Raw genomic sequence first — 143,675 nt, 5'->3', positions numbered from 1 at the left:
TTCCCTTCTCTCCTCCAAGCATAAGTTTCTGTGTCCCAGGCTGGGGTACTGCTTCAGGGACTGACTAATCCAATGAAGTTATCCAGGCTAAGACTCTAATGAGCCATAACAGCTTAATGGACTCTGTCTTCCATAAAACACTTGAATTTTAATTCAGTCTGAGTGCATTAAACCAAAGGAGGAAATAATCGAGTTTCATGTGCCATGGCAGGTCAGAGGAAGGAGAGGCTTGGGATGTAGGAAACACCTTCTTAGTAATGGCCATGATATTGAGCAACAGCTAAGAAACTGGGAGCATTGGAAAATCTAGGGGACATCAGTGGCCAGCAAGGGGCAGGGCTGGAAAGTGGGAAGGCAGAGGGATGATGAAAGCAAACTTTGGGAGCAATCCAGACAAATCACAAAATATTTCCAAAACTGCCTCATCTATCTTTTCAGAAGAGCGTCTCCAAAGATTTCGGAAGAGGGTCTCAACACATATCATGCTGGGTACATTGCCCCCACCTGAGAGTCACTGAAATCAGTTCTGACTTATAGGATGACCAACCTTCCTGGTCTGCTTAGGACCTTTGTAATTTCAGCACTGAAAGTCTCATTTCCCAGAAAACCACTCAGTTCCAGGCAAATGGGGATGGGTGGTCACCCTAGATTTGAGAGAAACCTTTAGAATGCCCATCAAGACACTCCTGTTTTCCAGAGGTCCACCTGTCTTCCTTGCCCCTTCCCATCCTCATAGGTGGCACCCCAGCACAGGCTTTTGCACAGCCGATTGGACCAATTATACCAAATATACAGGCCAACATAAGTTGGGCCAGTCAAAGTCTGGTTCCCAGAAACTCTCACTGGAATTCAGAGAGAGCAACAATGGCAAGAAGTGGAAGAAGATTCATTAACACTACTCAAATACTTGCCATGTGCCAGGTTCTAAGTGTTCTGAATGGAGTAACTTGTTTACTCCTCACACTGACCCTGTGAGTGAATGCTACCATCTTCATCATTTTGTCAAAGAAGTGACATAACATGCTCAAGTGGTACAGCTAGTAAATGGTAGCCCTGAGTTTGAAATCCAAGTAAAGTGGTTCCAGAATTCTCTAACTCAAATATTTTATTTAGTACACAGCTTAACCTCTCTACTCGGTTTCCACAAGGAGCATTCCTAGGAGAAGAGTCAAATTTGGGCTCAGCAGCCATGTTTTCTATGTCTGGAGGAGTAGAGAAGGCCGGGGTGGGGGAGGGGGCACGAGGTGGGGGTAGAGGGAGGAAAGCCATGTGCTGCTCCAGGGTTGGCAGTGGGGCCCTGGTGCCTGACTACATCCAGACTCAGTTCCAGGTGTACTGAGGCTTGGGTACACTTCCTGCCCCATAGCTCTGTGGAGCATCCCTGAACCCTTACATTTGTGGGGAAGTTGGTTGGACTTGGTTTCTGGTTCTAAAAAACAATAGCCCCAATCCAATGAGACTAGGAGTTGGTGAGGCATGGTAATTAAGAGCAGGCTAAAAAAAAACACTGTCTGTGCTCACATCCCAGCTTCCCACTGCCTAGCTGAATGTCCCTGGACAAGTATTGTGACTGCTTGAAACTTCACTTTACCCCTCTGTAAAGAGAAGCCCAATTCCACCCTCACACTGGTCCTTAAGAAGACTGAATGAGATAAAGTCTGCAGAAGAGATATTCGCCTCTTTATGAGCCCACTCCTTTCTCCCCTCAGGAGTGGGGAGTTGTCCCTCTCTATCCTGCAGGGGGGACAGTGGGGAGAGCCCAAGCTTTTCCATGCAGCACTCTCTGAATAAGGGATTCACGTGGGGTTGGTCATCATCTCTGCCAGACATCTCTTAGGAAAGCAGTTGCCCAGGGGCAGCACAGGACCAGAGTTCTCTAATTTGAAGCCTGCAGGACTGGAAAAGATGAATTCTTTATCTCGGGTGGAAATGGAGAAAGGCTTATTCACACGAGACAAAGGAGAAAGGCTTATTCGCAGGAGACAAAGCTGGGGCAAAGACCATCCTGTGTCCTGCCCCTTGGTGCACCCCCAATGAGCATTTCCAGCCAGATCACAGGAACTTTCACTGGAAAGTTGTCTCTGGGATGCAGCAGTGGGGTACAGGACACACACACACACACACACACACACACACAAAACCTAGAGACCATGACGAAGGTACAAGCCTTTAAAGTTAGATCCAACTTGGTTCTCAAAGTATGTCCCTGGACCATCAGCATCAGCAGCTCTAAGAAATTCTCAGGTTCCTACTCCAGACCTACTGGATCTGAAACCTGTGTTCTAATAAGCCCTCCAGACAACTGTGATACAGGCTCAAGTCTAAAAAGCTCTGGTCCAAGGACAATGGCTTGTCATGAGGAGGCAGAAACTGCCAGACTCAAAGATTATAACCAGACAAGATCTCTGACTGTGAGAACAGCCCAAAGCAAATAGATGAGAGACTGCACCTGGCTGACCACAACCTGTGACCACTTATGCCCCATGTAATCTCCAAGCCAGCAGGAAGTGGGCAGCATTGCAGCCTGCTGATGGAGTCCCACAGAGCCTGGACCCCAGACTTCACAGAAGTTAGTGGCCACAGAGACCCTCAGGGGGCACTGAACAGGAGCCTTACCATCCCTCTCCAGTCCTGTGTGCACTGTGGACCCATGACAGCTGTGAGCACATTCCTATGCTCCCTTTCACCAACAGGTGGTTTTTGTTCTTAACAGACATCCTGTCCTTACTCTGCCATTGCACACCAGGTGTTCCAGGGCTGGAAGACATAGTGGCTGCACCAGAAGGCATTCCATTTAAACCCAGTGGATGAGTGTCCAGATACTGAAGTTTTGGCACAGGGTGCCGGAGGTGACATCTCAGCCTTGACTCCCTTTGGGGAGTCTCCCCTGGGTATGAATGTATTTGAAGGCATAGGTGTGAGGGGTGTTGGTAGCAGGGAAACAGATCCCGGTGGACACTAACAGTTCCCTCCTCTGTATCCATCTTACCCTTCTTGACTGACTTTCATTCAGATATCCACCATCCAACCCCCATGATTCAAGGGAAGCTGACCTGCTCCTTGGTTCCAGGAGTGGAGCCTCAGGTGGTGTAAAGGTACCCCAACCACACTCTTCAATAACTGGCTCAGGAATATGGTCCTAACCAAATATAGCCTCCACACCACAAGGCATAGACGTATGGCCCAACTGTGAGAGGCTACTAGAGCTTTCTGGGCTAGTTTTCTTATTCTTAAGAAAGAGCCACCATAATTCTTTCTCTCTTACACCAAAAATTTCTCTCTTCTGGATTAATCCCATCAGCTAAGAATCTCTCATCCCAGCTCTCTTTTTTCCCCTCCCTCTTACACCCATTCATTAGGGTTTCTGAGCCCACCACCCCACTCACGCTGCCTTTGTCAGTGTCACAACACCTGATATGCTAAATCTGACCTCCATCCTCCTCCTCCCTGTCTGCTGGGCAGCACCAGACACGTCAGGTAATTCCTCCTTTGTATTTTCTCTTCACTGGCTTCTGGAACATCCCTCTTCCTTCTAAAAACTTCTCAATGAAGCCTAATTACCCTGCAGAGTCCCACACCCTGTCATCCCTTTCTCTTGTCTTCTTCTTATCACTTTCTGACACCCACATAATAGATTGACTTACCCCAGTTACTGCCATCTGCCCCACCCCTGCCAGCTAGAATAAGAGCTTCATGGGCAAGCTTTCCTTACCTGTTTTGTTCACTGATTTAACTCCAACACCTAGAATAGTATAGTTCATGCAGTAGGTACCCAATAAATATCTGTTGGAGGAAGGAAGGAAGGAAGGAAGGAAGGAAGGAAGGAAGGAAGGAAAATGGTCTCTCTTCCTCTAGACACTGTGAGCATAGACACAAAGGCTGAAATGTGCTCCCAGCCTGAGGGCGGTCCCCACACGAAGAAGTCAGAGCTGAGAGAATAGCACAGGATGGATGTGGGGCTGAGGATCTGAGCCTATGCCTGAGCCAATCAGCCCCCCATGCTAGGTAAGCTTCTTGACCAGACATTTTTGCTACTAGCAGCAAAACACCTTCCTCCACAGAGGGTTTAAGCAGTTGTTCATGAAGACCTCAACAAGTCACTCCACACCAGTAGAATATTAAAGCTGGGATGGACAGCTTCTCCAGGGTTGGGGGGCGGGCTCAGGGTTGGTGGGGCTCAGATTTGCCCACCACATCAGCCTGTGGATCCCCAAACTTTGTTATCCTTTCAGCTGATTCCTCCTCTGGGCCACACTGCAAGCCCCGTGTGGGATTTATTCTAATATCATCCCATGTAAACAGTGGCCTGTCTAGCATTCATCGCAGTTAACAACTAGGCAGGCAGCTGAAAGTAAACCCATGCTTGCAGTTCAGAAGTACCAGCTGTCAGAGGACTCAGCTCCCTCATGATAAAGGGCACAGGCAGGCAGGCACTTGGGGACTAACTGGCATGTTTGCGGGACGCTATGAAAACATTAGGGTCTTTGTGAAAGCCCTCATTAGAGCCTCTCTCCTCTTCGTCCCACGTTCTGAGCAGTGCTTTCAGCATGCCTGTCCACCTTCAGCCTCTACAGTGCCTCTGCTCTGCCCTGATAGGCCTCCTGGGCTTCCTCCAGTTCTCTGGCTCTCTCTGGACCGTGCACCCTGCCACAAGGCGGGTCTTCCCACACTCACACAGGGACTGGGGAGGCAGCTCACATAGCAGTTAAGGCACAGCTCTGTGCCCAGAGATCTGACTCCCCATTTGGGCTCCTTCATCTCCTCCTGGATGACCTGAGGTGAACCCAAGCATTTCTCTGAGCTTCAGTTTCTCCCCTGGGAAATGGGCATAAACCAAGACTTTTGTCTGCAATCTATAAGCCCCTTATCTGAGCAGGGCAGCCCCCAGGAATGGTTGGACTGTTCCGCTGTCCTGCTCTGCAGCTTTCTGTGGCCTTCTACAGCTCATGCTTCTGGTCTAAGCCCCTCCACCACCTTCAGGCCACCACTGACCTGGTCCTCCCTGGCACCCATGTGATTCTTTACTTACCCCAGGCTGGCCCTCTTCCAGAATGCTCATCCCCTACTCTCTTCCTATCCAAACACCAACCACCTTTCCCCTTCCAGGGTTCTCCTCATGTTCTGCTTCTTCCAGGAAGCCCTCTCTGATAACCAGCTCAGCCTGAGCTCTTCTTTCTCTTGGCCCCTGTAAGGCTTGGGTCTATCTCCTCATATTTAGAACACTGTGTATGACAGAGTAACCCTCCACTTATGCTCCTTAGACTGTTGACCAGTCTCATGCCTGTAGCTTGCAGAAGTTTGCCAGTAAGACCAATCAGTGATGTGACCAGAATATAGACTGCATAACCATGTGGCCTTAGGGAAGCTACTCAATGTTTCTCTGAGTCTCAGATTGGTTGTCAAGCGAAACGGAAATAAAAAAAAAAAAAAAAACAGTGCTTATGTACAATGGAATATTACTCTCCCATGAAAAAGAATGAGATTGTGCCACTTGCAACAATGTGGATGGACCTACAGGTTATTATGCTAAGTGAAATAAGTCAGACAAAGACAAATACCATATGATTCCACTTTTGTGTGGAATCTAAAAAACAAAACAAACAAAAGGCAGAAATAGACCCATAAATAGAACAAACTGATGGTTGCCAGAGGGGAAAGAGGTAGGGAGATGGACAAAATGGGTGAGGGAGAGTGGAAGGCACAGGCTTCCAGTTATGGAATGAATGTCACAGGAATAAAAGGCACAGCATTGGGAATACAGCCAATGTATTGTAATAGTGTTGTATGGTGACAGGTGATAGCTACACTTGTAGGGAGCACAGCATGACATATAGACTTGTCCAATCACTATATTGCACACCTGAAATGGATAAACATTGTGTGCCAACTATAACTTAATTTTTAAAAAAAGATGTTTACAGGAACACTATGAGGATTAAATGAGAGAACATATATAAGGCACCTATCAGTTTCTGGAACCTAAAAGGCACTTAAAATATGGAAACCAACATTGTTGTCACCATTGAAAAGGGCTTCTCTCCTCTCTGTTGCAAAACTCTACATCCAAGTGTTTCCTCCAGTCTGTATTAACCAACTATTTAGATAAATTATAAAGTATTCCAGTGTCTACAAAACTGCCTCTCTTTCTGAAAACGCTAACTATGCAGGGATGTCAAAGAGAGGATATAAGTGCTCCCACTGTCTTCATCCACCGTGACACTCTCCTCTACTGAACCTGAATCTAACCTCAGAATCTTTCTTAACACAATTCTCAGACAGTCACCACCAACAAATCAGAATTGGCATATGTTGAATAATAAAGAATTTGACTGGTCTTTGTCTTTGGTTCTTGGGAGGTAACCTCTAAATCCTTGGGATTTCCTGAGCACTAGTTGTATCTTGACTATTCGTGGTAGGCCCTGATAGTTTATGCTGACAAGTTAACTCCTGGTGGCCACAAGATAGTTTTGGGATGGGGGCTAGCCACCCCGAAAGACCAATCATGATCAGAGAGATGGATGCTTTGAGCCACATGATATCATGTCTTTGAAGGTATGGTACTAAGTGAAATAAGTCAGAAAGAAAGACAAAAACTATGATTTCACTCATATGTGGACTCTAACGACACAAATGAACAAACTAAACAATATGAAAACAAACTCATAGATACAGAGAACAGATGGACAGTTACCAGAAGGGAATAGATTGGAGATGAACAGAATGAGTGAAGGGGGTGATGAAAATGAGTGAAGTATGGTGACAGACGGTAACTGGACTTTTGGTGGCAATCACTTAGTAATGTATACAGATGGATGTCAAATTATGTCGTATACTTGAAACATATAATTTTTATACCAGTTTTACTTCAATTAAAAGAGAAAAGAAAAAGTGAGCAGGAGCCACTCTGTGTCTGTCCACCTTTGCAAAAATCCATTATTAATGCCCCTGGGGACCCCAACCAGTGGGGGACAGAAGTAGCAAATGTCCTTTCCAGCTCCTGATCTTCCAGTGGATAATCCTTAGAAGGGACCCAATTACATCCAATGGCAACCTCCAGATCCTACCTGATATTAGTTTTGTCTCTTTCCCTGTCTCACTCTGCCCTATCCCCTCTCTCCTGCTTCCCTTTGGGACCTATTCCCAAATAAACGTCCTGTACCTGCTACCTCCTCAGAGTCTGTTTCCAGTGGAACAGGAGCTACAGCTGAAGGCTGGGCTCTGCAGTGCTGTGCTCTGTAGTATGGCTGGGGAGGTCCAGAGTTCTCTGCCGGCCTCCAGGTATGAGAGTCTGGAGGGAAAGACAATGGTGGGGTGGCCTTCCCAGGGACAACAAAGGAACTCTGAGGACCTGTGGGGACAGAGTCTTTGAGTGGGTCACAAGCACAGGGGAAGCTGCCTCAGTCCCTCCCAGCACAAAGCCAGGGCCAGACAAGAGGACCCCATAGGAGCAGACCCCACTTAGACTCAGGGCAGGCTGCTCTGTCCTGAGCCCATTGGACACCACTCCCGACTGTACCGACCTACTGACCTGGGGACCTTTGTCAACCCATCTGCAGGCAGTCTCCAACCCATGTCAGGGCCGTTTTCCTGTGTGTGCAGATCACACTCTGTCCAAAAGTGGTTTCCAAGGTGTGAGGGGTGGGTACCCGCCCTGCTTAACATCAGCCACAGTGATCGGGGGCTCTCCCGAGCCCTCCACCTGAGGACTTCCTGTCGTAATTCACAGACCCACCCTGCACATGCCAGCAAAGGCTCTATTTATCCGAGAGGGCTCCAGAGGAAAAGACCCCCAGAAGAGGCCTCCAGGAGCAAGCACGCCACCATCGACTTCATTCTCTGTGCCTTCTCCAGGGTTCGCTGCCAGTCTCAGACAGGAAGAAAATCCCAGCAGAGATTTTAGTGGTTGAGGGAGAATGTGGGAGAGGACAGCTCTCTAGCCTCCCAAAAGAGGGCTGTGGAGTGGATGCTTCCCCAGACCCTACCTTCCCAGCTACCTTGTGGGCTCCTGATAGACCAGAGGGTCCTGTCCTCTGGATGCAGGGCCCCCAGGGGGCTTGGCACAGAGCAGTTGCTCCCAAAACGATGACAGCCGAATACCTCGAGACATTCACTCTCCACTGTCACGAAGTGAAAGCCAAGTTTGTCCACACATGGTCTGCACCTCACAGCCCTGAGCAAGTGCCGAGCACCACCCACCCCCCAACACACACACGGGGAGGATGCCCACCTTCAGCTCCCCTTCTCACCGCCCATCTTTAAAGGCCAGGCTTCTCTTGCCTCCACCACCCCAGCAGCCCTTGTGTCTTGACCTTGTTCTCCCTCTGCCCTTGTAGCGTGAAATGCATGGTTTATTCTGGGATCCAGCTCTTTTACCGAAACACATCCAATAGTAATGGGATGGGAGTCCTCATGGAATTTCAGCTCTAGCTCCTCCCTGTGGCAGATTTAATGCAAAAAAGAAAGAAAAAAACGCAAAAATCATGATAGACAAAATACCAAAATTTTCATTAGAAACAACAGATCAATAATACTGATTTTTTTTTTTTTTGCCTTAGAGGCCAATATGATTCGGCCCCAATCCTGTCTTTATTTAAAATTTATTATTTAAAATTATTTAAAATGATATTTTGCTCATGATGGAAATTTTGCCCCGGTTTTCTTTTTTTAAATATTGCATTAAAATATTCTGTATCTTGATTCCTCGGGGTTTTTTGGGGGCGCCCTTCTAAATTTTGCAGCCAAGGCAATGCCCTCACTCCCCTCACCCGAGTGCCAGATAAGCATTTCCTACTGAGTTGTATTGGGCAAATCAACCGGAACCCAAAGAAATTAAGTCAGCCTTGGGAGAGCAGACAGGAAGGGAGAGAAAGGGAGAAAAGAGACAATGACTTAAAAGCTGAGAGAGAGAAGTAGAAAACACAAAGGATTAAAGATAAGAGAAAGGACCAGTCCAAGCCAGTGACTGTGGGATTTATGCAAATGACCCCACCCACTGGTGCAGGCTTCCTCCCAGCTCGAAGCTTTTCCCTTCAAAGAGCTAGTATTTGTAATGGGCCAGACACAGTAGCAGGACTAACGTGTGTAATTTAGTGGCTTCCTAAAACAAATCTACTTTCATTTTGAACTCTCTAAGGAGTGGATATAATTTCTACAGGAACCTAATACACGTATTAATTTACAAACCCACGTCTCCCTCCAGCCCCCACATGGCACAGCCCTGCCCACCTTGGCTCTTCCCTGCTGGGTTATCTGTAAGAGCAAAAGCCACAGTGTAGAGGAAGATGTCCCCCTACACGCAGAGAGGCCAGGCATCCCAGCTTGCTCCTGTTGTCCCTCTGTAATTATGAATGGCACACAAAAGGAGGCAACTTCGCAGCTAAAATGAGCCAGTTTGGTTTCTCAAAACCCACTGTTCCCACTAATGGCAGATGCCCTGTTTCCAAGCTGTAGATTTGAGATAATCAACAAGACAGACTCTCTTTTGAGGTCTATGCTCCACAAGGCTGGTACCAAACAACCCATTCTTGGCCAAGCCCATTTTCCTCAGTGGAACTAGAGTCAGAGCAGAGAGTGGGACAAGAGAAGGCAGGAGAGGTGGGTAAAGGTTAGACGTGATTGGTCCTGAAGGCCCTATTACTGAATACGGTTTTTAATCCCAAGGGCAACGGACAGCTACTGCAGAATTGTAAGTGGAGGCATGCTATCAGGACATCCATGTCTTTGAAAGATTTCAGGGGACTGAAATTGTCACCTGCTAGACCCCAAGTCCCAAAATTTATGGCCCACCTGCTTGTACTCACCGATCTTTGTCTCACATTTTCCTTTTCCACCTTATCTCTTAACTCAGGCCACTGGAAAGTAAAACCAGCCTTCCAGTGATAGCAACTGCCCTGACAAGAACTCCCTCCAGCCCAGACCACCCAAATCAGTTCTAGTATAACCCCCCCGATTCACACCTGCGCAGATGGACTATAGAGTGACCTCTAGAAGGACCCACAACTGCTTTACCACAACATCTGCTTTCTTTATCTCTGCCCAAGGAGGACATGAACCCCATTTACATAACATGCAATGTATATATAGGTGTGTTTCCTTAAGGGGCATGCATGACCTTGTGCCCCTCTTTACATACCATGACAAGGATCTCCTTTTCAAATATTCATCCTGATGGTACATAAAAGGAACCTATCCACCCTTGCCCAAGGAGTCGTGGCTTCGGAAATTATTCCCTGTGATCTCATTTGCTGCAAATAAAATTTCCTTTGTGCGCCCACTCACCTGGTATAGTTTCTATGACTCACCAAAGAGTGAGCTCATGTTAGCTCCCGTTACAAAATTGGGTGAGTGTATGCCATCTGGCAATAGAGGTGAAACTGATCAGGCTTGGTTAGGATCAGCTCTGAGAGGGAAAAAGAGGAGGAGGAAGGAGGTCCAAACAACTCCCAGCTTCTGGGTGGAAAAGGATGCTTCTCGTTGAAGGAGAAGCAGGTTTGGGGGGCGGAGGGGGGCCTCAAGCCAGGCATTTTGTCTTATGTGGTGGGTCAGATCCAGGGTGCCTTTGAGGAATCTGATAACAGCCAGGTAAGGAACTGGGTATTCCTAGTCAAAGCTGAGGAGGGTCAAGTTAGAGATTGAAAGAAATGTGAAATCTGCATATATACACGGTAACTACACCAAATAGCTCCCGGGCAGTGGGTTGACTGGAGCCTCCAGTGGAGGTTGGAGTGAGGCGACAATCGGTTCGTTCCTTTGCCCAAAATACAGCTGGCCCAAGGCCTTGCAGCCAATAAATTGCTTGAAAACAGCCTCTTCAAACTCACATGCCATCCTCTTTGCTCAGACCATTTAGTCTTTCTGGGCTATGCTGACCACCGCTTTGGCCACTCCCGGAGCCATCCAGAATCCTCCAGCCCCTTAATCTCCTCTTGTGCATTCCTTCAGTGGGCTTCGTTTCCAAAGCGCTCCCAGCGAATCGGGGGGTGCAGGAAGCTTTGGAGATACCGCAGGCACACCCAGTATTTCTCCTGCTCCAGGGCCTCTCAAATACAGCCTCGCCTGCTTTGGGGTCCACAACTTCAGCTGCCTTACTCCTGACCACCTCCTGGGAGACCTGGGAGCCCCGTATGACAGACAGGAAGTCCCGGAACCCCGCGCACTGCACAGCGGTAGGGAGATCAGCCTGGAACCCGGCATCTCCAGAAGAGAGGGCACGTGTGAGGCCTAGAGGAAATGGCCTGGATCGGCCAGTTGGCAGTGACTAAGAAATGCCCAAATTTAGACCTTCAGCTCTGGCTTTGATTTCAAATGAAATTCTTCCACTTTCATTTTCAAAGGGACATTTTTTTTTAGAATTCTTATAAAGGTTGTGAGCAACTTCATCCAGGTTACCAAAGATACTGGCAGCAAAAAAAAAAAAAAAAAAAAAAAAAGTCCACTGAAGGTGAATCTGCTTAAAGCAGAAACTAAAATTCATAGGAAATAATAGGGAGAAAAGCTTATATTTAGAAGTTATTTTAAAAAATAAACTAAGAATTATCAAAACAATACTATTTCACCATATCTTTAAAAAAAAACCTGGTTTATAAGTATAATGGCCCCTTACTTCTGTGGATTATTTTTACTCTATATTATAAAAAATTTCAAGCAAAGCAGGAAAGAGAATGGTGTAACAAAACTCGATATATCCATTGCCTAGATTTAATAATTAACTCTGTGTGTGTGTGTGTGTGTGTGTGTGTGTGTTGGCTAAAGTATTTTAACAGGTATTGTGACATTTCAACGTGAATCTTTTTTAAATGACATTAACCTATATAGACACAATGCTATTATCACACCTAAGAAAATCAACAAAAATTTCCTTATGTTATAAGAGACTCTTAAATACTGAGAACAAACTGAGGGTTGACAGGGGGTGGGGGAGAGGGGAAAGTGGGTGATGGTCATTGAGCAGCGCACCTGTTGGGATGAGCACTGGGTGTTGTATGGAAACCAATTTGACAATAAATTATATTTAATATAAAAATAAATAAACATTAAAAATTTTTCCTAATGTTATCTAATACCCAGAACACATTTAAATTTCCCCTCAAATATCCCCCCAAAACTGTTTTATGGTTGGTTTGTTCAAATAAATATCCAATCATATATCCAATCGTATATACAATTAGTCATAGAAAAAGAATGAGATTTTGTTATTTGTGACAGTATGGACGGACCTGGAAGGCATTAGCTAAGTGAAATAAGTCAGTCAGAGAAAAACAAATATCGTGTAATTTCACTTATATGTGGAACCAAATCAAACAAAAACAAAAACAGAATCATAAATACAAAGAACAAAATGGCAGTTGCCAGGCCGGGGGCAGAGGGGACTGTGATGGGCAAAAGAGGTGAAAAGGATTAAGAGGCATAAACTTTCAGTTATAATATAAATAAGTCACGGGGCGCCTGGGTGGCTCAGTCTGTTAAGGGCTCAGTCATGATCTCACAGTTCCTGAGTTTGAGCCCCAAATCAGGCTCTGCGGTCAGTGCAGAGTTTGCTTCGAATTTTCTACCCATCCCCTCTCTCTGCCCCTCCCCTGCTTGCATGTGCTCTCTCTCTCTCTCAAAAATAAATAAACATTAAAAAAAATAAAAAATAAAATAAGCCACAGAGATGAAAACTACAGCACAGGAAATATAGTCAATAATATTGTAATAACATTGGATGGTGACAGATGGTGACTACACTTATGGTGGTGAGCATTGCATGGTGCACAGAATTGTCAAGTCACTATGTTGTACACCTGAAACTAATATAACATTTATGTCAACTACACTTTAATAATAAAAAAAGAAAAGATCCAGGGTGCCTGGGTGGCTGGGTTGGTTAGGCATCCAACTTTGGCTCAGGTCATGATCTCACGGTTCATGGGTTCCAGCCTCATGTTGGGCTCTGTGTTGACAGCTCAGAGCCTGGAGCCTGCTTCACCCCTGCTTGAGCTCCGTATCTCTCTCTCTCTCTCTCTCTCTCTCTCTCGAAAATTAATAAATGTTAAAAAAAATTTTAAAAAAAATAAAAGATCCAATCAAGAAGCACTCCTTGCATGCAGCTGCTATGACTTCAAGGTATCTTTTACTCTGGATATTGCACTGTCCAAAATAGTGGACACTGGCCACGTGAAGCTATCTAGATTAATCAAAAATAAATAAGTAATAAAGATGAGGTAATATGAAAAACGCAGCTCCTCAATCTCAGCAGCCAAACTTGTGGTGCCCAATGATCACACCTATGTGATAGAACATGTTCATCATCACAGAAAATTCTACTTCACAGGGCTAATTGAGAACATTCCCCTTGCTCTTGGTACCCTGACTGTGTCTTCTTTTTATCTACAACACTGACCTGTTGAGGAGATCCAGCCGGTTGTTATGTAGACCGTCCCACCTTCTGGACTCATCTGATTGTTTCTTTGTGCTATCATTTCATTTGTTTCTTTACCCCTTATATTGCCTATAAACTCCAACTTAGAGCTAAAGACTTGATTAATTTTAATCATCAGAGCAGAGAAAGTAGCAAGTATTGTTTGGGGTGGAGGGGTGGTTTTTCCTTAAAAAAAAAAAAAAAATGTGTCCTGGCAGTATTGTGGGATGGTCAGGAGCTCTGCCTTCACACTGAACTTGTCCAGTACAATCACACCCCATCCTGGCCTTATGGTTTTAACATTCAAGTTGCTTACTCTGTTGCACATAGCATTTTGCCAGTCACGTTTGACTGCTTCATAAAACTTTGTGCCTTCTACAAGTCCCTAATTTGGCTCAGCAGTATGTTTTCACTGTATCCATCCAGCAGTGGAAGGCAGGATAGTAAAAGACTCCACCACCAGGAGACAGGCTCCCCATAGCAGTGGGAGATGCTTGCATGAGGGCTAGGGTCACACGTGACAACCCCAGCAGGGGCATTCTCCTGTGATGGCAACAGGAAATGCCTCGTGCACCCTCAGAGTCTTTTAAATATTGCATTTAAGGAACTCTGACAAATGAAAATCGAAAATTTTAAGATACTCATTTGTTTTGTCTCTTAAATTCCACATAACAGTGAAGTCATATGGTGTTTGTCTTTCTCGGACTGACTTATTTCACTTAGCATAATACCCTCTAGCTCCATCCATGTTGTTGCAAATAGCAAGATTTCATTCTTTTTATGGCTGAATAATATTCCATTGTATGTGTGATATAATATACTATATATTATATATGTTATATAATATATATTATATACATACACACCGCATCTTCTTTATCCTTTCATTAGTCAATGGACACTTGGGCTATTTCCATAATTTGGTGCTGTAAACATCAGGGTACATGTATCCCTTTGAATTAGTATTTTTGTATTCTTTGGGTCAATACCTAGTAGCATAATTGCTGGATCGTAGAATAGTAAACAAACAAAACAAACGAATGTAGGGGGAAAAAAGAGAGAGAGAGAGAAACCAAGAAACAGACTCTTGACTGTAGAGAATAAACCCATGGTTATCAGAGGGGAGGTGGGTGGGGCATGGGTGAAATAGGTGATTCAGATTAAGGAACTCACTTGTGATGAGCACTGGGTGTTGTATGGAAATGTTGAATCACTATACTGTACACCGGAAACTAATATTACACTATATGTGAACTAACTGGAATTTAAATAAAATTTTTTTAAAAAAAGACTTTAAGGTAAACCATGGGGGAATTTTTTTATTTGAATTCTTCACTTCAAAAAAATTATTAAAACAGCTTGAAAGGTAGAAATTATAAGGGAAAAATCACTGTAAGTCTTAAACCAGTGCAGGGATCTGGCTGAATAAACTGTTTCAGCCACACAATGGAGGACTGAGCCCCTAGAATTAGCAATGAGAAATCTATGTGCCAATATGGAGAAGAAATAAGGTGAAGGTAGTAAGTGAGAGGGTAACGGTTATAATACAATACTTTTTATGTAACAAAAGGGGGAAACTGGATAGAGAGACACATAGACAGATCATTTATTTATAGTATCATAAGACACAATGGAAGGATAAACCAAAAACCAATATTTTTAAATGGTTATTGAAAGAAAAAAGAAAGAGTGATCGCTATAAAAACCAGACTTCTGTGGATGTAACTTGTTAAATGCTTTTTATTTTGGACTGTAAATGTCTTACATAAATTTTTAAAGTTTAGTCACAAAAGAAAAACAAACAAGCCCTTAAAATGTGAAAGCACACCTAAATGAAGGAGCCTTAACTGCGTATAAAGCATGTGGCATAACCACATAAAGAAAACAATTACTTGAAGTGGCTTTAAAACACAGTGCTTTGACTCTACTTCCCAAGGAGGAGATATTCTATGGACAATAAAAAAGGAAAGAAATCATAAACTGCATTCAGTAGCTATGTTATTAGTATTGATATTTTTATTAAATGACTGTGTTGCCATCATTAGGTACCATAATTTTCAGCACAAAAATGATAACAGTATAAAATCAAGGAAGTTAAGTAAAAATCCTGCAATCTTGAAAATGAATCAGAAATAGCAGTTTGAACTCATGTGGTATTTTTCTCTTTAAAAATACATGGATCCTGGCTCTGTCCACTGAAAGGCCTAGAAGCAATGACCATCAAGTAACGAGTAACACTAAAAGTCAGGCTGTGCTCTCTAGATACCCTTTACTAGGGAAATGGGCTAATTCCAGGTCTAGAGCTAAAAATGTACAAAATGAGACTGGGTCATCTTGCACCGGAAAGCAAGGGAGCCATCAAAGACTGATGAGACCACATTAAGGTGATATAGGACAACACAGGGCACACACTCAGCAGCTGCTGCTCAGTGATGAGGGGGTCCGTTATTCCATGGTTGCAAGACTCATCAGAGAGAGGGGTGAGGACTGCAGGGCAGAGATGAGAGGAGGGTCCCAGCACCAGCAGGGATGGAGGGATTTAAACCCAGCCCTAATGGGCAGCTCCTCTGAGGGAGGAACAGAACAAGAATGAGGATACAAGAACCTGAGTATCTCAGGGGCCCCATCAACCCCAGGTCCTGGGCAAGGAAAAGCAGCAGGCACTGGAGACATTTTGAAAAAGAGAGCTCCCTTAGCCCAGGAGGAGCTGGGGTGGGGGTGGAGGGATCCTGGGCACCAGATCAACCAGCAGGAACACCAAGAGCAGGTTTCGCAGGACCAAATGCTCTTAAAAGCAGAGGCCGTCAGGACAGCCAGGCCAGTAGCCTGGAACCCAGGGGTGCACACACATTGTCTGAGTGCCTGCCTCTGCAGACCCCTATTCCCCAGGGTCCTATGTGTCTGCGGGACCCCCCCCCCCACCACCTCGTCCCCTTCCTTTCCACTCCAGGGCCAGCCCTCCGGGAATCTTCCCAGCAGCAGAACCCACTGCCTCCAGGCCCACCTTGGACTCAGAACCCCTCTTCCTGTACCCATGCCAGACTCACTGTCATTCCTTGACCTGGCGGGCTCCTCCAACCCAAGACCCCTTGGGGGGGGGGGGGCTCCTTGTCCCAGGTTATCTGGATACTTTGGGGAAGCTGGCTTGGTGGATGGAAGGATTCCCCCGCAGGAGGGTTACTAAATTTCTGGGGGAGTCTCCTTGCACCGCCCTGCAACTGCCCAGGGGACCCGGGGCGCGCCCCCTGCGAGCTGTGCAGGGGCAGGGGTGGGGGGAGGTGGGGGGTGGTTGAAACTGTGGCTGCTGGTCGTCCCCGTTCTCACTCTTGTACAGGTGAAAGCACCTCCCTTTATCTGTTGGACCTGCGGGAGGGGAGCTTTGCTTGTGTGCACTAGGCAGCCTAAATGGGTGCTGCCGGACGCATCCCACCTAGTCACGTGGGGTTATGTGGGTCTCGCAGGAGCGTTCGCGTGGGCGCCCAGGACTACCGTTCTGGGGCGATCGATTGGAGCGTGCGGACATTTAGATGCCCGGAGTGGGGGGGTGCTCTCCCCGCCGCGGGGTTTCGGAGCGTGCCTGCCTCCACCCCCACCCGAGCTCCTCTAGGGTTGTGGGACTTTTCAGCGTTGGCTGATCTGCTGACCGGGCCCTCCTGGTGATTTTAGCGTTCATGTCCCCGAAGACCGAGAGGCTGACCGGTTCTCACGTGTCAATGTGGCATGAGAAATCCTCACATAAAGTGTTCACGGTTTTCTGCCCACCTTTGTAGATTTATTTGAATTGATTCCTATAGCCTCTTCGCACCTGATGTGTTGTAACCATTTTTTCCATCTACAAGTCCTTTCCCGTTAGTGGAATTTCTTGATTTCTTGATTTTCGTGTTACCTATTTCAGTGCTTTCAAATGGTCTGTGGTGATAGATCAGTTGCTGTTTCTTGTTTTTATTTTCAACAGCGGCAGACCAATAAAAAATAAAATAATACAGTTAATACAAATTTTAAAATGACATCCAGTCTAAGATAGAGAGGGAGGTCTAGCTACGAAGTCAATAAAATGAGACAAAATAGAATCACCTAAAATATGAAAATATTTTAAGAGAAAATAGAAATAAATTTTAATTATAGATTATGCAGATATAAAATACACTGTCAAAATAACATAAATGTTTCTAAAAGCAGACTTGCAATGTATCAACTTACCCAGTCACAAACTAGAACCAGAATTTACAGATGCCAGCAGTATGAAGCTTTCCACCTACTACGTTGAAAATAGCACAGTTTATCTTATTTTTCCCCTCTAGCATTAATGCTTCTTTCTTATTTAAGAAATCTTTCACAATCTCAAGGTCATGAAGATTTTCTACTTGAGTTTCTAAAATTTTTATAGTTTTACCCTCCATCTAGAAGAGATTGTGTATTGTGCAAGATAGAGACTCCATTTTATTTTATTTTTTCCTCATGGATTTCCATTTGTCACTGTATTAAAAAGCTTGTAATTTATATTATCATAAATCAAAGGTCTATTAGTGTATAGGTCTGTACCTAAAGCCTATATTTTAGATCAATGGCCTATATGTCTCTCTTTGCACCAATAACATGCTGCCTCAATTACTATAGCTAAGTACTATTATATTACTAATTAGATTAGGTCTTGGTATCGGGTAGCTGAAGTCCTTCTACCCTGTTCTTTTTAAATAGTGTCTTTGGCCATTGTATTTCCATATATATCTTTTAATTAATTTGACCAATTCTCCAAAGAAGCTTATTGGAATTTTAATTAAAATTGCATTAAATCTGTAAATGTATTTGAAGAAAATGACACATTTAACACTACTGAGTCTTCCAATCCATGAACATGGTTTATCTCTTCATTCATTTAGGTCTTTTGAATGTTTTGACATAAGATGTTATAATCTGAAAAAAAAGCAGGGTGGTGGAGGGGGGAAGATACAATTTGAAAAGTCTACACTGGCTGAAAATGGGACCATTTGAGCCAGAAAAATGGAATGATTGAAATGAAATGAAACATGACAAATATATAAAAGTTCATGAATTCATTAAACAGTTTTTTTAAAATCTTCAGTCATAATGGGAATTTGTTAGGACATCAACTCATTACTCTGAGAATTGATAAATTGATAAAGGGGCAAAATCAAGCATTCATTCCACCTTTCCCTTATAAACTATATTTCAGAGGAACCAAAGAATCTATTAGGTGAAATTTTGCTGGAGAGCTTTATAACAGAGGAAACAGGTTGACCCAACTTGAACCTATGATCAATCTTATCGTCATTAAAAGTCCAAGAGATATGATGAGTCTCCCCCCAACACCACCACAGTGGGCTGCAATAGGAAGCCACTGCACCATCTATGAAGGGTTTTTGCCTTAAAAAGGAAACCTGAATTTAATCAAATCGCTGGGATCCAACCACCACTTTATAAGAAATATAGGAGACAGAGGAAGAAGTTAAAGGGGCCCTCTGTGCTACAATCAGCCAAATTTAGGGTACAGGACATTCTAGAAATCTGATGAGCTAGCTTCTGTGAGCAACCAATGGCATTTTCCATAGTAATAGTAATAGTAATAGTAATAATAATGATAAAATAATAATAATAAGTGAAAAGAACAAAGGATATTTAAGATATATCCCAAAACGATGTGCCAGTCTTCTTTGCATCCTGATCCAGACAAATAAACTTTAAGAGACAATTTTGGGGAATTTGACCATGAACTATGTACTGCATGATATTAAGGAACTATGGTTTATTTAATTTGGTGGGTGAGATAATACGCGGTGTTTGTGTTTTTTAAATGTTCCTGTTAGTCCCAGATGCATAATGCAATATTTATAGGTAAAATTACATGCTGTCTGGGATTTGCTTTAAAGGACTCCAGCTTTGAAAAAATAATGTGAGAGAAGTTGTAGCTCAAATAGAGATGGTAAAATACTGACAATTATTGAAATTGAGGAATGGATACATAAGAACGCTTCATTACATCCTCTTTAACTTTTGTATATGTTTAAAATTTCCAAGTAAGCATCTATGGTTTCTGTAAGTTAAAGACGGTCAATAAATTCAAAAGGCGCATAAGAAACCAGGGCAAATATTTGCAATTTATATGATAGTCAAAAGCTTAATATACATTCTAGGTAAACAGTTCTTATAACATGTTAAGATAAAAGTGAGCACTCTAACAAAAGGATAGGTTGAGGACAATGAAAAGGTAACTTACCTAATTACAAATGGCTAGTAAACTTACAAAAATTAAAGAAAGTCACTAATTACCAAAGGAATCAAATTAAAAGTGATTAAAATTATTTTTAAATATTTTTTAAAATTTTTAATGTTTATTTGTTTTTGAGAGAGAGAGAGAAAGAATGTGAGCTGCGGGGGGTGGGGGGCAGAGAGACAGAGGGAGACACAAAATCTGAAGTAGGGTCTAGGCTCTGAGTTGTCAGCACAGAGACCAATTCAGGGATCGAACTCATGAGCTGTGAGATCACGACCTGAACCAAAGTCAGCCACCCAACCGACTGAGTCACCTAGACACCCTTGTTTTTAAGTATTTTTTTTAAATCATTGCAGTGTGATGAGAAATAGACACACATATACTGATGGCTAGATTATAAATTGTGTAAACTTTCTGGCAGGTAATTTAGCAACTTGTATTAAAGACCCTTAAAAACGAGTGCCCTGGGCATCTTGGAGAAATGGCTGCTTCTTGGACTGGGAAGGGAAAAATTCAAGATGAGCCTGGAGCATCTTGTAGTGCCAGGAAGTAATGAAGGAAAAAACAAAAGAACACACAATAATGGGGTTATGTCAAAGGGACCCAGGAGTCAATTGAAAGAGCTCCAAATGACCAAAACTGGAACCATTTGAGCAGACAAAATAAAGTAGCATTGGATAATAACCCAAGGTATAAAATCAATAGCCATGAGTCCATTCTGATATAAATGAACAATTGAATGAATAAGTAATTCAATAAATGAGAACAGGCAAATCACCCATGCATTCCAAACAATTTGTGTAACATTCCTCCCTCAAGGAAGTAGAGCATAATTTCTCATCTCTTAAGTGTAGATTGTGCATAATGACTTCCTTCCAGGGACATGAAAAGAAGGGGGAAAAGAGAGCAACTTTACAGTGGAGAAACCTAACAAACACCACCTTACCTCGGCCAAGTGATCAAGGTCAATCCCTACAGTGAAGGTATATCAATAATATGTGCCCCTGATACAGCATAATGAAAATGGCACCTTACCTCTGTGGTCTTCAACCCCAAAACACATAACCCCAGTCTAATCATGAGGAAAACATCAGACATACCCCAACTGAGGGACATTCTACAAAACACTTGAACACTTCAACATCGTCATGGTCCTCAAAACCAAGGAACACCTGAGTACCTGTCACAGCCAAGAGGAGGCTAAGGAGACATGACAAATATAACGTGGGATCCTACATGGGATTCTGGAACAGAAAAGGGACATTAGGGAAAAATTGAGGAAATGTGAATAAAGTATGAATATCAGTTAATAATAATGGGCTCATGCATCATAACAAATGCATCACACTAAAGTAAGATGTTAATAAGGGGAAACTGGGTGCAGGTTAGATAGGAAATCTATACTATCTTTACAACTTCTCTGTAAATCTATAACTGCTAAAATAAAGAGTGGGTTTTTTTTTAATTCATGACCTTTGACCCAGAAATTCCATTTGGGGAAATGTATCCTGAGGAAATAAATAAGGATGTAAACAGAGAACAAGTTATGGATGTGAAGTCTGTAATACTAACATTAGAAATAGCATAAGAATTCAGCAGAAGACATTGGTCAACAGTATATCCACATGGCCTACAGACAGTTATCAGACTTACAAAGGGTGTTTCAGATATAGCCAATTTTCTCCATATTTCATTTTAATTGCAAAATAGCAGATAGTGTTAATCCATATTTGAAGGTAGAGATGTAGTGAAACACAGATAAATAGAAAACCTCAAAATATAGGCACAAAATATTAATTGAGGCTGTATTCCTTTAGAGCATTTTCCAATTTTTCTGGGATGAGCAAGCTGAAATTTCCAGGAAGGAACCAGATGACCAAAATGATGCCCACATCCATTCTCATTGGTCAGTGTGGGGACTTAATTAATTGTTACTGTCTGTACCATTTTGGTTGTTAAAAACTTTTTAAGTCACTTCTGTAATAAGAAAAATGTTGTATTTATTTTTTAACTATTATACTGTTCACTTCTGTGTAAATTCCAGTGCATTCAAAATAAATGTTTGTTTGTGAAGAATGTGCAACTTTCCAGAGAAACTGGGGGAATAGGGAAACAACTCTATGTTCCCACAGGAAGCCAGCAAACCCACGTCCTTAGCAGGTGTCTCCCTATTTGACCCTACCCTCAGGAGTTCTCTTTCTCTCCCCTATTTGACCCTACCCTCAGGAGTTCTTCTCTTTCCCAGGAAAACAGAAGTCAACTCAGAGAAGTCAGGGCACGAGCCAGGTCTGGACAATGCCCTGGAGCTATGGTTCCTTCCTGCCTGAAAAAATTGTTGACCACCTGATGACTGCTAGTCACTGGACTTGACCAAGCAGTTGCCATTTACCTGGGCTATCCTCTGTGATAGGTGAACTTGGGTAAAAAGATTACAGGGTATCCTTTCAGCAGAATTCTGGCTAGCAGACCTTCCAGGAACTATCTGATTTTATGAGGACGTGGGCCTTTGGTTGTTTTTAGTTGGGCTATTTGGCAAGCCTGGAGAGAGAGAAATTTTCAGAAGGCTGGTGGTGATAAAGACTTTTTTTTTTGTCCTTAGCAATGCAAATGGATTGTATCCATTGGAGAATACAATCTCAGTAAGCCCAGTTGTCATCTGAACTGGCCCCCTTGTTCACTAGTAGTTAAATACACTCTTCAAAGTATTTACATTTGTATGAGAGTCATAATTAAAATTAAACCTCTTTGAAAATGATTCTTTAGTAGTTTCCAAGGTCCCATGAGATACCCAGTAGACTCACTGGCCAGACCCGGGTAAATGAGCTGCCGGAGAGGGCACTTCCTGGGTTGCTGAGCTCAGACCTAGCCCTTCTAGGCCCCCAGAGTGAGTCCTAACCAGCAACAGAACTTTGCTTTTGCTCACCCTCTGTTTCTCTGATTCTGTTTTTCTGATCTTTACTGAATTTGTGTTTGTGTTTTTCTTCTGGTTCTTGCATGACAGCTAATGTAGTCTCCATTCTTGGCAATAGTGGTTGGAAATTTGGTTTTCAGTCTGACCATTTGATGATCGCTGTAGACAGATGATAGTGATCTAGCCACTTTTGGGTGAGAAACAACAGAAAATCCAGCTTGTTAGTCTTTGTCTGTTTGGGGCTCAAGTCCATTAAGAATTTCATGCCCCCTGAGAAGAATATCTCTTTGAGATCTAGGATTGGTCAAATTTTGTGTTCATTTTTGGCCTGTGGCTGAAACTATGGAACAAAAGCCAAAATCTCTTGATGAGTCTGTCCATCCATGTGTCTAGGAGCCTACTGTGAAAAAGGCCTTGACCTTGTGGTGTATGAGTGTAAAATACATTAGGTTCTTATGTTTCTTAAGTCAAAGGAGCCCTATTCTGATTCATTTATAGGAAAAAAGTAAGCGCTTATTAAATCTTAATATTCCTGACTTAACAATACTTTTGAGTGTTAATCTTTGAAAAATATCCTTCATAAAGAAATTGCTAACTTAGAAATGTTTTGTAAATCCATATTCACATAAAGTAAATCACATTAGCTTAACAACTTTGGTTTTAAAGGAAAAGGCATGTCTTTTCTTTGATTTATTATTGTTAAGTATAATGCAAGTACCTGTTTGCTTTCCATTGCTTTATCATGAAGAGAATAGTTCATCTGAACTTCCTAAATATTTACTGGTGAATGTTCAAAAAGTTGGCCTTCTTTTACACGATACAATGATGAAAACCGTAAATTGATGATCCTCTAAATGGAATCATTCTTTACACAAATTTATCATATATTTTCTGGTATATCCGATTAAGTAAATTTCCAATATCTTCAGATAACTTAAAACCCTAAACTGATATTGAGTGGAGCTAATTAATGGATGATCATTAGCTACCTAGGTAATTTCTAAGATACAATACTAAAACATAATTATTAAGCATAATTTTGTTTATATTATTTTGCTTCTTATTTTCATATGCTACACAAAGACTATATATTTAGTTACATTGATAAATGTATTCATGTTTCCCACTTTAAGAAGTAAGATGGGGGCACCTGAGTGTCTCGGTCAGTTAAGCATCTGACTTCGGCTCAGGTCATGATCTCGCAATTCGTGAGTTCGAGCCCCACATTGGGCTCTGAGCTGACAGCTCAGAGCCTGGAGCCTCCTTCGAATTCTCTGTCTCCCTCTTTCTCTGCCCCTCCCCGGCTCAAACTCTGTCTCTCTGTCTCTCAAAAAGAATAGACGTTAAAAAATTTAAAAAAAAAAGAAGTAAAATGGATGCACACGGCTGCAGAAATACGTGCATGTGTGTTCGCGCACACTGCACATCTGCTCACAGACTGGCCAGAGGTAGTTCTCAATTTTCCCCCACCTCCAGGTTTTTTTCCGTAAAACTGAAGTTGGTTACTTTGGATAAAAGTCATCATTAGTGTGGATGGTTGATGCTATACACAAGCAATACCAACAAAGAAGTACAATTGTGTATGAGCTTTTGTTTTGTGAGGCCGTAGAGAGCGATTTCATTCAGGAATGTGGAAGAGAGCAGTGAAGGACAAAAGTGAAAAAGTACATTGTGTTTGCCTTTGTTTATAGCACATGAGTCTGAAATAAAACAATGAAGTACGTTTAAAAATTTGGCAAAACTCAGCCACTGTTGATGGGTTTGCTGCCTTGGTTTACTGGTAAGTGCCTTTGTCTACAATGCAGAAGGTGATTTTTTTACCTGTGTGTAATCTGCCCAAATAGCAGATAGCTTGAGTGCTACCATAAAAACAGATGTGCTTTATGTTGACTCTATTATGTCCCTGGTTATTAAAAAACGAAATACATACAAAACCTCACTTGTGAAATAGATGTAGGTCTTCAAAATGACATCACCTAGTTGTATGTTCACTTTACAATACATTCCTTCCTTTCTTTCTTTCTTTCTTTCTTTCTTTCTTTCTTTCTTTCTTTCTTTCTTTCTGTTTTTATTTAAATTTCAGTTAGTTGACATACAGTGTAATATTAGTTGCAGGTGTATAATATAGTGATTCAACACTACCATACATCACTCTATGCTCATCACAGCAAGTGCACTCCTAAATCCCCATCACCTATTTCACCCATCCCCCCCCCACTCACCTCCCCTCTGATAACCATCAGTTTGTTCACTGTAGTTAAGAGTCTGTTTCTGGGGTGCCTGGGTGGCTCAGTCAGTTAAGTGCTTGACTTCATCTCAGGTTATGATCTCACAGCTTGTGGGTTCAAGCCCCACATCCAGCTCTGTGCTGACAGTTCAGAGCCGAGAGCCTACTTCAGATTCTGTGTCTCCCTCTCTCTCTACCTGTACCCCCACTCACACTCTCTCTCTCTCTCTCTCTCAAAAATAAAAGTAAACATTAAAAAGAGTCTGTTTCTTGGTTTCCCTCTCTCTTTTTTTCCCCTTTGTTCATTTGTTTTCTTAAACTCTGCATATAAGTGAAATCATATGGTATTTGTCTTTTCCTGACTGACTTATTTCACTTAGTATTATTCTCTCTAGCTCCATCCATCCATTTTGTTGCAAATGACAAGACTTCATTCTTTTCTATGCCTGAATAATATTCCATTGTATGTGTGTGTGTGTGTATATATATATATATATATATATATATATACCATATATACATGTATACCACATCTTCTTCATCCATTCATCAGTCAGTGGACACTTGGGCTGTTTCCATAATTTTGCTATTGTCAGTAATGCTGCTATAACTTTGGGGCATGTGTATCCCTTTGAATTAGTGCTCTTGTATTCTTTGGGTAAATATCCAGTAGTACAATTGCTAGATTGTAGAGTAGTTCTATTTTTAACTTTTTGAGGAGCCTTTATACTTACTTCCAGAGCGGCTGCACCAGTTTGCTTTCCCATCAACAGTGCACAAGGGTTCCTTTTTCTCCACATCCTTGCCAACACTCGTTTCTTGTGTTGTTGATTTTGGCCACTCTGACAGGTGTGAGGTGGTATCTCATTGTTTTGATTTGCATTTCCCTGATGATGAGTGATGTTGAGCATCTTCTCATGTGTCTGTTGGCCATCTGCATACCTTCTTTGGATAAATGTCTGTTCATGTCTTCTGCCCATTTTTAACTGGATTATTTGGGTTTTGGGTGTTGAGTTTTATAAGTTCTTTATATATTTTGAATACTAACCCTTTATCAGATATGTCATTTGTAAATATCTCCTCCCATTCCATAGGTTGCCTTTTAGTTTTGTTGATTGTTTCCTTCACTGTGCAGAAGCTTTCTATTTTGATGCAATCACAATAGTTAATTTTTGGTTTTATTTCTCTTGTCTCAGGAACATACCTAGAAAAGACGTTGCTGTGGCTGATGTTAAAGAGGTTACTGCCTATGTCCTCCTCTAGGACTTTTATGGTTTCAGGTCTGACATTTAGGTCTTTCATCCATTTTGAGTTTGCTTTTGTGGATGGTGTAAGAAAATGGTCCAGTTTTATTCTTTTGCATGTTGCTGTCCAGTTTTCCCAACACGTTTTTTGAAAAGACTGTCTTTTTCCCATTGGATATTCTTTACTGCTTTGTCAAAGATTAATTGGCCATATAAATGTGGGTTTGTTTCTGGGTTTTCTATTCTGTTTTATGGATCTATGTGTCTATTCTTGTGCCAGTACCATACTGTTTTGATGACTACAGCTTTGTAACATAACTTGAAGTCCAGAATTTTGATGCTTCTGGCTTTGCTTTGCTTTTTCTTTTTGCCTACCGCTTTGCCTTGGCAGGGCACCTAGGTGGCTCAGTCAGTTAAGCATCTGACTCTTGATCTCAGCTCAGATATTGATCTCAGGTTGTGACTTCAAGTCCCTCATTGGATTCTGTGCTGAGTGTGGAGCCTTCCTAAAAAAAAAAAAATATATATATATATATATATATATATATATATATATATATATATATTGCTTTGTCTTTGGTGGTTGCATACAAATTTTAGGATTGTTTTATCTAGCTTTGTGAAAAATGCTGTTTGTGTTTTGATAGGGATTGCATTGAATGTGTAGATTGCTTTGGGTAGTGTTGACATTTTAACAATCTTTGTTCTTCTAGTCCATGAGAATGGAATGTCTTTCCATTTGTTTGTGTCATCTTCTGTTTCTTTCATCAGTGTTTTATAGTTTTCAGAGTATAAGTCTTTTACTCTTTGATTAGGTTTATTCCTAGGTATCTTATTATTTTTGGTGAATTTGTAAATGGGATTGTTTTCTTAATTTCTCTTTCTGTTACTTCATTATTACTGTATAGAAATGCAACAGATTTCTCTACATTGATTTTGTATCCTGCAACTTTACTGAATTTATCAGTTCAGGCAGTTTTTCGGTGGATTCTTTCAGGTTTCCTACAGACAGTAACGTGTAATCTGCAAATAGTGAAAGTTTCACTTCTACCTTACCAATTTGGATGCTTTTTTTTTCTTTTTGTTGTCTGATTACTGTGGCTAAGCCTTCCAGTACTATGTTAAATATAAGTGGTAAGAATGAACATCCTCGTCTTGTTCCTGACCTTCAGGGAAAAGCTCTCAGTTTTTCCCCATTGAGAATGATGTTTTCTGTGTGTTTGTCATATATGGGTTTCATTATGTGGAGGTATGTTCCCTCTTGACCTACCCTGTTGAGGGCTTTTATCATGAATGGATGTTGTACTTGGTCAAATGATTTTTCTGCATCTACTGAGAGAATCATACGGTTCTTATCCTTTCTTTTATTAATGTAATGTATCACATTGATTGATTTGTAAATATTGAACGACGCTGGCACCCCACAGTTTTCTATTAATACTAAACAGATGAGCAAGGATTCTTTCTGGGTGCCCATGGTACTCTTTTAATCAAGCACCCAAATATTCCCTGACAACTCTTTTGGTTCCTCCTTCTTAAGACCAAATGCTAAATACAGAAACAGTAAAACAAAACTTTCAGATATCTTCAGTGAAAACGTTCTTTGAAACGTCCCAGAAATCCCCTGGAAACTCACAAAGATTTGTTCCTTCATCTTATGAGATGAGGACAAGAGATGCTAAGTAATTATGTTTGTTTAATGGGTTCCATATTCCCGTATCAAAGCTGCATTGGAAGGGTTATCACATCAGAAGAGACCCTCAGCCTTCCCTAGGTTAAGTTTGTCTCCGTAAATGTCATCAGTATGAATATTCCAGATGTTGCCTGCTTTACAGGAAGGCCTGAAGCCTTGCCAGTGCCCTTGCTGTCCATCATTCTTTTATTCTCAGGGAAACACTCATCAGAACTCTTGTGAGATAGTTACTTCCAATATAGTATTTTACTCTCTTCTGTCTTTGTGTTACTGGCTACTGTACAAAATTAACCACAGTTTTTCCACCAGTCGCTCTTAGTTTACTCTGCTGTTTGTCTGGGAGCTCTGCTATCCTCCGCAGGCTGTGTCCAGCACAGAAGGCAGCCTGAGGTCGTCATGAAGGGACTGTACCAGTGGCTCCGACTGCCGACACCTGATGAGTCACCTCTGGGGACAGGCTGCTCAGCTGACCTTGCCTGCACAAACTTCAGCCCACACCAACAGATGGATCAGGAGTTCTAGGACTCGGTTCAGAGCAGAAGCTTTCAGCAGGGCGCCTGGGTGGCTCAGCTGGTTAAGCGTGCAACTTCAGCTCAGGTCATGATCTTGCCTCAAGTCGTGATCTCACAGTTGGTGAGTTCGAGCCCCCACACTAGGCTCTCTGCTGTCGGCTCAGAGCCCCAGCTTTGGGTCCTCTATCCCCACCCTCTCTCGGCCCCTCCCACTCTCTGTCTCTCAAAAGTAAAAAATAAACATTTGAAAAAAAAAGAAGCTTTCTGAAAGCCAATAGCAAATAAGAATTATTTTTTATTGAATGAGGCTATTTTACTGTGATTATTTTTTGGAGTATTGTTGATGTTGCTTTAGTTATCTTCATTTACAGATCTGTCAGGAAGCCCTTTCTCTTCCTTCTTAACCTACAATTTAATAGACTTTGCTTTTGTAAATTGAAAAGAAACATTTTTTTTCCCCTAGAAATGGCCAAAGTCCCTGGGTGCCTTTTCTCCCATGTACCTCCCTCCTCAGAAGCTGCTATTCATCTGAATTGAATATATATTCTCCCCATGTATTTTTAAACACTTTGTTATGTATAGATATCCATCAGTAATATATAGCGCAGTTTTCAAGCTTTTAATCTTCATAAAATCGGGAGCAGATTGTACCTCTCCATCTGCAGCTTTCTCTTTTGGGGAAAAGGTGATGAACACTGATTTTTGAGATGTGTCCATGTTGATATATACACTTCCTGCTCATTCATTTCCCCCTCGCATGACCATACTTTATCCATTTCCTGTTGGTGGACATTTAGGCCCCTGCCATTGTTGGTCAGTGCCAGTGGTGCTCACTAGACATTTTGTACAGGTCTCATGACCTGCTTACTGAGTAGAAGCACCTCCCATGGAAAACGGACACTGTGTTTAGCTGTTAAAACAGCTCACAGCTGAGCATGAAAGGAAACATTTTCCTCTGATTCCCACTGACACCCCCCTTCCCCCCAGAATTCAGAAGCTCTTACTTCATTCTTTCAACTTTTCATGGAAGTGTAGTTAATGTCATACGTTCAATGAGAAACTGTCCTCCTTTTTACCAAAGTATAATTGGATTGTGCATTTGGGATGCCATACCTGGGGATAACTCTCATTTATCCAGGTACAATGAGCCATTTTATGTACAGAATCAATGCCACAAGGCCCTCCCGGGAGAGCGTAACAGGGCCAGCCTCACAGGTGGGAAATAAGGTGGTTTCCTGCAGGCCAGGAGCATTCCCCAGTCTCAGGAACTTTGAACAGAGAGGAAATCATCCAATTATGTGATGTCGATGGTTCCTTGGGCTCCATTTCCTGGGAAATAATAGAAGCTTCTAGATATCAAGGCTGAGAATGAAAACTTCTAGACACACAGGAATTCCAGGGCCTTTGCCGTCACACGATGTTGTACGGCTCCCTGGATTTGAAAGCCCAGTCAAGGAGGCCTGTAACTTAATGAACATTTTTACTGCACCTGTGTAAATAATCAGGCCAAGCCTGAAGAGACCCATTGTTTTAGGATCAAGAATAATTTTCTGAGATTATTATGACCCTGGGGGAGAAGGAGGAAGACTTTTTTAAAAATATGAAACACTTTAAATAGGCAAAAGAATTACTGTGTGTCTCTTCCCTGGAAATCTGGGCATGACCTAGTAGGCCTTGGGGTTGTCTGACTCTATGGGGTGCACAGCGTTGAGTGTCTGGGGCTGGGCTGTTTTGCAGCTCTGTAGAGATAGAGTTTGTTAATGCAGGCTGACTGAGATGCACATAAGTGCATTTATGCGGGAGAAACTATAAATCTCTGTAAATCCAGTTCTCATGTAAACTGCCTATAGCAGGTCACTGGCTCCTCATTAGTTAAATAAAATATGTTGCATTTCTATTTGCTTAAGACATGTATATATAAATGCATGGTTTTACTTTTTAAAATTATTTTGTAATGCTTCTTTATTTTAAGTTTATTTATTTATTTTGAGAAAGAGAGAGAGAACATGAGCAGGGGAGGGGCAGAGAGAGAGAAAGAATTCCAAGCAGGCTCCATGCCACCAGCACAGAGTCCAATGCAGGGCTAGAACTCATGAACTGCAAGATCATGTCCTGAGTCGAAATCAAGAGTCAGACACTCAACCGACTGAGCCACCCAGGCACCCCTGCAAAGCTTCTTAATTCCCACTACCTCTATGTGAATTAAGTGTTGTCACCACTATTTGATAGGAAACAGAGACCCAAGGTGGGGTCACACCATCAAGCCTACATGCCTCCAGTGCCAGAACCCAGTTCTCAAGCACCCTTACACCTGCTTGCAGGGGCCTGGATATAACCCACACATCAGCCTTTTTAGTGCCTTGAGCCCTGTTCCTTCTAGAATCACCCTTCCCTGTGTTCCTGAGTCAAACAGCTCACTGTCCTTTCCCTTTGTATTTTGAAAATTTCAGTTCCTGCCCCACCATCTCCTAGGGCTTCTTCCTCAAGGCAGAGGGCTGGGGGGATGTGGCTTTTTTCCCAAGCACTACTCTGTCCCCCCTCTGCTCCCAGCACGACCTCCGTCCCCGGCAGCTCCCCTCTCTGCCATGGGTCAGCTTCTGCATGCAACTGGGTCCTGCTCCTTGGTTTCCTCAAAGCAACATTGACACACTAAAGGTGTAGGATCAAAAGGTGGGGTTTTCAACCCAGCACAGAATTAGAAGCAAGTTAAATTGAATGTTAGTCTCCACTGTCTCACGAACACCAGGTGTTTGCCACCGAAGATATTTCTTGCCCTTGGTCCTTCCTCAGGCCTGGCTCACTGCCACTTCCTCAGGCTCCTGTCTTCTTCCAGACTCTTCCTTTCCCTCCACCCTTCCCCTTGTGGGGTCCTCACCTCCCTCATCCCCCACGGGCACAAGTAAAATCACTTTATCATGAAGAACAACTCACCTTTTGGCTTCTGCCACTCAGGCCATGTGGGAGAGTGTAGAGGAATCATGTTTCAGAACTAAATACGATCTTAAGCTTCCCCCCCACCGCCCAACAAATGACCTTTTGACTCTGTTAGAGGAATGTTTTTGTTTCTTGCTGGCCCAATCCATTTCAACTTCAAACTCTAGGCAACTTCTCTAATAGAAATTGTTTTCTTCCTATGACACAAAAAAACGAATTCCCCGGCAGAAGGTGATAATCTGTCAGCAAAGAATGCATCCAAACAGCGTTGCCGCTAGCCTGAAGACGCTTCCCAGAGAGGAAATTCTAGAATGTGCTGAGCAACTGCAGTCTTTTGTTCAAAAAAGGACACATACACACAGCATACTATTTTGGAAGATCATGTTCATTTGCATGAATTGATGGCTCAAGAAATTACCGACACTCATCTTGCCTGTGGTCTCTCGGAAAATTTTTTGAGCAAAAAAGAGAAAGATTCACGGCTCACAGGACAGTGGGCAGGGGGGGCAGGTGTCAAACTGGGGAAACCAACATTTCAAAAGAGAATATCTGAGCAAGTGTGAGTCTGTAGTGGTGTGCCTCAGGGCTCTGCAGGGGGTGGCTCTGTGGAGTTCAGCGATTTTGTTACACCTGATCGTGTCATCAACCTCCTTACTTACATACGGAGAAGCTGGGTTCAAGGCCTCTAACCAGACTGCTGGAGGTCCCGCAGAGGGCTCTGAGCAGAGTCAGGACTGGTTTTCTTGTCCATCCTGGGTGCCTGGCTTCACCCACATTAGGACACAGGCTGAGCCAGAAGTCGGCTGTGGCAGACTCAGAGCCCACAGAGGGCTGATAAGACTATCATTGGGTCAAATGAACCAGGTGAAAGGCAGCCAGGAGAAGCACCAGTCTGCCCTCGAGTATTTAAAAACCCCACTCCAGGGCACCTGGGTGGCTCAGGCAGTTAAACGTCAGACTTCAGCCCAAGTCATGATCTCATGGTTCCATGGTTCATGAGTTTGAGTCCCACGTCAGGCTATCAGCACAGAGAATGCTTCAGATCCTCTGTCCCCCTCTCTCTGGTCCCCTTCCTTGCTTGTTCTCTCTCTAAATAAATAAATAAACTTTAAAAAAAACTAACGATTAAAAATTTTTTAAATAAAAACTACACTCCAAAACAGGCAAAAATGAAATAGGTCACTGGATTGGAGTGATGGGATTGGCACTCACCTGTTCTCGTTTTTAGTAGATGATGCCCTGTGGCTTCTGCAATACTCTGGTGGCCATGGGGCAGGGTCTGAGCAGAGAGCATGGTGGAGCACCACACTCTGAGCACCTGGAGCCAAGGGCCACAGAGAGCTCCTGCAGGTAGGGGGAGGGAGTAGCAGCTAAGCTCAGCCCACTACATGCAGCATGACAAATGCCGGGACAGACAGACAGACTCATGGGGTGATCCCGGAGGAAATGGCTGACCCCCGGGGCTGGACATCCAGGTCTAAAGGGGAGTGGGTTTCAGAAGGAGAGGAGAAGGCCTGTCTCTGAGGGCACTGGGCCACAGCATGGCAGCCAAAAGTGGGACAGTGGGAAGAGGCCATGTGGTTCAGCCATGTCAAGGCAGGGAATAGAGGAAGACAGAGTCGAGAGATGGTCAGGGGCCAGATCCTGAAGGGTCTGGGTGAGGGACCTGGACTTGTGTGGGAAAACACAGAGCCATGTGGTCAGGAACGAGTCTCTGAAAAATTGTCCCGGCAGCCATGGTGTGCTCCTGGGATGGGCCAGAGGGAGAGGCTGAGGTGGCAGTGAGACCACCAGAACAGTGTCACATTAGTGCAGGAGGAGGTGACAAGCCTCGACCAGGAGGAAGGGGAGATGGACAGAGAGAAACTGGTTTCAAAACTCTTTAAGAGACCAGTCAGAGGACCCGGTGACAGACACAGGAGCATGGCACTGTCAGGAACACTTCAAGAAACAAAAACCCCCACAAATGTGAGGGGCTTGTTTGTTTCACACTCAAAGTCAGAAGATGGAAGGTGGGTTGGAATGAGCACAGCCCTGGGATGCCATCCCTCCACCTGGAAATCCTCACTGAGTGGTTCTTTGTCCTCAGGCGTGTGGCCTCTGGGTCACAAGATGGCTGCTGTACCTCCAGCCTTCATTCTAGGCAGGGAAGGAAGCAAAGACCTTTGTCTTGAGGAAGCTTTGGCTTTTTATTTGGGAAGGGATGTCCTCCTTTATCTTATTGGCCAGGACTGTATCATAAGGCCCCCACATAGCTGCAAGGAAGGCCCAGTGACCTTAGTGGAGTTCTTCAGTAACCTGAAAACAAATCTGTTTGGTTAGAGAAGAGAAACAGTTGAGTATTGGCTGAGTACCCAGCAGTGTCTGCCCCTGGGGGATGTGGGACACAGGAGATGTCTAGGGGATACCCCAGGTTTGACAAGCCCGGCTTAGAGGCACATACACAGGTACCCATGCACATCCAGAGAAGATGGGCAATAGATGCACCCACCCAAAGCTTGAGTGAGCACACTCATCTGAAGCCATAGATTTGGAGTCACCGGCTCCTAATGAGGATGACCATACAGAAGTTCCAGGCCATTCCTGACTCCACCCTACAGAAGCTACCCACCCTCCAGAACTGCCAAAGTAAGAATGGCAGTGTTGCACGAGGCTTCCAGAGGAAAGAATCCCTTTTTCCTTAGTTCTGGGTGGTTCTGTGTATGAGCCCTGGCCTACCCTCAGCTTCTCATCTCCCTGGGAAGGGAGCTGTGCCTCCTTCCTGGTGGCCACCTGCAGTTCACACAGAGCAAGCTACCTCGGAGATGTGAGATGAACACTGGGGGTTGACAGGCTCCGGGGCCAGGGATGGGCCGCCCTGGGACTCCAACAAAGCCTTTCCTTTAGCAAGACTCAATGTCCCTCTTTGCCACTGTGCGTTGACCTTGGCTGACTGGGAGAGAGCATAGTCTCCCCATCTCCCGCCTCAGCCGGGGTCCTCATCTGTAATCAGGGGCTGTCAGGAAGGCATTCCTTGCTTGTTAATTATCCTTTTTAATTACGCTGAGAAACACCTTTCCTCAGCGATTTGCTCTTCCGCAGCCAGAGTGGGGCCTGGGATGCCACTGGTGGTAGTTTGCCGTGTCCACCAGGCCCACAGCAGCCCCTCCTGGGAGCCCCGGCCAGGCAGGTTGTCTTGACTGCCTTCCCCTGCCCAGCCTCACAGACCATTAGTGGCTGCTGAAAAAGGAGCTTCTCTTTAAAATTTTTTAAATGTTTTTATTTATTTTTGAGACAGAGAGAGACAGAGCGCAAGCAAGGGAGGGGCAGAGAGAGAGAGGGAGACACAGAATCCGAAGCAGCCTCCAGGCTCTGAGCTGTCAGCACAGAGCCCAAAGAGGGGCTCAAACCCACAAACTGTGAGATCATGACCTGAGCTGAAGTCAGAAGCCCAACCGACTGAGTCACCCAGGCACCCCAGGAGCTTTTCTTACAGGAGAGCATTTCTCAGCTCCTCAGCAGTCCCGCCTGGAAACCTCTTCCTCCCTTCTGACATTGGTGATCAGCCCCCCACCCCAGCCCCGCCCCTGCCGGGGCCCTCTACCTGCCTCCTCTACACACGTTCCCCCCCCCCCCCCCCCCCCCCCGCCGCCTACACCCTAGTGCTCTCATCTCTTCCCTGGCCCCAGTCTCCACCTCAGTGCCCCTCAGTCTTGACCTCTCTCCTGAGCTCCGGGCCCTCCAGTGAGAGCTTGAACCCCCACACGCCTCTGCAACCACCCCCCTCCTCTTGCCCAGACTTGCCTCCTCTTCTACTTGCTTCTCCCTGCCTGAGAAGAGCCTCCCTCGCATCAGCTCCTGGGGACACCCATCACCTTGACAGGCTCAGGGGAGACTCCTCCTCCCATGTGCCTCCAGGCGCTAGCTCCTTTTTGTCTCCAGAGCCTTGAACTCACAACCATGACAGCCCCTGCTGTGGTCCTACCTGTTCTTGCCTGCTTCCCCCCACACACCCCGCCCCCACTCCCCAACTGCTGCGAACTGTGAGGGCATCAGGGTGGGAATAACACCTGAATCTTCTCTGTAATCTCAGTGACTGTGTGGGAACTGGCTGAGTGAATGAATGAATGAATGAATAAGCAAGTGAATGAATGTTCAGGAGACTGGATCTGTACACCTCTCTCCCGTATAGATACAACCACATATGCTGAAGAATGTTGCACACTGTCTACACCATCTCCCATGGCAGGACAAGTTCTGGGCTGGGGGTGAGATGACTTCCTCCTGGAACATGGAAGAACATCCCCACATGGGTTATGTTCCCTGGTCACGCCTGACCCTTTTGAGGTCAGCCCTAGTTAGGCTGCATGGAGTGAGTAAAGTAAGGGTCTCCCAAGTCTCACACACACACACACACACACACACACACACACTCACACTCACAAACACACACATGTAGCCTCTATCCAGTCACATTCCCTGATCTCATGGCCTTTTCTGGAAGACACCATGCAGTGCACATTCACTGGTTTGGGCTCTTACAACTCATCCCCCTTCTCCTTGGAAGCCACGCCCCAAATTTGCGTTCAGGTGTCCACCCTCCTCCACTCAGCCCAGTCCCACCTCCCACCTGTAATTTTGAGGCCAATTAGAGGCCTGCCCCCAGCCACAGAAACTGGCTCAGCACTGGGGACCCAGGCCAATGAGACAAAGGAGATTTGCTGAGGGGCTCCCGGGAAGGAAGACTCGTGCCTCTCTATGGAAGTCTCTTCTGCACACTGCAGTGCACAGACATCACACCCAGAACTGTTGGGGAACCTGTCCAAAGATAAGCCAGCGCCCAGGGAACAGGGGACCCCAAAGCTTCGTGGAGGGCTGAGCTGTAGCCTGGGCACCCACCTACTTTGGATGCTAAGAACACCCGGCCGAGGCTTTCTGAGCAAATGAACCCAATGTTCTGTCACAGTGTCCCAGTTCAGACCTGGTGTTTGGGACTGAGTGACACTAGGGGAGCGAATACTTAAATTCCCAGAGGCAGAACCAAGGGTGTCAGGGCGAGTGGACCAAGAAAAGCAATGCCAGTGTGGTTACCAAACCCAACCAAGAATGAGAAGCAAGAGACCAGCCAGAGCTGGCCAGTGTCTGAGTCACTGGGAAGGGCTTGGGAGCTGGCAGAAGGGAGAGGAATCCAGGAGGGTTTCCCTGAGATGGGCCAGGGCCTTCCGAGACAGCCTGGTGACTGTGTGCGCACAGTCTGTGGCCTTGGGCATAGAAAGGGAGGGACCATTAGCACCGACAAGGTGTGCGCTGCTCGGCTCTGAATTTCCAATTTCTCTCAGGTGGACATAAACCTGGTAGCATCCCAGCTCCCACTTAGCCCCGCTCAGTCTTCAGGCCAACTGCCCACCCACTTGGACAGGGGCACTGCACCCAGGCTCCCGGCCTCTGGGAGCTCTCTCTGCAGGTTCAGCTTCCTCCCACTGCCCGCAGGGAGCTCCCTGCAGACCCCACCCCTGTGATACAGAGGAGGGCTTTTCCTGACAAATTTAGCCCAGGTGCAGGGGGCAGGACCCCCTTGAGGGTCAGGGGGTGTTGCTTAAAGCCACCATTTGAGACATCCATGAATCTCATGTTGTGATAAACCTAAGACAAACGCTTTCTCCTGCATAATGTTTCAGTGTTTCATCATGAAATAAAAATGAAGACTCTCGTGGCACACCCCCAGGCCCCAGGGCGCACACCCCAGGTTCTCAAGCACAGTGGAGCTGACCAAGTCTGGGTTTCAGGCCCGGCTCCACCAGCAATTGCTGTCAATGTGGAAGGGACGAACAAATGAAAAGCTAAAGCTTTTGAAGCGGGGGTTACTGACAGGAAATGAGCCTCCCTGTGCTCATAGAAACTATGGTTGGCAGGGCCCACACTGCGAACCACAGACGGGGCAGGGCCACAGCAGCGACGATGCCACCACCTGAAGCACAGCTCAAGGGTGTTACCCAAAAATAAATCTAAGACTCTGACGTTCATCTCCTTCACTGGCTTTTTACCACCATACAGATTTCTGCAGAGACAAGTCCCTTGCACCTGGAGGTCCAGCTGGTCCCTAGGCCCATGAGCACAGCTCCGGTGGCTGCTGGGAGGGACCCAGGCCACCACAGGCATGTGTCACAGGCTTCTCAGGGCAGCCCAAGTCTACGAGGAGCTGAAGAACAGGGCTGCATGCAATGGGGACCTTCCTATTGGAAAGGGAGGCAGGTGGCACGAAGGAGCAGTTGGGTGGGCTGACTTGTCTTTACCGCCACCAGGCTCAGACCTTCCCACGCACCCGGGGCCAAATGTTCAGGTTCAGAACCTAGTCCCACTGCTGATCAGCAAGCAACTGAACCTCCCTGGGCCTCAGTTTCCTCATCTGGGAAATGGAGTCTCTGGCACCTGACCTCCGAGTTCTCACATGTATTAAATTAATAAATAAGGCGGCAGGCAACTGAGTCTTCAAGCCCCTGATCTCCTGTATCCTAACCAACCACCACTAAAAATGCTAGGGGGCAGGGGCTGAAGCGCTCCGCAGGGTCCAGACCCAGAAGAGCTCTAAAGGAAGTGTTGTCAGGCACACCGTAGCTGCTGGGGCCACAGCCAGAATGCAGCCTCCGGCCCAGCAGCACCTGCCCTGGCAGCAGGTTAAGGGGGGTGGACTGTCCCAGTAGAAAAAGCCACCGATAATCACGGTTCCATTGCACTGCAGACAGAAACAGAGGGAGAACAAATACAACGAACACACATTTTCTGAGGGTTTTTGTTCAGTTTGTTTCATTTCGTTTTGAACACTAAGGTTTATTTTCAAACAGCACACAGACGGTCTGCGGGGCAGGGCCAGGCCAGCCTGATGTCTGGGCCCCCAGGTCTCTGGAGAGACCTGACCCCACCCACAGCAGCTGCCAGGAGAAAGAGGACACTTGCCCAGACTGCTTGGCCCGAAGCTTCAGGCAAGCAAGGCGGCTCAGCGGCCCCCAGGCCCCGGCCCTACGGCCAGGCACACATGCGGGCGCAGTGGGAGATGGGGGCGGCCAGGAACTCAACTAGGGGACACGGCAGCTTCAAGAACACTGGTGATGCCACTGGACTCGCCGAAACCAGACTCTTTGGAACACAACCTAATCCCTGGGAGAACACCTCTTGGCTTAGGTCTCTCTCTCGATTTCCCTTCGCTTTTCAAAAGTTCAAAAACAAAATCAGGAAAAAAAAAAGAGAGAGAGAAGAAAGAAAGAAAGAAAGAAAGAAAGAAAGAAAGAAAGAGGGAGAAAGAAAGAGGAAGAAAGAAAGAAAGAAAGAAAGAAAGAAAGAAAGAAAGAAAGACACACACATTTTTTGGGAAAAGGTGTTCTCCACATGCCCAGACAGCTGCAGCAGCTGCTGCCCTCACTGAACCCGCTCGGTGAAGTTCTCGGGGAAGACGCCCCGACATTTCTCCAGCTCTAGGTGCTGGTTCCAGTCACTCTCCTTCACGCCCATGAGCCAGCCTTCATCCTGAGAGCAAAACAGGGCACCCAGGTCACACAGGGATGGGGACGGAGGGCACTCAAACCCTACAGGACATGGGGCTCACTTAGGATCTGCTGGGAGGATGTCCCCTCCTCTGCCTGATCGTTTCCTCTAGCCTGTCACACCCAACCTGAAAGAATGCTTCCTCCAGGCAGCATTCCTTGCCATCCCAGACCCAAACCTGCCCAAGCCAGGAGACATCCGCTCTTCAGCTTGTGGATTTAACTGTCATTGGGGTGAGTTCTCCTCTCTCTACAAAGGCAACCTAACTGCTGTGCTGGTCTGAATGTGTCTAAAATCCCTCAATCCCAGGCCAAGGAGTTTCTCACTGTCTGGTGCTCACAGAGCACATTGGCTGTCCTTCCAGACTTCTACAAACAATACCAGAAGTTTCTGGTGAGCACTGACCAGTTAAACGCACCTCAAGTGACCCAAGGCCACCCCATCAAATCCTCAGACTCAAACCTGGCCTTTGCTTTCATACTGACCCCTCACAGGGACCATCTACCCAAGTCCTGGCAGTGTTCCCAGCCCCAGACCCCGATCCCTAGGTCCACAGGGGCCATACACCTCTGGCCATGGCAGATGCCATCACTGACCTTGCTCTGCCTGGGACCTCCCTAGGCCTTTGTTACGTCATTACCTGCCTGTCACAGAGCCTATGTATGTCCTTTTTGAGCCTCATCCACCCACCCACATGACCCCCACTGTGGGCTAGGGGCCAGGACTCCACTTAAAATCCCGCCTAGCCCAGGGCTGGCCCCCAGAAGACCAGTGGAGACCCAAGGGTTGAAGGAAGCTGTTAGATTTAGCACTGGGCCCAGGAAACCCTCGGCACTCAAACCTCCTGGCCTGAACCTGAGCAGTCTGTCAGAATGTAGAGTGCAGTCCCCGCTCTGTGCCAGCCCCAGTCTCGGCTGGAGCTCACTGTGACATTAACTAACCAGGAGAAGCCACAGCAGAGGGAGGGTCTGGGAGGTATCTGGCCTGGGAAACAGCTGGGGACACAGTTGAGGGTGTTCAGGGGGGCCTGCTGGAACCCACACACTGTGCCTGTGGGCAGAGGGCAAGGCCAGCCTGGAGGAGGCGGCCCAATGTGGTGCTGCAGAGTGGGCACCTCGCCAGCTCACTGCGGGGCAGGAGGGTTCACAGAGGGGTGGCCAGGGATCCTGTCCCAGGAGAGAGGAGGCCATGGAGGACAGGGGCATGGGAGGGAGGAGGGGAGAAAGAAAGCCACTTGGATGCAAAAAACTGAGAGAAAGGCAGAGCCCAGGAAGAAGGAGAGCTGACCGAGGAAACAGAGAGAGAAGACCGGGGTAGGGTATGTGATGGCCCAGGAAAGGGGCCAAAGGGAAGGGAGAGAGAGTGGGGGAGGTGAAGGGAGGGGAAAACCGAGTCAGGGGAGAAGGGCACAGAGACAGAGAGAAGGAGCTAGCAGGAGGAGGGAAGAGCAGCCGGCGCTGTGCCTGCAGGTCTGTAGCTGGCATGTCTCTGCTGCCCCCTGCTGGCCACTCCCGCCTCAGCCAGCCAGGGCCCTCACCTGCTCCTCAGGGTTCTGGAAGGGGATCACCAGTACCACATCACCAGCCTTGAGCTGCAGCTCATCCGTGTCGGTGGCCACGTAGTCGTGCTGGGCCTGTACCTGCAGAGGTTGGGGAACAGCTCAACACCCCTTCCCGCAGATTCCTTTGGTCCCCCCCTGCAACCTAGCACAGTGCACCAGGCCTTGTGGGGGCTTTGGCGTGCTGACAGGAGATCCTGAAAGCTCAAGACGCCACCCCGCCCACTGGATAGCAGGGGGAGTGGGGGCAGGGGAACTCTGGGCAAACCCACATAGCCTCCCAGCTCAGGGTCTTCATCTGTAAAAGGGGGTGACCACACCGCCAGGGCACCGTCGGCTCAGATGGCAGCAGAGGCTGTGGGGTCAAACTGGCCCGGGCGTACCTTGAACATGAACCCCGGGGGCAGATCCAAGCGTCCTGCCCCACCGCTGCCCTCCACGGTGCCATTCACGGTCGCTGAGAAGGTCTCTACCACCACGGCAGGGAGAGAGCTCTGAGGGGAGGAAGCACAGTCAGCGTGGTAGGGGAGTGGGTCCCAGAGGGCAGGGGCCACAGGGGCAAGGGAAAGGGAGGGTCTCTGTGACTGATGCCAGATTGGTCTGCCTCCGGGTTCCTTGACGGGAACTATGACCTGGACCAGCACAGAGCAAGGAGCACAGGGAACACACAGGGCTAGGGAGCCACAAGCGGGAGGGCGGGCAGACAGCAGGAAAGAAAAGACAGGGTCTTGGTCCCTGTCATCTTACGGAGGCTGCTTCACTTGCTGCTGTCTCCCCGGGCTCCTGGGCTCCAGCCGCAGGTCGGGTCCCACCCGCCACCTCGGAGGCCTCTGCTGGCTGCAACACAAATGCCGGCATGGGGTCAGACACGAGACGGATGCTGTGACCAGGACAAGGAAAGGGCCATGGACAGCAGCAGTGTCTAGAGCTGGGCAGTACAGGGAGCTCCTGGAGGAGAGGCTGGGTGCCTGTCACGGGAAGCTGCTGGAGAAGGTGCTGGCAGCACAGAGATGCCAAGTGACGTGCCACACGGGCCCCTGGATGCCGCCCCGACCTTCCCTCACAGGCCCTGTCCTCTAAGGCCAAGGCCTAGCCAGGCCTCAGCTTCTTCCCACCTGCCTGGCCTGCTGGCTGAGCCATGAGACCCCCACGATCGGGGACAGCAACAAGTGCCTGTCCCTGGCCAAACAACTCAGGGCAGGCTGGAGCAGCCTTTGCCCAGCCCTGGACACCTGCTCCCCAAGGAGGGGGCAGCACAGTGTTGGGCACCATGGGGGGAGGGGCCTGGCCAAGGCAGAGTGGACACTGTCCAGCCTCAGTCAGGCTGACCTGGGCCAACACTCACACTCGGCCACTTCCGAGCTCTGGGCACAATCAATCACTCAAGCTTTCTAGCCCCCACTTCCTCATCTGTAAAAGGAGGAAATGTCTAGGTTAGGGTGAAAGTTAAATGAGAAAATTCTGGAAAGTACCTGCCACAAACAGAGAGATGCTCTGAACGCTCCTCCCTCCCACTGCAGGAGGCCTAAGCTGGGAGGCTGGGGTGGGGCTGGCAAGGGGGAGAGGGGCCAATCTGGCCTAAATCACAGCGAGCAGGAGTGGTAAGCCCCATCCTAGGGGCCTCCTGGTTCACCGCCCTGACCTCACCCTCAGGCCCACAGTGGCCTTGTCCATCCTGTGCCTCCTCCTCCAGGCTCTTCCTCACTGCTACACCCCCAGGGACTGGGGACAACTGGGAGCTGGCAGATGGGCACTTACTTGGGCAGGCCCCGGCTCGGCCGTGTGGCTGGGCCAGGCCACAGCAAAGGTGCCCTCGGCAGCACTGGGCTCCCCGGAAGGCAGGCTGCCAGCTGGACTCTCTGTGGGCTAGTGATGGGCCACCAGGGACAGCAGGGCGGGAGGGGTGGAAGACCAGGGAGGAGGGGGTGTTGGGCAAGGGCACAAGACAAGAAAAGAGAGTCATGAGCAGCCCAGCGTTGGCAGAGGGGAGACTGGGTGCCTGTGGCGGGCAGCCTGGCCCATCAAGGGACACACGTGGACCCTCTGAAGGGAAAACCACTCCCACCTCCTTGCTCCTACTCCTGACAAAGGGATGAGCAGGCGCAAACGAGCCACACGCAGCTCAGCACCCACCAAAGACCCCTCGCTAAAACGGCTGCCCGTGCCAGGCTTTCCTCTGGCCTCCTCCACAGCAAGGCTATTTGGAGCCTTCAAGCTCCTGGGAGAAGTGCTCCCAGCACTCGCACACAGCAGCTCCTGCTCCTTCAGAAGCTGCATAGTGGTAGTGCGGCCCCACGCCCTCCCTGAGCCTCGTGCCCGAGCCCCCAGGTGGTGAGGACACCTGCCCAGCAGGCCTGCTCGCATAAGGGCACCTGGCCTCACCCTGCTTCTCCTGTCCCTCAAGCCACCCTCCTCCTGTCCTTTATCCCAACGTCTCCCCGACGCCGCTGCCCAGTAGGATCCCCACAAACACAAACCTTCTCAAGGACAAAGACCCTCCACCCCAAGGCTGCCCTGCCTCACAGGCCGCAGCCCAGCAGGAGGACACCACATCCATCCTACGGGGCCACTCACAGACCCCACGACTGAGCCAAACCACAGAGGACCTTCTCTGGCTAAACCGAAGAGCCCCTTCCCCGCAGGGCCTGGCAGAGGGGAAGCAGTGGGACACCTGGAGACAGGCAGTGACGGCCAGCTCCTGCACACATAAGCACCAGCCCGGGCGTGCGTGTGTGTGCACCTGTGAGCAGGCCAGGTGCAGGACCAGGCAAGGTGGGCCGGGGAGGAGCAGCTCCCCCTGGGGGTGGGCACAGAGCAAACACAGCTTACCTCCCAGAGGTCCCATGGAATTGACTAGGCGCAGCAGAAGGGGAGAAGGACAGAGTTAGTGCAAAGGTTAGTGACAGGGGGCAGACGAGCAGTCCCCAGGGACCCCCACCCCAAGGCCCTGGAGCCCAACGGGCTCAGGGCAGCACGGAGCCAGGCTCCAGGGTCTCCAGGGGGCCAAGTCCTGGACACCTGCCAGGGAGTGCCCAGACACAGAGCTGCTGCCAGGAGAGGGGCAGGAAGCTGACCGAGGCTGCAAGTTACCAAGTGAGTGTTTGGCTGACCTTCCTCCCGAGGGCCCTCTCCCTGACACGTGTCTGCTCTTCCCCTCCTCTTGCGCAGGGCCAGGGGGCGATAGGGGGCCAGGGCACCAGGGGAAGGGCAGTCAGTGGGAGGAAAGCCTGTTGACCCCAGGACCCTAAAGGCCTGGTGCCTTAGATGGGCACCCATGGCCAGACATGAGCCCACGGCCCGGCGCCCCAGAGACCCGCAGGTCCGCAGGTGGTGGTGGTGGCGGGCTCAGACCAACCTGACCAGAGGGTGTGGGCGCCTTCACGGGGCTCGCCACAGGCGGGAGGGGGTCAAAGTCCAGGTCCAGCAGACTGGCCTGCTCCGAGAAAGGCCCCGGGGCCTCAAACTTGGCAGCAGTGGCAGAGGAGGAAGGCAGTTAGTGACAGGCTGGGAGCACTCCACCGGGAGCTCACGGCAGGCACACATGCTCACGTCCGCCTCACACGTGGGAGCACTGCCCCCACCACGACTCTGGCACAAGCTCCACGCACACAGGACCGCACCCGCCACCCCCCTCAGACATCAGCAGCAGGCCCACTGGGGTAGCCACCCACCAGCCCAGCCCAGCCAGAGGTCTGTCTTGTCCTGCAGACCGCGGTGGGCTCCCGGTGCATGCTCCTCTCTGCTCCCCGCACCCACAGGCTCTCCCAGCCTCACCCTTGCCCCCCCAGAAGCAGCACAGTCCACCGCCCTCCCTAGGACAGGCCCCCCTCGCTGCCCCACACAGCTCACCTGTGGTGACACCCACCCACCCGCCAGCTCCACAGAGTGAGGACAGGGTTGAGCCAACACACACCACCTGGGAGCCAAATCTTAGGTGTGGGTTCCCCGACACTGGGGGCACCTGTACTCAAACCGCAGGTCCCACCCCCAGAGACTCCCATTCAGCAGGCCTGAGTGCAGCCCAGGAATGTGCTGGTAACAGGCATGGCCCCAGGAGACTGCCCACGTCCACCTAAAGCCTTGCGTCTAGAAGGACCCAAGACCTGGGTCCTGGGGAAACGGGCTCCCCAGACAGGACTTCACAGCGGAGCTGCGGCCTGTCAGCAGAGACCTGAGACTCTCAGTTCTGAGAACACTAGGTGCCAGCTGTCCCACAGCTCAGGGGACAAGGCACAGACCTCGGAGAGCCCGGGCTGAGTGGTCTCACTTCCTGGACACGGGGCCCCAAGTCCCAAGCCCCTGCCCCAAGCCCACCCCCAGCTAGTGACTTTCCCTAGGTTGATCCCTGTCTAATGAGGCTGGGGTTGGGGCCACTGCTCTGTCCCCATGACCCTGCCCTAAGTGAGTGAGTGCTCAAGACACCGTGTGTGCATGGCCTGTAGGTGCCCCACCACCCCTGCCAGCTGGTAGCAGTGTTTCTCTCCCCCAAGTAGCCCTGCCACCAGCTCCTTCTCAGAGGTCACTCAAGCCCAGACAGCTGCCCTCTTGTGCTCCAAGGGGACAGGGGCACCAAAGGGCAGACCACATCCTCCCTCCCTGCCTCCCAGCGAGCCAGCTACCCACCATGCAGGACCACAACTGTCCTCCGGTGCAGGGATGCAGGCTATTCACCTCAGCCCTGCCCAGCAGCCCTGTGAGCACAGCATCACAGACAGCCTGCCCCAGCCCCCAGTAACAGCACCCATGGTGTAGGCTTCCCACCTCCGGGCAGAGACCTGGCTCCCTGGAGTGGGCAGAGGGGGTAGCAAGGAGGCATGCGGTGAGCACACAGAGGCCAACATGCTCAGTGAGGGCAGTGTGGCTGCCGGGCAGGCCTACAGGGTCCTCGCCTGCTGAACGGGGGCAACAACCCCCTCCTAAGAGCTCAGGTGAAAACCCAACAAGGTCGTGTCAATAAGGGGCTGGCACCATCCCCTACTGAGCGTTTCCTAGAGCTCTGCGTGACCCCGTGTCCCTCATGTGCACCTCTAGGGTGGAGGCCTACTCAGGCTGCTGAGCGCTCCAGCAGCGAGCTGTCCCGGAGGTCATGCCACCCGGTGTCCTCTCCTCTCAGGAGCCCCTGAACCGGCCTTGGTCACCTTCTAGACAGGGGCTCCCAGGCCTGCCAAGCCCGAGCCAGCAAATCACCCACCTGCCCACCCAGCCACCCCATACCGGAAGTTCCTATTTCTAACTCAGAGAACTCTGTCCCGGCTTGAAGCCCACTCAGCCTTAGGCCACTCTTAGCAGAGATCACCATCCTCGGTTCCCAACCGCCTCTCCTTCCACACTCACCCTCTGCCCTGCACCGCCTCCCCCGCCCCCCAACCCCAGGCCTCTGAGCTTGTGCAAAGGAGTGGGCAGGAGGCAGCAACCAGAGGCCCTGGGCAGAGTAGTTCTAGGGCAGCCCTCCAGCATGGGCCAGCCACAGCCTGGGATCAGCAAGCCTGCACCACAGGCGAGGCCGTAGGTAGTGGGAAGGGCCATGGCTTCGAGGCCTGGAGGGCAGGCTTGGAGGGCTGAGCACACGGTGGCCTCTGTGAGCCCATCTGACCTTGTACAGCCCACGTCCGTGCCCCCGCAGTAACCTTCCTGCTCAGCCCTCCTTCTGTCCACCTACGGATGAGCATTACATGCCTTCTCAGGACACTTCCGAGCAGCAGCCCTGCTCCGTGGCCCAAGCACTGTCCCACTCCTAAGGCCAGTCGGCATGTCTGGGAGCTACAGTCTATGTGCCTTGGCCAGACTTTCCAGAGCCTTCCCAACTGTGTTCCCCCCTGCCTCCTCTCACTGCCCCACTGCTGCCCTCTGCACGCACTGAACTCTGACCTCCTAAGCCCATGTCCTACCCCTCCTGACGTACACACACACTGTTGACTCTGGCTAAAGCAATGTGTCTACTTGCAGCCACCTGGCAAATGTCACCTGCTCCAGGAGGCCTTTCCTGGACTGGCCGGGATCCTCCCTGCTGATGCCTCTTCAGCCATCGCACCAGTGGAAGCATGAGGCCACTACCAAGCTGACCGGCTGCCCGAGGACCACCCGCCTGTGTCCCTGCATCTAGCCACAGTCCATGCTCAGAAATGGATGGGGGAGGGTGAACGGAGGGGTGGATGAATGAGCAAGGGGGAGGCTCTGGGCCAACCTCTCAGGCCAGATTCTGGCTCTTGAGGCAGAGGCGCAGGGCGTGGGATGAAGGAAGAAGGCCATGCATGTCCCGAGAGAGTAAGAGAGAGCTGGGCCGCGGTGGCCGCGGCTGACCTGGGAGGGGGTGGTCACGCTGATCTCAGGGACAAACGTGTCATCAAACAGGCTGAGGATCTGCTCCTGCTTGACCTCCTTGGACGGGGTATGTTTGGGAGGTGGAGGGACTGGTGGCCCTTTCCGGAGCTGTGGGTCGGCAGCAGGTGAGGGGCCGCACAGCGAGGCACAGCAGAGCATGGGGGTGGGGGAGGGGGGACAGACAGAGACAAAGCCACGGTTAGTCACACCCCAGGCCCTGGCCCCACCCAGGCAACTGAGGAAGACAAGAAGAGTCACGGCTGCCTGAGGCGCAGGACCACAGGGCCACCCCTAGAGGGAGACTGAGGCAGGAGGTCCAGAAATGCTGTGCAGAGACAGAGTGGATGACAGAGAAGGGGACAGGAGGGGGAAGAAGTGAAAGGAGAGAGACAGGGAGGGAACAGAAAAGAAGAGGAGAAAGAAGGGAGAGCCCGGGGCAGGGCGGGGAGGGGGCTGCAGGTCTGGGCTGTCACCCACCTGGGTGAGACACTGAGGAGAGAAGCTGTCGCTGAGAAATAGCTATGACCTGGGCTCTCTGTCCTTTCAGGACCCTCTCTGCATCTCCTGCAGGAGGGGCCCATGCTCTCTTGTCTGTCACCCATGGAGGTCAGCACGGAGCAGGAGCCAGGGCCCAGAAGAGGGCCAGGCAGGATGGCCACACACCTGCCCATGGAGGGCCTCCAGCAAGTCAGGAACCATGCCCCGCCCCCCAGCCTTGGTTTCCTCACTTGTTGAGGTGGGGTGGGCATCTGCCTCACAAGGTGGCTGTGACGGTTTAATGAATGAAAATGTGGGAAATGGTGGCATAGTGCTGGGCCCAGAGCAAGTGCTATTCAAGTGTGGGCTCTTGTCACACTCTTCACGTCTAATCAGCTGTGGGGCAGGTCATGGCCAACCACCAAGAGGGCTGCTGCCAGGAGCTGACAGCTGGGAAAGCCTATCAGTTCAGACGGGGCCACAGGCCAGCTCCTGGGGACATGGCAGAAAGCTGGAGGAACCTGGTGAGGGTAGGAGTGGGGGCCAAGCTTCTTGGGGGAGGCTTCTGGAAGCCCAGGGCCTGTGCCCCTTGGCTACCTCATGCTCCCTTCCCCGAGCCCTTTCCCTCGCTGACCCTGTGAAGGTCCTGCATGGCCTCATGCCAAGAGAGAAGGTGAGGAGGACAGAAAGCAATGGCCTCTGCAGATCTGGATGCCCTGGGGCTGAGGGCCCCAAGCCCCTTGTAGGGGGGGGAAGGAAGATGAGGAGGTCAGCAGCCCCAAGGGTCAGGGAAAGAGGAAAGGAGAGGGTGCTGTGGGGGAGCAGAGGGAGACACACGGTCACAGGCGTTCCCAGGAGAAGGCAGGGCCGCTGAGGGGAGCCCAGGCCATTGTTGGGGAGAGGACTGGGAAGGAGAGAGAAGCAGGAAGAAGAGGGAGCAGGGGAGGGGGCACGGCGCCTACCTGAGACGGGGACTTGGGGAGGGCGGCCCCTGCTGCTGCTGAGCTAGGCGGCTCAGGCTCATGGTTGACTCTGATCTCCGGGGCGGCCGGGGAGCCATCTGGAGGAGGCGAAGGGCTCTTGTCCCCTTTTGCAGGGGCGTTGTCACTGTGGAGGCGAGACGGGGAGAAAGCTCAATGGAGGGAAGTCACTGCGTACAAAGGGGAATGTGCAAATGCACAGGTGTGCCTGTGATGGGATGTGTGCACGGATCCGTGTGGAAATGCATGTGCATGCGCGTATGAGCATGTGTCTGTTAACATGTGAATTGGAGAGCGTGTATGTGTGTGTGTTCACATAGATTCACCATGAAAATGTGATGTCCACGTGTATACCAGTGTGTGTCCCCGTGCTTACAGGTGAGAAGTTCATGTACGCGTGATTCAGAATGGGTGGAAACGAAGGGGTGTGGGCACAGGGCCTGCCTTGGAGACAGTGACGGCCCAGGAGGAACTCCAAGCGGGAGGTCTTCGGTCCTCAGGGAAGTCACCCACAGGCCACCGCTGGGCTCCACCAGGGAGCCGAGCTCCACAGCACGAGAAAGCCAAACATCCTAGAGGCGAATGAGTCTCATCCCACACGTCCTGCAGCAGCCCCTGTGCCCAGCTGGGCCCCCCTCCTCAGCCAGCCCCCAAAGGCCCCGGCCGGCCTCCCCGCCAGTCCACCCACTCACACTGGGACACCGACCACTGCCCGACTCAACAGGGCCCATGCTCCCACCCACACCGCGGTCACCATCCACACCTTTGCGCCTACAGGCCCTTTAGGGCAGAGGGCCACAGAGTGGCATCCGGGGGTGAGAGGCTGCAGTCTCTCACATGAGCACCACTTGGGGGCAAGGTGGCAGAAAATGAAAATGTACGTTTGTTCTTGCATACAGAAACCATGGGACGGTACCGATAAAGACTAGCCACCAGCCACAGATGGCTGTTGAAGGTTATATTTACATTAAGTGAAACTAAAAGTTCAACTGCTCAGTCACACTGGCCACATTTCAAGTGCTCACCAGCCTCCCAGGGCAAGTGTTGGACAAGGCAGTTCTAGAAGGATCCAAAGAAGCTACTGACCACATCGCCTGGGGGGTGGGGTGGGGCTGGAGGATGGTGTTGAGATGATGGGACAGACATCATGGTCCCTTCTCATCTCTACCGAATTTGTGTTTCGTGGGAATGTATTTGCCTCCTTAAAGCATACATATAAACATAGTACACACACACACACACACACACACACACACACACACACACACACACAGATTTTAAAACCCACCACTGTGCTACAAGACCCCCTTCCCCTTCCCCTCTCGCCAAGGCTCCTTTCTGGCTACATTCCTCCCGTTAACCTCCTGGTCTGGGCCACAGCCAGGTGGACGTGCTGTGGCATACAGAGGAACCCACTCAACCGAGTTCAGGCTGTCTGCCCTCCTCATTCCCACCGGATAGCCCCTGAGCCCTCTGACCCCACAACACACACACACAGGCCACAGCACAGCCCTGCTGCCCCGCCGGCTCCCTCCCACAGCAGCCCTGCCCGCAGCACCAAACAGGGGACACAGGTTATGGGTTAGTGGCACCCTCGGAGCAGGATGCTAGGCGCATGCACAGGGGTCGGCCGGCCAGGTGCCGGCCCCAGACACCCCCACAATGCAGCACTCGGTGCCGGTACCTGTTCTTCTTTCTGAGCAGCCGGGAGAGCAGTTTAGTTTTCTTTCTGTAGGAATGGACGGGACGCAGAGGCCTTCATTTTGGGGAAACGCCCAATTTGAGGCTGGCCTGCTCCCTTTCCTCATCAGCAACCCCTCTGCTCAGAGGGGTGCCAAGGGGCAAAGCCTCCCCTAAAGCTCAAAGGCCATGAAGAGGGCCTGACCCTGCCCTAACCCTAACCCCCATCGCCCAGTCCCGGGAACCCCACTGACCTGGGCATGCGGCCAGGCGCCTTGGAACAGAGCTGACAAAGTGAGAGGGTGCAGCCCCGAACCAGGGCTGACCAGCTGAGGGAGACTGCTGGCCACCCACCCTGCCTGTGGTTCAGCACACGGGGGCTCTGGGGGCCCACAGTGCCTGGAGGGGGGTGCAGCTGGCCACTGGGAGGCCTCTGAGAGGAGGCAACCAGGCTGCAAAATGGACCACCTTGCAGTGAAGGAGGTTCACAGAGCTCCACTCCCCCCATCCCCTCCATTCCCCTCCCCATCCACTCACACCAGCCTTCTCCCACAGGAAGACTGGGTCCAGCCGCTGCACTGCCCAGGTGGCCTCCCTTCACCACCCTCCCATCTTACCTGTAGGCCCAGCACAGGGAGAGACCCTTCCTCCCTGCAGGGACCTGGCCTTGATTCCCCACCCCTACCCTGCCCCCTGCTCACCCCTTGGCCTCAGGGCCTCCTGTGGGCTCCTTTCTCTCAGTCACACACATTCTGGTTCATTTTCAGAGAGAAGAGGAAGAGCAACATTCCCTGAATAACTCCTTAGTCCTCCATGGCCCCCCAGTTGCCCCAAGACGCAGATAAATGTTCCCCGTTTCACAGAGAGGAAGCTGAGGTCCATCCATACCCTGTGGGCTGTGCTGTCACAGGTGCAAGCCAAAACGGAAGGGAAATCCCAGATGGGCTATCATTTCCCTTGACCCGCAGCCAGGGGCAAGGCACTTCCCTCCTCCCTCACGGTTTCCCCTCAGGAAGCAGGAATCTCCTCGCAGCTGGAGGGGACCCTGAGAGGCTAGACCAGGCCAAGGACAGGAACAAGGATGATTTTGTGTGTGCCCAGGACGCCACCATCCAGGGACTTGGGCTTTCCCAGGAGCAAGGAAAGGAAAAGGTGGCACTACGCCCCTGCTGGGGGAGGAAGGCTCCCCTTCCAGGTGGCTCCGCACCAGCACGGAAGCTTGGAGTCCCGGGGCCCCACCTCCAAGGCTTCGCAGGCACCCTGGCTTCTGGGCTCCACAGGAAGGGAAGCCAGGCCCAGGCCCAGGCCCAGGCTCAGGTGTCAGGTGACGCTCAGACTGTCCAGGAGTGCTCCTTCTCTGATGCCACACACCAGAGGAATGTGGGGTGCCCTAACCTGTCCCCCTGAGCACAGAGAGGCCAAACCCCCAGGGCGGGGCAGACACAGCCCTGCCCTGGTCTTCCAGGAATGAGCAAGCTCTGCCCCAGGACCCTGCCCCAGACCACACCTCCCTCCACCCCACCCTCAGCCAGACGGCCAGACAGTGCTGGGCTACACGCACCTGGGCTGGGCCTTGACTGTGAACGTGTTGCTCCCGTGCTGCTTCTCCAGGCTAACCAGCACATCGTTGAGGTTCTGGTTGAGCTGCAGGGGGACAGCAAGCAGGTGGGGAGAGCCTCTGGGGCCACCAAACACCTCTGTCTCTCCAGTAACAACCCTGCTCCTCCCCATACCTAACCCCTTCTTGCACCCCGTCCCTTACCAGGAGTAGGGAGCTGGGAATTGCACACCAAACCCAGAAAAACGAAGGGGAAGAATGGAGGGAGTGGGCTACATTACTAATCGTTACTGCTTCTGAGGACCATCCTCTCTCTTCTTTCTACTTGTAGAAATTTCCTAAAATGCCTCATGCAGCTTGTACGGTTTTTAAATGTTTTTAAATTGTTTTTGCAAACTAACTGTTGATTCTAATTGTTAAGGTCATTGTGCCAAGATGTTTTCAGGCCACCCTACAACTGCCAAAGATTTCACTAAAAGCACAGACAGGATAAAAGAGGTTTATCCCATGTACACAGTGATTCTCACTCCTGAAAAAAATTTCCCTCTTTCGCTTTGACCACTAGGAAGCTCAGAACTGAATTTTCCTCCTACTTTACATAAATGTTTTCTTCCTCCAAACACCTCTTCCCTTTTTAAACTTTTCATAAGTTGTTTCAAATGTTTAAAGGCAGGAAGGAAAAGAATGGGAAGACCTAAAAGGCAGAAATCATAGTCAGTGTGGTGGCTCAGGAAGAGGCCCCAAGCTGCTGCTTCTCCTCCTGCCCTGGGCCTGGACTCCACCACCATGACTTGGTTCCTTTGGGCCCAAGAGACAGAGTCAGTGAACCCTCGAGTGCACGGAGGGAGGGGCTGCCAACACTGGGTCTCTCCAACTCTGCTTTGTAGTTTAACTGCCAGTTAAAATGAAAATAATACAACATAGGAATTCAAGCTAATCAGACCCCTTCTTACCCCGAATTCTGGCAGATAAAACAGACGCGTTTCAAGGTCTTAAGAAACATGAGAAAAAAATTGAGAAATTCTAGGAACTTATTGACTATTTGCCTACGAACGGGGAAAGGGCCAGCATTCTCAGAGCTCCCTGAGCCAGTGTCGCCTGAGAACACACTGAAACCTCAGGAGGGGCTGGTTCCATCCAGGCAGGGAGGATAGGACGGGGCGAGGAGGGGGCAAGGGCCAGGCATGTGGGCCCTGCTCACAGCCTCCCCAGCACTCCCACTGGGCCTGGACGCTCTAGAGCAGCGAGCTCCTGGAGGCCAGGACCAGGCGGCTCTCCCCAAGGCCCAGAGGCAGCACTGTGGTTACTAGTGTGCACCAAGCCCCAACAGGAAAAGAGGGAGCTTGGCCGGCCCCGTCCTTGCCTCTGACCCTGGCCCTTGGCAGCAGAGCGTGGCCCAAAAGGGTCACCGGGACCTACCTTACTCATCTCCTTGTGGAAGTTCTCCTCCAGGCCCGCAATGCTCTGGAACGTGTTGACATAGAAGCCTACACGGCTGCGGGAGAGAGGGAGGGAGGGGCAAAGAGAACACACAGGTCAGCGAGCAGCCCAGGAGACACACACACACCGACACACCTCCACCTTCACCAGAGACACCAACCGTGGGAGCGCACAGGGCACAGCGGACAGACATCCTCAGGAGGGAGGCCAAGGCTCAGCGCCACCACCTCTGGGGACTCACCCCTGGGGACTCACCTGTTCCACAGGGACGGCAGCTCTTCCTGTAGGTCCACATTCATCTCCTCAAACACCTTCTGGGCTTTGATGAGCTCCTCCTCTGCCTGAGGGGCAGGACCCATCACTCCCCGCCCCTCTGCCAGGCCTCTGTCCCAGCCAGCTGGGACCGGGCCAGGCCCACCCACCCCCCAAGACCTGCTTCTCCCAACCTCCCATCCCCGAGATCTGCTCCCCCAGCCTCCTACCCACTCGCTCAGATCTGTTCCCCCAACCTCCCACCTCCCGAGACCTGCTCCCCCTAACCTCCCAGCCCCAAGATCTGCTCCCCCTAACCTCCCAGCCCCAAGATCTGCTCCCCCTAACCTCCCACCCCCATGGTAAAAGGGACACCCCCGCCCCACCCACCCCCACCCCCGTCAGGCCAAGGTGGGCCAGGAGGGAGAGGAGGAATGAGCAGGGCACAGCAAGAAGGCTCCAGACAAGGGGCCCAGAGGCTGGGGCACAGGAAGGTCACAGACCCAGCCCAGCAGGGACCCTGACCACTTACACGTGAACCCTTCTCAGACTAAGTGTCAGCCTGCTGCCCAGCTCCCTTGGCCTTGTCCTTGCTGTCCGTGCCTGAGTACCCCTTTCTCAGGGTAGGCTCCTATTCAGCCCCAGCCCCCAGCCTGCATTTCACCTCCCTGTAGGAGGTGGTAGCAGCATTTCCTCTGTGACCTGTCCCCACCACACAGAGTCCAGAGGCAGCTGCTCAGGCATCCAAGAAGGACAGGGGAAGGATAGGGGTGAGGGCAGGGCCAGGGGAGGAGGGAGCTAGGTTGCCGGGCAGGGTGCCAGGGCTCACCCCCAAAGCCCTCACCCTGGCAGGGCCAGCCCAGCGCCCTCCAGACCCGCTCACACCCACCAGGTGGCGCTAAGGCCCCATCCCAGAGCCGAAGGCGGAGCCTGGTGAGAGTGGCAGTGAGTCACAGACCCCAGGCAGAGAAGGGGCTCTGCTAGCTCATTGGGAGGACACTGCTGGAAACAGTGACTCAGGGGGGTGACTTGGATTCAGAGTCTGAGTCACATCCCAGGAACGCAGCAGGCCCCTCCCCGGGGAACACTCCCCACCAGCAGCCTTACATTCTCAGGCCTCTGGCAAAGGCAGCCACCTGACCAGAGCGACAGACCAGAGCCACAAAGCACACGATTTCCGCAGCCCACCCAGCTGTCCCATCCAGCTCCAGGCCCACTATCCATGATGTTCCCTGCCAGCCCAGCCTCGGGGATGGGCGTGACGCTGGAGGAGTGAGGGACCACCCTGCTCCTGATGACAATTATCTTCAGGTTGCTGGAGCTTGCTAGAATAAGCTCCTTGCCTAACTGTTTAAAATCTAACTTAAAAATTAAAGGTGGAATAGGGAAAGAGAGAAAGAAAGAAAGAAAGAAAGAAAGAAAGAAAGAAAGAAAGAAAGACAAAAGAAAGACAGACAGAAAGAGACAGAAAGACGAAAGAAAGAAAGAAAGAAAGAAAGACAAAAGAAAGACAGAAAGAGACAGAAAGACAAAAGAAAGAAAGAAAGAAAGAAAGAAAGAAAGAAAGAAAGGGAGAGAGAGAGAGAAAGACAGAAAGACAAAAGACAGACTGAAAGAGACAGAAAGACAGAAAAACAAAGACAGAAGAGAAAGAAAGAAAGAAAGAAAGATGAAAGAAAGACAGAAAGAAAGACAAAACAAAGACAGAAAGGCAAAAGAAAGAAGAAGAAAGAAAGAAAGAAAGAAAGAAAGAAAGAAAGAAAGAAAGAAAAGAAAGAAAAGAAAAAAGAAAAGAAAAGAAACAGAAAGAAAGACAAAAGACAGAAAGATGAAAGAAAGACAGAAAGAGACAGAAAGAAAGACAGAAAGACAAAAGACAGAAAGAAAGATGAAAGAAAAGACAGAAAGAAAGAGACAGAAAAACAAAAGACAGAAAAAGAAAGAAAGAAAGAAAGAAAGAAAGAAAGAAAGAAAGAAAGAAAGAAAGAAAGAAAAGAGAAAGAGAGAAAGAAAGGAAGTAAAGAAATGTCTGTCTGAGCATGCACGCCTCCGGCAGCTCTTGGAGAGGACCAGACCCAGCAGGCCCACCCTGCCATACTCCACTGTCAGCCACTCAGGTAGGTACTGTGGGTCTGTAGAACCCACAGAATGAGTTCTGGCACTGTCACACACCCCTCCCACCCAACTGCCACGGGTCTGGCTGAAGACCCACGTTCCGCAGGAGCTCTGGCACAGCTTCCGTACCCCCAGAGACCACCTCTCCATGGCGATTCGGCCACTACCCCACGACACTGGTCCTGACTCCCCAGACGAACAGCGGTGACAATGACACTGAGGATGGCCTAGCAGCTCATTGCTGTAGGCCAAACTCTGTTCGCACGCCCAGCAATCCTGTGAAGAACAGGGTGGCTCCGTTTTGGCGTTCCTGGAAGTCAGGGCCTGTGTCTGTCATTCCCTTTGGGTCACATTCTTCATATTCTGGCTGTTTCTGAAGCACTGGAGGGGGCAGGGGGCCGGGGGAGAGCTTTCCGTTGCTGGAGAGATCTTGAAGCCCCGGTGGCTTGGCTACACGCCAACGGACACGTGGAACAGATGGAAACAGGCCCGCTCACCATGCCACGGGGCACTGGGGTCCCGCAGGCAGGTTTTAGGGGACTGTGGCCAGTGCGGAGAGCAGCTCAGAACTGGCCCAGGGAATATGTGGCACTGGTCAGCTTGAGAGAACACAGCCTCACCAGGTCACACTATCTCCCCAAAGTCAAGTCAGCCAGCAGGGCAGCCCCGGGACCACAGTACCCCAGCTCACAGCCAGACAGCTGCCCGTGGGAACTCAGAAGACTCCCCAGCTTCCAGCCAGGCGTGAGGCAGGGTGGGGGCAGAAAGAGGATCTGCTCAAATAAAAATTGGGTCCAAATGGGAAAGCCAATTGGGCTGAAAGGCCAAACATCTGCAGTCCAACATCCAAAGATGAGATCATATGCCTTAGCCTCCCTAGTGGCTCCCCTGAGGCGGGGGGATGGGGCCCTCCCAGCAGGATCCCCTACCCACACCCCACCCGGGAGCTCAAAAGCAGCCACAGGCACCACCCCAAGCTCCACAGTCTCCCAGAGGCAACAAAAATCTTCACCTGGTCTCCTGCCAAACCCATCTCAGGGAAAATTATGCAGAAAGCCTGGGTCTGGGTCAGTGGCCCCAACCCCCTCCAGCCAGAAGTCCTGAACTCTACAGGCAGGGATGGTGCCCAGCCTCTAGCTCCTCCTTCACCTCCTGAGGGCCATCTCCCCCAGACTTTGGAGATCCAGGGTCAAGCTACCCTCAGGGTAGGGCTGTCAACAACTCAGTGCCTCCAAAGTCACCCCATAACTCTAGTCTAAAAGAAATCAGGCAGCAGGTCAGATAAGAAATTGGGCCGCGAGCCCATGCTGAGCCCAGAGCCCTCCACATCACAAGCGTTCAACACATGCAGGTTGAAGATGATGAAATCAGGAGGTGGCCCAGAAAAAATGGGGCCACTGCCCAAAGAGAAACCCAACCTGCTGGGTCAGGGCTCTGTTGCCCACCCCCACCTCAGGACCACGAAGGGGTGCTGGAGTCCTGCCAGTTTCCCTGGAGAGAAACCATGAGGCCACCTCTCCCAGGGTGTATCTAGCCGTCCCTGGCCACACTGCGCTCACCAGGCACCCAGTCCATCCCAAGGGCAGAGGTCTGCAAAGAGCGAAGTGTTACCAGGGTATTAAGATCAGTCAGGAGTTCTGTACAAAGGCCTCCTCCGAGAAGCCTTCCAGAACCACTGTGGTGCACAGTTTGCCCTTCGAGAAACTCCCAAAGAGCCAACCCTCCAGGCCCCTGGTCTCAGATCCCAAACACACTTGCAGAGCCTTCCCAAGGTTTCCCCTCTAGGGGCACCATGAGGGCCCACAGTTCCCAAGGGTCCCTTCGAGCTGGAGATTTCGCCTCTCTGGGCAGGTGTGTCTCCTCAGTAAATTCTGGACAACCTCACAACTTTTACTAGGCTTGAAGGACAACACATGTCCGGACAGGAGCCCTCAGAGAGGGCAAATGGCTCGGAGGCTTTCCTGCATTCCCAGAGGCTAGGATTTCATAGATTCTCAGGACTACCAGAGACCCAGGCATGAAGCAACAGACTGGGGTCCACCCCAGGTTAACCGGAGCCCCAGGCCCCTCTGAGTCGCCCACATTTGACCTCAGGTCTCCTCTGAAGCAGGAGCTCTCCCAGCAGAGGCATTTGAAAACAGCCCTGCCCCTCACCAACCCAGGAAAGAGACTGAGCCCTCCCCCCGCGCCGGGCAGTGCAAGACGGGCGCCCAGCGCCAAGGACAGGACAACGGACCAGAAGGCGCCAGCACGTGCAAGGTTAGAAGCCAGTGTCACCTGATTTCGGAGCAGGTTAGTTTGAGCTACGAGATGAGCCTGCAGTTTGCCTTGGCACCACTGGGGGGCGGCTTTCTCAAGCAGCGAGACAGGCTGGGGGTGGGGAAGGGAGGTCAAGGCGAAGGAGAGTGGAGAAACAGGAGGGAGATGGGGAGAGAGAAACAGAGACACAGATATTAAACACCAGTCCAAACGTCCCAAACACAGTGACAGACAAGCTGGCCGCCCCTCCAGGGGGCCAGCCCCCCAGCAGGTAAAGGCCCCTCGAGGTCAAGAGAATTAAGGGGAGCCCCAGGCAAGGGGCAGACAAGGGGGTGCAAAGCAAACTGTGCAAGCAAACTTGCACTCCAACTGCAAAGCAAAATGTGAGAATCGTTAGCAGGGGCAGAGGGGCTCAGCAAGCTTGGTCCTGCTCCAGGGTGGGGGTGGGCTGGGGAGAGGAGGGGGACCCACCCTCGGCCCCTCACTTGTGGACAGTGTGGCCAGCCCAAGCCCTGTGCCCCCAGGCTTGTTCCAGCTGAGATAGGGTCACATCGGATCCCATGACAGAATTCCACTCAGAGCACGCCAGGTCAGGCAGGGCCGTTCCAGTGAAACCCAAGCCAGGCCTGTTCTCATCCTGGAAAGTGGCCTCGGAGTGGGGTGGAGGAACCAAGGGCCAGAGCAAGCACCAGAGGATGGGCAGGAAGTGGGCCCTCACCCAAGTGCCCACAAGGGCCTTTCACTCGCCACCGTGGGTCCAGCACCATCCTCCACCCGCCTCTGCTACCTGGGACTAGTCACCTGCTATAAAGCCATCTGCAAGCGGGGTTGATGGTTCCTGCCCCTGGGGAGCAGAGACAGTCAACAGTGCAAAGGGGTGCAGGGAGGGCAGCACAGAGGAAGGCCCCTCCAAGGGACGTGGGTACCCAGCCTAAAAACTCTCCCCCGCAGCCCTGCCCTCCAGCCCTTACCTTGGCAATTTTGGTTTCATCCTTCTTTTTGGCGGTTTGGAGGGACTCGTAATGGTGCCGGGCGCTGTCATAGTCCACCAATTTCCGCCCTCGTTTGGCAATGCGTGACTGGAGGACAGACGGGGTGGGGGAGCGGTGCTGAACAGGGCCTCACCCATGCTGAGATGCTGACCAGGCTGGGCCCAAAGAAACTGGGGGAAGACGAAGGGCCCAGGGCAGTCGACCCCGGGCTCAAGAAGGGCATCTCATACATGCTTGAAACACGTACTCCAACATTTCTGGTGGCAAAGAGCTCACACCTTCGAGGCAGTCCCTGCCCTCTGGGGTCCTTTCTCATACAGAAGCCAAACCATGTCCTTCAATATCCACCCGTTGTCAGTACCCTCCAGCCAGTACTGTGGGACAAGCCTCCACCCTGGCCTGGCCCTCAGCTCCTTAAAGACGCCTCCTGGACCCCAGGCTTCTCTTCTCCCAGGCCACCACCATTAGCCTCCCTTCCATACTCTTCATAAGGCCTCTTCAGGAGCCTGAGCCATCTGCATTGGGCGGCCATGGGGGCCAGCATGGAGCCTGACCCCCCGGGTATCAGGTCTAGCACAGCAGTCAGCATCTGGGCTCAACATCTCTGCTTCCACGTCTGAAGCATCTGGGGCCCACTGGCCTCAGTGGGGACCCTGGCACACTGACAGTTCCCAGTACCTGGGGGCCGGCTCTCAGAACACACACAATAACACATATACACCCAGATAAGAGGGAATACACACAACAATACATACATTCCCTTCTAAGCACACATAGGCTAATGCAGGACACCTATAGGCACACAGGCCCAGGCCTTACATGCCCTCAATACACCTTATACAACCCTATAGTCGTTCCACAGTGACATAGCCACACACGCATACATGCACCATGGGGTCTCTTCCCCTAGTCCAGAGACCCAAAGGTTCAGGGCCCAAAAGCTGTCAGCTCTGAAAGGCCCAGGGCTGGGGGCTGGTGGGCTGGCCTCAGAGGGAGCAGCCCTGGAGGGATGAATTGCTGGGTGAGGGAGATGCCTGCCTTCGGGGCATGGCCACCTCAGTGCCTGAGCGGGGCCGGAGGCTGACCCTTCCCCCCACCCCTCTGTCTCCTCTCCCGCTCCCCTGCACAGGCCACCAGGCCAGAGCAGGACCGATCTATAGAGAGTGCCTCTCACCTTGATGTCAGGGAACTGGCCCAGGTATGTGTCCATGGTCAGCAGTGCCTGGTCCACCAGCTTCTGGTGATAATCCAGCCACAGGAGGTCATTGTTCTGAAGGACGTAAGAGTCCCTGAGTATACGGCTGGGCGAGCTGGGCCGCACCCAGTCCCCCACCCTCTCCTCCCAGCGACCTGGGGTCAGCTTCAGCCCCATCACTTCACAGCTCAGAGGCTTCTCAGAAGCTTGGGTTCCTTGGGTGTGGAATAGGTGTACTATAAAATCACTCCTGCCCTGTGGCCTCTCATGGGGCAACTCTAAGGGAACGGATAAGCCCAGGGTCAGGGAGTCGAGGCGATTTGCCCAAGGGCACACAGCATGTGGATGCCTGAAAACCAGAAGGGCTTGTCCCCGTGGGTGAGGAACGGGCCGGGAGCTGAGACGAGGAGGGCCTTCCAGGAAGGACTGAGGCCACCTGCCTCACGCGCTCACCTCAGCTATCTTGTTTGCTTCATCCCTGCCAGGCCAGTCGGGCTCGTACACCTCCTGCAGACATTCGTTCAGTTTCTTGGAGGCCTCGTGCATGGCTGTGGGGCAGAAGGGCCATGCTGCAGCCAGGGCCACGGTCACCCTTGCCCCCACCTCCAAAGGCCCTGGAGGTGTGTGGGTCCCCACTACCAGCCCTTACCCCTCCACCACAAACCCTGCTCCCCTTCCCAGCTCTGCACCCATCAGCAGCACGTGGCAAAGGTCCTTCAGTGTCCCATGAAGCCCCCCTCCCCAGGCCGGGTGTGCCCCAGGAGACCCACCTGCCCCTTACCTTTGACAGAGGCCAGGTAGGTCCGGAGATCCTTCTGCAGTCGAGTGCCCTCGGTCTGCAAAGAGAATGACAAGGACAGCATGAGGGCCCGGGGCACACCCCATACCTGTCCCCATCCTTCCTGCACCCTAGCGTGGACAAATGCAGGCTGCTCCTGACAGCTGCCACAGATCAGCTGTCCTCATCAGGGCACCAGCGGGATGAGAGGAGACGAAACTTGCAGAACAGCCCCCGAGCACAACCCAGCCTGGAGCACCACTCAGAGCACAGCAGCTATTGCCTCTCTGGCGACAGAATGTACTGGGCCTCCAGCGTTCCTCAGCACCACCCCTGCCTCAGGGACCCTGACCCCAAAGGATATCTGTCCTGAGCCCGTCAGCACCTGCCTCTTGCAGGGACTCTTCAGAGCCCTGTAAGGAAGGCAGGAAAATGGAGACCCCTCCACCCTGAATAAGACCCGGGGGCACAGGCTGAATGGCACACACATACAATGGGGTCGGCGGCCCCCAGGCATGCTCTCACACGACCGGGGACCAGGTGACCAATGAGCACAGAACACAGGAGTGGAACATCCAGCACCTTGTCCTGAAAGCTCAGGCCAGCAGGCTCCCACTGCATCGTGCCAGAGACAGAGGATGGCACTGGAAGGGGTGGGCAGGTGGGCTGCGGAGGTGAAAGGGAATGGCTTAGCGAGGCTTCAGAGAAGTGCGGGGTCGTGCCCGGGACTCTCAGGACACTGGCCCAGCCAAGAGGGAGGAGGCAGGAGGTAGGAAAAGGCTGGCCAGGGGACTGGGCCAGGCAGGGAAGACCCTGAGCTGGGGAGGCAGCCCCAGCAGCTTCCTGAGGCAGCAGGACCGGCACAGAGGATGGCCCCCTGGGCAAAGCCTCCAGTCCCTCTGGATTATCAATACCACACAAGGCAGGAGCAGGAAAGCGGAGTTCCAGGGGAGAGAGGGGGCCAACAGGCTGAGGCAACAGGTGACGTATGAGACCACCAACAGTGAGATGCTGAAGTGTCCAGAGGCCATGTGTAAAGTGGGAGAGAGCACACACAGGCTTTAGAGTTATGAAGGCCCAAGTCAGGCCCTTACTAGACATGTAGCCTCAAGCAAGTTACCGAACCTCTCTGAGCCTTGGTCTCCTCATCTGCCAGCTGGGGTGACCGAGCCCCGCCTGGCAGACCACAAGCTCACATGTGCTCAGGGAACAGCGTAAGTTAGCCAGGCCAGGCCCCTAGCTTCAGGAGATGGGCTTTATGCGGACGATGGTGATGCGGGGCAGGGGGGGAAGCTTGAGGAGAGCAGGGCCTCTGGAGAGCCAAAGGTGGCGGTGCCAGAAGCTGACTTCTGCAGGGGAGGAGCACCGTCCTGGCGCCTCCCTGCCCTCCCTGCTCACGTGTCAACAACACCCCTGGATCCCCCTGCCCTGGTGGAGAGCGAGATAGACACGGACCTGGCAAGCAGCCACAGCCCTACTCCTGGCCTGCCTGGCACTTCTGCAGATGACAGGTGGTCTCTACTCCAGCTGAGGGCAAGCAGGGACACAACCAACCTCCTAGGCTCACCCAGGCACCCTCAAACCTCATCTGTCCCCGCCCCCCAAACAGGCCCTCCCTCCTCACAGCCAGGGCCTCCTCTTCCTCCCGCAGTGTCCCCAGAGCATCACGCACCAGCTGGTTCTTTCCCTGCACAGTCTTCATGGTATCATTTGCCCCCACCTGACCGACGAGGAAGCTGAGTGGTTCAGTGGCTTGCCCGGTGTTCACGGACTGGAAGACCCGGTGAGGACCCCCACAGCCTGGACACTCGGGCCCCACCCGCAGCTGCCTACTTATTACAATTAATGCTTCCAGAAAACAGCAGAGGCGTCATGCAGGAAGGGTTTCAGGGCAGTGCATAAGATGTACAGTTAGGGAAGAAAAAAAAAACCCTCTCCAAAATTCCTTCAGTCCCCCCAGAGTAGCCTATAGAACCGTGGCCACACCTAATTCTGAGAACTTTAGAGTTTGAGGCTTGTTAATTAGAGATCAAAGGAAGAAATTAGAGATCAAAGGAGGCCAGGCCACAGCATCCAAAGCTTTCTGGAATTCTATCTCGGGCCAGATGTGAACCGTGCGGGACCGGGAATGAAGAAGGGCCATTCCCACTCTTGACGCTTTGGTGGCTGAGGTGAGGATTCAAGTGTGTTCATGATGTGATGCCATTGCATTCATCTGAGCTGGCAGAATCTTCCAGACTCAGCTTTTCTTCCTGCCAAGCTCCGTCATCCCACTCCCCTCCCCAGCATCATACACATCACCCCGAGGAAGGGGTCTCCGTGGGGTGGCTTGCTGTGCTTGGCCGGGCCTCAGGCCGTACCAGGGCTCCTTGTGTTTCCCAAACAAGGCCTCGCTGTAAGCAGGCACACTGGGCACAGATGTGCGAGGGGCCGCCCAGAGCTCTGCCTCACATGTGCCAGCCACAGCTGGGCCCCTAAGCCACACTCCCCAGTCAGTCCCCGGGACCAGACACAGCCCTCCCCCATGCAGGCCAGTGCTCAGGCCAACACAGAACCTGTGTGTTTGCTCCCAAACTGGTTCCCTCACCCCCCCACCCCCCAATAGAGCATCCAAGAAACAACTCTCTGGAGGTTCCCAGGGCTCTAACACCCCTTGCGGAGCAGCTGGGGGAAGAATAAAGCTCAAAAGCACAGTCCCTCCAGCCTGGCTCTGTGGGCTCTGGACTCAGAGAATTCTGGAAGGACACAACTACCCAGTACCAAAACCCAGGGCAGTTGCATGGGGGGTGGCTTGGCCAGCACCCCATATCCCTCCCTTCAAAGGGTGCTCCCTGCCTTCCCTGACATCAGTCCCGACCGGTAGTCTGAAGACCTAAGCTCCTATCTTCCCAGGGAGTGCGGAGGGCTCCCACATGGACCCTCTCTGGCTCTGGCTGACTCTTGCTGCTTGCAGTCAGTTTCAGAGGATCATAACTCAATAGCCAGAGATGCCCTCTCTGAGCCGAGCAGGCCCTAAGAACGAGAAGGAATCAGGCCTGTGCCCCCTCGGCGAGAAAAGCAAACAGCAGCAATGAGCCCTGGGGTGCAAGCTACAGGTGGCCCCAGGACAAAGAGCATGGCCCACCCGGAGGACCCAGGATGGCTTCCAGAAAGGCCTGAGCTGGACCTGAGCTGCGGGGAGGTAGTGGAGGAGGTGAATGGGCCCTTTGGGGTTCCCCAGTTCCTAAGTGGGGCCAGGAAGGGCTCTGATGTGCCCCTGTGAGAGCCGGCAACAGCCAGGTGACCTACACCCTCACCTAGGGCACCCAGAGGGAGAGGTAGGAGATTTGCTGCCTTGAAACCCATATTCCCAGCCATCCTAGTCCCCGACTAGCACTGGGCCCATTCTGCTTGGTATTCCCAGATAAAGAGCAGGAGAACACTCAGCTTCCAGACTTTCCACACTCAGACTCCACCCCGCCTTTCCTGGGGTCACCCAAGCCCAGGGCCCCAGTTACCCCCACACACCAATCAAATCCAGAACTGCATGGCTGCCTTAAACCCCAAGAGAGGGTCACCCCAAGCTTCAAATGAGACCTCAAATCCACCCCCTCCTGCTCGGCCCCTGAAAAGCCAGCCACCCTCCCCAATTTGAGGACAGACAGAGCCCCAGCTCAAGTGACCACTCCATGCCTGCCACCCGCACTGGCTATCTTTAACTCTGGCCTCACTGCCTGGTCCCTGAGCCCAAGGATCACTGAGTGACTCCCTGTCCAGAGCTGGGGCCCAGAGAGGGTGACTGTGAGGGACGAAAGTGGAAAGCAACGCTGTGGTCATAACACTGGGGCCAGACCACAGGGAACCTCAGATCCCAAACCTGTGCTTTTTCTCCTTCCACCAGACAGCCCAGCCTGCTCTGAGGCAGCCCCATCACCCCCTGCCCAGCTCAGGAGCCCTAACCCTTCTCTCCAGCCCAGCTAGCTGTCCTCAGGCCTGGGACTCAGCTCCAGAAGGGGTGCCTGAGAGTGGACAGATCTGGACACCACACCATTGTGTGCCCTTGGAAGAGTCGCTTAACCCCTCTGAGCTTCAAGTACCCATCTGTAAAATGGAGGATATCAGCATCCGCCTCAAGAATGCAAGGTTAGTGTCTGTAAAATACAAGCAGTACCTAGTCTATAGTCAAGAATGCAAGGTTAATGTCTAGTGCCTAGTCTATAGTAGGTACTCTAGCAACACTGATTCCCCCAAGGGCTTTCAGAGCATCCCACAACCTGAGGAAGCCAGCTGAGTAGGGGACAGACCCCTGGAGCTTTCAGGTGACAGAATCAGAAGCAAAGACTTCAGGGTTCTTAGCCAAGCCTCCATTTTGCAGGTGAGAGAACTGAGGCCCAAGGAGCAGGGGCTCACCCAGGGTCACACGGCTCTGTCATGGCACCTACTGGGGCCTTGAAACACTTCCCATTAGCGGCCTGGGGGACAATCAGCCATGAGGGCTTCTATCCCTGCCCTAAGGAACCTTTCAACAGAGCTCCTCTGGCAGGCAAGGATAAACTTGGTCCTGGGGACTTTTCAAGCTGCTCTCTGCATCCCCCTCTCCCACCATGCCCCCAGCCCTCTCCCAGTATCCTCCCTGGGACTCTCCCAGCATGTCCCCAGCCCTCTCCCAGCATGCCCCTGGCCCTCTCCCAGCATGCTCCCTGGGACTCTCTTAGCATGCCCCCAACTCTGACCCAGCATGCCTCCAGACCCTCTCCCAACATGTTCCCCAACCTCTCCCAGCTGCTTTCTGACCTTCTCCTTAGCTGCTCTTTAACTCTCCCAATATGCTCCCTGACCCTCCCCTGTCACCCCAGCCATCTCCCAGCATGGTCCCCAGCCCCCAGCCAGTGAATTGTCAAAGTTCTCCAAAGAGGACCCCCTCCCCCAGGTTGCATTCCAGCTGCAGAAGCATTGGTGGGCACCTTCAGTGCTTTCAGTGGCCTCAGACATGAACAAGGAGGAGGAAGAAGACTGGTTTGGGCCTATTTGGCCCCTTTCCCAGGACAGCTTAGGCCCTAACCCCACCCCCATGCCGATTCTCACTCCTTGTGGCCTCTCCTGGCCTCCACCCCCATCTGTCACTCACTGAGCCTGGCCTGCAGAAGCCATGGGGCCACGGCCCAGTTCTCCCTCACTTCCTACTACCTCAGCCCTTCCTCAGGAGGGGAGAGTCACCAAGGTCATCTCATTCCCCACTTCTATGTCCTCAGACACAGCCGCAGAAGTGGCTTATTCTAGACTCAGCAGATTCATGTGAGGAAAAAGTTTCAGGGACGTCCCAGTTGAGGCATTCAGGGTCCTTCAGTCAAGAAGATACAAGAAGTCCTCTCTTGTATCGAACCACTGCCCCCAGGCTGCCAATGTGATTAAGCCCCTTCTGTCACTGGTCTCTGACCTATGCAAAGGGACCTGATAACAGTGCCACTGTAGTCTTTGGGACCAAACAAGTATGGATCTAAATCCACTCCCAAAACAAGATGGCCTTGGACAAATTACCCAGCTTCTCTGAGCCTTTCTGCTTCATCTATAAAAAGGGAACGATGACACCGGATACCTTACAGGGATGTTGGGAGGCACACCGGGCCATGCTTAGCAGCTGCTCACACCAGATCCTGTCTGCCCTGCTCCCACAGTACACTCTGCAAATGCCACTCTCCTCCCAAGAAGCTTCTTCAGCTCCCACTTGCCTCGACGTTCAAGGTTTTCTAGAGTGTGGCCAAAACCCCTTGCCTGCTCCCACCTGAACGCCACCCCCCTCCCCCAGGCCTCCTTCTTCTTTCCCATGGACTACGTCCAGAACCACTGCTCCCTCCTCCAGGAAGTCCTCTGTAACCTCATCAGCCCGCACGGGCCCCTGCTCCACGCTCTCTTACTCCATAAATTCAGCTCTTGACATTTTCTACCTGGAAGCCACAATTCCATTTTGCACAAGCTCCCTAAGGCCAAAGGCCACCCACACTTACCAGCTGTTTGTTGAAATTCTGGACACACTGTTCAAACTGCTCATCCTTTGTCTCATCCGCCTTCCCTAGTTTCTGGAGGACCTGCCAAGGCAGACAGAGAAGGCAGTGTTACCATGAGAAAGTGAGTGCGAAACCAAGAGTGCCTGATCGCCAATACCACAGACAGCCCCCCCACCCCGACCAGGGTCTTGGAGGCCCGCCGCCAGTATCACCCAGCCCAGGGCGCTAGGACCATCAGAAGGTCTCGTGGCTGCTAGGATTCCCAAAGGCAACCCTGAGTCCATCAAGTCTTGAGACCTCCCCATCCTCTATCCAGGGCTCTCCCATTGGCCAAGAGGATGAACTTAGGTCAGGTTTGCTGTAGTGACTGAAACCAGGAGGAGGGGAGCTCCAAAGGCAGCTTGTGGGGTCAGGGCCCCCTCCTTGCTGATCTCACACTGCGACCCTGGGGGCTCCGCCCCAACCTTGGCAGCTAAAATGTGAGCTGAGCACAAGAGGGGCCAGGTAAGGGCAGCCCCACTTCCCCCACATGACTCCATTTCCTGGGCTGAGAGTTTGTGAATACCAGAGGGAGGAGCAGAACAGCCCCAGGACAAGGAAGGCAGCAAAGGGTGGCTGGGGGTCAGGCTCTTTGTGTCCCAATCTGACTAGACTTTCAGATGTGACCTGCCCCAGCCACCCTGCTCCCTTCTGTAGAGCCCAGCAGGCCGTGCCAGGCCCACTGCTGGCACCCACACTCACACTCACACACATGCATTCACACACACACACACACACACACACACACACACACACACACAGGCTTGCAGCCACCCGCTCTACTCCCAGCTAGACATCTCAGAGGTGGACTCTCCCCGTGGTGAGTCACACTGTGCTTTCTCAGCTGTGTGGGGGGAGCCGAGATGGATGGGTTAGAGCAGAGAGACCCAAGGCCAGAAGGGGGGTAAAGACCTAAAAAGGGAGGAGCAGGAGCCAGAGAGGAAGTATGATGAGAGGAAGTATCAGACTGATAGCATGAAGTATGATGAGAGAGATAGGGAGGTGGAAGCTAGGAGGGGTGAAGGCAACAGGGGAGGAGAGGGCCGGGAAAGAGACGGATGAAAGATGGGTGCCGAAAGGGGAAGCTATGGCAGAGACAAGGTGGGTTTATGGGAAGACAGGGAAGGCAGAGAACCCCCCCCCCGCCACTTACAGCACCCCCACAGGAAACAGGAGGACCCCGCTGAGACATTCAGCAGAGGCAGTGGCCACAACCCCACAAGAATGAGAAGGAAAGGTAGCAGTGGGTGGGGGTGGCAGGTAGAGGGAGAAAAGGTGGCCTGAACCAAGGGAGGCCCTGTCCCAGAACAGAGTCCGGACCTTCCCAGCCCTGACTGGACCTGGGATGGCCCGTGCTGTCCTGCTGCACCCTGTCCAGCTGGCTCGGGGACCACGGCAAGGTCTGTCAGCTCTCAGACCCACTCTCCGCGTGGAGAACGTTTAGCCATCTCGTCAAGTGCCTGCTGTGTACAACAGCCATGGGCATCTCTGCTGGGGCAGCAGACATCAATCAGACATGGATCCAGCCAGACAGAGGGAAGCACATGGGACTGTGGGAGCCCGGGGTAGGGATCCCACGCAGCCTCAGCAATCAGGGAAGACTTCCTGGGGGAAGTGGCAGCTCAGACGGCCGGGGAGAGCGTGCAGCAAAGCGAGGAGACCAGAGAGATGAGGAACATTACCAGGAAAATCAGAATAGCTCAACATGACCAGAAGTCACAGAGGATGCTGGGGGAGGACGTGGGCAGTGGGAGGAGCAGGGTGGGCATGGGAGGGCGGCCCACCAACAACTTTGTGCTATAATGGTCACAACACGGTTTATCAGGCCAGGGCAGCTGCAGGCTGATATTGAGGTGAGAGGAAAAGAGCAAAACTAAACCCCCGTGAGCAAGAAACTCGGCACTTCCCGCCGTCCACGGGCTCCCCCACTCCTCCCTTGGCAGCAATACCCAGCTGGTCCTGGGGAAACAGGGCAGAGCTGTGGAGGCACCTAGCCTGCTCTGCACTGAGCCTGAGTAGGTGACTCACCCCCTATCAGACACCGGCCCCTTGGCCCCACCACCTCCAAAGACAGAAATGGAACACCAGGTGGGAAAGAACTTCCAGAAGTCAAGAGAGGCCACAAGAGACAGTAAGAGGCTCCCAGGGAACAGGGTCCAGGCCTGGTTGGCCCTCGAGACAGGAACACTGGGAAGGTGGCCCTGTCTCCCTTCTCCCCAAGGAGATGTACTCTGTCAGCAAAAGGTCCCCAGTGCCCATCCTGCCACCAGAGCTCCTGAGGGCTCCAAGCCCCCAGATCTGCACACACACGCACACGCGGCCCCACTTCCCCAACTGGCAATGCACTCCACCCAGACGGCTCCCCACCAGGGACACCTGCAGGCCTGAGGACAGCCAGCCACAGTGAGCAATGCCAGGCAGTGAGAAGACTGTTTAGAAAAGGCACTTCCTCTCTGAACTTCAAGTGCGTTGTCTGATGAATAAACAAAACACCAGCACCCACCTTAAGGCTCATATCTATAAAACATGTGTCTGTACCTGGCATATTCGAGTAACAACAATCTCCTAAAAGGCCTTCAGAGCAACTTTCACACAATTGGGGGCCAAGCCTAACACCTAACAACCCCCACACTGGGCCCAGACTGATAGCATCCCAAGACACGAGACATAATTCAGGCGCACATACACTGAACATACATGCATGCGCACACAGTAAACTCCTATTCACCCTTCAAAACTTTGCTCGTATGATACCTCTGCAAAGCTGCCCCTGCCCTCTCTCTCCCCAACAACACTCTGTACCACTGAAGGCCTGGGACCCACCCTCCTCACTGCTGTGGGATGTGCCCAAGTGTCTGCCTCTGGCTCTCTGCCCCAGCCATGCAAACAGTCTGAGGTCAGAGACAGTGTCCAGCCTTTTACATGTTCCCAGTTCCTGCAAAGGGCTGGGCACAGGGCAGACGCACAACTTGTTCTTGGTGCCTGCTGGCTAATCTAAGCCATGACCTTCAACAGAACATCCCATCTCTAAGGCTAAGTATCCTCTTATGCAAAATGGGAGGGTTGCATACAGAAAGTACTCAGCCAGACACACAGACAGAAAGCTGACCGTGAAAGGTCAACATTAGGATGAGGGTTAGGATTGGCACTCACATGACCTGAGAACCGGTCTTGGATAACCCAGGTCCACCCCAGCAGGTCCCAAGCCTGAAGGGGCCGTGTGCAGGGGAGTGACCAGCTCAGGAAGGTGGGGTAGGCTCCTGGCTCCATGTGACCTCAGGCTAACTGCTTAACCTGTCCACACCATGAACGGTAACCACGGCATGGCTGCAGGGCTGTGTTTCAGGAAAATGCCCAGTGAGTGAATGCTGGCCTTGGCCTCGTTAATCCCCCCCTGCACCTACCCCATTTTATAGGTGACAGAAGGTCACACAGCGTGGATTCCCGCTCTCAAGGTGCTGCTGGTGTGGCTACTAGAGGGAAAAGCAAGCCGAGCACTCCCTGCCTCGGAGTAAGGACAAAGACAAAATTCAGTCCGGTAAAAATCCCACAGCTTCCCACTACCAGCTTCCTTTTTTCCAACCTCTGTAACTGGAACTCCTGCCATGGCCCAGCCGCTGGCTAACAGACCTTTATGACCGACTGCTGGGGAGCCCAGACCACAACCCACCCCCTCCCTGCCACCTGAAGCTGTTCTGCCATGCTGAGATCTGTCCCCATCCCCAGGGGAGGCCTCAGGGCTGCTCTCTCCAGCCCCCTTCATTAGGGCCTTCATTAGGACACACATGCACACACTCAGCCCCCTTCATCCAATGCCTTCATTAGGACACACCTGCACACACTCAGCCCTCTGCTCACCAGGAGGCAAGCGTGGCCAAGGCCACAGGCCTTAGGGACACAGGTGCTCCGCCCATTCAATACGCGGTTAGTGGGGCCTCCCTGTGCCTAGCTCACACACAGACTACTGAGAGTGGCTGGGGGATTCTGGGCATCCAGAGAGGCCTGGCCCCCAGGGGCCCAGAGAATGCAGGACAATGAAGATGGCCTTATAGGATGAGCAGGAGGTGGGGACAGAGGCAGGATTCCCATGGTCTGTCCAGGGTTATGTAGGGGGAGAGCCCCAGACACACCAGTGTCACACTTACGCTCTTGTCACGTGTGTCTCCCTTTGTAATAAACACAGAGAGCCTTTCTCACGATGGGGCAGAGGAAAGGTGCACAGACCCTGCCACACCTTGGTGTTAGCCCGGGGGAGGGAGGGAGGGCAGTTCAGCAGCCCAGAAAGCCTCATCAGTGCCCCTGTTTCTTCTCAACACATCCTCAGCCCAGCCTGAGAGCAGTGGAGCTGACGTCCTCAGAAGGGACAGTCCAGGGCAGGGTGGAGAGGAGCAGCTGGTGGCAGAAACAAACCTCCTTGCGACAACATCCACACACAGTTCGGCCTCAGTGAGCCTGCGCTGTGAACCGGGGCCAGCAGCCCCTCCCTGTGCAGGGCAGGAGGCTCACCAGGGCTCAGGGGGAGCTTCAAAGGAGGGAGGGGCCCCTTCCCAGCCTCTCTGCTGTGGCCTTTCTCACAGCCCAGAGCACCCCGCTCCCACTGCCCGGTATGGCGAGTCCTGCCAAACCTTCACCTCTCCTCCTGGGGCCTCCTGGGGACAGGCACATGTGCCTCTACACAGCCATGCTTGTGTGACCACCAAACCCAGAGGAACAGGAAGGTCCCCCCAGGGCCAGTCTTGTTTGAACTAGGAGCAGTTCATCACTGACTGTTCACCAGGCACTGAGCAAAGCACTTTACAGACACCAAATGCTCCCTCCTGTAGGTAAGAGTCTTCACTGCCATGTGACAAGGTGGCAGGTGAGCGTGGATAAATCAGGCCCTGTAGCCTAAGGTCTGACCAGGAGCAAGCTCTGAGCTGCTCTGCCGCTCCTAACCTCCGAAACTGGAGGAGGGGAACCCAGTAGACCCCACCCAACACACGACACTCCAGCCCCGCAGATACAGTGTGGATAAGAGGTCTGCAGGCACTCACCCACTGGGCTACAGCGGGTGGCCCTGCTTGGAGCCCTGAATCCGGGACAACACCCTATGGGGAGGAGGGGGGGACTCTAACGTCTCCTTCCTCCAGAGAGGGGCTGGCTTCCCCTGCACTGTGGGGACACATGCTCACATCTGAATGGCATGGCAGATGGCAGGAGTAAGTGCTTTCTAGAACCCAAGGCTGGGGAGAAGAGCCAAGTCCAGGGCCCCAGGAGGGAAGCCCAAAGGGAGGCAAGGTCCATGTTCCCAATCAGCCCTGGTCCCCAGGCTCTGGGCCAAGCAGGAAAGCCGGGGGCTCCTCCAGCAGCTACGGCACCCCTTGTCATGGCTACTGCAAAGGCGTCTCACACAGCCAGCTGAGATGGGGACCCACCCACACTTCACCCAGTGCGTCCCCCAAACCCCAACCCCCCCACACACACTCACAACACGAGAGGTAGTGGGGAGACTCATCCAGCTCCCCTGCAAGAACCCACCACCCAGCTGAGACCCTGTCAGGCCTTCACCTTCCTCATCATCTCCTCCCGGCACCTGCCCAGTCGCTGCCTCTGTCAGGGTCGGCAGAGAAGTGAGCTGCACCAGGGGGGCTGAGCACTGCCACCTCACAGCTTCCTCCCAGGAGAGCTTGCGGTCAGGGGACCACAGCGACAGGATGCGCGTCTTTGCACCTCACACACAGGTTCCCAAACAGGCAGGACAGGCAGACAGACAGACAGATGGGCAGGCAGAAAGAAGGCCAGGTTTTCCCACAGGTCGCTCAGCACACACAACTGGGCTCTGTTCTGAGGGAGACACCTCAAGGGGGGAAAGGCCAGAGCTGCCCCCTCCCCCAGGGTAGACATGCCAATCTGGCATATTCTGCCCACTCTGCCCATGGGCCTCCGGGTTTCTGGCTCACCGCCCCCCCACCCCCAACACCTTGGGGCTTTCTTTCTGTGATGGGGCCTGGAGGCCTCCTTCTCCACACTCTCTCCCACACACAGCTGGGGTGGGCCAGGCTAAGGAGCTGCACAGCTGGCCTTCCGGTCCCCCGCGCTGATTCTGTGAGCCCTTAGACCCGTTTGATGGGCTCTGACACTAGTGGCCTGAACCTGTCCCCATGCTTGTCTCAGACCCTCCACAACCCAGGAGCTGGGCGGGACCCCAGCAGCACCCACAAGAGAGCAAGGAAGGAGAGGACAGAGGTAGGCCCCCAAGCCCAGCACTCACTGCCACCTGCATATGCCCCTAAAGCCCACCATTTCTCCAAGGAGCCTGGCTGTCTTCAGGGGGAGGTGTGTTCATTGCTATTGAGTATCCTTCCTCCTGAGTATCTCACTTAATCTTTAGGCCATGTCCTGAGCTGCACACTAGTACCCCCAATTTAGAGATAAGAAAAGTAAGGCTGAGACATTAAGTAATTTGGCTGGCCACCCAGGACTCTGTGGCTTTGCTGTGGCTGTAAACAAGCGTGGCTCAGATCTCATCTGCTGTGGCAAATGAACTATACTTCTGGGCCCATCACTGCGCTCCAGCCAAGGCCACACCACCCATGGGCCTACTCTAGCCAGTGACTGAGTGTGCTGGGGTTTCAGAGACAATGGGCCCCTCCAACAGTTGAGTCTAGCCCAGGGATGCCCCACCAGCCTTGCTGAACCCTTCCCAGCGCTGTGCTGCAGGCTGAGCTCCTTCTTTGGCCTCTTCTTCTAATGTGGCCATAAGGCACTCCCACTTAATGAGAAAGAAGACAGAAGGACAGAGTGCTGAGGTGGCCTGTGGCCTGGCCAAGGCTAGACCCAAGGGCTCCTGACTCCTGGGTCCTTTCCATGGGGTGCCACCCCTGAAGTGTGGCTCTTGACCCTGGGCACAAGGAAATAGCTCCATCTTCTCATGTAGCATCCAGCCCCAGCAAAGTCTGCCCCTCCCTCCAGGGAGCCTCACGAGCTCCCTGAAGAGCAGTCAGGTGGCTCTGCCTTCAGAGCAAGCAGAACACTTCCCCCAGAGGCTGGTGGTCTCCCACTGACTAGTCTGACATGGTTAGCAGCCTCAGAGCTCCTGCTGTGCCTTAGGGTTAGGCAGGGACCAAGAGGAAAGGGATAGAAGGAGGGGCCTGACCTCTCTTGGAAGGAGTTGGGCCCCACTCCAGCCCAGCTGTGGCCAGCAGGAGGGAGAAGCCACTCAGGCCCCTGCCTGGGAGCAGAGCCCAGGGTCCCACAAAGCAAGTCCGGAACACGCGGCAGAGTTGCCCTGGCCAGTGAAACTCCTAGGCCCTCCTGCAGAGCCAGGCTGGCCGCACATCAGGCTTTCCCTTACAACTTCCCAGAGGCTCCAAGACTTTTTAAGAAAGATAAATGTGGAAACACTGGCCTTGGGCAAGAGCCAAGAACAGCATTCCATCCCCAGGAGGCAAGAATGCTCCCTGGCACTCAGGCCCCCCACGCAGCACCCGTGTGCACACTCACAGGCTCCCATGCACAGGCGGCAGGCACACCCAGCACCCACACGTTCACCTGCTGATGCTCACCCCCATGTCTGTGCATACACACTCGCACACACTTCCTGATGGGGCTCCCTCCCACGGCCCTTTGGTCGCCCCCCAGCATGGTGGGAAGGCAGCGGGAACCACAAGGAGGCCACAGAGCCAGGCAAGAAGCAGAGCTGAGGCCAGGAGACACTGTGCAAGGAGAACCCAGAATGAGGAAGGGGAAATGGAGAGAAAACCAGAGAAAGGGAAACCGACAGTAGCTGAAGGTGGCAAGATGGGCTCCAGGCCAGGAACGGGCCCGGCAGCCCCAGGCAGGTGGGTCTCAGGGACGAGAGGGAGCCTCTAGACTCCAGCTCCCTCTCTCTACCCCCAAACGCACACACACACACACACACACACACACACACGCATGCACGCACACACGCGCACACACACACGTACACGTTGCAGCCCCCAAAAGACAAGCCCGGCCAGGGGCCTGCATCCCTTCTCTTGGTCTCTCTACACCGCTGTCCTAGGACCTCCATTTCCCCAGGCTGGCTGCAAGGTGGTAGCAGGAGAGACTGGCTCTGGGGACAGGCGTCTCACATCCTGCCTTCCTCCCAGGGGGAAAAATGCTGTCGGCTCACCTCACATTCTGAAGGGCTCCTCTCCCCAGCCAGGCTCCTGGCAGGCTCCAGCCGAGGGCACCACAACGACCCCTCCTTCTAAGCTCCACAAAGATCACATTGCAAAGCATGACCCCAGGGTGCAAGGTCCAAGGACCCCCCCTTGAGAGAAGCCCACCACCCTAACCCCCGCTTTCAGCTGGGCTCAGATCAGCAGGACATCCTGAGGTGGGGGCTATTGTCCCATTTTATAGATGAAGAAACTGAGGTTCAGAGAGATCCCCCCAAACCTAATGGTTTTCCAAAGCCCAGCCTGCACTTGTCATTCTCAAGTGGGAGGCACCCAGATGCCCGGCAGTAACAGGCAGCACGTGCAGGGTTTACTGCAAAAGATTCATCCTGCTGCTGCATCCTTGCCGCCTTCCGGAGATGTAACTGGTAACGGAAGCACTTTTGTGACATAACCAACATAGACAGATTGCGTAGCAGAATGCAAAGCTGTCGAGACTTTTGCAAGGAAATACAACACTAGAAAAACGTTTCCAGGTTCCTCCTGGCCAACCTGAAAGAGGCTGGGCTGCACCCGCCCACCCCTCCCCCATCCCAGAAAGCTCCTTGCCTCACGCCCACAGGTCCTGGTGTTTTGGAAGTCACTGGCCCCTGACACCAGGCCACAAAGACTCATCATCCTTTTCTGTGGGCCCCTGGCTGAGGAAGTCAACTGGCCTTGCTTGGGAGACGGTCAGTCTAAAATCATCTCCTTCCTCTTTCAGCAATTTTCCCTTTCCCTTACAAAACACTGGTGAGAGTAAAGAGTGATGTTTGGTTTTCTTTTTTACGTCCTTAACTGGATACATAAAAAAACTCGGCCCGCTAACTCTATCGGCCCCACCACACTGCCTTGAGATCTGATTGGTCAAAAGCCAGAATGCACAGAGTCCTGAGGACGTGGTCCATCCTGGGGCTGGAGGCCTAACCCCTGAGACGGCAGGGAGCCTGGAGGGGGTGTCTCCTACTCCTCCACACCCATCTGTCCAGGTGGACCGGAAGGCCCTCACCCCAGGCAACTGTGGACCAGAATGCCCCTCCCCCTCTCCCTTCTCCCCTCCCCTCCCAGGGGACCTGAAATTCCAGCCTGTTCAGCAGATAAGCCTGTGGCCAGCGGCCAGGGTAGGGCCACCCAGAGCCCAGAGGAAGTTAGGGTGGGCTGGGGTAGGGAGATGGGAGCAGCCCAGAACAGAGCACAGGGGAGCAGAGGCAGCAGGAGTCCACGTCCGGAGGGGGAAGAGGTCGGGTAGAGCCCGGAAGGGCCCAGCTGAGCTTGCCAGAGTGGAGGTGGAAACCACAAATCAGCAGCAGTCACTCAGCCAAAGGCATCCAAGAGGCTTACACGTGTTCTCCGAATCCTGTGAGAAGAGGGAGGTGTTCCACAGGGGAGGAAACTGAGGCTCAAAGCCCGTGATCTCAGGGCTAAGATAGAAAAGTCAGCCAAGAGGAGGTCTAGGCCAAAAGAAGCACTACAGCCCCAAGGGGGCCAGAGGGGCCCAGGCTTGGGACGACTCCCCTCCCCTCAGGGGTCACCCACCAGGCGGAGCCCATCCCTAGTCAACAGCAGAAGGAGGCTTCCACAGTGGGTCGGAGGGCTTCTGGAAGGGCTAGAACCACCCAGACCAAGGCTGGCCGCCCCCTTCCACAATCAGAAGGCACCCACTATCCAGACCTCCCCACACAGCACTCCACCTCACCCAGGCCACATTCCCATGGGAGAAAGGAACTTTTCACCAACTTTTCCAGGACAGCCCAAGCTGCTCCCTCCTCAAGGGTTCTCACTTGATTTTGACCCTCCCAGACTTTCCACAGTGAGGAGTCCCTACCCCATGGACTCTGGGACTTGGCCCCCTGGGTTGGGGCTCATCTTGGACACCCTCCCCCAGCCTGCCTGGCTCTGTTCTGCAGGGGGCAAAGCGAAGTCCCTGAGCCAACACTCCAAAGAGGAGGCATGTCTGGTGGTAATACAAGAGTCTCTGAGCAAAAACACAGCAATGCACAGAAAGAGTGAGGCCAGAGAAGTGCTGTTCTTAGGAAGCAGCTCAGGGAAGTGACACCTGAGACCTGATGAAGGGGACAGAACTTGCCAAGCAGAGGGGAAGCAAGGGCAAAGGCCCTGAGGTGGGAAGAGCAGGCCAGAGCAAGAAACCAAGGCACTGCTTTAAAATCTCTCCGGGGTCACACAGCCAGCCAGCAGGGTAGCTGGGATCCAAACCCCAAGCCTGCCTCCAGAGGCCATTGCTCTAACCACTGCACACACGGCCTTAGCAGCCAGGGCCAGACCACAGGGCCTTAGCTGCAGGCTCCTGGAAGATTCTGGCTTTGACGCTCTCCATGGAATAGGAAGCCCGGGGAGCTGTGATCTGACTCACAGAGCAGGAAGCCCATTTCAAAGGTGTCTGCAGTGACCCAGGTAGAGCCAAAGCTGGTTTGGCAAGAGCAGGGAATGGTGAGAAGTGGCCGAATGTGGGGTGACTAAGAGAAGTGAAGAAGACTCCAGGGCTTGAGTGACAAGAGGGAAGGAGCTGTCATCACTGGAGATGGTGAGTCTGAGATGCCCAGAGATGTCAAGGAGGGAGGTGGGGACACAACAGCCAGGAAGCCCAGGGCAGCCAGGGCAGACCCCGCATCAGGCTTCTGCATTCATTCCCTGCCCACCTCCCCGCTCCGTCACTCCTACTCCGGAGGGCCAGCTCAGAGTGTCTGTCTGGTCTGGAGAGCTGCCAAGGGGAGGGAGAGAGGGAGGAGCATCTCCGGCTAAGGACCTCTTCCATGGGGAGAGGACTCAGGGCAGAAGGTTCAGGGAGCAGGCCCAGGCTGTGAAACCCTACGTAGGGAGTACACCTTTCTAAGCCCTGAGCCCCATCAGTAAAATGGAGCCAAGACCTCTCCCTCATGGGAGGATTAAGGATGCGGTGTGCTTGAGTAGGTGACTTCCTTTCTGTCCCCTTCCCCTCATCTTAACCTGGGACTCCTCACACCCAGGCCAGAAAGTTCAGGCGGCCTCTCCCACCTCGGCCCCGCCCTGCCCTCCCACCCTCAGCCCACACATGACTTTCCCGGTGCCTGCCACCCAGCGCACCTGTTCCCCATGACTCACGCAGGCTTACGCACGACGCTCCTGGTGGACAGCAAATACCAATCCACCCCACTTCCCCCCAGCAGCACCCTCCGCCCCCCAGCTCTGCTAGGATCCTGCAAGCCACCCCCTTACCCTGGCCCCTCTGGTGGTAAGAAGGTAAAATGGTAAAGGCCCCAAGGAAACCGAACAGCAGCTAAGAGTACTGGCCTCTTGTGACCAGCGGCAGCCCCCATGAGCAGCCCTGATGCACCTTGACTTTGCTGGCCCCGAGCCTGGGATGCAGCCCACCCCAGGAAGAGGTCCAGAGAAGGCTCACAGCCAGGGCATGTGAGTGACACAGGGCCGCCTGCTGGCCTCCTGTCATTCTGGGTGGGGCCTGCAGAGGACAGGAACGACCCCACCCTTGGCCCAGCACCCCACACCACCTGTTCAGAGATGTCAGCACAACCACCCCCAGAGCCACCACCCCGCCCCACCTGTCCCCTCCATGCAAGTGTGGGTGCTATTCTCAGCCCCAGGCTCTAGGACACTGGCCACCAACAGAGGGGGTGGAATCTGTCCCTCCAGTGCACGGCCTCCCACAAACCCCTCATCAGCTGCTTGCTTAGCTCGGTGGGGGAACAGCCTGTGCAAAAAAAGCCTGCAGCTCAGCACAGCATGAAGCCAGGGCCAGGGGAAGGGAGGATGAAGTCCCTGCCAGCACCCACCTGCATCAGGGCCAAGCAAAGGCCAGCCCTGGGACCCCCAAATCTCCATCAGGAAACCCTACTTCCTTACTGATACCAGCCCATGCTGCTATTTCACATCACCTCCTCCAGGCAGCCTTCCCTGACTCCACCTCCGCCACAGAGGCTCACTTGCCCCACTGGATGTCCTTAGCCCTTTACTTACATCTATTCCTATCAGAGAAGTTCAACCTAAGTACGCAAACAGGTCATTCATTTATTTCACCTGTTGGAATGCTCTGTGTCCACATCTGTGAAACTGTAACTATTAAATAGTACCTACCGGCGCCTGGGGGGCTCAGTTGGTTGAGTGTCCGACTTCAGCTCAGGTCATGATCTCATGGTTCATGAGTTCAAGCCCCTATCAGTCTCTCTGCTGTGAGCACAGAGCCTGCTTTGGATCCTCTGCCCCTTCTCTCCCTGCACCTCCCCCGCTCATCCCCCCCCCCTCTCTCACTCAAAAATAAATACTTAAAAAATAAATAAATAGCACCTAAAGGAGACAAGATAGTGGTATTTTTTTCAAACACATTATTGCTACTATTTTGGCTACTGTTGTTATTTTTGTTATTCAAGGGAGTGGATGCCTGGAATCACCTTTAAATAGCTCCCACCCAGTCCAGCCACCAAAGTGCTGACAAGCACCCCTGGCCCAGTAGTCAGGGGAAGGGGGGCCCTCACCCCAGCCCCTGTGCTTACTCCCAGGCCCTCATCTGCCTGGAAGCTCCCCTGCCACAGCCCTGGACCGTCCACAAGTCCCCGGTACCCATGAGGGCACCATACAGACCCCCAACTTCACAGTTGGGAATCAAGGGGTGGGGACTGGCTGGTTCATGGTTCCCCAGAGGAGCAAGTCTAGTTTGGCTGCATTCCGCCAGTGGAGGCAGGAGAAGTGGGAAAGGACTAGAGGGGAGGGAGGGGCTGACCACCAGGTAATCCGGTCAAGGGTGAAGCCTGGGGTGGGGGAAGAAAGTGGGACCACCGACAGACCAGGGGGTGCCACATGGCCGCCCCTGCCCCTGGCAGGCGGAATGAATGTTCAGGGGCCAGGGCAGGCTTTTCTAGGCTTCCTTCTCTGTTTTTTTTTTTTTTTAAGTTTATTTACTTATTTTGAGAGTGAGAGTGTGTGTGTGCACAAAGGGGAGGGGCAGAGAGAGGGAGAGAGAGAGAATCCCAAGCGAGCTCCATGCACGAACAGCAGAATCATGACCTGGGCCAAAATCAAGAGTCAGACACTCACCCAACTGAGCCATCCAGGCGCCCCTTCAGACTTCCTTCTGACAACCTTGCACCTGCTTTTCAGTGCTTCTGTGGGGGAGGGGAGGCTAGAGAGATAGGGTGGGCAAGGGGCGTACCGAAGGGGAAGGTGCTATCTTCCCCAGCTCCAGCCCCAGCAGATGCAGTGGGCAAGAACAGGGGCCTAGAGGCCTCACTGGCTCAGTGGGCAGCTCAGGGGGATCATTCAGGGGCCGCCAGAGGCCTGGACAGGTCGTCACGCTCCAGGTCTCGGTGTCCCACCTCTATAGTCAAAGGAGGGAGGTGAGGACCAGGTGATCGTGAGAGGCCCATCCATTTCGGCTTCCCAGGGCTTGTTCAGACCATCAGCACAGGAGTCCCTGTCTCACCGAATACGGAGGGACCCTAGGGATCTGACCCACATCCCTTCACTCAACACATCTGGGCTCCCAGTCAAGTCTCCAAGAAGGCTGATGCAGTGAGGACAGGGAGGGGTGGCAGAGACCCCCAGAAATCATAGCAAACACCAGCACACCCTCTATGCCTGCTGGGTTCATGCCTACTGCCCCTTCCTCCCTTGGGGCCCTCTTTGCCAGGAGAAACACAATTCAACACCAAGGGGAAGTTGAATAGTGAGGCAGAGTTACCAATTCTCAAAAAAAAAAAAAAAAAAATCACAGGAATGTGCCAAAGGAGGCAACTTTGCGTACTGAAGGGGAAGGTTGTCCAGAGACAGGCAAGTTGGACGGACGCCCAACCCCAGATTCTGAAGGTCGGTCCCTGACCATCCCTTGCTACAGCTCTGGACACTTGTAGATCTTCTAAAAGCTGGAAGGGATTCTGTTGCCTACAAGGAGAAGGAGTCAGGGTGGGAGGGATGAAAGTCACCTGGCCCCCATGAGGCCCTCTCCAAGCAATGCCTCCTTCCATCCTCCCCGGAGCCCTCAGGCCCACCATCTGGATTCCAAGCTGGGCTTGGACTCCTGCACTACTGGTGGGCCAAGCATGCCCTGGACTCAGCCAGGATAGCCCAACAGGACACACACACAGTGCCAAGGCACAGTCAAACACCCCACACACACCTAAGGTGCCTCAGCCACCCCCGCCCCAGTGTAGAGCTGAGCCCGTAAGCTGGCACGCCAACTTCCAGTACCCTTGGTGTGAAATGGAGACACTATTCTCCATTTAATCCTCACAAATAGGAAAACTGAGGCTCTCAGGGGTAAGTAACTTGCCCAAAGTCTAGGGCTTGAGAGGAGGACAGCTAGAATTTGAACCCAAGCCTGCCACCTTGCCACACTAGAGAAGGTGCTTTGCAAAACCTTTCCCGTTGCTTCTGCACTGGAGCCTTACACTCCAACTCACTTAGCATTAAGTGTCTACTAGGTGCAGATGCCAGGATCACACACTCACCACAGGACCAGCCTTCACCCCCCAAGACTCTGGGTGAAACAGGGAAGATGGTTACCATATTCTATGAAGAAGCAAACCATAGCGGAAGGGGTTAAGTGCCTGGCCCAAGGCCCAGGTAAGGGGAAGGAGAGGCACCTGGGTGGCTCAGTGGGTTGAGCTTTCGGCTCAGGTCATGATCTCACGGTTCGTGAGTTCAAGCCCCATGTCAGGCTCTGTGCAGTGAGGAGCCTGCCTGGGATTCTCTCTCTTTCTCTCTGCCCCTCCCTGGCTTGTGCTACATAAGTAGATAAATTCTTTTTCTTAAAAAAGCGGGGGAGAGAGAGCACAAGCTAGAATCCCAGGTCTCAGGGTGTGCTGAGAGCACGTGGCTGTGCAGAGGCCTCTCTCCCCACCGCGTGGCTCGGGGGTAGCACTGCACCAGCTGGAGAACATGGTGGCAGCCTCCCCAGGTGTCCTGGGGTGCATAGCGGACAGGGTGACCTGTGAGTGCTGTGGCACCGGTGGGGGTGCAGCCGCCGGGTCCCGTCCTGCTGCTGCCCGTGGGTTTCCCACAGTGCTGACTCAGCCCTCCCGCCCTGCCCTCCAGGTAGTTTCTGCAGTGTGCTAGGCCAGCAGTGCCAGGACCAGACACGAGGAGGAAGCCCCCACTGGTCCACCAGATCCAGAGCAGGCCCCCCTCAAATCCACAGCCTGGGCCCCGGGCCCCCCCTTGGTTGTGGCCTCCTCCAGACCCACAGTCCACCCAGCCAGGAGGGGGAGGCAGTCAACTTGGGGAGGGCAGTGACATTCTAGCTGAGCCAAGCCCACTGCCAGGACAGACTGTTAGACTGAATCCTTGAGGGGTGGAGAGAGGATACAAATAAATAAACCCCTGGCTTGGTTTACTATTTCAGAAAAACAACAGTATTTGGGTCCTGTCCCAGGTTCAGCAAATACATCCAATGAATTGTGGATTTTGTCTCTCATTTTAGATCACGACTCACTCAGCTCACACTTGCAGCAATTAGCTCATCCTCAAGTCTCCCCTGCCCCAGGGCCCCCCAGCTCTTTCTTCATGGGAGGTGGGAGCGATGGTGCCTGTGCTCAGCTCCCCCTCTACCTTTGGGCTCCCCACGGAGTGCGGATCAGACCCGCTCTCTCCAAACCTCACCCTCTGAGGTCCCTTGGTTCCTGGGGACAGCCACACTCAAACCTCTTGTAAAGTTGGTTGGCGAATGCCAGGCAATGAGGAAACCCCCCAACTCAGGGAAGGGCCAGTTCTGCAGCTTTACCTTCTCCTCTGGTGTGCCAGCCTCCTGGGGCGACCAGGGGCCGCCTTCCCCACCACACACACACACACACACACGCACACACGCACGCGCGCGCACCCCATGCCTAGACATGCACCTGTGCACTTCAGCAGTCTCTCCCTAGCCCTGGATTTAGGGAGGGGGGGTGGCAGCACCTGGGAAAGACCAACCTGGGGCCAAGTCTGATGAACGGAAGGGAGGAAATCCCAGGGTTTCCCTAAGCATCAGTGTTCTCACCTGCCAAATGGAACCATAATCCAGTCCTGCCTACCTCACGGGTCAGCAAGACAATGCATAAAATGAAAAATGGCAGGTATAAGTGTTCTTCATAAATCACAAAATTCCAGAGACAGGAAGACTGTGCTCCCTCTTAAACTCTCCAGAGCCAGCTGGAGCCAGCAGGGACACAGCTCTGCCACTAGAACTTACAGGAGTCCCCGGGTTCACCTTGTCTCATGGAGAGGAGAGTCTCATGCTTCCCAAATCCCAGATGGGCACACTGAGGCTTGGAGGCCGAGCTAGGGTTCAGCCCAAGTCTCTCAAGCCTGGAGTCTTCCATTGCACATCAGCCTCCTCGAATGAACGAATGATGGGCGACCCCTCACCTCTGACCCCAGCTTTGTGCCCTCGCCCGGTCCCTGAAAGCACAGCCCACCTGAACCAGTTGCCTCCCCCCACCACCACCTCCTTCAATCGGGCTCTGGCTCGGGGGCTCTGACTTCCCTCCTCCAGGAGGTGATACCACCTTAGCTTAGCTTTTTCAGCCAATACAGGAAAAAAAAGAAGGGGAAAAAAGTACACCACAGTTCAATGTCAAGAATCCTGTCATAAGCAAAACAGCTCAAAACACCAAAGCCAGAATGGTCCATACGTGTGGGTTCTCAGGTGCTTCCCCAAGATGCTCCCTGGGAAAAAACCCATGTGTCAGCTCCCACCAGGGACCAGGCATTGATTGCATTCACTTCCTCCTGGACCCTCTACACAAGCCTGTGGGGCAGGAACTCTTGTTCCCATTTACAGAGGAGGAAACGGGGCTGCAGAGAGGCCCAGGCCCGCAGAGTAGGCGAGCGGTCACTGGGGCCACACTCCATCCTCTCTTTTAGGGTCTGTCTTCCTCCCTGCACACACCTCTTAACCCCAGTTCAATCTCTGCCCTTGCTCCACTGCCAGTGCCCGGGGCCCCAGGTTAGCACCTGCATCACCCCCACCTGTATCTGACCCCCAAGATAGTTATCATGTCCTGGCAGAGTGATGATGCCCCCTCAGAGCAGAGAAATAGGGGCTCTATAGTGGATGGGGGTAGGGAGCGGGGGGCCCCTTGCGGGGTTTCTTCCAGCCCAGATTGCCTGCGCCAGGTCTGTCCCTGGTGCCCAATGGTGGGCCCAGGCTCGTCCAGGGCTCAGGCATGTTGGCCACAGTCCTGGGGAGAGGCTGAGCTGAGCAGAGGGTCCAAAGAAAGTAGCAGCAGCTGTTGGAAAAGCAGCCAGTCTGACAAAGGCTCTCCCGTTACCCAATCTGCCTTCCGGCCTCACAGCCTCTGAGAGCCCCTCAAGCCACAGGCGGGAGCAGAAGGCCAACCGCCTCGCCAGCCAGAGCCGCCCCTGGGCCTCCATCCGTACAACAGTACTGTTCCTTTGTCCACTCCTCTCCCTGCAGTCTGCGCTGACAGCCAGAGACCCCACCCGCTGGCACGACCCCTTCTCCCTTGAGGACCCCCCTGCTCCAACCCAGGAACTAGGGGACCCCTACGTGGTCATCTGACCAGTGGCCTGGCCACGAAGGGCAGAGCCCACAGGGCTGCCTGGAGAGGGTGAATTGATGCCATGATGGCCCCTCCGGGCTGTTAAGCTCTCCAAACCTAGAGGTGCCACTCACCCTCAGTGTCACCTTGGGGACCCAAAACCCAGAAGCAGGGACACATGTGAGGCAGGGAGTATAAGACGTTGTGCGGTTTCCGGCAAGCTTGGGGAGCAGACATCACCTGACAGGGTGGACTCCAGGATGGCAGCCCTAGCCCAGGCCCCCTTCCCGGGCACACCTGGATCCCAGCCTGGCCAAGCCAGAGGCCATTCCCTCAGGGGATGCAGGACTTACCCTGGGGCTCCTTTTCCTCAAAGCCGGGGGGCTCCCTGGGCCCTGGCCAGTGAGACACTGGGTCCTCAGCTAAGCCCAGACTGGACGACAGACCCATGGCTCAGGCAACACGTGAGGAAGAAAGATAAGCAGGTTGAGGTGCATAGGGGTCTGGGGTCCCTCCCAGCCCTCCGGGGCCTGCTCCCCCCCACCCCCCACCACCTATCATTTCAGTCTCGGGCTCCACCCCCCACCACCACCCTTACTCACACACATTCCAGCCACCCTCAACAGGCTGCCAGAAACATCCTTGCGCACCCCACAACCCACCTTCTCTGCCTTTCAAACCCAGCTCAAGTGCCACCTCCTCTGAGGAGACTTCCTTGATTGCCCCAGGTGGATGAGAGGCTCTCATGTCCAGGGCACCAGTGCCCTTGCCCTCAGTCTCCCCCGAGTGCCGTGATGGGCACTGGGAGCCCCTTGAGGGCAGGGCAGTTTCTCTCTCAGCACCCGCCGCACCTCAGCATACTGGCCCGCAGTGGGCAAGCCACAGACAGGGGAAAGACAGCCGGAAAAATAAGCTGAGGGAGCTAGTTCAGTGTGGGTAGAGGCATCTAAAACCCGGAGCCAGCAGGGACGTCCCTACGAAGGTGCCCTGGGAGCCAGGAACAGGGAGCCTTCAGGGGCCCAGAAGACCTCGGAGCGCTGGCCCAGCACCAGCCGCAAGGAGTCCCTCCCTACGGCCCTGTGGCGCTGTGGCTGGCAGCCGCCCACTCACTCCCAGCCTGTGGGGCACAACCCAGAGACACTGCGGCCCTGGTGCTGCAGAGGTGGAGGCGGCCGTGGCTCACTGCCCTTGGGGGGGACGGGGGGGGGGGGGCAGCGCATCGCCTCAGGCTTGGACACAGCATGGGGGGGGGCACAAATGCCCACCCGCAGGGCACCAAGAGGCTCTCAGTGCCCTGAGGCCATCCCCGCAGCCAGGCTCCAACCCCCCCCTCCACCCATGCTGGGCCCCCAATCCCACCCCATCCGCACTGCAGTGTGGTTGAAGGTGAGTCCAGGAAGCAGAGGGAGGAGGTCCAGCAAAGAGTACAGCGGGGCTGGGGCTGAGGACAGCAGTTCGCTGGCCCTAACAGCGAGGTCGCAGGTTCAGCAAACCACACAGACCCCCAGGTCAGCGATCCCCAGCGCCTGTGTCACCTAAAAGCTTTCTCAGGTTGGAAGAAGACTCTGGCAGCAGGCCCAGGCCACGTCCTCTCTGGCATCTGGCCTAAAGCCAGGCAGGGCTCCCGAGCAGGGCGCCAGCCCACTCCCGGTTTCTGGGCCCAAGCTCTGCAGCCTCTGGCTCAGGTTCGCCCCGCCATGGTCCTGGGCCATTTTACTGGGGGAGACGGTACTGTGATGCCTGGGTCCCTCGGAATGGCCTGCATGGCGCAGGAGGTGCCCCTCCATCTGACTCCAAGCCCTGAGCTCTAACTCTGGCCTTTTCTGCTCTCTGAAGGCCTGAAATCCTGCAGTCCTGGCTTTCCTACGCCACCCACCCTGCACCCTGAACACTCAGGGCATCTCCCAGGCCTTGGCCAGCCCTGCCTGAGAAATCCACGCACCCGTGCAGAAGTTATGCACTGAGCACGTGCCATGTGCTGAGCTGGAGGTGCCACAGCTACCATAGGAGGCAGGACCCACCCTCGTGGAGCAGATATTCTAGGGAGCTTGCCTCAGGCTGCCCTGGGCCAGCCTCAAGCCTGCACCCAGGAGACCTGCCTCCCACCAGAGCAATTGCATGGGGCTGGGCAGCAAGGTCCCCCTCCCCCCTCCCACCCCCAGGGGTGGGTAGTAGGTCCCAGACTTTCAGATTCCACTCCAGGAAAAGACCAGCATGTGTGTATGGTCAATTGCATGACTATATCCTCCTCTATAACATTAAAAAACAACTCTATTAACATCATTTCATAAAAGAAACACTGTTACAATAATACAAACAAAAGTAGACAGAATCTCAGAATAGAGAGTGTTTCTTTACACTGAATGAACTGGATACAGCTTTTATATTTGGGAAAACACACACACTCACATAAACACACACCACATTGCCTCGTTAGTCCTTATTTGCATGCAGAAACCCTTGCTTTGGGCTACATCAGGAAACCTCCGGCAGTTTCCACACCCCAGAGCCCACCACACGTCCCATAAGAGTGAAGGTCACACCCCAAGTGTACGGCTAGACAGAGGGGACAAGAGCACCAAACTCATTTAATGGGGGAGGAAGAAGGTCTTGGGGATCCAAATCTGTCAGATGATCCACCTGATAGACAAGGCCTTCCTGGTCAGGAGGGGTCAGCAGGGGTCACTAGAGATTCACATCTCATTTCACATCTCTGCCAGAGACCTGGTAACCCAGATAGTTGACCAGGAGAGCCCATGGGCAAGTCATACGACTGCTGGGCCTCAGTGTTTTGATCTGCTGAATGGGAATCATAATGATCTCACCTGGTTGCAGTGGAGATGAGAGTTTTCACCAAGCACCTGGCACTCAGCAGGTACACAGTAAACCATGGCTGTTATTATCAAGTTAATATTTGACCAACTCTTCCCTCGGAACAAGAAGAGGCCTGCCTTTCCCTTTTCAACTGCCCAGCCCTGACCCCTGTCAGCCCTTAGCATGGAGTCTGTTCTGCCTGAAGTGAGTGACCTCTTTGGGAGGTGACAGCCACTTTGGGGAGGCACCAGCACCCCCAGGTGCCAGCCAGTTCCCACGAGGGTGTCCCATCCACAGCACAAGACCAGCTCCTTTGGGAAATGGTGAGCCCCGTGCATTTAATCTGCACAGCACCCCGCAAGGCACACACCCCGATACCAAGGGACGGAACAGACTCCGAGAGGTCAATGAGTCTTGCCCACGGGCAGTAATGCTAGGGAGAGATTCAGACTCAGCTTCCTAAAAAGTCTTACAAACATCCATCCCCAAGTCTGGGTCATCTTTGGTGCCTACCTCCTCCTCTTTCAGTGGCCCCTCTGACCCCCTCATTCTACATTCCAAACCCAGAGCCCCTGCCCCGCTTCCAAGCTGCCTGGGCCTGTCCTCCGTCAGTGCCCTGCTGAGCAGTTTTAGCATGGGCATCCTTTCCTCTGCACTTTTAGTCCCAAAAAGAAACTCTTCCCAAAGACTCTTTAGAGAAACACAACATCCAAGGGTGACATCTAACGGAAAGCCTTCCTCCTCCAGGTGCCCTCTTACCTGGAGCCCAGAAGCTTCCAGTCAGCTTCTCCCTGGCCAATCCCTTGCACTGTGTGAGAGCCCGTGTTCACATCCACACCTGAGTCCTCAGCAGTGGTAACTAAGGGATGCTCGGGAAACGCTGAGCCCAGTTCTCAGAACCCACTCCACCTGCCAGCACATGTTTGTTTCTTTACCGTCTCCCCAAGCTAGAATGTCAGCTCCCTGAGGGTGGGGCTTGGTTTTGCTCAGCCCTCTACCCCCTGTCCCTAGAACAGTGCCCAACACATAGTGGGTGCTCAATGTTCCTTCCATGAATTAAAGAACAGATGAGCAACCCCCCTCACTTTACTGATGGCCAAAGTGAAGAAGCCCAGAGAGGGGGAATAACTTACCCAGGGCCACCGAGTTTATCTGTAGGAAAGTTGATATTCACTCCAGAGCTGTCTGATTCCCTCCCCTGCCGCCAGCTGCCCCTCTAAACACACACACACACACACACACACACACACACACACACACACACAGGCATGCACACACACGCACACCATCATAAGCCCTGATCAGCTAAGGGCTCAGCAGGGATTAGCTGTCTGTAGAGGCCTGTAATGGACACTCACTCATAGGGAGAAGGTTGGGAAGCAGGCCGAGGCAGGGACGGCAGGCTCCAGGGTGGCCTCACTGTACTGCCCTGCCCCACAGAGCTGGCATTTAGTGAGCACTTGCTATGTGCCGGGCACCTTTACTCTCCAACACAAATAAGCACAGAGGAACCATTATTACCACACTTTATAGATGAAGGTCCTGCCGCTTGCCCAAGGTCCTATAGGGAAACCAAGGACTGCCTGCCTGCCAAGCCCATGCAGGCTGCCTTTTTGACGTGCTCCTGTAGTCTCTTCTCCTGTAGTAAGAAAGAGGCCTAACACTGAGGGGAGGACCCAAGGATTCTAGAAACTCATGGAAAAAGAACAATGCAAGGCCTGGCCTTAGGTTCCGGCAGGAAGGAGGGACAGAAACATTCTCTTCACATCGTGAAAGTCACACAGCTTGTAAGGGACAAGCTGAATCCAAACTGCCTGGTCCAGGGAGAGGGACGTGGTCAGCGAGCTGCTGGCCTCCTGTGCTCACTCTCGCCCCATACCTCAGCCCACAAGGACCCTCCCAGAACACCCTCCGTGCCCCACGTAGCCCAGTGAGCACATCCTGGTCTGCAGGCCCCTGGGCAAAACGGCCTTTGCCTCATTCTGAGTCCTGCCATGAGCCAGCAGGGCTCTGCTGAGTGGGGACCCAGCTCACCCCCAGGCCCCAGCCCAGCCAGGACCCCCAGAGCTCAGGGAAGTCTGGAGGCCATGCTTCCAATCTTTCCGTGCCCACGTTCCCTAGCCAAATGTCCTGAGCCCCTATAGACATGCTCCCAGAGATGATGCCTGGTTCAGGAGCCTTCCGTCCAGTGGGTGAACCATCTCCATCAATAATTCAGGTTCAGGGACAAGTTGCTCCAAGGGTAGGCAGGTACAAAAGCCTTGTGCAAACTCAGAGGAAAGAGACACAGAGCAGGCAGATAGGGAGAGGCCAAGGAACAGGCGACATGGGGCAGGGTGTGGGCACAGACAAAAGAGAGGGGAGGAAGAGTCCTCAGACACCCAGGGACAGAGAGATGGACACCAAGATGAGGAAACAGAAATGCAGAATGCGGGGGGAGGGGAGCAATGGGTGGCTGGGGCCTGGGGAAGGGGGGAGGTGAGAGGAAGCTGGGAGGCACCCGGGTGGGCCCCACTCCCAGGGCACCTGCTCCTCCCTATGGTAGGAGCTCCCTATGGTAGGAGCACCTGCTCCTCCTTATGGCTGCCGTGAGGATAAAGACTGGTCATACAGGCCTGGCTCCAGCTGAGGCTAACACAGCCACTTTGTTGGGAGACCTTGACCACCAGGCAAATGTGGTGCCATCGGGGCCATGTGTCAGGGTCCTATAAATAACTGCCGCACCTTCCACTCTGACTTGCCAGCCCTGGGCCCTGCCCTCTCCCAGCTGAGCCTCCCCATTCCCAGCAGGCTCTAGGTGGCCTAGGGGGACAGAGTGCATACTCCCACCCCCTGCCGGAGCCTCCTTCCTTGTGCTCATCAGCAGCCCCAGCTCTGCCAGCACACAGCCTCCCTCAAGCACACTGCTCTGCTCTGTGAGGACGCCTGAGCAGTGGGCCTCAGGGGCAAGCAGGCCAGGTTCCACCCCCACCCCAGCTGTCCCTTCTCCCCCACCATCCCCTCCCCCAAGGGGCCTAGCCCGCCAACCTCTAATCCTCTGTCATCTGACCTGGGCTCCACCCTACCTTTGGCTCTGTCCAGCCACCCTACTGAGGCCCAAAAATGGACGCAATGGGAAGGTGACCTCATGACGCCCCCGGGCCGAGCTCCAGGCACACGCTCTGCACCCCAGCACTCTGGGGGCAGCTGGTGGCTGGGAGGTGAGCAGTGTCACTGCCAAGCTCAGACCCTGCTGGCCCCTCCGATATACGCTTACGCCGTCCTCATGACCAGAGGCCATAGGACCTTACAACAGTAAGCTCCACGGCAGTCCAAAGCCAGCACAGCCCGCTCCCCACGGCACCCTCGGCGGGGCCCGGGGCCAGGCACACAGCACATGCCCAAGGCAGAATTTGCTGAACGAGGAGCACACAGCACAAGTCAGCCCACCCACAAGCCTGCATCAGGACTCCCAGGCCAAGCCCTCAAATGCCCTTGTTTGTTCATACATAGTCACTGTACTTCCGCCAGGGCCAGGTGAACATTTGGGTGCACACGCAGGTCTGCTCTCCCCTCAGGGACAGCACCCAGACCAGCGACACAGGGATGGGGGAGGGTGAGATGGGTAACGCCAAGCCAAGACCCATGCAGAGACCCACTAGGCTGGGGGCACAGGAGAGCTGGCTCCGTAGGCACCAGAGGGCAAGCAAGGAAACTTGAGCACACTGTCACCCTCGGAGTCCTGCTGGATGTTTGGGCTGGGAGTGGATGTGGGGAAATCGGGAAAGAAGAAAAGGAGAGATGGGGCCCTTGAACCTATGCGGATACTATCTAGGCCCTCCACCCCAGCTACTGCTTGTCCCTGACCAGGAGATGCCCTCCTAGGGCAACCGGACCGCTGAAACTGTCCCCATCATTCACTGATCTGGCAGAGGCCAGGTGGGGGAAGGGCGGGGGGGGGGGGGTGGTGCCTGTGAGACCACTGACACTGTGAATTAGACATGGTCCTGAAGACCACCAGCAGATGACACACTCTGAACCACAGGAGGGCAAAGGGGAGATGCATCAGGCTTCTGGGAAGGGGGTACCGCGGCAGGGCCCACAACCGAGGAGACTGAAGGAAGGCTACTCTCTGGCTTCCGATGGGGGGAGGGTCTCCTCACCAGTGCCTGAGGGCCAGAACACAGGCAGCATTCAACAACTCCGGTCACTTAGAGCCCGGGCTTGGGCAGTGCCAGCCCTTGGCCAAGGCCAGCACCCATGGCTGACCAGCTGTCAGCCAACTGCCCATGCCACAGAACAGGAGCTGAAGAGGGAGGGGTGGCAGCTCAGTGGGGTCAGTAATGACATACTGCCACTTACAAGGAGGGGACACAGGTCATGCCTGCTGTCCCTGAAGTTACTGAAAGAGTTGCTGCAGAGACAAGGCAAACCAGGACAATGGGGACACCAAAAGAGCCAAGGGGAACTAGGGAGGAATAGGACGTCAGTGGAGTGGGGGCGGGGACCTGGTCTCAGCTAACCTTCTGCTTCCCATTCATCTTTCCCAGCCCCTCAGCAGCAGGAAGTAGGCTTAGCCCAGAGCTGCCCGCTCCAGGCACCTAGATGGATTACCCAGTCCAGGGCTAGGGAGGGGGGAGGGGGAGGAAGCAAGGGCAGAAGCATCTGCCCCTCCACCCCCACCGACGCTCATAGAAGCCTTCCCAGCCTCCCCCCAACCCTCCGCCCCACACACACACCAGCTATCTGCGGTGCTCTAATCCCTCCCCCCGCCCGGGGCCCGGAGGCGGGGTGGTACAGCTGCTGGGGCCAGGCCAGATCTGGAGACTGGCTGAGGGCCCTAACCTCCACACACACCCACCTATCTCCTTAGCCTGGGACCTTAAGGATGAGCGACGGGACTTAGGGAGGCGCCCGGGAAGCTCTAGCCGCCGTCCCCCCCCCCCCCGCCCCAATCACGTGACCGCATCCTTAGGGAGCCCCGCAGGTCTTAGCTGCAAAAGTCATTGTTTATAAACAGCCACAGCCAGGCAGGGGAAGGCCGACCGGTCCCCAGATTCCTCCTCTCGGCTGAGCGTCGGGCGGGAGAGAGGGCTGACTCCGCTGGGGGCCCTGGGGGACCACCCCGGCTGGAGCACGGATTCTACAATCCTAGATTTCAGAGTCCGAGGCGGCAGGGGAAGTGGCGTCAGCAGCTGGCGTGATCCAATTCAATGAACCAGAGGTGGCTTGGGAGGGAAAAGTGAGCGCGCGCGGACCCCCGCCCCCGGGTCCCGCACGTCCGGCACCGTCAGGGAGCCGCTGGAAGCCCCAGCTGCGTCCCCCCTCGCCTGCTGCCCGCTGCCCTGAGCGCCGAGGGGTCGGGTTTCCTGAGGCGCCCCTCCACGCCCCCCGGCTTAGCCCCAGCTCCTTCGAGCCAGCTCCCCACCCAGGTGGTGGGCTCCCAAAACCGGAGCCACCACCCCCTCCCCAGCCGCCGGAAACGCCAAGCCGGGGCTGGAGCGGGAGCACCTCCCCGAGGGGCGCGCAGCGCCGTGCTCCCTGAGGGCCGGGCGGGAGCGGCCAGGCCGCGGGCACCTCTCGGCAAAGGAAACTCGATCCCTCCTGCGGCCGGCGGGGACAGAAGGTGGAGAGGCGGGCGGGGAGGAGGGAACGGAGGGCGTAGGAAGCGCCCAGAGGCCTGGAGAGCGAGTGCTCCAGCACCCGCGGGCCTCTGGGCAGCCTCGGGATTCCCGGAGCACGGCGGCCCTGGGGGACGGGTAACAGGCTCCCTCCTTCCCCCTGGAGCCGGCCCCGCCCGCGTGGCTCGCGTGGGGCTGAGGGGCTAGGGGCGCCACCCAGCCTCCCAGCCTCCCGGCCCTCGGTCTCCAACGTTGGGTTTACTGGACCTCGCGCCCCGAGAAGAGCGTGGGCCGCCTTTTCTCTGCAGACAGGCGGAGGAGATACAAAGCGGGTTGGGGGGGAGGGGGAGGGAAACGAGGGCGGGGGGGGGGGGTGGTTGAGGGGACAGCTGCGCCCTCTCCTGCCCCTGCCGGGGGTGGGGAGACAAGACGCGGACCGGAGGGGGCGCCCAGAACTCTGGGGGCTGCAGCCTGTGGACCCCCGAAGGCTCCCAGCAGCGGTCGTCCGGAGGTGACAGGGCCTGATCCCGGGTGAGGACCAGCCCCTGGGGGTGAGGGGTTAGGGGAGGGAGGGGACAGGTGGCCCGGACCGCGCGGAGGCCGGGGATCTGGCTCCCTCACCTTCTCCTGCGCGCGCGTGAGCTTCTTCTGCACGTTGCTGGCGATCTTCCCTGCGGTCACCCCCTTGCTGCCCATCTCGGCCATCGTGGCTCAGGCCTCGCCAGGCGGCGGGCGCCGATCTCCCAGCCCCCAGCCCCCGGCCGCGCGTCCGGCCCCGGCTCCGGCTCCACGCCGCTCTCTCGACAGCCGAGCCGACTGACGGAGGCGGAGCGTTCGCCCGGCGAGCGAGCGAGCGAGCGACGCGGGGACCTGGGGAGGGACGGACCGAGGGAGGGGCAGGGAGGAGGGGCCGGGCCTCGGGCGGCGGTCAGCGCCCCCCGCCCGCCCCCTGCGGACCAGACTCTGCCTTTTAAAGGGCCTCCGCGGGCGCCGAAACCCTCCGCGGACCCGGAGCGAGGGGAGGTGCGCGAGGGCGCCCGGTGCTGCGGAAAGCGGGTCTCCCAGGGCGCTCCGAAGACACCGCCCCGGGGCGGAGACGAAGACGCGGTCCTCCCGGGACAAGAGACCAGCCTGAGAAAGGGTGCGTTCCAAAACCAGAGGTTAAGGGCGGCGATCGGGGCGCGTCCCCGGGGTCGGGGAGCCCCGGCCTGGAGTGCGTGGCGGGAACCCGCTCTCCAGCCCTGGGTTTGGCTCTGGCCTCACGCGGGACGCTCGGCCTCGTCCTGGCCTGTAGACTCACCAGTTTTCACCTGGGTTCGGGGGGGGGGGGGGGGGGGCCTCTAGGACATCTTCACATCTCTGTCCTTGGCACCTAGTCCCATGCCTACAAAGCGCTCTGTCTTCCCATTTGCCGATAATTATTACGGTAATAACAACTGACCATTAACTGAGCACTTACTGTGTGCCTGGCTCTCTGCTGTCTCCTGAACAGGCGGTATAGCTTCCAGTCTCCACAACAGCCCTATGAGGTAGGTGCTGTTATCATTCCCATTTGACAAATGGGCGCAGAGAGGCCTGGAACCAAATCTCTGATTCTGCCTTCCAGGCTCTCTACCACTATGTACTGGGCTGCCTTCTCTTCTGCGAGGCGGGGAGGGGGATGATTAATGATCGTTATTCAAAGAGAAGATAAGGTTATTGCTAACTAGTTTTGCCAACAAATCAATGACACTTGTTCGAGATTTATAAATATGTGTTGAATCTACAGATCCCACTCACACCCCTTCCCCAAATTATGTTAGAGGCTATAAAGGATGCCACAGCCCTATGCTGCCTTGGAGGGCAGGGCACCGCCCTGCAAGGTTTCTCAGGCACCGAAGGCTGAGCTGAGTGGAGAGAGGAGTCCTGGACGCCCTGTTGAGGTGGGTGGACAGGTGCCAGGGCAGGGGTCCCTGGGAGGCTCCCAGAAGCAGGAAAGGCTTTGGAGACCATACACCAAGCCCCGCCCCCATATAAATGGGGAAACTGAGGCCCAGGAATAAAAGGTTTTCACTTCCCACTGTGTGGAAGGCCTCCTGTACTCTGGCCACTCCTCCTCCTTCTTCTTCCCATTACTGCTCAGTGCCCATAAGGGATGATCTTAACCAGTCCTCCCTCCTGGCTTATTACCACTCATATTTTGCAGAAAGACAGACTGGGGGTTGCAGCAGCTGAAGATCACAAGAGAGAAGCAGATATCCAAACCCTGGTCTTCCTGCACTAAAGCCCTCAGCTGATACACCGAACTGCGTCCCAGAAAAAGCACCAAGCACTGCACAAATGGAAAGCATTTTGTCAAAATTATGATTATAAACTCATGCCCGATTCGTGAGTTACAAAAACAAAACGTAAACAGCACAGCCTGAGTTGTTAAAGCGACTTTTTTCTAAAAGCTCAACGTGCTTTCACTTCATGGTCTCTCTTCTCCTAATTTTATGATTGTCATTTTTCTAACCGTTCTCTAAGAGCGCTGTCTCCCAACACTCCTCGGAGGAAAGGAGGAAATAAGCAGAAGTCAAACCGTATTACAATCAGTTCCCAGGGAACAGTGGGAGACTGTGCTTCGCTGGGCTTTGGTGTTGCAAAATATCACTTGACAAAAAAATTGGAAGCAACTTAGATGGTTATCAGCAGGATGGAGTCAGCTAGGGGATCATTCTAAACAACCATCCAGAGATGTAGCAACATGAAAATAATGCTTACAGTATAGTTGTGAGCAAAAAGGAGAAGACAAAAAACACTGTGCATGCACTCTGTCCTTGCAACCACTAAAAATAAATATAAGTGCTCGTGATCCAAGACTCAAAAGGACCATGCACAAAGGAAACAGGCTTTGTTTAAGGTCGAGAGATTATGGCTGATTTTTTTGTCTTAATTTCCTAAATATTCTACAATATACTATATGGCCTTAATAACTAAACACACGCATAGCTCTATCTTTAAATGTGGTAATTCTTTTTTTTTTAATGTCTATTTATTTTTGAGAGACAGAGACAGAGTGTGAGTGGGAGAGGGGCAGAGACAAAGGAAGACACAGAATCGGAAGCAGGCTCCAGGCTCTGAGCTGTCAGCCCAGAGCCCCACGTGGGGCTAGAACTCACCAACTGTGAGATTGTGACCTGAGCCGAAGTTGGAAGCTTAACGGATAGTGCCACGGAGGCACTGAGACACCCCTAAACATGGCAACTCTTAATGTGATATCTACGTTGGAAAAACTTTTTTAAACACAAAAGCATTGGAAGATCTATTGAAATAAACAATGCTAGTTTGAGAGTACATAGAAATTTAAATGTTTTAAACTTCAAAAACTACTATTAACACATAAGGTTAAAAGTTTGGAAGGATATACTCCAAAAATGTTAGTCACAAGTCCAAGGGGTAGGAATGTAGGAGATTTTTACTTTCTTCTTTATGATTTGCTATAATGTCTGATTTTCTTTACCATGATAGCCCATTGTTTTCACGATCACAAACAAAACACTAAGATCCAGTATAACTGGGCAAATGGCACAGATGGACAATTCACAAAATCGGAATTTCAAATGATCAATTAACAGGTTTAAAAAAAAAAGCATTTATTAAATCAACGAATTATATCATTCCTGCCTCTACTTTCATCAAATCGGCGAATCATTTTTTAAACTACATTACCTACAGCCAGAGAGACAGGCACTCACACATACTGCTTCTGAGATTATGACAGATACTGGAATTTCCAGAAAGCAGTCTTGTAATATGTATTAAGAACCATCAAAATGTCTATATTCTTTAGGGTGTCTGGGTGGCTCAGTCGGTTCAGCATCAGACTTTTTTTTTTTAACTTTTTTTAATGTTTATTTATTTTTGAGACAGAGAGAAACAGAACATGAACAGGGGAGGGGGAGAGAGAGAGGGAGACACAGAGTCCAAAGCAGGCTCCAGGCTCTGAGCTGTCAGCACAGAGCCCGATGTGGGGCTCAAACTCACGGAGTGTGAGATCATGACCTGAGCTTAAGTCGGACGCTTAACCGACTGAGCCACCCAGGCACCCCAAGCATCAGACTCCTGATCTCTGCTCAGGTCACGATCTCATGGTTAGGTGCCTGAGATCAAGACTCACAGTTTGTGAGGTCGAGGCCCACAAGTCGGGCTCTGCGCTGGCTCCAGGCGCCCCAGAGACTGCTTGGGATTCTCTCTGCCTGTATGTCTGCCCCTCCCCCACTTGCTCTCACTGTCGCTCTCAAAATAAATAAATAAACTTTAAAAAATGCCTGCATCCTTCAATCTTCGAATTTCAAGTCTAGGAAATAACTTGAAATTTTAGCAAAGCTTTAATCATGCAGATGTTCATCACCTTAATTGTAATAATGCAAAATTACTATTTTGGCATGTTCACTGTTTATTGTTTGCTCCCTCTCTCACTCTCCAAACGTTGTCAGCACCTACTAAATGCCAGTGCTGGGCTGGGCTCTGCAGAAACAGCGGTGGGTGCAATGGAGCCCCTCTTCCAGGAGTGCGCCACACCAGGGACAGGAGGGGTTCTGGGAACGGCCTGGGAGGCTCTTTGAGGGAGGGATGTTACAGACCTGAAGTGGGCATTGGCCGAGAAGGAGGAGGGCACCTGATGCCTAGCGGAGCCCTCAAACATCCAGGCAGGAACAAATCAACAGACAAGCAAATATGCAACATATTATGGGCTGCCTTTCCCTCTGCCCCTTCAGGGCCCAGGTCTCCCGCCCCCTGTGTCTCCCCAGCTCTGTGCAGAAGACCCTGGGGGCCCAGCTGTCCAGCTCACTCCCAGACCTCTGCACAAAGGCCTATTACCAGCTGCAATGAACTAAACTCTGGTGTAGCCATGCATGCAATGTCTGCGGAAACAGTGATTCCCAAGTTTTTTTGTGATGGGGAAATGCTGCTAATGTGTTGTTAACAGAGTAACGAGGGATATTACATTGTATAACAGCAACGGCTAACTGCTGGGTGTTGATATCTCTGGTTGGAGCGATTTCGGGGTGAGGATTTTTTTCTCCCTTTTTTATTTTCCCAATTTTGTGCACGTACTATTTTTGTCATCAGAAAGAAAAGCTATGGAAAATACAAATTGAAACGAGGAAGCTGTCCCTGGGGCGCTGGTTGGGAAACCACAATATGGCAGAGTAGAAAGACTAAACACAAACGCAGACCGTGTGTCCTGTGCCTGCACCTCTGAACCGTAAGTTCTGGGGAAGTGATTTTGCAAATTAGGAAGGACGCAGGCAAGCAAAGTACCTTCTCTCCCTTCCCTTGGAGAGAAAATAACACCGCCCTCATGTTTTCCTTCTGTTCTTCAAGAATTGAATAGGGGGCCCTGCTCTAGCACCATGACAACTATCATCATCCATCATCATTATCATTCTATCTTACGAAGCAAGATTTTTTGCTTATATTCTTATGACTGTCAGAAGAATCCTGTGTTCTACAGCAGTAGGACATTTTTGCCCTTGTTATATAACAATCAGGACTCAGAGAAGACAGGATGCATTTACCCAAAGGCCCGGGGCACAGTGTAGGTCCTATGCTGAGATCAGTCAGCACCTGGCCATCCCCAGTGACTGGAATGGACCAGCTTCCTACCTCTCTCCTGGGACAGCAGGCTTCATCTCCTAGAGAGACAGGGAGAATCCAGAAGAATCTACAGGCAGAACCAGGAGAGGATTTGTCTGTCCAGAAACATTATTTCAGGCAGCACATGTGTGATGCACATCCAAGAAAGGCTCCTTGACAGATTATCCTCACTCCCTCTCACATGTAAAACGCCACCAGGACATTGTGGGAGGGGCAGATAGTTCTGGAGTCAGAGGTCAGGTTCTCCATTGACCACTTTTCCATCCTTGGCTATAGTATTTAAACTATTCAAGCCGCCTGTGTAATACAGGGATGAATTATACTCTTTAAGTAATTGTGAAAATGATGAACATTATCCATAAAGCCCCTGGGACATCAGAAGTGACAACATAGACAGTGGCTGTATACAGTGGATGGCAGATGCAGTCAATGTGGTCTGCTCAGATAATTGACCTACTTATTTAGGGATTCCGTCCTTGTTTGGTGTGAACTGATGCAACCTTGCCCCTTGCGCCATGATGTGTACATAGCCCAGGTGAGTTACCTATTCACCCCAAACCATAGCAATTGGCTCAAGGATGTGCACATGACCCAAGCAGAGCCACTCAGACTTCCCTGGACATGAAGGGATATATGCCCATAGGAAAGGAAAGTTCCTCTTTCCGGGAGAGTTGTTAAGATGGGGGAGTGTGAGTCTAGAGTCTCCAGGGGCCAGCTTGCCCATCAGATGGACGATCCTGCCTACAAGGTGAAATCAACAGGAGTTGAGAGTTGGAGAGATGGGGACAGAGGAACAGAGACAGAGGGACAGAAGTAACAAAATTGTTTGAGAACTTGGTTCCAGTCAGGCTTGAGCCCTCCAGCTGTCTAGCTATGCCAACCAATACATCTTTTTCTTATTAAAGTCAATTTGAGGTCATTTACAATCAAGAGTCATGGCTAGTGTATGTTATCATAATAATGCCCTTCTGAGAGGCAACTCTAATGACTCCCTGATGTGTATTCAAGTAAGAGTTTCTCTGAAGTGCCTCTAACTGGTCTGTCTGAATTAATATAGACCAAAGGGGGTTGGAGAGGCAGATTACATTGACAGTAGACATAAACCAGGGCTGTCCTGGGCAAATCGGGACATATGAGTACTAGTGACGGGATAGGAATCAAGAATAAAGGTGGAAAAGGAGATTAAACACATATAGTTCACAATCTGTGCTCAAGCTGGTGCTGAACACTGACATCTATCCACTGTCCAGGCCTATGAGCCATAATTGAAAAGATCCTTGCAGAAATGGGAGAGTGATATTCCAGAGGACCTTCTGAGAGAAGACCTGTCCCAGGCTTTGCCTCCTGGCCCCCAAACCTACCACCCTAGATGTTGAGCTCCATTCTTGATCATATTTAATCAGGCCCTGCAGGAAGGAGTCTGGAGAGTAGGCCTGTCACTGGGCCACCAACTGGCTGCAGGATATTGCCAAGGCTTCTGGAAACAAGAAAGAACGAGCAAGAACCAGCTACTCCCTTTTGCCACCAGCAAATGAAGTCTCCAAAAGCAAAACAAAACTTTTAAGATAATCAACTTGCTTGGGCCACCTGGGTAGCTCAGTCGGTTAAGCTTCCAACTCTTGATTTCAGCTCAGGTCATGATCTCTAGGTTCATGGGTTCAAGCCCTGGGTAGGGCTCTACACTGACAGTGGGGAGCCTGCCTGGGATCTATGCCCCTCCCGCACATGTGTGCATGCGCTCTCTCTCTCTCTCTCTCTTTCTCAAAAATAAATAAACACATATTTAAACAACAAAAAGATAATCGCCTGTGTTTCGCCTCCATATCTTTAAACCTTTTTTTGTCCTGTGTGCTGTCTATGGTGTGGCCCAAATGCAGTAGAGCAAGAAAATGACACCATCGTAGGCTCAGAGCCAGAAGGCCAGGCTCTGCCACCATTAGTCATGTGACCTTGAGCCAGTCACTGCCTGCAGCTTCTAAGTGGGGCGATAATACACGCCAAGCAAGGCTGTTGTTGAGAATTAGAGGTAACAGGCCCCCTGGCCCAGGGCTCAGTGTCCTCGATAAATGGCAGTTACTATTATGACATGTCGGCTCACAGGCTAGGGACAGTGCCTCTCAGTTCATCTGGTCTGTGGCCCTCCCCGTGGTGAGAAGCAGCAGGCTGACCTTTGCCAGCTTTACAGCCGGGCAAATAGAGGCGCTAAAAAGCAAACAGCCCTTTGCCCAGCCTTCCTTCAATAAATCACTGCTGACTTCCTTTAGGAATAAGATTCCAGCCTTTGGAAATGCTCACTGGAAATTTACTAGCATTGCCTTTGTATTATCTGTGGAAAAAATGGTTTCCCCCACAAAGTGCAGGGACGAAATGGCATATGTATGTTTCCAGGCATATCTATGATATAGCAAACTAACAAGCTAGGGGACTCTTAGGAGGACTGGACGGTCCCTTGAAACCAGGCTTCCCATACACATCACCAGGTGACCTTTGAGACAAGCCTTTTCACGGCATGTACAAAAGCCTTGCAAGTGTTGGCATCCTGAAATGCTTGTGAAACTATCCTCAGAACACGGTTTTCAGTACAGTGATGTTCCTCAAGATAGGGGAAACAGTGAAAAGTGGGAAGCCGCCTGAATGTCCAAGCATGGCTTGGTTAAATAAGTACCTATCTAAATTTTGGCACCTCAATATTTTGAATATTAAACTCCCATTAAAAATTGATAAATGGGACTTCTCACAATTAAAAAAATCCGCTTTTCCAAAGATACTATTATGAAAGTGAAGAAGTCACCCACTCAGATAAAAACTCCTCGTGACACATACGAGCAAAGGACTCGTACTGCAAATATATAAACAACTGCTGTAGCTCAGTGACAAGAGGGTGAACAGCCCATCTTAACAAATAACAAGAAAGAGCCAGGCAAATGATTTGAAAAGACTCTTCACCAAAGATGGCAAAACACACATGAGAAAATGCTACACTTCATTGGTTTTTAGGGAAATGCAAATTAGAAAACCACATACACGCACACACTCACATATACACACACACACAAATGGTTAAAATGGAAATGACTGACAATGCCAAATGTTGGTGAAGAAGCAGAGCAACTAGAATGCCATCGGCCACTTCGCCCCGTATGCCAGATTCCTCCTTTCTTGACAACGAATTTTCCCCTATCATCTTTTGCTCCTGCCCACTCTACTCAAGTTCATCATGTGTACCTGAAACCTAACTGTGCCCTGCTGAGTGTTTTGCCCCTGAGCATCCCTGTGGCTGTGAGCAGACACCTGGGTGGGGCAGAGCTGCCCAACTGGTGTCACCCTTGTCCAGACAGGCCGTCATGTGTGCCGGGGCCTTGAATGTACTCTTCCCGAAGACACACATGCACATGCCACCAGACCAGCCCTTCTTCCCTGTGTCTTCACCTGACCACCTGGCTGCCCCTCATCGCTCTTCAGACCCAGCTCACAGGTCATCTCCTCCAGAGAGGCATCCTTGACTCATCTGACTCAGGCAGGGATCAGTGACACTCCTCTGTGCCTCCCTGCACCTGCCTTTCTCCACACCCGGCACCTCCCAAACATCATTCTGTTATTGTGGGGGGAAGCCACATTAGGACCCAATTCTTGACTCTGACAGTGAGTAGGGATGCACCCACTGTGTCCCTCCTGGCCTGGTGGTGGAGGAGGTTATGCTTGTTTGTGGGGAAGAATCATTTTTTTCTCAGACTGTAAGTCAAGAAATGACAACCTCCTGCACAGAACTGGGGTTGCCTTTGAGTGGAGGCTATGCTCTGTTTGAGAACCACAACCCTCAACAGGTGCCCTGGGCGGGGGAAGGACCAGGTCTAGGTAACTCTGACCTCTGCTACTCTCGGTGAAGCACAGATAAGACGCTCAGCACGTAGCTGCTAGAATGTTGCCACTGCTCCTGGCTCTGGACATGGTCCACCCAAGGCATGGTCAGCAAAGGCATTTGGCACCAATGGGTGGAGACCTACCTGCAGCTGGTGTCTTGTAAGTGGGCAAGCGGCATTCAATCAAAGTCACCACCTTTCTGCCTTCACATATGTCCCACCCATGTCACTTCCTCTCTCTCTTTTACTGACATTTGCTGCATTAAGTATGCTGCATTTGCCTATGGTTTTATAAGTCACTGGTCATGCTTAATTCACTTATTTCCTGCTGACCTGCATTGCTTCTAAGGCCAGCTTCTACCAGCCCAGCCTAGTTCCTGGCCCCAGGAGCTGGTAGCAGAACCAAGGGCATGGCCGAGCCCTGATTGGTGGCCCTGCGGGTGACGGGTGCCGCAGGGCAGACAGTGATGCACATTCACAGAGTGCAGGTGGCCAACATCACTCCTGCCATGAAATCATGTTTCTTGCATTTTATATTTTACAGAGTGGAACACAGAACATAATAATAGTTTTTTGTTCATTCTAAGTAAACATCTGACAATGTCCAATTCAATGGCTCCTGCTCCCAAAACACAATGCTTTCTTAAATCAAAAATGACTGAGGGGAGTCTGGGTGGCTCAGTTGTTAAGCATCTCACTTGATTTCGACTCATCATGATCTCCCAGTTTGTGCGATTGAGCCCCACATGGGGCTCCGTGCTCAGCATGGATTGTCTCTCTCTCTCTCTCTCTCTCTCTCTCTCTCTTCTCTCTCTCTCTCTCCCTGTCCCCTGCTCATGCTCGCTCATGCTCTCTCACTCTCTCTCTCAATAAATAAACTTTTAAAAAATGGCTAAATGTATGGGCATTCATAGGCAGTAGGGACAGAGCTCAATCCACAGTCCTGACTGTACATGAACTAATTGACTTCCTTTACTCTTCTCTCTCAAAGCCTTATTTAGCCAGAAGGTCATTCCTACCCCTTTTCCATTTCTCCAGACTTAGAAAGCTCCGGTCCTCACACCTACCTTCTGACCACTTCTACACCATAGTGTGACTTTCCCTTCTTTCTCCAGCCTGGGGTCCGCCATATCAGCCACACAGCTACATCCCAGGTCTGGGCCAGGTCTTGGGAGGAACATCCCACATCCCTCACAACTGCAGGTTTAGGATACCTAACATCGTGGGGACCTCTCAGGGGGACAAATGTAAGAAATCTCTTTTGCTTCTCCCTGCATGTTGAGGCCGTGGGTAACCTTCTGAGGCTTCCTTAGTCCACCGCCCAGACAAGACAGCAGAGTTTCTCCTACCTTGTGCATGGCTGCTCAGGGAACTCTGGGAAAAATATACTCTGCTCTCAGATTCTTCCAGACCGGGCTAGGGTTTCTGTCTCCACCCCCACCCCCTGACCTTGTCCCCAAAGATTGGTCTGGAGAGCAAAGCCAGGGCCTCTATGAGAACCTAGCACATCCAAGCTGTGTTCACTTCCTCTCTGACTCTCCACAATCCCACCCTAAGGGTAGCTTTCTGATCTGAAAGAAGGAAGACTTAATCTAGGCTAACTTGCAAGGCACTGCCCCTAGTCTGCTGGCTTATGAATAGGTCTCTGCTTTCCAAAGTCAGAAGCCAAGAATTTGACCCATTCCCTGAAGCAATGAAAGCAGAGAGCTCATCTGTTTGAGCAAGGGAAGTTTGTGGGCAACAGAAATGCCGAGGGACAAAGCAGTCCCTCGCAAAGCAGTGGTTAGCATTCCCAATACTATCCTGTGTATGTCATACATAGTTCATGTACATATATAGTTTATGCAAACTATGTATATAGTATATATAGTTTATGTAAACCCCACCATCCACATGAAGCAAGGAGGTGTTTTTTACAGTCTAATTAGACCCACATCACATCTGCCTGTAAATACAGAAACAAGACTGGCCCCCCAAGGAGGCAGTGAAATCTCCAGATCAGTGATCAGTGAGCGCTGAGCTGGCTGGCCCGGACACTGCAGACACACACAGAGGAGAATAAAGCAGGTCCCTGCCCACAAGGAGTCCTCAGTCTGGAAGCATACGGACAATACTCTATAAACCACCCTTGGTAGATAATAACCCGTAACATACTAAATTGTTGCCTGTTGCCTGTTGCCCAAAATTCCATGAGTGGGGAAAAAACCTGAACAAGGTAGATATTTTGAACTGATTCACTTTTACAGACACCCAAACATATACACCATTGGAGGAAACCTTCGGCCTCGTGTGGGACCCATGCCTAAAGTCTTCACCAACTGCAGCTGCAGCTCCCTGGCGAGCGGGAGTCCCCTGCAATGAACACCTTGACATAGTCATTCTAAAATTCTGACACTGGTGCAAGCCATCTACAGAAACGAAGACATTCCCAAGCCATGACCAGGCTCCTGGCTCTGCATCTCAGAGAATGCTATGAGGTAGCCTGGAGCTGGACCCACCCTACCCCTGGGTCCAGGCGGGGACAGTTTGGCCACCAGAAGGAAGCTGTGTTCCAGGGATTCTTGGAGGGGGCCTGGCCTGGGCTCTGAAACCCTTATAGCTTCATTATGTCCACACAGCCCTGGTTAACTGCCCCCACCCCCAGACTGCTTCCTCTGTGCCCGTAGCCTGTCCACCTTAAGACCTCCCACCTCTCATCTGCCTTGCCCTCCCACTTGCCCTCTCCACGGCCCAGGGAGACTTTTCTAAAATGTTATTATGGGGGCCCCTGGGGGACTCAGTTAAGTATCCGTTGATCTTGACTCAGGTCTTGATCTTGAGGTTCATGAGTTCGAGCCCTGTGACAGGCTCTGGGCTGACAGTGCGGAGCCTGCTTAGGATTCTCTCTCTCTCTCTGCCCCACCCCCTGCATAAAAAATAAATAAGTAAACATTTAAAATAAAATAAAACTGGGACACCTGGGGGGCTCAGCTGCTTAAGCATCTGGCTCTTGATTTCAGCTCAAGTCGTGATCTCATGGTTTGTTGAGTTGGAACCCTGCATCGGGCTCTGTGCTGACAGTGTGGAGCCTGCTTGGGATTATGTCTCCCTCTCTCTCTCTGCCCCTCCCCTGCTTGCTCTCTATCTCTCTCTCAAAATAAATTTAAAAATAAATGTATAAAAAATAAAATAAAATATTATTCTGACCATGCCACTCTCCTGCCCTTCACTGCCTCCTGAGATTCTAGAGTAAATTCCAAATGCAATAAAACCTTGGTTAGCAAGCATAATTTGCTCCAGAAACATACTTGTAATCCGAAGCACTTGTATATCAAAGCAAATTTCCCTTAATAATGGAAACTCAGATATTCGTTACACAACTTAAAAATATTCATATAAAAATGATAACAATACTGGAATATAATACAAAATAATAAAGAAAATACAAAATATAAGAAAAATAAGCAAATTAACCTGCACTTACCTTTGTGGCTGGTGTGAGGGAGACAAGAGAGGAGGGTGATTGTGTAGGACGACTTTCACTATCGTTAACATAATCACTGCTACCTATTGGCTCAGTGGAATCTTTTTATTTTCGTGCAACTTTAACAAGGAACCTGTCCAATGACACCTGCTTTTGCCTCCTTTTGAGGATTGTGGAAATGTGACATTGCATTGTCGTTAAACAGATTCACACTCGCACTGCTACAGCCTTTTTCGGTAGTGCTTCTCTACAAAATTCTGCTCTGTTTCCCACATTTTACACATCTCCCTTATCTCATATGAAGTGAGGGATTCCACCGCCTTTTTCTCCTCCTCCTCTGCAGACGAGATGAGGACATAGACTTCTCACAGAATCTCGGAATTCTAACCACTCCCATACCTTGTTTGTACTTCTCGATGATTTCCTTTCTAACTTCCACTGTAATCATCTCCTTCTTACCACCTTTCTTTTCAGCCTTTTTCTGCATGGGGGCCATTGTATACGCTCTCACAGATGTTGACTATAGTACAGTATTAATAAACTCTTGTCATATATGTATTTAATGTAACTGGCAATACGGCAACAGAGGAAAGGGTCTATATCTGCAGGCTGCCAGACCTAGAATGAAGCAAAGCGTTCCTAAGCTTAGTCTTGGATGGAAGAGCAAAGGACTGTCCGTAGGTGCTTTGAAGTGACAAAAAATACAGTAGTGCCAGTTGTGGGCACCTTCCAATGTTCTGAAAAATCACTGATTTCTGCCAAACACCACAGCCTGAGACCAAGCATCCAAGTATGGGAGATGATCACCCACAATCCTGCAGTGAGAGAGAGAGAGAGAGAGAGAGGAGAGAGAGAGAAGAACCATGGGCTCAGTTGGGATCACGGGACATTTGACATCATGTACTACTCGTATTGCAAGACATCACTCATTTATCAAGTTAAAATTTACTAGAAATGTTTGCCCATCTTGCAGAACACTTGCAGAACAGGTTACTTGCAATCCAAGGTTTTACTGTACTTTATATTAATGTGCAGGTTCCTGGTGGCTCTGGGCGCTCCCACCTGCCTCCATACCTTCCTCTCCCCGAATTCCTAGGCTCAAGCCCAGCCCAGGTCCTCCTGCCAGCTTCCCTCCAAGCTTGGCAGAAGCTGTTCTACATCTCACCAGCCTCTTCTGCTTTGCCTCACTGTTTCCAGCTCACCTCTAGACCCAATTCAAGAATCCCCCCCATCCAGAAAGCTTCCCCAGGTCTGCCAGGCAGCCCCAGTGCCTTTGCTTTGAGATCTTACAGCATTAGGGAAACATTTGGTCTTTCACCATTAAGTATGATGAAAGTTGGTTTTAGGTTTTGTTTTTTTTTAAGATGTTCTTTATCAAATTGAGAAAGCTCTCTCTATTCCTAGTTACCTGAGTCTATCATAATGGGTACTGAATTTTGTTAAATGATTTTTCTTCATCATATAATTTTTATTCTTTAGATTCTGATAGATTACATTGATTTTTTTGTTTATTTATTTATTTTTGAGAGAGAGAGAAAGAGAGAGTAGGGGAGGGGCAGAGAGAGAAGGAGAGAGAGAATCCCAAGGAGACTCTGTGCTGATAGCGCAGGGCTCAACCAGGGGCTCAACGTGGGACTCAATCTCATGAGCCATCATATCATGACCTGAGCCAAATCAAGAGTCAGATGTTTAACCTACTAAGCCACTCAGGCTAAGCCACCTACTAAGCCACCAAACCTACATTGATTGGTTTTTGAATATGGAGCCAGCGTTGCATCCCTGGAATAAATCCCACTTGGTCATGGTGTTTAATTCTTTTTATATATTGCTAAATTCTATTTGCTAATATTTTGTTAAGAATTTTTGCATCTAGGGGCACCTGGGTGGCTCAGGCAGTTAAGCGTTCAACTTCAGCTCAGGTCACGATCCCGCAGTTTGTGGGTTCAGGCCCTGCATCAGGCTCTGTGCTGACAGCTCGGAGCCTGGAGCATGCTTCAGATTCTGTGACTCCCTCTCCTCTGTTACTTTCTGTCTCTCTGTCTCTCTCTGTCTCTCTCTCTCTCTCTCTCTCTCTCTCTCTCTCAGGCGCGTGCACACTCTGCCCCTCCCCCACTCGCTCATGCTCTCTCTCTCTCTCTTAAAATAAATAAACATTTTTTAAAAACCACAGTGTTTGACAATAAATTTCATATTAAAAAAAACTTGAATTCAAATAAATAAAATTTTAAGAGTTAAAAAAAAACCCCACCGTGAGATATCACCTCACACCTGTCAGAATGGCTAGTATCAAAAAGACAAGAAATAACAAGTGTTGGTGAGGATGTGCAGAAACGGAACCCTCGTGTAGTGTTGATGGGAATGTAACTTGGTGCAACCTCTATGGAAAACAGGATGGAGATTCCTCAAAAAATTACAACTAGTAATTCCACTGCTGGGTACTTACCCAAAGAAAAGGAAAACACTAATTTGAAAAGATGTATGCACTCCTATGTTTACAGCAGTGTTTATAAAAGCCAAGATATGAAAGGAACCTAAATGTCCATTGATGATGATGAATGGATAAAGATGTCGCATACATACACAATGGGATATTACTTAGGCATAAAAAATAATGGACTCTTGTCATTCAAAACAACATGTACAGACCTTGAGGGTATTATGCTAAGTGAAATAAATCAGCCAGGGAAAGACAGATACCATATGATTCCACTTACAGGTGGAATCTAAAAAATACATCAAACACACACACACACACACACACACACACACACACACACACACACAGAAACAGCCCCGTAAATACAGAGAACAAACTGGTGATTGCCAGAGGGAGGGAGTAGGGGGAAGGGCAAAATAGACACAGGGGACTAAGAGGTACAAACTTCCAGTTGTAAAATAAATAAGTCACAGGGGAAAAAATACAGCATAGAGAATATTGTAATAACTTTTACAGTGCCAGATGGTGATTACACTTATCATGGTGAGTACTGCATAATGTATACAGTTGTCAATCACTATGTTGTACACCTGAAACTAATACAACTTATCTCAATTATACTTCAATCTTAAATGTGTTTCATTAGAATTAATCTCACATTTTTAAAATATTTTTAATATTTATTTATTTTTGAGAGAGAGACAGAGTGTGAGCAGGGGAGGGGCAGGGAGAGAGGGAGACACAGAATCTGAAGCAGGCTCCAGGCTCCCAGCTGTCAGCACAAAGCCCGACTCGGGGCTCTAACACAAAAGCTGTGAGATCATGACCTGAGCCGAAGTCTGACACTTAACCAGCTGAGCCACCCAGGCAACCCTGCATTAATCTTACATTTATCAATAAATACTAGAATTTTTTTTGGAAAAAATATCACAACAAACAGTCATGTAGCCATCACCTCAATGCAACAGTTGTGAAACTTGGCCATATATTATACATGTGGTAAAACATTACATATACAAGATATACATATAATATATTATATATAAAACATATATGCAATATATGTAACATACACATAATTTGTATATTATATATAATGTATATACAATTTATATATTATGTATTTTTAAATATGTATATATAATATATATGACCCATTTGAAATTTAGCTGCAGGTACCATGACACTTCTTTACTCATGGAGACATCAGTGCGCATCTCATAAATTACACTGTCATTATCACACCTAAGAAATTTAACAATAATGTATCTATACCATCTAATATCCATTCCATATGAAATTAAATTTTACCAGTTTTACCAGTTTAATTTTACCCTTATAGGGTTTTCTTTTCTTTTCTTTCCTTTTTTGAAACAGGTTAAGGTTCACATGTTTCATTTGTTGCTGGGACATTTTAGTCCACCTTGAACAGCCCTCCACCTTTTGGTTGGGGAGGCAGGGGTATGATATCCATTTGAAGAATCCAGGTCAGTTGTCCTATAGAATGTCCCATATTCTGAATTGTGTTTCCTCGAAGTTTGGTTTGACTTGTTCCCCTGGACTTACTACCATCTGGAAGCTGAGTCTAACCACCAGTCAGCCGGCTTACTTGACCCCTAAGGCCCTGTACCTCACACTGCATCACAACAGAGAGATGACCTGAGATGAAATCATGATCTGAGCTGAAGTCAGACGCTTAACTGACTGAGCCACCAGGGCACCGCTTGTTTAAGACTTTTTTCAATTTTTTGAATTGAAGTATAGATGTACTGAATGAAGAAAAAAACAAAAAAACAAAAAAGAAGTAAAGCATTATGCCTTCCAGACATACGTTAAGTCATTCATTTTCAGTAAAACATGAACATCCCTCATGTTAAATTAATATTATTTGGAAGCTTAGTGGTCTTGTCATATTGGTTATATACGGTTACTAAATTTGCTTTGGTTTAACAGTAATGTAAGAGCCATCAGCATAAGAAGTTTATGCTTAATTTTCTATTTGTATATGTATGAGAAATGTCATAGTTTCAAGTAAAGATCTCACAAGGAAGCCAGCATACGCCCTTCTTTCTTGAGCAGCAAAAAATATGTACAAAGTTAGTAAACAAGAAAAAAACAACAAAAATACACAGATTGAGTTTTTGTATTTTTCTGTGGTGAGTGACTTCTTTATAATAAGCCTAGATCATTCTCACAAACTAAAAAATAATGATTAAAAAACAAAACTACTTTTAAAATGGAATTTAAACCCACAGACGCAGACACTAGCTTTTAGAAAAAGTGGGGGTGGTGCGGGCAGGGCACCTAGTGGCTCAGTCCATTAAGTGTCTGACTCTTGGTTTCAGCTCAGGTCATGGTCTTGCAGTTTGTGAGTTGGAGTCCCACTGGGGATTCCATGCTGGTAGTGTGGAGCCTGCTTGGGATGCTCTCTCTCCCTCTCTCTCTGCCCCTTCTCTGCTCACGCACTCTAAGTAAATAAATAAACTTTAGAAAAAGTGGAAAACACAGACAAGCTCAAGGAAGAGTAGACACTCTGACTGCTGTTGGAGCTGGTGGCAATAAATAGGCACCTGCTAGGAAGAGGAGGCAGGAGAAAGGAGTCCAAGATTTGACTCATTCTTTTATGACGAGGGCCCATGCTGCCCTCTGTTCCTCACCAGCCTGGGTCTGGGTGGCTGGAACTGTCTCGGAGGCCTGGAGCTGCACACGGGGTTGAAGCTGTCACACGCAGTTGCATGTGACAGCTTTCTCACTCTTGCCTCAGTTGACAGGGTGTGGGGGATGCTTTAATCTAGCATTTTTGCTACTATCGCCTACAAATGTATCTATAGCCATGTGCACATAATCATATATGTTGCTTTTAACTCTTTGCCTTCTGTCCTACCCTTTCCTCTTTTCTGGCCTTCACATAGTGGTTCCATGAAGCTAGCACGACAGCTGTTTTGTCCAGTTAGGCTCATTCAGGAGCCTAGAAACCAAAGTACAGAGGCAGGGATGGACTAGCTGATGGACACACATCTAGTGATACAAACCTCTGCCCCTCTCCCAGTCCCGAATCCTACACTTGACTTTCTCTCTCGTGTACTCTAAGCACAATCCTGATAAGCTCACAAAAGCCATATCCCACAATTCCCTCAGAAAGGGGTGGGTACAGGCACCTCGATCTGGGGCAGACTGCAGTTGGCTAAACGGATGGGATTTCTCCCTTGTCCCTTGCCACTTCCCTTAAAGAGCTTGGGGAAGTTAAATACTTTGCCAGCCTCCCCTGAAACTGGATGGACATTTGACATAGCTCTGGGAAATGAGACTTGAGTGAACATTTTCTAGGATTGGAGGAGGTTTCTGCTTTTCTTGATTAAAAGGAAATTGCAGTCCTCCCTCCTTCATGCTGCCTTGAACACAAATAAACTGTCTGGAGCCTTAGCAGCTATTTTGTGATCACAAGGCAACAAACAAAAAATTCGCACATAAGCTTGCACTGATGCCATGAGTTTCTGAACCAATGCGAGCAACATGACTTGGAGAATCTTGTTGTATGACTAGGCCTCTGTAAAGAAGAGTTTCTGTTTCTTGTAGCAAAAACATTCTTGTGTGTGTGTGTGTGTGTGTGTTTGAATATTTTATGCAGAAATCCCAAGTTACAGTGATACTTATGTGAATCAAAATTGGTAAATACATTTAAATATTATTATTTCAATCAATACCTTTTTATGTTTTATTTTTATTTACTTTTTAAATTTTATTGAAGTGTACTGACATACAATCTTATATTAGTTTCAGGTGTGCAACATAATGATTCAACATTTATATACATTGTGAAGTGATTACCATGATAAATCTAGCCACCATCTGTCACCATACAAAGTCTTTACATGTTATTAATTATATTCCCTATGCTATACTTTGAATCCCCAAGTCTTGTTTCTATTATAACCAAGGGGCAGCTGGGTGGCTCAGTCAGTTAAGCGTCTGACTTCAGCTCAGGTCATGATCTCACAGTTCATGAGTTCGAGCCCCACATCAGGCTCTGTGCTGACAGCTGGGAGCCTGGAGCCTGCTTCGGATTCTCTGTCTCCCTCTCGCTCTGCCCCTCCCCCACTCACGCTCTGTCTCTCTCTGTCTCTCAAAAATAAATAAATGTTAAAAAAAACAACTTTATTTCTATTATAACTGAAAGTTTGTATCTTTTAATCCCCTTCTCCTATTTTGCCCATTCCCCAACCCACCAAGTATTCTTAACTGATACATACATACACCATTTAGAAACAAGTTGACTCAATAGACATGTATTGAGCACTTACCATGAACCTGAATCTAAGGATCCATACATAAATAATACATTGTCCCTGACCTCAAGGAATTCCTGGCACTTGGATTATATTTGTGTTCTTCACACAATTCTGTAAGATGAATATTATTGCCCATTTGCAGATGGGGTAAATGGAAGCTCAGAGAAGTGAAGGAATTTGCTTAATGTCACACAGTACTTAGAATTGACACTTGACTTATGTAGCGCAATCAATCCGTGAGCAGGCCAGCAACAAAAGACAGGAACCTACTCAACCAGAAACTTCCTCAGACCCCACCCTCCCATGGTGTCTTTTTCTTTAAATTGGGAACATGGGGAAGATCATGTTGGGCTGGTCAGTGAGGGGTGCCAAAGAGAGAGAGAGAGAGGGAAGAGAAGAGGAAGGAGGAAGGAAGGTGGGGAGAGGAGGGAGGTGGGGAGAGGGAAAGAAAGGAGAGGGCAAGGGAGAGAGGGAGGGGGAGAGGGGAGCATACTAACAGGAGCAAGATCAGTGCCAAGGACCCAGGCATGCCCAGGTTCCACCCCTGCCCACTGGCCCCAGCGAGAGGGAGTTGGAACTCAACCTACAGCTGTCTCAGGAGAGGCAGAAGCTGAAGCAACACCACAGGAAGCAAGAAGAGCCCCTGGGGTGCCCAGCCCCACCCCCAGGAGAGCTGCTGGGGACCTACAGTGAGCCCCTCCTCAGTCTATAAGAATGGTGACCAGCCACTGCTCCCTGGAACCAAAACCTCTCTGTCTGGGATTCAAATAGCAGAAACTGAGCTCAACTCAAGCAACCAGGAAGATGGTTGACGTGGACACAGATGGAAATCAAGGACCTTCTGCCTCTGTGCTCACTATGCATTGGGGGACAGCCCTTGCCTCCTCACCGCAGCCCCTCTTCCCCACAACACTCGCTGAGCAGATGCCTGGAGGAGGAAAGGCTTCCTGGCACCCCGGGCTCTGACCTCCATGAAGATTACCTCTTTCTATTTCCTGCACCTACCCCGTGACCTATGCTGACTTTTCTGGGAACCGGGATTTCAAATAAGCTTAAAAAGCAAGCAAACAAACAACAACAACAACAAAAACCTCTTCTGCTTTTCAAAAATGCCTTTTTCCCCTTTTCATTTTCAGCAGAAGTAACCAAAGAAACCTGGGGGCAGATGCCAAGGGAAGGTGGAAGGAGAGAAGGGGAAGTCTAGGTACTGACTGGGAGGCCCCCCCATCCTTGTCCTCATCCTTGGGGCTTGCTGGGGGCCAGCCCCACTGAAGTCAGCACCTCCAGGCCTGCGAGTGTCCTCACTGCCCACGCCTGCCACCGTGCCAGGCCCAGAGCAGACAATGCTATTGATAACAACAGCTCCCATGTGAGCATGTGTTCTAAGTAGGCACTGTGTGCAGAGCGTTTCATGAGTTATCCACTTTAGCCCTCACATCAACCCTGTGAGGTGGGTAGATGTTACCCCATCTTACAGAAGAGGAAACTGAGGTCCACAGTGGTTGAATTACTTGCCCCACATCTCTCAGCTGCTCTAGATCTAACTGCAAAGGCTGTGTTTTGGATCCCATGCCAGAGGGGGTCCCAGCGCTGACTCCAGCCCATACACATATTTTGCTTGACTTGCACAACTGGAGCCTGCCCAGTGTTTTAGATTTGATTAGTTGTTGACATTTAACAATTGAGAGAGTTTACATAAAAGCTCACATTTCAGGATATCAGGCCCCATTAGGCCCACATTTCCTCTTGGCAATAATTGGCTGAGCTGACCCTTTGTATGAGACCCTTCTCCCTACTTTCTTCCCAGACCTCACTGTTCCCTGTTGCACTTCCAGCATCAAAAGCCAGTGTAAAAGGCTCTGATCATCTTCCTCCTTGTCTGCTCCACTCAGTCATGGTACCCACATGGCCCTGTACACAACAGAGTTTGAAAACCTGCACTAAGTTACAACACTTTATGGATGGATGGATGGATGGACGGACGGATGGAAAGACAGGCGGATGGATGGATGGATGGATGGATGGATGGATGGATGGACGGGTGGACAGACGGGTGGATGGATGGATGGATGGACGGATGGGTGGATGAATGGAAGGATAGGAAGGGCTCAGAAGATATCAACTGCCTGTCCAGGAAGTATCTGTGGAAAATGTCCCAGCATCCTGTCAGCCAACTTACAAACTCCAGGGTATCTATCCTAACATGTCAGCCTGGCTACGCATCCCCTTTGGCCCTCAGGCCCAAGCCCTGAGTCCCTAGTACCAGGAGATGACTCAGCCCTACTGTCAGAGCATCACTCTATGAAAGCCTGGGGCAGGCAGGCCCTGGAGAAGCCCTCACCTATAAGAAGAACAGACATTCACGTGCTCACCCCCACTGTGCAGGCCCACAGTGGTGCTTCATCATGGGTCAGCTTTGAGAAGGCAGTAAGGTGAGGGGGGCAAGGCCTGGCCCCTGCCAGTGCCCACTACTAATCAGCCATAATAAGAGGTGGGAAGTCAGGGAATGGTGGGGCTGTTTAGAGGGGCCATGGGAGCATGTGCCCCATCGGCCCCAATGCTGGCAGGAGTTGAAATGGGAGGGACAGGGCATCAGTGAAAGGATGGGAGTTTACACGAAGTTTATGGTGTAGGTACATCTTAGGACAGGAACCCCAGGTGGCGGGAGGGAGAAGGAACGGGATGGGCAGACTGGTCCCTCGCAGGGCTGCACATTGCTCAGGCAGTACGGATGGGGGGGTGGAGGGGTGGGAGGCAGAGGGTTGAGAGATCTCTCCAGCAGGTAATGGCCATAACTAACTTCGAGGATGAGCCTGGAAGGGTCCTGGTCCGACAGCCATGACAGTGTTTGTGGTGTCTGAAAGCCTCAGTCCTGCGTCTTCCAAATGCCACATCTCCCACAGGTCTAATTTGGAGTGGAAGTCGGTCATGAGAGTCGTGGCAATTTTCCCTTCAGTCTTTGAAGTCACTGACATGCTAATAATCTCTTCCTGGGGAATCTGACTGAAGCTGCTCTCCATCTAGAAAGACAGGAGGCAGTTTAGGGAGGGACGTGCCTCTCCATTCAATGGCCAAAGCATCCTATTTTCTCAGAGCCCCTGCAGAACTAAGGCCTGAGCCTGCAGTGATGGTGCCCAGTAGAGCTGGAAGAGACCGAGTGGCCTCTGGGAACTGGTGGACGCTGTGCTGAGGCGGTCCCAGCCAGGCAGGCTCAGAGGCCATGTGATATCGCCCAGTCCCAGGGACTAGAGGAGGAAGATCTTCTAAAACAGTTAATATTGACCCCTGACCCAAATAGCCTTAAACCATAAGGGTATTTATCATCACCTGTAACAAGATGCCTGGAAGTACAACAGACCCCAGGACACATGGATTCAGCAGCCCAGCCCTGTCGTCTGTGACCAGATTTGCCCTGTTTTTCTGCTCCACGTTTCTTGCAATTGGCTTCTTCCTCTGGCTGCTCTTCTCACCCTGACACAAAGGAGACATGTATTTAGTAACATACACATAATGGAATTTACCATTAATGGCATGTAGTACATTCACAATGTTGGGCAACCATCACCACTGTCTAGTTCCAGAACATTTTCATCACCCCAGAAGGAGCCCTCACAACCAGTAAGCAGTAACTCCCCATCTCATGCATTCATGTTGTAGTATGTATCAGTATTTCATTCCTTTTCATGACTGAATAATCTTCCAGAACTGCTAGATTTTCAAAAGCCTCCCCCACAAGACTTCTCTTCAAGTCTCCTAGGGCAGAATCAGGCCACATGCCCATTTCTGAACCCCTCCCTCTCAACGCCAATGGGATCACCCATAAGTAATGGCTGTCTCGGCTGCATATTAGATCACTCAGGGGCCTTCAAAAAACCATGACCTTGGGGGCCTATCCCAAGAGATTTTTATTTAATTGGTCTGGGGCACTGGCGTGGATATTGGGATTCTTTTTAATTGGTTATTCCCATCATTAACGGTGGAGATGAAGACAAGGTCATGAAAAAATGAACTAAGTCAGGAGACAGGTGGAGAGAGCAGGTGATGGGGCCCCAGGACTGAGATGTCAAGGAGAGGACAAACCACACGCTTCCTAGTCTCCAACTCAAGCAGCTGGACCTGCCCTTGGGTGGATGTAGCAGGAGAGGTCCCAAACCCTGCTGGTGCCTGAGTTTGGCGACTGGGCCTCTCCACTTTGCTGCATACTGAGCCCCTTCAGGACTCCCAGATGTCGGCTTCTGAGAGTGGGATACCATGGCACCTGCCTTCTGCTGTGCCTCCCTGCCCAGTGGTTTGGGGGGTACCAAAGGTTGAGAAGCACTGGCTTAAGCATTAACCCTTCTGTTGGAACACATCTTCCATTTCTTGGACTTTGCCTCATTCTCCGAGGCCCCTGACGAGCTCCTGCCAGGGAAGAGAGGGGGGCCCTTTCCCACTGGAGATCTGGTCCAGTGAGGCCTGTGACCACAGCTGCAGTCCCATCGGTCATTATTTAACCTCTTCCCTCTCCCTCCTCTGACACCTTCCAGCGCTCTCACCACTGGCCAAGTGCTCCTCTGTGCTGCCAGCTTCGTCCTGCCTGAACCAGCAACCCTTCCAGGGTGAGGAGGATTCAAGGGAGCTGCCTGTATCCTTTGTCTCCACCTGTCCTCCCTGCTTCCACCCTGGGTGGACCTCTCCTCAGCTGCTCCCTCTACTCTTGAGAAGACCCATCTCATCTGGGATGTTAGGGGATTAAAGATGGCTTTTCTGGAAATTTAACTTTAAAAGGGCAGTCTGGAAGAAAACAAACCACTGATGGTGGACTGTTGCTGTTGTGGCATTTTTCAACCTGATTGTCGCTGGGGCCTAAGAAAGGGCTGCGTGCACCTGATGATACTATAACCTGACCAGCATGCTAAATTGTCATCCACTTTAACCATTGCCAAATAACGCTATTCATTAGCCATGCAGAATGTTGTACTAACCGCCAACAAGAACACTTTTGTTCTTCCTTTCCAGGACTTTCACGTTGCATTTGCTTTTTGGGTCACGGGAATGTGTATCACAAGAGATACCTAAGTGGAAGAAGGACTTTCTCTCTCCTTCCCATCCCTAATCACCCAGGTCTCCTCCCTGGGAAGTAGCCAGTGTGGCCAATTTTGTGGGAGCCCTTCTAGACATAGTTCATCGGTGTGCAAACAATGTCATGCATTCCTGCCTTCCTCCCTACAAAAGCAGTCTTCCAGGTATTTTATTTCTGGGTAATGAAACACTCCAAACTTAGCAGCACAAAATAACGACCATTGTGTTAAGCCACAGATTCTGGGTGAGGAGTTTTTCAGGGTTCTAGGGGAATGGTTTTCCTCTGCTCTGACCACGTCTAGGATCTCAACTGGAAAGACCCAAAAGGTTGGGAGTTGGAATTGCTTGGAGGTTTCTTCCCTCGCTAGCCCCTGTGCGCACTCGGGACTCTTGACCAGGTGTTCCATGTGTGGTCTCTCCTCACAGCATGGAGGCCTCAGGTCTCCAAAAGCAGATTGAGGAAAGCAGAAGAAATTGCATGACTCTTTATGACAGAAATCACCTAAAATCACTATGGTCAAGATGGTCAAAAACTGCTGCCCTGTTTCACAAAGTGGGGCATAGATTTCACCTTTTAATGGGAGGAATGTCCAAAAATCTGTAGCTATGGGTTTAAACCACCAAAGGTATAATGCTATCTCATTATTATTCACTTCATTTTTTAAATTTTTTTAATGTTTATTTATTTTTGAGAGACAGAGTATGAGTGGGGGAGGGACAGAGAGAGAGGGAGACACAGAATCTGAAGCTCCAGGCTCTGAGCTGTCAACACAGAGCCCAACCTGGGGCTCAAATCCATGAACTGTGAGATCATGACCTGAGCCGAAGTCAGACACTTAACTGACTGAGCCACTCAGACACCCCTGGGTTCTTGTTCTTACCAATATGGTAGATGAAAAAGTTCTTCATTCTCGTTTATTTTTTTTATTTTTACTTGTAAGAAAATGCACATGACATACCATTTACCATCTTAACCATTTTTAATTGCACAGTTCAGTAAGTGGTAAGTACATTCATGCTGTTGTATAACAGATCTCCAGAACTCTTTTTGTTTTGCAAAATTGAAACTCTGTACCCATTAAAGAATTATTCCCCATTCACTCCTCCTCCAGCCCCTGGCAACCACCCTTCTACTTTCTGTCCCCATGAATTTGTCTACTCTAGGTACTTCATATGAGTGAAATCATACACTATTTGTCTTTTTGTAACTGGCTTATTTCACACAGAATAATGTACTCAATGTACAACATCCATGTTGTAGATTTTATCAGAATTTCCATTCTTTTTAATGTTGAATAATATTCCACTGTGTGTAGATGCCACATTTTGTTTATACATTCATCCATGGACAACTGAGTTGCTTCCAACTTTTGGCTATTGTGAATAATGCTACTCTAAACATGAGTGTACAAATAACTCTTTGAGACTCTCCATTCAGTTCTTTTGGGTATATATCCAGATGTGGAATTGCTGGATGAAATGGGGTAAGTCTATTTTTCAAAGTTTTGGAGAAACCACTGTAGCATGGTCTCAGCTGCTGCATCGTTTCACATTCTCACCAACACTTGTTATTTTCTGTTTGCTTTTTTATATAGTAGCCATCTGATAGGTATAAGAAGGTACCTCATTGTGGTTTTGACTTGCCTTTCTCTCACCATTTAGTGACGTGGAGCATCTTTACATGCGCTTATTGGCCATTTGTATATCTTCTTTGGAGAAATGTCTATGCAAGCCTTTGCCTATTTTTAAAAAATATTTATTTGTTGTAGGGAGAGCGCAAGCAGGGAAGGGGCAAAGAGGGGGTGGGCAGAAGATTCAAGCAGACTGTGCACTGGCAGTCTAACAGCAGCAAGCCTGATGTGGGGCTGGAAATCACAAATCACGAGATCATGACCTGAGCCAAAGTCGGATGCTCAACTGACTGAGCCACCCAGGTGCCCTGCCCATTTTTAAAATCAGGTTGTTTGTTTTGTTTTTGTTGAGTTGTATGAGGTCTATATATATATTCTGGATGTTAACCTCTTATCAGATATATAATTTGCAAATATTTTCTCCTGTTCTGTAGGTCACCTTTCCACTCTGTTGATTGTGAACTTTGATTCACAAAAGTTTTATTTTTAAGGTTCATGTAATCCAACTTAATCTGTTTTTGCATTTTTTGCCTGTGCTCTTGGTGTCATATTAAGAAATCATTGCCAAATCTGATGTCAAGAGGCTTTTTTCCCTAAGCTTTCTTCTAAAATATGTTATAGTTTTAGCACTTACATTTAGGTTTTTACTCATTTTGAGTTAATTTTGGTGTGTGGTATAAGTAAGGTAAGGGTCCACCATCAATTGTTTGCATGTGGATATCCAGTTTTTGCAGCACTTTTGTTAAAAAGACTGTCTTTTGCCCTATACAATAGTCTTGGCACCTTTGTCCAAATCAATTGGCCATAATGCAAGGGTTTATTTCTAGGCTTTCTATTCTATTCTATTGAGCTATATGTCTGTCTTTGTACCAGTACCACACTGTTTTGATTACTGTAGTTTTGTAGTAACTTTTGAAATCCAAATGTATGAGTCATCCAACTTTGTTCATTTTCAACATTGTTTTGGCTACTCAGGGTCCCTTGAGATTCCATATGAATTTTAGCATGGAATTTTCTGTTTTTGCAGAAGCCATTGTTAGGATTTTGATAGGGACTGCATTAAATCTGTAGATTCCTTTGGGTAACAGTCATTATCTTAATATTAAGTCTTCCAATCCATGACTCAGGGGTAATTTATGTGTTTGCTTGTTTGTTTGCTTATCTGTGTCTTCTTTAATTCTTTCAGCAATGTTTTGTAACTTTCAGGGTACAAGTGTTTTGTTTTATTTTTTGGTTCTATTTTAAATGGAATTGTTTTCTTAATTTCCTCTTTGGATTACTCATTAGTGTATAGAAACACAACTGGGTTTTGTGTGTTTACTTTGTATCCTGCAACTTTGTTGAATTTATTAGTTCCAACCAGAGTTTTAATGGAATATTTTGTTTTCCACCCTAAAAACAAAACAAAACAAAAACTTACTTCTCTTGTATGTCTCTTCTACCCTTAATCTGCTACGACTACACTACCTCACTTCAGACACAAGATGTGTGAGTTTTCCACATAAATCAGTCCTGTAACACCAGCTGTGTGTCCAAATTTAACTCAATTCTGACACTATCTACCTTAGCATTTCATCTCTTTTATTGCTCTTGTATGTAAAATAGTTTCTTCCATTATAACTTTTAACTGTTATAATGTTTGTTATAATATTATAATTGTTTGTATATTTGTAGTTTATTGGGCTCCACATATTAATTTTGTACAGACCCAAACTTACTGAATTCTCTATCATGTGTTATAACTTTCCAATAAATTATCTTGAGTTTCCCCAGTAATCAACCATAATATTTACAAGTAAGAATAATATTACTTTTTTCCCATTTTTAGAGCTCTTGTTTCATTCTCCAGTTCAATTATGTTGACTGATATATCTAGAACAATGTTAAACAATACTGGTGATAAGGACCAGCCTCTCTTCTTCTTGATCTTAGCAGGAACGTATCTAGTGCTTTCTCTTCTTGGTGGTGATATTATGTATTTATATATATTATATATATAAATATATATATAAATATATAAGATAAAATAATATATATTTTATATTAAGTAGGAATCCATCAACTCTTATTTCATTACATTATTCTATTAATAACACTGAATTTTGTCAAATACCTTTCCAAGAATCTACAAAAAATGTCTTATAATCTTCTGAACTTTTGATCTATTAACATATATTTATTAAATAAACCCTATTTGGATATGGCTTCTGTTTTTTTTTTTTTATTGTGTACTTTCTATATTTTAATGTTAGGTTGTTAGGTGAATAAAAGTTCACAATTGTTATATCGTTATGAATTTTTTTCTTTATTCCTTATAACATTTGTTTTGACCCATCTTCTACTTTTTTTCTGATGTCAAATTCATTAGCCATTCTTTCTTTTTTATTAAATATTTTAATGTTTATTTATTTTAGAGAGAGAGAGACAGAGCACAAGTGGGGGAAGGGTAAGAGAGAGGGAGACACAGAATCTGAAGCGGGCTCCAGGTCTGAGCTGTCAGCACAAAGCCAGATGCAGGGCTCAAATCCATGAACCGTGAGATCATGACTTGAGCCGAAGTCGGACACTCAACTGACTGACCCACCCAGGAACCCCAACATTCTTCTTTTTTTATCAGCATATATTCACCATAATTTTTTCTGCTCCTTTATTTTCAATGTTTCTATCATTGTTTTAGCTATGTCTCTTAGAAATAGCATGTAGCTACATGTTCGAGATTTCTTTTCCTCCTGATTTGTTGTTTTTCTCACAAATCAATTTAAGCTACTCACATTTATTGTGATTACTGATATGTGAAGGCCTGTTACTGCCATCTTATCTTGTGTTTGTATTTACTAGGCTTTCTTTTTTTTCCCCACTTTTTTTCCTTTTTGTGGATAGATTGGATCTTCTTGATTTAATTTCCTTTTTTTTTTTAATTTTTTAAATATTTATTTATTTTTGAGAGAGAGAGAGACAGATTGTGATCAGGGGTGGGGGGGTGGAGGTGGTAGCAGAGAGAGAGGGGGAGACACAGAATATGAAGCAGGCTCCAGACTCTGAGCTGTCAGCACAGAGCCCAACGTGGGGCTCGAACCCATTGACTGTGAGATCATGACCTGAGCCAAAGTCAGACATTTAACCAACTGAGCCACCCAGGCGCCCCTTCTTGATTTAATTTATGATGTTCAAGTGCTTACTTTTAAATTTTAACTCCAATATATGATCATTATTGTTTTTCCTTTCATGGTCCATATAAGTGTAGTGCCTGTCATGATCAGCCACTGCACACCACATAGACCTTGTTCCACTCATGCTTCCTTCCTCTCCCTCTCTCCTCACCTACAATGGTTCTTTTTAGGCTTTCAGTTTCAGATGGCAAGGTTGTTGTTCTGTTCTGTTTTGTTTTGTTTTTTCAGTTAACACTTATTTAGACATCAGCAATTTCTACTGATTTCTTTATTCATCCCTGCTTCTCTTGGGTTCTTTTCATCGTATTGGAGTACCTCTTACAGGTAAAACTGAAGGTGATTTATTTTATCATCCTTGGAAGTCTGAAATTGTCTTTATATATTTTAGCTCTTATACTTGAATGATAGCTAGGCTGGTTCAAATCCTTTTTTCCTGGATCTCTGACGATATTCCAGCATGCAGTGTTGTAACTGAATCTGACATTTATCTGCTTTCCTTTATGAGTAATCTGTTTTCCTTTTCTCTATCCTTCATGTTCCAAATTTCACCATCGCATGTCTATTTGTCACGTTGATTTCTGTTCTGCTTGTCATGTGGTGGACCCCTTCAGTATGAGAACTTTGCCTTTCATCAACTTGAGAAATTTCCTTTTGTGCTTAATTTAGTCTTCCTCACTTCCCTTCTCCATTTCTCTTTCTGGAACCTCTATTTGATGGTTATTGAAACTTCTGAATCTACACTTCACATATTCTAACTTTTATTTTATGCTTTTTTTTGCAATGTATTGTAAAAGAATTCCTCAATTTGATCTCCCAGCTCACTTATATGCTATTGTTCATCTCTGTCCAACCTGTTTGTAGCCCATTTACTGAGGATGCCTTTGAGAATCTTATTTTTTATTTCTGAGATCTCAGACTATTTTCTCTAATAACTTTCTGAGGATGTTTATGCTCATTCTAATTGTTTAATATGTCTTCTCTGCTGGTTCTATTTCTTTGGGTGTCAGGGTTTCTGTTTATTGTACTCTGTGCCTATTTCATCATAGTGGTCTTTCTCAGTGTCCAATGGCTCTTGGTTGTGTGCTTATCTTGAATTTGAGAGTCTTTGTTACCCAATCTATGGATGATGTCTCCAGTCATTGTATGGGAGAGATGATAGAGGGTAAGAAACAAACTGATGGAAAAGGTGTGCCAGTCTCTAATGCCCTTTCTTCCTGGGTATTGCCTTGCCTCTCCAGCCTGAGTGTCCATATGTGCATGACGAAGGCAGATATCTCTGCTGCTGCTGCTGCTGCTGCTGGTGCTGTTTGGCTAAGCAGGGAAGGTGGAGTGGGAGGAGTAAGTAGCTGGTTGTCTTGAATTGTTCCTACTGCAACATCCCAGCCCATTACTCCGTCAGTTACTACCACCCCCACATCCACTGTCTTCAAGCTCGAAGCACCTCCAAAGCCACTCCCACTTTTCGTAGAGTTATCTCCTGCACATGTTTTAGACAGTTCTTTCATTCTTCCAACTCCACCATCTTTTTTGCTTTCATCAATCCCTCACAATTTCAAATCCACTGAGGTTGCCTCCTCTTGTTTGCCAGGACATTTATGGATTATATATATTTATCTTTTCTGGTGTTTCCAAGGATTGGGGATAGGAAAAATGGCTGAGATTCAGTCTACCATTTTGAACTAATTTCTAAATACACTGTTTAAATGCTCAGACCAACCCTATGAGCTAAGTGTTAATTATCACTCTCATTTTACAGATGAGAAAACAAGCTCAGGAAAAGATATATAATTTCCTCAAGATTTCACAGCTGGCAAAGAGCAGTATTGACACTGGAACCCAAGTTCGTTCAACACTAAGCCGAGAGCTCTGAACCAACTTCCCACGCTGGTGAATTGAATGTAACAGGGACCAGTCTCACTATTATTCATGGTGTGCACAAAAAGTCCCACAACCTCCAGGACTTCTGCCTCTGGACTGCATTTGAGGACTCTATGTCATGTCTCTGAAACTCTTCCAGCCACCACAGCCCCTTAGTCTTGAATCTCATATCATTCATTCATTTATTCATTAATTCCCTATTTACTGAATACAGCCTCTGTTACAAACACTTCTGGGACAAAATAGACATGGTTCCTACTCTTTCTGTCTACTAAGCAATCACTCATGTTACAGGTGAAGCTGCCAAAACCCAGAAGGAAAAGGACTTCCTTAAAATAAGTCAGAGGCAAAAAAAATAAATAAATAAGTCAGAGGCAGAGCTGGCATTAGAACACAGAATTTCCTTATTTCCAGACCAGTATTCCCTTTTCTTCTGTCTTTTTCAAATAAGTAATACATGTGTATTTGGGAAAATTAGAAAATAGATGTGAACAATGAAGAAGAAAGTAAAGATCACCCATAATCTCACCTTGCAAAGGTCTAAGACTAACATTTTGGCATTTATACTTCTAGATATCTTTCTTCACATACATGATTTTTTTACCTAACAATATTCATAAGGTCTTAGAACATTTGTTTTAGCTTTCAAAAATGGAATCCCACCATATATTCCTCTTTAAAAATATACCGTGCAAACATCCCCACATCAATAAATACCACACTGTCATTCTTAATTACTATGCAATACTCCATTGTGTGGGTGTATTACATGTTATGTAGTCAATACCCTATTGTTAGAAATTGAGGCTGATTTCTAATTTTTCATGGTTATACAACAACCTTTCAAATAATATTTTCACATCTCATAATATTCATCTCCAAGTCAGACAAATGGTGGCCAATATTAGCTTTGCCTCCTGTGTGAACTTGAACAAATTTCATCCTCTTTGGGTCTAGTTTCCTCATCTGCAAAATGAGATAAATGACATCCATTGCACATGATATTTCTCACTATTAAATGAGATAAGGTACATAAAAGCCCTGGTATGGCTCTTGATTCGTTGTAGGTGCTAAATTAACAGCTGGTGTGATGGTGATGATTAGATTTGCCACTTTATCTCCTCAGAGCCCTGCCTAGTGTAAATGGGAACCCCAGGTCTATTTCAAGTCATCCTAAAGGAATTAGCTTATTTGAGCCTCGTGCCCAGGGATGATACAAGTTGAGCCAGCTCTAGGCTAAGGAGAATCCACTGTCACTAGCCTTCCCCTGCCACCATCCCCTGTTCCCTCCCACAGCCAAGGAGCAACTTGGCAGATTTCCAGGAGTGGGCAGTCTGGGCATGGCAGGGAGGTGGGCAGTCAGACCCCTCCACTCCAGAATGAGTAAGGCATGTCAGGACCAGAATCTTACAAGAGCTAGTTCAAGCCTTAAGCATACTCTCCAGGTAATTCTACACGGAACACAGGAAGGCCTGTTGGCTGTCCTCAAAGAGCCCAAATCCAAGATCAGGATGGATGGGAGCCCATTGAATCAGGAGACATCTTTACCCACAAAAAAAAAAAAGTGCTTTTCTTATTTGTCTTTTATTGCTTATGCTTCCTGTTCCTTTTTGGAGTGAAAAACAGAATGGTGGCAGATGATGTAGAGAGGGAGACACGGAGTAGAAGAGGAGGAGCAGAGGGAACAGAAGGAGTTGGCCCACCACTGGGCGAGGCAGGGGCGGGAGGAGAGATACGTGCTCCTAGGCACCCCAGCTCACAATGTGCCCACCGGCGCCTTCTCCCATTCTTACTCTGAACTACATGTTCAAAACGTGGTTCTAAGAGATTAGCCACTAATATTAATACCTAATATTTATCGAATGCTAATCAAATGTCAGGATGCTGTCAAACTCATTTAATTCTCACTATGAGAATAGATATCATCATTATTCCTGTTGGCTATTGATTTAGCTGAACCAGTGAGGGAGAATCTGACTGAAATCGTGTAGACTTCTGAGTTGTTAGGCCACAAATCCTTAAGTTGCTTGGGCCTAAGTACTTAATAAGTGGGCCTATGACGCATTTCTTTTGCCCTAGGAGGAGCTGTGAAAACATTGCTGAGACACTGAAGGCACCAAGAACCAAGACAGCTTGGGAAGCTCTGCATAAATTCCTACAATTCATGTGCTGTGTCAGAGACTGTTTTTTTAAATATATAAGCCCAATTGCCTTCAGAAGGTTCTCATTTATAATTAACCAACAGACTATGAAAGTGAAAGTTTAAATGTAACATTGATGTAGGGTCTCTACATATCTGATTTCTTCCCTCTAGGAGACTGTCTTGAACAGAGAATCCAAGGATTTTGTTGGGCTTACTATTTATGCAAATTATGTATTTTTATTTTTTTTAATTTGTGGAATTTAAGGATTTGTTAAAAAGCATTATGCCAGCAATCATTTATCTCTGGATGCTGAATTTGCAATAACTATTGCTTTCTTCTTTAGAACTTTCTGTGATATCTGAATTTTTTACAATGTTTATATCCAACTCTTTTAATAAAAAAAAAAACTCTGAATATTTTGGCTTAAATTTGTACCTTAATTCCATTGACAAGAACGAAGGACGCAATACTAAAATATCTGCTGCCCGTCATCCTCCTTTTGAGAAATGAAACCCCTGGCCATAAAAATAGCCTTTGCTTGCAATTGGAAGGGAAAGAATTTTAAAAGAAAAAGAAAAAGAAAAGAAAAAGCAGAAGGAAAACTGTCTGTTAGCAAGTCTAAATTCAGACAAATGTCTGAGGGGCTGAAAGATAGAGATGGTCCCGTCTCAGCCCCACCCCCAGGTTCCCAAATCCTGCATGGGGCAAGGAGGGAGCTGGTGACTTTATACAAGGTGCTGATTTTAGATGTGGCTGCAGATTAATTTTAGAAGGTCTTGACATTCAAACTGAGTCATCCTGAAGTGGCCTGATTGGAACTAAACCAGCAAGCCCATTTCAAGCTGGCTGTCTTCTCAAGTGTCCCAGACCTCGGGGGCTCTGCCAGCTCCTGGAATTGGGAGGCCTTGTTCCCATCAGCAAGTGGCATGTCACAAACAAGGAGGGCCTAGATCACCAAAAGTAGCAGGACCACCTCAAAATACACACGGAGAGTCCTGGAAGCTCTATTTCCATGGGAAACTCAACGATAGCCAGTATGATCACACCTGGGAAGCTGACTCTACCCTTGCCATTACACCAACAGCTATAAAGCACCTACTGTATACAAACATGGAGGGGCAATGATATCCCAACCCAATCATCCATAATCACTAGAGAACTTATTAAAAATATAGATGCCCAGGGGCGCCTGGATGGCTCAGTTGGTTGAGCGTCCAACTTCAGCTCGTGTCGTGATCTTATGGTTTGTCAGTTTGAGCCCCGCGTCGGGCTCTGTGCTGACAGCTCAGAGCCTGGAGGCTGCTTCAGATACTATGCCTCCCTCTCCCTCTGCCCCTCCTCCTCTCTTTCTTTCTCTCAAAAATAAATAAACATTTAAAAAGTTACAGTAAAACCTTGCATTGTGAGTAACCTGTTCTCTGAGTGTTCTGCAAGATGAGCAAACATTTCTAATAAATTTTAACTTGATAAAAGAGCAATGTCTTGCAATATGAGTAGTAGGTGACACCGAATGTCACGTGATCACGACTGAGTCAATGGTTCTTGAAATTTGCCTTGATATACAAGTCCTTTGGATTACAAGGATGTTTCCAGAACAAATTATGCTCACAACCCAAGGTTTTATTGTACCTCCTTCCTTGGAGGATTCGCCCCTCCCTTTATCCGTGTAGTCTGACCCATCTCCCAGCCACAGTGTTTGGTTCACTGGTGAGCACCTGACTCAGCTTGGGCCAATCAGAGCCCTTCTTAGTGATTTTCTGAACTGGGAGCCAGAAAGAAAGAGCACTCCTGCCAGCTGGCAGATACGTGAGGCAGCAATGGAGGTTTCTAGGGCCATGCTTTGAAAGAATAGCAGTGTGCCATGGAAGAGAATGAAGGCAACCCTAAAAGAGAAGCAGAAGTCACAAAGGAGAGTAGCATGGCACTGTAGCTACTTCTCTAGTTTGGGTTCGGTTTTTGTCACTTGCAACCAAAGAGTGATAACTAATATTCATGTCATATATCAGTTTATCGAAAAAGACGATAAATAGGCTAAAAAAGAAATGTTTGGGCCAGAGTCCTCCCTCATAGCCCAGCAGACCTACTTTTCAAGCAGCACTGATCTATTCATCAGCCAGATTCAGGTTTCATCATTCCAGAAATTCAATTAGAGAGGTTTGGTGAAATCAAGATATGTTTCCTGGAGGAGGGGGATTTAAGGCTGGATTTTGAAGAGAAAGATCACAGGGCACTCTCAAAGCAGTACTGCAGGCTGAGGATCTCTTTATTCCAGGAAAGACTGAAACACTCATGACTCCCTGGGAAGATCTTCACAGGCACATATACTGTACTCTCACTATTCTTAGCAGCATGCCATGGTCCAGGAAGGGATCAGGATCCCTGTGGCTGCACGGCCTGAGGGAAAGATGAGCTGGCCCCTCAGCTGTGCTGCCCTGCTTAAGCTCATGAGCTTAGCAGAATGAACTTGACTCACATTGCAACTGAGGATTAAAGCCAAGGGGCTACAGGAGACGTTTCTTGGGCATGCCTGAGCTGGAAATATGTCCAATGGACAGAACTCTTAAAGCCCAAAGGATGGAGCTGATCAAAGGATGGAGCATCCTGACAACTTGGAAGAAATCCTGCCCCAACGGACTACACAACGCTAGCAAGTTAATCTTTATCACAGTAACTTTGCCTGGGACCCCGGACTTACCTAACTTCCAACATGGGTTACAGGATTCTTTGCCCATTGTTAATTGGGTTATTTGTCTTTTTACTACTGAGTCATAAGAGTTATTTTTATATTCTAATTACAAGTCTCTTGTTACATATCTGACTTACAAATATTTCTTCTCATTCTGTGGGTTGGCTTTTCTTTTCTTTCTTTCTTTCTTTCTTTCTTTCTTTCTTTCTTTCTTTCTTCTCTCCTTCCTTCCTTTCTTTCCTTCTTTCCTTCTTTCTTCTTTTTTTTTAAGTAATCTCTACAACTGACATGGAGCTTGAGCTCACAACCCCAAGATCAAGAGTTACAAACTATACCAACTGAGCCAGCCAGGCTCCCTGGTTTTTACTTTCTTTGATGGTGCTCTTTGAAGCACAGAAGTATTTAATTTTGATGAAGTTAAATTTATTTGCTTTCTATTTTGTTTCATGTGCTTTCAACATCATATTAAAAAACCATTACCAAATCCAAAGCTATAAATATTACCCTTATGCTTTCTCCTAAAATTTTTGTAGCCTTTGTTTTTACATTAGGTCTTCAATCCATTTTGACTTAATTTTGTATGTGATGTGAGGTAGCGGTCCAATTTCTTTCTTTTGCATGTGGATATCCAGTTGTCTTAGCACCATTTGTGGAAAGGATTGTTTTTTGCCCATTGGATTAGTTTGATACTTTTGTCAATAATTAGCTAATTGTAAATGTGAGAGTTTATTTCCAGATTCTCATTTATTCTGATTATATGTCTATTCTTGTACCCATACTACATTGTCTTGATTACTACAGCTTTGTAGTAAGTTTTGAAATTGGGAAATGTCAGTAGTCTGATCTTTTTTTCTTTAAAGATTATTTTGGAGGGGCACCTGGGTGGCTCAGTCAGTTAAGCATCTGACCCTTGATCTCAGCTCAGGTCTTGATCTCAGGGTCATGAGCTCAAGCCCTGCATTGGACCTTACTTAAAATACATACATACATATATACATACACTTTAAAAAAAATTTTTTTAAGATTATTTTGGCTATTCTGGGTCCCTTGGGCTTCCACATGAGTTTTAGGATCAGCTTGTTAATTTCTACAAAAAATCCAGTTCAGATTCTGATAAGGATTGTGTTGAATCTGTGAATCTATTTGGGGAACATTGTCATCTTAACAGTATTAAGTCTTCTGATCCAGGAACATGGAATGTCTTTCGATTTAAGTTTTATGTAATTTGTTTAAATGATATTTTGTAGTTTTCCATGTGCAAGGCTTTACTTCTTTTGTTAAATTTATTCTGGGGTATTTTATTCCCCTTAATGCTATAGTAAGTGGATTGTTTTCTTAATTTTGTTTTTGTATTTTTCACTCCTAAGGTATGGAAATACACCTGTTTGGTTTTTGTTTGTATATTGTGCTGGTATCCTGCAACCTTGATGAGCTCATGTATTAGCTTTAACAATTTTTTTTGGTGGATTACTTAGGATTTGCTACTTATAATGTTATGCCATCTGTGAACTGAGAAACTTTTACTTCTTCCTTTCCAAACTGGATTCCACTTATTTCCCTTTCTTGCCTAATTTCCCTGGCTAGAATCTCCATTACAATATTCAGTAGAAATAGTGGGGTTCCTGGGTGTCTCAATGAATTCAGCATCTGACTCTTGATTTCAACTCAGGTCATGATCCCAGGTTGGTGGGATTGGGCCCCACAGCAGCATGAAACCTGTTTGGGAGTCTCTCTCTCTCTCTCTCTCTCTCTCTCTCTCTCTCTATATATATATATATATATACACACACTATAAATGTTACATATATATATAAATATGTATAAATATATGTGTGTGTATATGTGTGTGTATATATATATCCAAATACGTATGTATATATATATGTGTGTGTGTATGTATATATATATGTGTGTGTGTATATATATATATTTTTTTTTTTAATAGAAATAGTGAAGACAGACATCCTTGTCTTGTTCCTGATCCTAGGGAAAATGCATCCAATCTTTCACTATGAAGTATGATGTTAACTATAGATTTGGGTTTGTTCGTTTCGTAGATCCCTTTATTAGGTTGAGGAAGTTCCTTTCTATTCCTAGTTTGTTAAATATCTTATAACGAAAGGCTGTTGGATTTTGTTAAATGCTTTTTCTGCTGTCTGGTCTATTAACAGCAGATAAACATGTGGTTGTTGTTTTCAATCTATTGATACAATGCATTACATTAATTGGTGTTTTGCATATTAAACCAATCATGCATTCTGGGGATAAATCTCACTTGGTTAAATTGTATAAATCTTTTCATGTGTTGCTCAATTTGGTTTCTTAGTATTTTGTTGAGGAATTTTGCATTTATCATCATAAGAGATAATGTCTGTAGTTTTTTTCTTGTGATGTCCTTGTCTTGTATTAATATCATAATAATATTGAACTTACAGAATGATTTGTGAAGAGTTCCTTCCTATTCTATTTTTTGGAAGGGTTTGTGAAGAATTGATATTAATTCTTCTTTAAATGTTTGCTGGGATTTACCAATAAAGCCATCTGGGCCTGTGTTTTTCTGTGTGGACATTTGGGTGGGTTTTGTTGTTGTTATTGTTTATTTTTTTTTATTTTTTCTTTCTTTTTTTTTTAATTATTGCAGTCTTTTCTTGTTTTAAGTTTATTTAGATTTTCTATTTCTTTTTTAGTCAGTTTTGGTGATTTGTATCTTTCCAAAAATTTACCCATTTCATCTGTTAACTAATTAACATGTAATTGTTCATAATATTTCTCTATAGTCCTTTTTATTTCTGTAGAGTCAGTAATAATATCCCCTATTTCATTTATGATTTTAGTTATTTGAATTTTCTCTTTTTTTTCCCCCTTGGCCAAAATAGGTAGATTTTTCCATTTTGATGATCTTCTAAAGCACTAACTTTTGGTTGTATTGATTTTTCTCTATTGTTTTCCTGTACCCTGCAGTATTTATGTTCACTCTATCCTTTATCACCTTCCTGTGCTTTCTTTAGGTTTAGTTTTTTCTTTTTCTAGCATCTTAAAGTAGACGTTAGGTTATTGATTTTAGAGAGTTCTTGTTTTTCTAACATAGGTGTTTGCAGCTATAAATTTCCCCCTCAGCTCTGCTTTAGCTGCATCTCTTAAGTTTGGTATGTTGCATCTTAACTTCATTTATCTCAAAGTATTTTCTAATTTCCCTTGTGATTTCTTCTTAGATCCACTGCGTGTATAGAAGTATATTGTTAATTTCTACACATCTGTGAATTTCTCAACTTTCTTTCAGTTACTGATTTGCAATTGTATACCATTGTGGTGAGAGGATATACTTTGTGTTATTTAAATCTTTAAAAATTTAGGGTCGCCTGGGTGGCTCAGTTGGTTAAGTGGCCGACTTCAGCTCATTTCATGATCTCACGGTTCATGGGTTCGATCCCTGCGTCGGGCTGTGTGCTGACAGCTCGGATCCTGGAGCCTGCTTCGGATTTTGTGTCTCCCTCCCTCTCTGCTACTTCCCTGCTCACACTCTGTCTCTCTCTCTTTCTAAAAAAATAAAGCTTAAAGAATTTTAAAAAAATCTTTAAAAATTTATTTAGGTTTGTTTAATGGCCTAGCATGTGGTCTATTCTTCAGAATGCCACATGTGTTCTTGAAAAGAATGTATATTCTACTGTTGTCAGATGGAAAGTTCTGTAGATGCCCGTTGTTTGGTTTATAGTGATATTTGTCTTTCATTTGTTGACTTTTTGCATAGTCCTATCTATTTTTGAGTATGGCATATGAATTGTTGAATTGTTCATTTCTCCCTTCAATTTTGTCTTGCTTCATGTATTTAGGGGCTTTACAGTTAGTTACATATATGTTTATAAGTGTTACATCTTATGAATGAATTGACCTTACCTTCATTATAAAATGTCCCTTCTTAACTCCATTAACATTTTTTAAAATTTATTTTGTCCAGTGAATAGCTACTCCATCTTTCTTATCTTTGCTGTTTTCATCACATATCTTTTTTTCCATTTCTTTACTTTTAATCAATCTGTATTGTTGGATCTAAAGTATGTCTCCTGTAGACAGCATATGTTGAATCTTGTTTTTTGGTTTTTTGGGGTTTTTTTCAATCCAGTCTGACAATCTCTGCCTTTTGATTGGATTGCTTGATCCATTTACATTCAATGTTATCATTGATATGTTTGGAATTATGTCTGCCTTTTTTTTGTTTCCTCTATTTCTTATATATTTTTTGTTCCTTCATTTCTCTGCTACTGCCTCCTTTTGTATTAAATAGATACTACCAAGTGTACCATTTCTATTTTCTTGGTGTTTCTTTTACTATATATTTTCCAAGTTTTTTCTCAATGGTTATTCAGGGGATTACAATTAACATCTTAATTTATATCTATCTAGGCCAAATTAATACCAAGTTAGTTTCAATAGTATATAAAATTTTGCTCCTAGAAAGCTCCATTCCCTTCCTTCTGCTTTGTGATTTTATTTTCATACTAATTACATCTTTATACATTTTTGTGATCATTGACACAGATTTCTAATTAGTGCTTCATGCAGTTGTCTTCTAGGTCGGATGATAAAAAAGAGTTACTAAAAATATATATTAAAATGTCTTTCTTATGTGGCTATGTAGTTACTTTACCAGTGCTTTTTATTTCTTCATACAGATTCAAGTTACTGCTGGTATTTTATTTTAGCCTAAAGCAACCCCATTAATATTTCTTGTAAGGCATACTTCCTAGTGATGAATTCTCCCTGTGTTTGTTTATATGGGAATATCTTAATTTCTTCTTCATTTTTTAAAAAAAAATTTTGCTGGATATAGAATCTTTGACTTTTTTTTTCTTTCTTAGTTTTGAATATATCATCCCACTGTTTCCTGGTCTCCATTGTTTCTAATGAGAAATAAACTTTGAATCTTATTAAGGATCACTTGTACATAATGAGTTGCTTCTCTCTTATTGCTCTCAAGATTTCCTTTTTTGTCTTTTTCTTTTGGCAGTTTGATGATCATGTGTATAGGTGTGGATCTCTTTGAATTCACCATACTTGAAGTTTGTTGACCCCTTGGAAGTTTGTTGAGCACTCATAAATCTAAGTGTGTGTGTGTGTGTGTGTGTGTGTGCGTATTATAATTTATTATTTATATATTTTAAGCATTTATTTTGGGAGAGAGAGAGAGAGCAGAGGAGGGGCAGAGAGAGAGGGAGAGAGAATCCTAAACAGGCTCTGTGATGTTAGCACTGATTCTGACATGGGGCTTGATCCCACAAACTATGTGATCATGACCTGGGCCAAAACCAAGAGTCAGATAATTAACCAATTGAGCCACCCAGGAGCCCCTATACATATTTGATGTAAAATATGAAATTATATTTTTCACCAAATTTTGAGGTTTTCATCCAATAGATCTTCAACTATTTTGTCTGCCCCTTTTTCTCTCTTCTTTCCTTCTGAGACTCCCATTATGCATATGTACCCAAAGGTTCTTTCTGTTTCTCAGACTGGATAATCTCAGTTAAGTTGTCCTTAAATTCATTGACTTTTTTCTTCTCTGCTCAAGTATGGTGTTGAGCACTTCTGGTGAAGATTTCATTTTAGTTATTGCACTTTTCTTTTTTTATGTTTATTTTATTTTTGAGAGAGAGAGAGACAGAGTGTGAGTGGGGGAGAGGTAGAGAGAGAAGGAGACAAAGAATCTGAAGCAGGGTCTAGGCTGAGCCGTCCGCACAGAGCCCGATGTGGGGCTCAAAGTCAGGAACTGCGAGATCATGACCTGAGCTGAAATCAGACACTTAACTGACTGAGCCACTCAGACACTCCTTTTATTGCACCTTTCTTCCTTTTTTAAAAATGTTTATATATTTTGGGTAAACAAAGAGAGACAGAGCATGAGCAGGAGAGGGGCAGAGAGAGGGGGACACAGAATCTGAAGCATGCTCCAGGCTCTGAGCCATCAGCACAGAGCCCGACGTGGGGCTCAAACTCACAAACCGCGAGATCATGACCTGAGCTGAATTCCGATGCTTAACCAACTGAGCCACCCAGGTGCCCCACTATAAAAGTGCACTTTTCAACTGCAGAATTTATATATATATATATATATATGTGTGTGTGTGTGTGTGTGTGTGTGTGTGTGTGTATGGGTGGCCATGTCGTATTAAAATGAAATATGAGGATGATGATGGCACTACAAATATAGGACACCAATAAAGAGATGGAAATTATATATTAGTAATATATATGTTTTCTTTCAGTATGATATGGTGTTTTTAGTTCTTTGAACGTATTTAAAATAGCTAATTTAAAGTTTTGACTAGTAAGTCCAATATCTGGGCGTCCTCAGGGACAGTTTTTATAATTTGTTTTTTTGTTTTTGTTTTTATTTTTTCCTGTGACTGGGTCATGCTTTCTTATTTCTTTCCATGTCTCACAAATTTTTTGTTGAAAACTGAACACTTCAGGGGCACCTGGGTGGCTCAGTCGGTTAAGTGTCCAACTTTCGCTTGGGTCATGATCTCACAGCTTGTGAGTTCGAGCCCCACATCAGGCTCTGTGTTGATAGCACAGAGCCTGGAGCCTTCTTCAGATTCTGTGTCTCCCTCTCTCTGCCCCTACCCTGCTTGTGCTCTCTGTCTCTCATAAATGAATAAATGTTAAAAAAAAAAAAAAAAAAAGAAAACTGAACACTTCAAATAATATTCTATGGCAACTCTGAAAATCAGATTCTCCCTCTCTCCAGAGTTTATTTTTCCTGTTTGTTATGCTTGGTTTTTGTTTTGTTTTAGTGCCTTTTTTGAACCAATTCTGGAGAGTAGGTATTCTTTGTCTTATATGGCCAATGAAGTTTCTGTCTAGTTAGTCTAGTGGTCAGTTAATGGTTGCAGAGAAATCTCCCTAAAGACCTGGAACCAATGAGTCTCACAGCCTTTGCTGAGGAGCTTTGTGTGTGCTGGGCATGCCTTCAAAACTCAGTTTACAACTCTTCTTTTACTTCCTGATTGCACAGAGCCTCAAGATCAGCCAGAAGTGAGGGCTTAGAGCCTTTTCAGGTCTTTCTGGAGGGTGCATACAGCCCTCAGCATGCTTACAGCCCTACTCATGAGCATGGCCTTCTAGATTCCCAGGAACATTTTAGAGCTTTTCAATATCCTATGGAGATTGCATTCCCCAGCTTTTCCTCTTAAGCTTATTGATTAGTCTGTTATTTGACCCAGCTGTTATCAATTGCCTGTAATTATTTTAACAAATGCTCCCTGGGAAAAGGCTTTTCACACTGTGTGTGCTCAGAGTGGTCACAGTCAAGTCAAATACAGACAGCCTAGTAAATAGGGTCTTCCAAGAAACCACCAGCAGGGCAAATCATGACAGTTTTCTGGTAACGGGGCTTTGGAAGTGCTCCAAGCCAGTTCTGCTCCATTCGGTGGCCTCCAGGCTGCTGATTTTCACACCAAATGCGGGTGTTATTTTTCAAGGCCCTCATGTGGGGGTGGGGAGGGAATAGGACATAGGACAGAATAAAATGCCACTAAACTTACCATTCTTGCCAAGACTCAGGCATTTGTTTTAATAAATGCTCCCCAAATTTCTGCAAGCTTGTAGTTAACTTCCAGGGTTCTAAAAAAAAACTGATTCTGACCATTTTTGCCAATTTTCTCATTGCTTTTAGAGAGAAATGGCAGAGGTCTTTACTCCATTTTTACCAACATTCACTTCATATTTTGCATTCAACTCCACAATATAGCCAAGTGTTTTTTCCAAGTGTTTTAATAAAACAGAATTTGATTTTAAATTATTTAACATGAAATGAAACCAACTCTCTAAAAAGATACACTGAGTAGTCTATTCTGGGACTTCACACCCACCAGCATACTGCTAACAAGTATCGCTCATTATAACATTCTAATTATGTGTGGTCTGCTGTACCAGACTGTAACCTCCCTGCTGCAGAACCAAGTAGCCTTCATTTCTGTCAACCATTCCTACCAGAAAACTTGAAATAAGGCGATTATAGATGTGGATCCAAAATTAATAGTCCGTGTTGTTATTTATCTGAATGTCCCAACATTGGACAGGATAACCCAATAACCCCTGGGGAGAATGCCCAGAGGACCCGAACAGACTTAGTTCAGTACTTACCTCAAGCTCTGACATAAACCTTGGTCATTCCCAAACTGTATGTTCTCTGCCATGGGCTCTAAAAGGTTTCCTGGTGGGAATCACTGTCTTGAAATTCTAGGTTAGAAGCCTCTGATGCCACCAAAAGAGAGACATTTCTTTCAAAGTGAATAAAATCAAGTAGTATATATAGTGTTATATATTGTTATCTATAATTACAGCATATATAGTATATATAAATTACATATATACATGTAATATTCAATAGCATATATACATACAGAATTCGTTTACCAGTCATTTCAAATGCATGACTAAAGTACCACAATTTCTTGGCCACTGTAGTGGACATCTGATATTTGGGGATACCCAGCCAGGGGAGTAGTCTTCTTATCTGTCTGGTGGAAGCCAGGCTTTGCCTCCCACTGTGTGGCTGAAGGAGGCCAGGCCTTCTCCCTCCTCCCTCCCTGGTAGCCAGGGAAGTTTACGCGACGCAGGCTCAGCTGACTGGGTGTGTCTGCCAGGGTCACTGAGCCAGCGACACCATCCATTCCAGTAGAGGAGCTGAGGACCCAGGGAGGGTGGCACCATCCCCAGATGGCTTCTGGGTCAAAGCCTGGGTGGTGACCAGGCCACCCTAACAGTCTTGTACATTTTCTTAACAATTAAGAACCAAGAACCCACCGGTCCTGAATCTAAGCAGTAGCATTTCGATCTCTGGAGAAGATGGGCTCATGACTCATTTCTGTTTCTCCTATGTACACAGGTATCCTCTGGATCCCAGAAGCTTTTCCAGGACCCCAAATGCTGGTGTCATCAGTCTCTGCAGGTCATTATTCCTTCTGACCCTCTCCCACAGCTTCCCCACTGACTTGTAAGTCAACCTCGTCGTGGCCTCAAAGACACAACTACACTTGTGCACATGTGATACTCGTGCTGCTAAGGTGGCAGTATGCGGGGGGCAGGGAGCTCGGGGGAACCACGCTGTTTTCCTGCATGCATTAAGAAGCATCTCCCTAAGGGCTGGGCATGGCACTCCCCAAAGGGGAAAGGAGCCGATGATGGGAAAATGAGCTCATTCATGGTCCCGCCCCCACTGCCCACTGGGGTCTAGGTCAGGGGCAGGTCAGCCCAGCCAGCAATGGGGAGGGAGGCCAGGAGCTGTGAGTCCCTCAAGGCCTTGCTGGGAACTTGGAGCAGCTCCCAAGGGCTTCTCCTGTGGGTGGAGGTCAGAAGGCCTTGGTCTCTGGAGAGGGAGGTGAGGCACGGAGGCTGGGAGAGCTCCAGTCACCAAGATTTCAGGTAAAGGGCACTGCCTCTGCGTAGTTAGCATCTGTGTTTCCTGACAGCGGCTTTCCTGTTTCATGCGCATCTTTGGCCTTACCACAAAGTACCATCCCCCCACTCACATAATCATGCCTGATTATGCAAATCGCCAATGAAGACACGCGCTGCCAACATATTATGTAACTGCTTCTCCAGCTACTACTGTGACTGATTCCAAACATACAACAAACTCTGCCAGGAAGGCCAGGCGCTGCCACACCAGCCTCCAACGCCCATGAGAGCTGTGTTAGCACAAGCGCGTCTAGGCAGCAGGGCCCAAGCCAGGAGGCCTTGGGAAGGGAGGGGTAGCACAGTCACAATGACACATTCTAGAAATCTTATACGAAACCCCAAAATAGAAGAACAGGAAAAAACAGCAAGGCCCTCAAACATAGTTCATGATTTAATATAATGTTCTTTACAAGTCCAATATTGACATATCTACCTACTGTGCTGCTAAGGGGGGTTGGGCTTAGAATGGAGCTGCCAGGGGACTTGGTTCAGCCAGGCCCAGATCCTGACCACAGGCCCTGTGGGATGATTAAGGTGGGTTGCTTTAAGCTGCCAGGGCGTTATTTTTTTTTTTAAACAATGCAATTGTTTTTTAACATTTATTTATATTTGAGAGAAAGAGAGAGACAGAGTGTGAGCAGGGAAGGGGCAGAGGGAGACAGGGAGACAGAGAATCCAAAGCAGGCTCCAGGCTCCACACTGTCTGCACAGAGCCCGATGTGGGGCTCGAACTCACAAACTGAGAGATCATGACCTGAGCAGAAGTCGGACACTTAACCAACTGAGCCACCCAGGCACCCCCAAGCTGCTAAGTTTTGACTTAATTTGTAATGCACCAATAGATGGCTAATACAGAGGTACTCTCTATTATGACCATCTTGCAAAAGAAAATTTTTTTAAATTCTTTCCGCTGTCAAATTAATATATACTCTGTAAGACAATTTTAGGAGGAAAGACAAATTAAAATCACCACATTTGTCACCATGCAACTGCCATCATATTAATCATTTGATTCTATTTCTTTCTTTTTTCTACTTAGAAGGTATTTTGCCTAGTTGCCAACATTCAGTATATTTCACTTAACACTTTGGGGTTTTAACATTCATCTCTATTAATTTTATTCTAAACGCATGTATGAGGTGTCCTGGATCTGAGACTGATTTCTTATGATCTTACAGTAAATAAGAAGCCTGGGGCCCCTCCTGGCTCTAGCCAGGCGACATGAAGAGAGCCAGATGGAAGAACCCCAAAGAGCAGACAATATTCTTTGGCCGAGGGATGGAGAATGATGTATTCGAAGCCCTCTTCTCCTAGAAGAAGCAGAACACCCTTGCTCCTTAGACTGTATGTCAGGGATACTGGATCCTTACTCTTACTTTCTGGAGTGTAAATACAGCTGAACTTTACACAAAGCCGGAGTTAAGGATGCTCACCCCCACACCGTTAACAATTACCATATAACTTTTGACTTCCCCAAAATTTAACTACTAACAGCCTATGGTCGACTGGAAGCCTTATGAATAACATAAACAGTTGATTACTACCTACGTTGCATGTCAGAGGTGTTACACACTGTATACAACATATACTAAATATACAGTAAATACACTATATGCATTATAGAGTAGATACACAGGAATTACACTATATGCAGTATATAGTAAACAAAATAAGCTACAGAATAGATGTTATTAAGAAAATCATATGGGGGGGGCACCTGGGCAGCTCAGTCGGTTAAGCGTCCGACTTCAGCTCAGGCCATGATCTCACAGTCTGTGAGTTCGAGCCCTGCATCGGGCTCTGTGCTGACAGCTCAGAGCCTGGAGCCTACTTTGGATTCTGTGTCTCCCTCTCTCTCTGCCCCTCCTCCACTCGCACTCTGTGCCTCTCTCTCAAAAGTAAATAAACATTTAAAAAAATTAAAAAAGAAAAGAAAATCATATGGAAGAGAAAATATGTTTATAGAACTGTACTGTAGTTCTGGGGGGAAAAATCCACATATTAGTGGATCTACACAGTTCCCACCAGTATTGTTCAAGGGCCAACTGCTTACCCCTCCAGGATAGGTAACTGAGAGTTATGTCCAAGCCCCAGGCCTCACTCCAGGCTGAAGTGTAAACACATATCCCCAGCTTAGGTAAACCTCTCTAGAGTTCTCTCACTACCTTCACACTAAATTAACTTCTAAAACTTGCTTTTAGCCCAGTATTATGGACTGACTGCTTGCCTACCCCCAAAATTCCTGTGTTAACCTCCTAACTCACAATGTGATGATATTTAGAGATGGGACCTTGGGAAGGTTGTTAGAGCTGGATGAGCTCATTCAGGTGGGTCCCCATGATGGCATTAGTGCCTGTGGAAGAAGAGACACCAGCAAGTTCGCTTCTGTGCTGTGAGGACACAGCAAGATGGCAGCCGTCTGCAAGAAGGGAGGGAGTCCTCATCAGAGACCGGATCAGCCAGCAGCTGGATCTCAGACTCCCAGCCTCCAGAACTGTGAGCAGTACATTTCTGTTGTTTAAATCACCCAGCCTGTGGTATTCCGTTACGGCAGCCTGAGCCAACTAAGACAACCAAATTCCAAGTTTCAGCAAAATTTGTCTAGAAAGCCTGCAGAAACACAAAAATGTTTCCTCTACATTCCACAATGTTATAAAATAATACCACTTCTCTTATAAGCCTACAGTGCTGTTGAGAAACTTGGTCCTCAAGATTTCATACACTTATCTGGTATTGATCACAGAGAGACAAACATAATCAATGAAAGGGTTAACCAAATTTCAACTACAGTTCTGGCTTAATAATCTATATATGTAAACTCCACAGAAACATACTGCTTTCTTTTTTTTTTTTCCAATTGCATAACCACCCTTGGGGTACATATCTCTGGTTTCCACCTGGATCTCAAAATATCTTCCCTGGTTTCCTTACTGAATAATCAATATTAAAGAATAAACAAACAAACAAATTAACAAAACCAGGCTCTCCCCCTGGCTGTACATTAGAACCACCTGGGAAGGTTTTTAGACATGCAACCCTGAGTTGCTTTCTGGAGGGCATAAGACACTTGCAAAACAAGAGGAGCACCTGGGTGGCTCAGTCTTTTGAGCATCCAACTTTGGCTCAGACCTCGAACTCATAGTTCACAAGTTCAAGCCCCACATCAGGCTCACTGCCGTCAGCACAGAGTCCGCTTTGGATCCTCTGTCCCCCTCTCTCTGCCCCTGCCCCATTTTCACTCTCTCTCTCAAAAATAAATAAACATTTAAAATATTTTTTTAAAAAGACACTTGCAAAAAAAGAAATTATAAGCACCACCAGGAACCAGAATAGCCTTGCTCTCATTGACCCCTCCTGCCTCCTCACAGCCACAGAAATGTGCACAGGAGGGATGTTCACACAGAGAAGTGGTCGAGCCTACGGGGATCCAGGTGTTAAGCCCTGTGGCTGGACAGAGGGTGCCCAGGGCTGGAGAGTAAGGAGGCTGCCCCAAGGTGGGACATGGGCACAAAATTAGTATCACTCCCAATTGGGAACAGTAGTGACTTGCTAAGAGTCCCTTGGGAAGGAGCAGGGCCAAAGAGAGGGCTCCTGGACATTCAGGAGATGCTCTCAGAGTGAGAAGAGCAGACAGACCCCCAGTGGAAGGCAGGAGGGCAGAGCTGCACAAACAGCGACTTGCCCAGTGTGGCTCCAAAACTCTGTAGCAGAACCAAGGCATCGGCCCGGGGGCCCCATCCTTCCTGGTTCAAGAACCCATTCCCCTGTGATTCTGATAGCACCCCAGCCCCTCCAGTGCCTCTGAGAGCCCACCTCTCCCCTTACCACTTTCAACCCATTCTGCAGGAAGGCCCTGGAAACCACCTGACAATGTCCAAGCCTGCATGGTCCAAGGTCAAGGTGTTCTGTCTTGATTGCTTTCAGCAGAAGCCAAGGAAAGGAAGACATGCCTGTGGGTTTCTGCCCCTTATAGTTGGGTTGCCTTTCTGCTGTTGGCCTGATGGTCCTGTGGCTAGTTCTCTTGTTGCAAGATTTCCAAATACTTTAAATATTTTAAAAATACCAATTCCCCAGGCACTGCCCCAAACCAACCAGTCTCCAGGAGGTATCTGTCAGGCTTTGGGCATTAATGACACATACCCTATGACAAGTACTTTCACAGACTCTATTTCCCGAATTTGCATCCCAGAGATGCCAAGCATTCAGCCAGCAAACATTTATGAACTTCTGCTGGGTGCCCAGCCCCCACGGGAACCTGGAGCCATGCTAAGAGAAATTGAGGGAACATACCCATCACTGGCTTGAAGATGCTTCCATTTACAGGTGTTCAGAGTATAGTTCAGGCAGGCTGGAAATCCTATGAGACCTTTATAGGTGTGCACGAGGTCAGAATTATTTTCATAATAATATTGGAGTGTAACCTGCCTCTTTCATGTTATCGGCACTTGCACTGGCGGTCACACACATTGGTGGGTAAAGATGCTGAGGCTTTGCACAACTCGGGCAACAGCTCCAAATCATAGTCCTTTGCTTCTCCACCACGCACACTCGCAAATTTTTATGAGTGCCCATTCTCCTTGAGATTTCCCTTGAGGAAGCAGTAAAATATATTCATTGCATTAAATTCTAGTTGGCATAGAACATTTATTGCATGCCCAAGTGTGGCAGTTGTCGCAAAGAAATCACCTGTGGGACTATTTGCACTGCAAGTCGATCTGGCCACTTTTGTTTTTGTTTTCGTTTTGTTTTGTTTTTTTGGGGGAGGGTTTTTTTTTTGCGTAGAATACCATTTTTACTTGAGAGAATGAAATCTCACAAACAATGATTATTTGGACTTGGGTATTTGACAGACATTTCTTGGAAAATGAACAAAGTGAGCCTGTCATTTCGATGGAAACCATGACGGTGTTTGTTGGCAACAATAAAATTTGAGCATTCAGGCAAAAATTAGAATCTTGTGAAAACTGTACCTGCCATCCTAGGCTTGACAAGCCTCTGGATATTTGGAGTCTTTTCTGGCATTGGTGGCCTTGTTAGCAAATTTGATTTGTGATGCTGTGTGATGAAGAGGAGAGTCAGAAGCGGGAAAACACTGGGTAACTCTGTAAATCTTCCTAAGGACCCGTGCACGACAGCACACGTCGGGAGAAAAGACATTGTTCAAAAGGCAAGTTAGACCAGTGGCTTCAGGACAAACAGGATGAATGGTTTCAGATTCCATGTGGAAGTTAACCTTTAAGAAGCCACCACATGTCACATTTCGGTGCAGTAACAAAGAAGCCAATCTCCAAGTACCTGAAAGGCTATGAAAGAAAATCCACCCCCTACTCCAGCAGCATATTTTCCCCAACACTTCAACCAGCATAACCTCCAACAATGTATTGCCGGCAGAGGCAGGAAGGTCCAACTGTTTCCCATTAAGCCAGATAGTTTTTGTGTGTTTATGTTTATTTATTTATTTTGAGAGAGAGAGAGAGAGCACAAGCAGGGGAGGGGCAGAGAGGAGAGACAGAATCCCAAGCAGGCTCCACACCAGCAGCGCAGAGCCCCATGTGGGGCTCGAACTCAAGAACCTCGACATCATCACCTGAGCAGAGATCACGAGTCGGGGGCTTA

The 143,675-nt window shown here is 49.4% G+C and overlaps 1 protein-coding gene and 1 long non-coding RNA gene across 24 annotated transcripts; one reads left to right on the top strand and one right to left on the bottom strand.

Annotated features, from left to right (window-relative positions):
• Positions 1-37,907: 37,907 nt before the first annotated feature.
• Positions 37,908-93,338, bottom strand: BIN1 (bridging integrator 1). Of its 22 annotated transcripts, none has more exons than XM_027056020.2 (20): positions 92,981-93,338; positions 66,260-66,340; positions 60,279-60,333; positions 59,951-60,045; positions 59,477-59,572; positions 58,282-58,389; positions 57,329-57,421; positions 52,940-53,025; positions 52,664-52,739; positions 51,248-51,330; positions 49,691-49,735; positions 47,989-48,133; positions 46,529-46,657; positions 43,584-43,691; positions 43,058-43,081; positions 41,987-42,094; positions 40,976-41,065; positions 40,612-40,722; positions 40,208-40,309; positions 37,908-38,652 (listed from the first exon to the last, which is right to left on the bottom strand). In XM_027056020.2, the coding sequence occupies exons 1-20, from the start codon at positions 93,062-93,064 to the stop codon at positions 38,545-38,547; spliced, it is 1,827 nt and encodes a 608-aa protein (XP_026911821.1). In that variant the 5' UTR covers positions 93,065-93,338; the 3' UTR covers positions 37,908-38,544. The 22 variants fall into 22 exon arrangements, with proteins under 22 accessions (XP_026911821.1, XP_026911823.1, XP_026911825.1 ...); XM_027056022.2 differs by lacking the exon at positions 92,981-93,338 and adding an exon at positions 71,846-71,909; XM_027056024.2 differs by lacking the exon at positions 41,987-42,094.
• LOC106966382 (uncharacterized) lies at positions 92,737-95,997 on the top strand. 2 transcript variants are annotated; one of them, XR_003418946.2, is made up of 5 exons: positions 92,737-92,890; positions 93,336-93,500; positions 93,852-93,888; positions 94,128-94,281; positions 94,545-95,997. It is a non-coding gene; the product is annotated as an uncharacterized LOC106966382 (long non-coding RNA). The 2 variants fall into 2 exon arrangements; XR_003418945.2 differs by lacking the exon at positions 93,852-93,888.
• The last annotated feature ends 47,678 nt before the right edge of the window (positions 95,998-143,675 follow it).

The sequence above is a fragment of the Acinonyx jubatus genome, chromosome C1 (genome assembly GCF_027475565.1).
Source record: "Acinonyx jubatus isolate Ajub_Pintada_27869175 chromosome C1, VMU_Ajub_asm_v1.0, whole genome shotgun sequence".
Lineage (NCBI taxonomy): Eukaryota > Metazoa > Chordata > Mammalia > Carnivora > Felidae > Acinonyx > Acinonyx jubatus.
Note: the sequence above shows the minus strand (reverse complement) of the source record. Positions and strands in the feature narration are given on the sequence as shown.

What these genes read in the sequence shown, in the direction of transcription:
- BIN1 (XM_027056020.2), bottom strand. Translation starts at nt 93,064, where the DNA reads ATGGCCGAGATGGGCAGCAAGGGGGTGACCGCAGGGAAGATCGCCAGC. An exon ending in CTGCTCAGAAAGAAGAACAG is followed by an intron (nt 48,134 to 49,690) that starts GTACCGGCACCG and finishes TCGCCTCCACAG; the next exon opens with TGACAACGCCCCTGCAAAAG. An exon ending in CGCCCACACCCTCTGGTCAG is followed by an intron (nt 43,082 to 43,583) that starts GTTGGTCTGAGC and finishes TGCTGCGCCTAG; the next exon opens with TCAATTCCATGGGACCTCTG.